General features: G+C 39.0%; 5 protein-coding genes and 1 pseudogene across 11 annotated transcripts; 5 read left to right on the forward strand and 1 right to left on the reverse strand.

Moving 5' to 3' along the window:
* The first annotated feature begins 16,573 nt into the window (after positions 1 to 16,573).
* On the forward strand, positions 16,574 to 21,973 carry LOC108511896 (bidirectional sugar transporter SWEET1a-like). Of its 2 annotated transcripts, XM_039128319.3 has the most exons (6): positions 16,625 to 17,429; positions 17,560 to 17,596; positions 18,041 to 18,136; positions 19,531 to 19,810; positions 20,667 to 20,786; positions 21,624 to 21,973. In XM_039128319.3, exons 1-6 carry the CDS (start codon positions 17,396 to 17,398, stop codon positions 21,810 to 21,812), a joined length of 756 nt encoding a protein of 251 aa, XP_038984247.2. In that variant the 5' UTR covers positions 16,625 to 17,395; the 3' UTR covers positions 21,813 to 21,973. The 2 variants fall into 2 exon arrangements, with proteins under 2 accessions (XP_088562812.2, XP_038984247.2); XM_088706686.2 differs by lacking the exon at positions 20,667 to 20,786 and having other exon boundaries at positions 16,574 to 17,429.
* Positions 21,974 to 32,102: 10,129 nt separating this feature from the next.
* LOC103723793 (BTB/POZ domain-containing protein At2g13690-like) lies at positions 32,103 to 38,651 on the forward strand. Its single transcript, XM_039128318.3, has 2 exons — positions 32,103 to 33,051; positions 37,608 to 38,651. Exons 1-2 carry the CDS (start codon positions 32,335 to 32,337, stop codon positions 38,541 to 38,543), a joined length of 1,653 nt encoding a protein of 550 aa, XP_038984246.2. The 5' UTR covers positions 32,103 to 32,334; the 3' UTR covers positions 38,544 to 38,651.
* Positions 38,652 to 45,563: 6,912 nt separating this feature from the next.
* LOC103723792 (transcriptional corepressor SEUSS-like) lies at positions 45,564 to 59,175 on the forward strand. 2 transcript variants are annotated; one of them, XM_017846796.5, is made up of 10 exons: positions 45,564 to 46,150; positions 46,309 to 47,714; positions 47,817 to 47,936; positions 48,179 to 48,227; positions 48,389 to 48,603; positions 48,713 to 48,781; positions 48,879 to 48,976; positions 54,974 to 55,067; positions 57,080 to 57,149; positions 57,723 to 59,175. In XM_017846796.5, exons 2-10 carry the CDS (start codon positions 46,686 to 46,688, stop codon positions 58,631 to 58,633), a joined length of 2,655 nt encoding a protein of 884 aa, XP_017702285.4. In that variant the 5' UTR covers positions 45,564 to 46,150; positions 46,309 to 46,685; the 3' UTR covers positions 58,634 to 59,175. The 2 variants fall into 2 exon arrangements, with proteins under 2 accessions (XP_017702285.4, XP_017702286.4); XM_017846797.5 differs by having other exon boundaries at positions 45,564 to 45,850.
* Positions 59,176 to 62,020: 2,845 nt separating this feature from the next.
* On the forward strand, positions 62,021 to 80,601 carry LOC103723787 (GDP-mannose transporter GONST1-like). Of its 5 annotated transcripts, XR_003383012.4 has the most exons (11): positions 62,039 to 62,331; positions 66,153 to 66,335; positions 68,807 to 69,038; positions 69,174 to 69,313; positions 73,985 to 74,114; positions 75,885 to 75,983; positions 76,810 to 76,964; positions 78,025 to 78,141; positions 79,924 to 80,021; positions 80,115 to 80,235; positions 80,326 to 80,601. XR_003383012.4 is itself a non-coding variant. In XM_008814820.6 (10 exons), exons 1-10 carry the CDS (start codon positions 62,321 to 62,323, stop codon positions 80,171 to 80,173), a joined length of 1,224 nt encoding a protein of 407 aa, XP_008813042.2. In that variant the 5' UTR covers positions 62,021 to 62,320; the 3' UTR covers positions 80,174 to 80,601. The 5 variants fall into 5 exon arrangements, 3 of the variants coding, with proteins under 3 accessions (XP_008813042.2, XP_088562813.2, XP_008813043.2); XM_008814820.6 differs by having other exon boundaries at positions 62,021 to 62,331; positions 80,115 to 80,601; XR_015971096.2 differs by lacking the exon at positions 66,153 to 66,335.
* Positions 80,602 to 84,016: 3,415 nt separating this feature from the next.
* Positions 84,017 to 85,264, forward strand: LOC103723786 (uncharacterized). The gene has a single exon (XM_008814819.6). The coding sequence runs from the start codon at positions 84,177 to 84,179 to the stop codon at positions 85,161 to 85,163; it is 987 nt and encodes a 328-aa protein (XP_008813041.2). The 5' UTR covers positions 84,017 to 84,176; the 3' UTR covers positions 85,164 to 85,264.
* Positions 85,265 to 85,374: 110 nt separating this feature from the next.
* On the reverse strand, positions 85,375 to 94,079 carry LOC103723791 (putative indole-3-pyruvate monooxygenase YUCCA10; annotated as a pseudogene).
* Positions 94,080 to 105,676: the final 11,597 nt, after the last annotated feature.

The raw sequence follows: 105,676 nt of genomic DNA on the forward strand, positions 1-105,676 counted from the left end.
TTGCAGCTGCTTCGGATGGAGGGTTCGGGATCCCAGATCTTCAGCTCCACGGAGTCTCCACCTCTTCCTTGCTTTCTTTACTCCCTAATTCCCCCCTGGAAATTCTTTGTAATCACACGAACACACCGTTGTAACCAAGAATTATTGAAATGAAAAGAGTTGTACATTCTTCGAACTGTCTTCCTGGTTTTGTCGTTCTACTGGTAATACACCCGCAGGTTAGCGGAATTCCAGCTCCTTGGAATTTCTCGACCATCTAGGGCCTCCAACTGGTAGGAGCCAGGTCGGTTTACCCAGCGAACCCTATACGGGCCTTCCCAATTCGGCGCCAGCTTCCCACCTTCCGCGGGTTGAGATGCTTTGGCTCGTCTTAGCACCAGATCTCCGATTCTGAAAAGTTTCGGTCGGACCTTGGAGTTATAATATCGGGCCACCCTCCGCTGATACATCGCCATCCGAACCTGCGCCATTTCCCTTGCTTCTTCCAAAAGGTCCAGGTTCCCTCGGAGCTGCTCCGAATTGACCTCGGGTCGGTGCGCGGCCACCCGAGGTGAGGGGAGTCCGAGCTCCACGGGGACGACCGCTTCCGTGCCATAGGTTAGGCTGAATGGCGTCTCCCCGGTAGGGGTCCGATGCGTGGTCCGATACGCCCAAAGGACATTCTCGAGTTCTTCGACCCAAGCTTGCCCTGTCCGACCGATTCGCGCCTTAATTCCTTGGAGGATCGTCCGATTTGTGACCTCGGCCTCACCGTTGGTTTGGGGATGCGACACAGATGTGAACCGATGCTCGATCCCGAACTCCTCGCAGAAGTCACGGAAATGCTTGTTGTCGAACTGTCGACCATTATCCGAGATGAGGACCCGAGGTACCCCAAATCGGACAATGATGTTCTTCTTCACGAACTTCCGGACTTGCGCCTCCGTGATAGTGGCCAGCGGCTCTGCTTCTACCCACTTGGTGAAGTAGTCGATTGCAACAATCAAAAATTTCCGCTGGGCTGAAGCGACGGGGAATGGTCCGAGGATATCCATTCCCCACTGTGCGAAGGGCCAGGGTGCGGTGATCGGGGCCAAGAGGACAGAAGGAACTCTCTGGACGTTGGCGTGGCGCTGGCAGGCATCGCATTTCCGCACGTGATCCTTCGAGTCCTCCAACAAGGTAGGCCAATAATAGCCTTGCCTCATGATCTTGTGCGCTAAGGACCTAGCCCCCAAGTGCGATCCGCAGATGCCCTCGTGGACTTCGCCGAGGACGTAGACCGCCTCCGAGGGGCGGAGGCATCTTAAAAGGGGGGCGGTGAACGAGGTCCGATACAGCCTCCCTTCATAGAGTACGTAGTGGGCGGACTTCTTGACAAGTCGCCGAGCTTGCTCTTCGTCTTCAGGGAGGATCCCTTCGGCGAGGTAGGCGACAAGCGGATCCATCCAAGACGGCTCCGGATCAATCGCCATCACCGCTCCAGCCTCGCCGATGCTCGGCGCATCCAGGGTCTCTAGGTAGATCGCCCTCGACAAGTTGTGCGCCTCTGCGCCCACCAAGCGGGACAACCTGTCGGCCCTGGCGTTTTCGCTTCTGGGGACCTGCTGGAAGTCGACGCTGCCGAGGTCGGGAATGAGCGCTTGCACCTTCCGGACGTAGTTCTGCATGGTCGGGCTCCGGGCCTCGAACTCCCCACGGACCTGCCCGACCACCAGCTGGGAGTCGGTGAAGACCTTCAGACGCCGGATGCCGAGCTCCTTGGTGAGTTTGAGTCCCGCGACTAGGGCCTCGTACTCCGCCTCGTTGTTGGTCACTGGAAATCCAAACCTCAAGGCATACTCGGCTATCACTCCATCAGGACTGGTAAGGACCAGCCCGGCCCCTCCTCCTTCGGGGTTCGACGACCCATCGATGTGAAGCGTCCAGATCGGGAGGTCGAGGCTGGGCGTTTCCGGCGGTCTAGGTTCCGCCTCCTGCACCGTGCACTCAGCGAGGAAGTCCGCGAGCACCTGGGCCTTGATGGCGGGTCGAGGCTGGTAGCGGATGTCGAACTCACCGAGTTCTACTGCCCACTTCACCAGCCGTTCCGCATTCTCGGGGTTGCTGAGGATCTGTCGTAATGGTTGGTCGGTTAAGAGAGTGACCGAATGGGCCTGGAAATAGGGGCGAAGCCTCCTGGTCGCGGTCAGCAGCGCGAAGGCGATCTTTTCAGCCTTCGTGTACCGCGTCTCGGCATCCCGTAGGACCCGGCTAATGTAGTACACGGGCTTCTGGAGCTTTGCCTCTTCTCGAACCAGTACCGCACTGACCGCGGTTGGGGAGACCGCCAGATAGAGGTAGAGCATCTCCCCTTCTTGCGGCTTGGACAGCAGGGGAAGAGACGCCAGATATTCCTTGAGTTGGTCGAACGCTGCTTGACATTCGGCCGTCCAGAGGAAGTCTTTCGGGCGTTTCAACACCTTGAAGAATGGTTGGCAGCGTTCGGCCGATTTTGCCACAAATCGTCCGAGCGCGGCAACCCTTCCAGCGAGCTCCTGAACCTCCTTCACTTTGGTCGGGGGGGACATACCTTGGATAGCCTTGATTTTGTCCGGGTTTGCTTCGATACCCCGCTGGTTGACAATGAAACCAAGAAACCTCCCGGCCGAAGCGCCGAAGGCGCACTTCGCTGGGTTCAGCTTCATGCGAAACTTCCGCAAGGTGGTGAAAGTCTCCTCCAGGTCCGCGATGTGCTGATCTGCATGGCGGCTCTTCACCAGCATATCGTCCACGTACACCTCCATGTTCCGGCCGATTTGCTCTTTAAAGATTTTGTTGACGAGGCGCTGGTAAGTGGCGCCAGTATTCTTCAGACCGAAAGGCATCACCTTGTAGCAGTACAGCCCCCGGTCTGTTATAAAAGCAGTTTTCTCCTCGTCCTGTGGGGCCATCATTATCTGGTTGTAGCCGGAGAAGGCGTCCATGAAAGACAGCAGCTGATATCCGGAAGTCGCGTCAACCAGTTGGTCTATCCGCGGAAGCGGAAAGCTATCCTTGGGGCATGCCTTGTTCAGGTCGGTGTAGTCGACGCACATCCTCCACTTCCCGCTCGCCTTCCGGACAAGTACGACATTTGCCAGCCACTCGGGGTAACTCACCTCCCTTATGAATCCTGCCTCCAAGAGCTTGTCTACCTCCTGGTCGACCACCCGGATCCGATCCGGGGCACAGTGTCTCTTCTTTTGCTTTACTGGTCGGTGGGTCGGGTCGACGTTGAGGGCGTGAGAAATGACCTTCGGGTCGATTTCGGGTACATCGGCCGCCGACCAGGCAAATACATCGGCATTGGCTCGGAGGAATTCCACCAACCGGGCCCGAGCTCCCGAGTCGAGATTGGCGCCGACCCGGACCGTCCGGTCTGGGCGGCCTTCCTCGAGGGGAACTTCGACCACACCCTCGGCTGGCTCCCCCTGCCGCAAGGCCACCTCGTCTCTGGCATCAAGGGACTCGACGCTTAGGGCTTCCACGGGCTTCTTCCCTTTGAGAGTCGCTAGGAAACATTGCCGTGCGGTCGGTTGGTCACCTCGGACCTCTCCGATCCCAGCCGCCGTGGGGAACCGCATGAGCAAGTGGTACGTAGAGACCACCGCACGAAGGGCGTTCAGTCCAGGTCGTCCGAGGATAGCGTTGTAGGCCGAGGAAACACGGACGACCAAGAACCCGAGTCGCACCGTGGCTTCTGCGGGTGCAACGCCCGCAGTCACAGGCAGCTCAACGACTCCTTCGGCCGAGACAGCGTCACCAGTGAATCCGATGAGGGGGGTGGATGTTTTGTGCAACAATTGTCTGGTCAAGCTCATTTTTTGGAAGGCCTCGTAAAACAAAATATCAGCTGAGCTTCCACTATCAACAAGAACACGCCTTACATCATAGTTTGCCATAGTGAGGGAGATCACCATGGCGTCATCGTGGGAAGTCTGAACCCCCTTTACATCCTCATCAGAAAAGATGATTACATTACCGACCCTCTGCCTCTTTACGATGGCCGTCCCTGACGCTTCCGCCGAGCCCCCTGCGTTCCTCACGGGCCGTGAGCAGCCCCCAGTGATAGTGTGGATCACGCCCGCAACGGGTCGATTCTGCTCCCGAGGCTCCGGAGGAGCCGGGTCGGCTGGACGCGGGTCCGCGGGGGGACGTCGGTCGTTCACATATCGTCCGAGACGCCCCCGGCGGATGAGAGCCTCGATCTCGTCCCGAAGCTGGAAGCAGTCTTCGGTGTCGTGGCCGTGGTCCCGGTGGTACTCACAGTACGCCCGGGAGGGCCTCCTCCCAGGGATCTTCCGCATCTGTCTCGGGGCCGGGAGGTCCTCCCGCCCCTTGATCTCCATAAGGATCTGGGCCCGGGGAGTCAGGAGAGGGGTGTACCGGTTGAAACGTCGGGGCGGAGAACGAGGGCGTGGGGGGCCGTGGTTCCTCGCCGGCGACGGGCTTCTGCGCCGACGCTGGGGCGTCGGGCTCCTCCTCTGGCGTGCCTCTTTTCGCCTTTTCTTCCCAAGCTTTGGAGGGATCTCGGCGGCCTCCTTGCTCCGGTGGGCGGACGCCGAGTGGTTCGCCCGGGACAACAGCTCCGGGAAGCTCCTCGGCAGGCGTTTGTCCAGGGAGAAGGTGAGTCTGCCCTTCCGGAAGCCGCGCTTCAGGGCTGAAAGAGCTACCTCCTGGCTCATGTTCCGGACCTCCAGCGTAGCCTTGTTGAAGCGGGTGAGATAATCCCGCAGGCTTTCTCCCTCGTTTTGCCGAACATCAAAGAGGGAGTCGGAGACCAGTCGCCGCCGGCTACTGACGGCGAAATGAGTGATGAAGAGGCGAGTGAACTGGTCGAAGGACTGGATTGAGTTAGCCTACAGGCCGGCGAACCACGCCCTTGCCGGGCCACGGAGGGTTGCTGGGAAAGCCTTGCAGAGGAGAGGATCTGATGCTCCGTGGAGGAGCATAAGGGTCCTGAAACTCTCGACGTGATCCCGCGGGTCCGCTGCCCCGTCATAGGGCTCGATCGCCGGCATCTTGAACCCCGGCGGATTCGGGGTCCGCAGGATCCTCGAGGCTAGCGCCGGCTGGAAGGAGATCTCCAAGTCGGCGAAGGGATCTTTGGAATGGCCCTTCAGGACCTGGAGTTGTCGGTGGAGATCGTCCACCCGCCGGTCCAGGGAGCGCGACCGGTGGGCGGGAGACAAGGAGCGGCAGGAGGGAGACCGACTGGAGCGCGGGTTCCTCGAGGACTGGGGGGTCTGGGAATGCGCCCGGGTCCGCCTCTCGTACCCCGCGCAGCTCCGATGAGAAGGTCCCGGCAGAATGGAACGCGCTCGAGAATCCTCCTCGCGCCGGCGCTCCTCCCCATGGGAGAGGAAGGAGCGCGGGTTGAGGAGAGCAGGCGAACGCTCAGGCAGCAGCAGCTCCTGAGCCCGCTGCGGCGCCCGGGACATCACACCCTGCAGATTCTGCACCGCCTCCGCGAGGGTGCGAACCTGCTGGGCTAGCTGGTCGAACTGAGCGGCTTCGACCGTCTGAATAGGCGGTGGGGCGGTGGAGTGTTGCTGAGAGCGCGTTGGAGATGCAGCGGCCTCCCGGCCGGAGGCGCGAGAGGCCCCGCGACCGGAAGCGTTGGAAGCTCCACGACCACCTCGCCGTGCCATTACGATCGCTCTGAGATCCGGGCCCTTCCTCTAGCGCCAACTGTTGCTGGTGGTCCAAACCGAGAACGATTGGCACAGCGGTGTGAACGGGGTTCCCTTGGAGTTGGGTTGGTTGCGCTCCACCTTCCACCGGGAAACCTGCAAGCAAGCCTCGCACCACCACTGGGGTAGTGGGGGCCCTCCGACGATCAAGTCAGAGAGGATTGAAGGAGAAGGAGAGATAGCAGTAGCAGGTAAGAGAATGCTCTGGAAAACTTTTTCTTACCTCCCCCCTTCTCCCCCCAGCCGCATATATACCAGGCTGGAGGGTCCTTCTGGGGGGTTGGTCATCGTGTAGCACGATGGAGCTGCCACTGACATGGCCATTACAGGGCGTCGTGGGGCAGCGCTGGGTACGGCCATGACAGGGCGTAGTGGAGCTCCGCTTTGTACGGCTGTTACAGGGGATCGTAGAGCAGCGCCGGATACGACCGTTGCAGAGAGTAGTGGAGCAGAGGGCCGCGGCGTGCTTCAGGGGAACAGCCTGTCGTTGTCGAGAGATTACCGACTCGGGGTCGGACTGCTGGATCAAGGGGCAGCCGACTCGGAGTCGGGCTACGAAGCCGAAGATATCCGACTCGGGGTCGGACAGCTAGATCTAGGGGCAGCCGACTCGGGGTCGGGCTGCGAAGCCGAAGATATCCGACTTGGGGTCGGACAGCTGGATCAAGGGGCAGCCGACTCGGGGTCAGGCTGCGGAGCCGAAGATATCCGACTCGGGGTCGGATTACTGGATCAAGGGACTGCCGTAGTCTTCCTGGGTGCGCGTGCCGGTCACGTGGGGCGTGGCGGCTAAGTTCCCCCGTAACAGTACCGAATTCGAAAATCATTTATTTGATGAGTTTTGTAGTAAAAAGGGGATAACACACAATTTTTCTGCACCTAGGACACCACAACAAAATGGAGTTGTGGAGAGGAAAAACAGAACTCTAGAGGAAATGGCTAGAACTATGTTATGTGAAAGTAACCTCCCTAAGTACTTTTGGAGAGAAGCCATTAATACTTCTTGTCATATATTAAATAGAGTTTTATTGAGACCTATTATAAAGAAAACACCTTATGAACTTTGGAAAAACAGAAAACCAAAGGTAAACTATTTTCATATCTTTGGATGTAGGTGTTTTGTTCATAATAATGGAAAAGATAATCTAGAAAAATTTGATTCTAAATCTGATGAGGGCATATTCTTAGGGTACTCTACAACTAGTAAAGCCTATAGAGTCTTTAATAAAAGAACCCTAGTCATAGAAGAATCTATACATGTTGTTTTTGATGACTCGAGTGATATCTCCTCTAGTAAGAGAGTTAATTTTGATGATGATACGGAAATTCTTGAAGAAAAGATTGATGAGATGACATTACAAGATAACAATCAAAAATTAATTGAAGATGCATCATCAAGCCAAGAGACTATAGTAGATCATGGGCTAACTAAAGCTTGGAGGTATGCTCACGGGCATCCTAAGGAATTAATTCTAGATGATCCGTCTCAACCTATTAGGACTAGAGCATCCCTTAGGAACTTGAATAATCATCTAGCCTTTGTTTCACATTTTGAGCCCAAACACATAGAAGAAGCTGAAAAAGATGTAAATTGGATAAATGCAATGCAAGAAGAATTAAATCAATTTACTAGAAACAAGGTATGGAATCTAGTTGAAAGACCTTCTGAATATCCAATTATAGGTACCAAATGGATTTATAAAAATAAACTTGATGAAAATGAAATCGTAATAAGGAATAAGGTTAGACTAGTAGCAAAGGGCTATAATCAAGAAGAAGGTATAGATTTTGATGAAACCTTTGCTCCTATAGCTAGACTTGAGGCTATTAGATTATTATTAGCATATGCATGCTCTAAGGACTTCAAACTATTTCAAATGGACGTAAAAAGTACATTTTTAAATGGGTATATTAATGAGGAGGTATATGTAGAACAACCTCCTGGTTTTGAAAATCATCAATACCCTAATCATGTATATAAATTGAACAAAGCACTTTATGGTTTGAAACAAGCACCTAGAGCATGGTATGAGAGGCTTAGCAAATTCCTATTAGAACATGAGTTTTCTAGGAGAAATGTAGATACAACATTGTTTTTAAGGAAGAAAAACAAAGATATGTTGTTAGTGCAGATTTATGTTAATGATATCATTTTCGGTGCTACTAACAATCGCCTCTGCGAAGAATTTGCTGATTTGATGCAGAGTGAATTTGAAATGAGCATGATGGGAGAGCTGAATTACTTCCTTGGACTTCAAATCAAACAATTTGAAGAAGGCATCTTCATCAATCAAGCCAAATACATCAAGGAGATGCTCAAGAAGTTTGATATGGAGGAAAACAAGTCAATCAGCACCCCCATGAGCTCATCATGCAAATTAGACCAAGATGAATCAGGTAAATCTGTAGATCAGAAACTATATAGAGGTATGATAGGATCTTTATTGTATCTTACTGCAAGTAGATCTGATATCATGTTTAGTATTTGCATGTGTGCTAGATATCAGTCTAATCCTAAAGAATCTCATCTAATTGCAGTCAAAAGAATCTTTAAATACCTAATAGGAACAAAGAATATAGGGTTATGATATTCTAAAGAATCTAGCCTAAACTTAATAGGATACACAGATTCAGACTTTGCTGGATGTAAACTTGATAGAAAAAGCACCAGCGGGTCATGTCAATTCCTAGGAGAAAACTTAATCTCATGGTTTAGCAAGAAACAAAATTCGGTTGCATTATCTACTGCTGAAGCTGAATATGTTGCAGCCGGGAGTTGTTGTGCTCAAATCTTGTGGATCAAACAACAATTGGAAGATTATGGCATTAAACAAGATAAAATACCCATTAATTGTGATAATACAAGTGCCATTAATCTAACTAAAAATCCAATTCAGCATTCAAGAACTAAACATATTGAGATAAGACATCACTTCATAAGAGATCATGTACTGAATGGTGATGTGACACTACAATTTGTTTGCACGGATGATCAATTAGCTGACATTTTTACAAAACCCTTAAGTGAAGAGAGATTTAGTGTGCTTAGGAGGGGTTTAGGAGTGATTGATCCATCCTAGTGGTGTTTTCCACTAGTTCATTGATTTTGATGATTAGATTGTGGTTAATTTAGAGTTTCTTTATAATGATCATCAAATCAGATCATAACTTAGTGATTTTTCCTCATTCGGCACGAACATAGCATGATTTTTAGGTGCGTGCCAGAGTTCGAGACGACTCGAGTAAGTTTCAGAGTCGGCTCGTAAGGGGGAGTCAACTCGCACATTTACGGGAGTCGACTCGAAAACAATGGCAGCAGAGGGAGAGTCGACTCGCATACAGTCGGGAGTCGACTCGAGGTAAACAGGCGCATAAGGAGAGTCGACTCGCGCATATTTTGGAGTCGACTCGAGGTCGAGTCGACTCGCGACTCAGTGGAGTCGACTCGGAGTCGGGATCCGACTTTTTAACCCTAACTCCATCGTTTAGAAAACACTTATTTTCACCGCCGCCACTGTTCAAAACCCTAGAGCCGACTCCTAGAACGTCTTCGGCCGCCCCTAGGTCCTTTTCCCGTTGATCCTTCATCGTCCATTAGGATTTCATACCATTCTAGGTCAACCATGCCTCGCAAAGCCACTGTCCCAAGCCGGAAGAGGCCCCATTCCGCGACCGGTGCCGAGCGGCGTTCCAAGGCTCGGAACGACCCCGTGAGGCCACAACCTCCGGCTCGTTCCCCGCCGAGGGCCGTTCCCTCGAGGCCGTGTGCCGGGAAGGCGGTCTCCACCGGGAGATACGTCGATTTCGACTATCTCTCCCGAGAGGGCTTCACTATAGGAGATAGACTTAGGGCCCAGGGTTTAGAGTACTTTTGTTCCCTAGACCTCCCCACATACCCTGGCCTAATTAGAGAGTTCTATGGTACTGTCCATAGGGGGAATGGGGGAATAGAGGGAACCGTAGCCGGTGTCCCATTGTTTATTTCCGAGGATTTCATAGCCCAAATTCTCCACCTTCCATAGTTAGGGGTGGCTCCCACACACCCCGAAGATAGGACTGAGGCCCTTACGGCCATTCTAGGGCATCCACCCCAGTCCCCTTTAGATGAGGTGTCCGCCAGCTCACTTTCAGTTGAGATGCGGCTCCTCTTGAGCATCATTTCTCGGTCTTTGTTCCCAAAGACCGGACGGTTTGATTTTGTGTCTGAGAGGGACCTAGCCCTCATGTACTACATTCTTCAGGATACCTCCATAAACTTTCCCAAGATGATATATAGATACCTATGTGAGCCACTAGATAGACATAGGCTCGCCCTCCCCTATGGCATGATGTTCACCCTTATCTTTAGGGAGGCCGAGATCCCTATTCCTGAGGGGGAACCCTCTCGCGCATTGCGATGGACAGATCGCATGCGTCCGGGGACCCTACACAGGATGGGGTTTCGGAAGGTAGAGGGGACCTGGGTTAGGAAGTCTTCCACCTCCACACATACCACCAGACATTCCCCTAGTCCTGACCCAGACTCAGATTATCCTGACTTTCCCTCCACCTCTGCTCCCACCACCTCAGCCGGACCCTCCTCCTCAGCTCCACCTACTCAGCCCATGGAGGTCCGGATCGCTCCTGAGCAGCTCCGGGAGTTGCGCCAGGAGATAGTTAGAGACCTGCGGGATGATCTACTTCGGGAGCTCCGGGGTTCAGTGCCTGCTCCCTCTCCTGCACCATCTTCAGCGTTGGTCCCTTCCTTGACAGCCGTGACTGACATGACGGCCCATGTACGGGAAGAGATCTACAACGTGAGGAGCTTGATCCAGGCCCAGTTCTCCAGTATGAGTGAGGTCACGAGCACCACTCGGAAGATGCGCGATGACATAGGACATGACATGCGCACCACTACTCAGGGGGCAGAGCGCTTGGCGAATGTACTGATCGCCAAGCTGGACACACTGCAGGAGACCCTGACTGAGCTCTCCACTACACATAGCAGGGCCACCTCATCCATTATCTCTCAGCTCGGGCATGTTACAGATGCGGTCACTCTCCTCATGGAGCAGAACAGATTGAGAGGAGGAGCCACATCCTCGAGAGGAGGAGCCACATCCTCGAGGAGACCTTAGCTGCTTTTTGCTTTATTTTGACATGTATTCCTTTTTGCTTTACTTATTGTATTCTCAAATGTATTTACATACAAATCAATACAATGAGTAGACGTATTCTCTTCAATTGTGTGCAATTTGATCTCTAATTGATTGTTTGTTCTGCTTACCTCCTTTTTGATACGATGACAAAAAGGGGGAGAAATATTTAGTAGATATGTAGTAGATATGTAAATGGAATCAACATAAAAGAACTCAAAATGAGAATCAAAAATTAAAACATAATTTGTTCTTAGTGGATTTGGTACCTCGAGGCTCATTATCTCTCTGTTGGGGCTCCTAATGGAATAATCTCCAGAATCTATTCAAGGGATATTCGAAGATTAGCTGAATCCTACTCAAGAACAAATTGACAGATTTTCCCTCTAAAAACCAAAAATTTCAGTTCAAAAACTTCAATACATTAAAAGGAAATTCAGAGAATCAAAACAAAGTTGAATGCATATGTTGAGAGGGAGAATCTGAATTTTTAAGAAAGCTAAATCATTAAATATATATAAGCCAAACAATTGATTGCATGATATGAAGGCTTATATAATTCCAAATGAAAGGGGGAGCTTTAATTCCAAAATTTATTGTTTCACACCTTTCAAGCTTGGATAAATTAAATAACCAGACACTTGAATTCATTTATGGATTTTATTTCCTTGTTTATTGAGCAATTCACTTTACATATACTCAATGTTTTGTCATCATCAAAAAGGGAGAGATTGTGGAGTGATTGATCATAACCCTATTTGATTTTGATGAGCTCAAAGCATCTGAGTATATCTCTTGTTTACTAATGAATTCAATTGAGTGTTTCAGTGAAAATCTTGTCTAAAGTGTTTCTAGACTTGGTTCATAATATTTTGGATAAGTTAAGAAGTCAGTTTGAACCAAAGTCTGAGACTCGAGTCAACTCCGGAGTATTACGAGTCGACTCCAAGCGTATCAAAATCACTGGCACGGGCTCGAGTCGACTCCGGATCATTACGAGTCGACTCCGACTGAGAACAGACAGACGAGCAGAAAGCATCAACTCAAAACCTATCAGCGAGTCGACTCCTGAAGTGCGCGAGTCGACTCCGATGTTTACCGAGTCGACTCCGGAGTAGTATGAGTCGACTCCAAGGAGTTACAGACAGAAAAGTCAGAGAGCGAATTTCGACCCTGAGATTCGAGTCGACTCCTGTGGAACGCGAGTCGACTCCGATGGTTGGTAGGTCGACTCCAAAGAAAGCGAGAGTCGACTCTCAGTGGTTCACAAGGCAAAAGTCAGAGAGCAGTTTTCAGACTCTGAGATTCGAGTCGACTCCCGCAATGCGCGAGTCGACTCCGAGACAGCGCGACCCCAAAAAGACAGAAGACCGAATTATTGTCTCTGAGAGCCGAGTCGACTCCCAGACAGCTCGAGTCGACCCCAAGGCAGCGCTACACCAAAAAGGCAGAAGGCCATGTTTCGGAAACTGAGAGCCGAGTCGACTCCAGAACAGTCCGAGTCGACTCCAAGACTGGACGAGCCAAAAGACAGAAGATCGGGAGTTCGGGCTCTGAGCGCCGAGTCGACTCCCAGGATTGTCGAGTCGACTCGAGTGGGCCAAGTTGAAAATTAGCTCCGTGGACTTCATGGGATGAGCCGACTCCGAAAATGCCAAGTCAGCTCCAGAAGTTGGCGAGTCGACTCCGGGTCAAGTCGAGTCGACTCCCAGTCGAAGAGGCCACTTTAATTCAAATCCGGAACAGTTGCCGAGTCGACTCCAGAAAAGCATGAGTCGACTCCCGCTACAGCCGAGTCGACTCCTGATCGCGCGAGTCGACTCCGACCCCCAACGGACATATTGTCAGGTTGTGTAGAGTGTGCAGAACGGGCAGAAAAAGGTGTCTAACGGCTGGTTTCCGTGGGGGATGGCTTAAATAGCCACAGAGGACTGTAGCAAGGCAGAGAAGCACCATTCCATTCAAAGAAATCAAGCATTCATTCTCTGCATACTTGTCTTCAACGAAAAGAAGTAAGAGCGCCATTAACTCCATCCAACTTCCTCTTCCCAGCATTTTAAAGAAGCCTCCTCCTGCATTCAAGTCGACCAGACATTCCAGAGGAGACTCAAAGTTCAAGAAGCCCTACTCTACTCCAACTCAAAAGTGTTTGAGGGCTCTTAACTTCTCTCTAGTTTATATTGTAGCAAATCTGCTTTTTAAGAAGCTCAGTTTTTCTGTTTGTTTCTTATTCTTTCCATATTGTCTTTGCTTGGTTCAATCGGGGGATTGAATCAAGGGTGTAGAGGTTGGTTGGTGAGCCGAGTGTAAAACCAACGTGTAAGGGTTCGATTGTGATCCCGGAAAAACAATCGGGGTGGTTCTAGTCGGTGAGCCAGGGAAAACCGACCGAGTTCGTTGTGAGCTCGTAAAACAACAAGTTTGGTTGTGAGCTTGTAAAACAACCGGCTGTAATCCAAGGGGTTATAGTGAATTTCCAAGTGAGACTTGGGGAGTGGACGTAGGAGCAAGGGTTAGCTCCGAACCACTATAAAAGCCTTGTGTTTGTGATTGTTTGTCTCTTTCTTTTACTCTCATTTCATTCACAGCACATAGCAATTAATTAATCATCTTGGTAACGCATTAATTAGTCATCCACAACGTTTTAATTGCAAAATTATTTTAAAACCCAATTCACCCCCCCTCTTGGGTTGTCTATCTGGGCAACAACCAACAAGGCACAACCACACATCTCCCTCTAGATAAACGAGCCATGCTGCCCTACCTAGAAGATTGACACCATAGTCCGCATACCATACTTGGCCCTCATCAAGGTACTCCAAAGACTCTCTAGCTCGAGAAGTTACTTGGCTATATGTCTAGCAATTAGGAGTTTTCTTCTCAGGAGCAAGGAATGAATGCCCAACCCTCCACTGCAAAGAGACTGACAAATAACCTCCTAAGCCACTAGGTGAACTCCATTTTTGCCCTCCCGCCTACCCCAAATGAAGCTTCTGAATATCTGCTCCAAGTTCCTTAATAGTACCTTGGGCACAATGGTGTTCAACAACAAGTAGACTAGAACCGAACTGAGGATAAATCGCACCAGAGTGATTCTACCTATCATAGAAGGTGTGCCCGACTGCCATCCCTCAAGCCTTTGTCTAATGCCCTGCTCAATAGTAATGTAGTCCAAGTTCCATCCTACTCGCCCACTCCTAGGGTTTCTTTGATAACAAACTTGAGCCGAGGCTTGATCTTCAGACTAAAGCATATCGTTAACTTGGTCAGGTTGACCTGCTGCCCAGATGCTATACAGTACTCCTCCAAGATTTTTTGAATCACATGTGCATTCTACCTCGTAGCCCGAGCAAGGAGCATGCAATTATCGACAAAAAGGATGTGCGAAATCAACATGGAAGATGGCACATGCCTATAAGCCTCAAAGCCTGAGTCACAGAAGCCGCCTAGAGAGTTCTAGACAAGGCGTCAGCATAGATAATGAAAAGAAAGGGAGAGAGTGGACAACCTTGATGGAATTCTTTTACTTTTTTTGATGAATAATATTATCACAAAAATATAACCTCTTCGATGCCGAGTTTGTTTACATCAACACAAATTAATCTTTGGCGACGAAAAATATACCATATCATGATGAAATTTTCAAGCTCTTACGACAAAAACTATCGTCACCAAATACTTTACCATTTAATGATGAATGTATTTTCATCATAATTAATATATATTTGTTGATGAAACATTACTATCATCACCATACCTCTTTAGCAACGCACTTTTTCTAACAAGCATCATAACAATTTTTTTCATCATCAAAAATTTTTTATATTGACAGTGATTTTTCTAGCAACGATTTATCGTCAAGAATATTATTTTTTATTGTACTAACTACATTCCACTTTGTAATGTAATTATCCTTTATTTTACTTATTCAACATTTATTCATGTTATAGAATATATTATTTTTTTAGAAAATATATCTTGTATACCATTAAATCCACCAAAAAAAACCCCATCATTTGATATACTTATGAAATATATTATGATATTTTATATTTTAATAATTTTGTCATCATTAAAAGTTTTGTTCCTTTTTGACAAAAATTAAAAATGAAGAACTTCATTTTATTCTTTTGATATTTTCAAACTATTTTTATTTAAAAAACTTGAAAATAGCAATAACTTCGACATATTCCTATATTTGTATGTATAAATTTTTCTTATAAGTCTTTAAAATATAGATAATTATGATTCTTTTTAATTATGTTGCAATCAAATAGTAACAATGATATTTAATATATAAATTTTTAATACTTTATATTATTTTATTTAAATAATTTTGAGTTTTTAATGTATTTTTAATATAATATTTGGTCAAATAGATCTTTGTCTTCATGCAAATTTAATAACTACATTTTAGATCATTATTACCAAGTTATTATATATTTTGTGTGATCTTGATAGTATATTTTATTCCCATCTTTTGTATAATAATATTATTTTTATTAATTATTATTATTTAATTTCAATTAAAATCAAATTTAAGTCCAAAATATATCAACTATATATATATATATATATATATATATATATATATATATGTATGTATGTATGTGTATGTATATATATATATATATGTATGTATGTATGTGTATGTATATATATATATACATATACATATATACATATATATATATATATATATATATATATATATATATATATATATATATATATACATACATATACATATATATATATATACATATATATATATACATATACATATATATATATACATATATATATACACATATATATACATACATATATATATATATATATATATATATATATATATATATATGTATATATACATACATATATATATGTATATATATACATACATATATATATGTACATATATATATATGTATGTATATATATATACATATATATATGTACATATATATATATATATATATGTATGTATATATATATACATATATATATGTATGTATGTATATATATATATACATATATATATATATATGTATGTATATATATATTTATGTTTTTCATCTATTAAAAAAATATGGTATTTTAAAAATGTAAAGGATGTATCCCGGGCCTAATAACAAGTGCCAACCGAGTCTGATTTTCCGGCCTTATAATATTCTTAGGTGTAGCTTTTTTTTTTTTGCATTGACAGGTTCTTCATACAATGCACGTACGAATACACCCAAGAAAATCAAAAAACATAAGCTCGCGGAGTGCCAGTAGCAGCTCCCCCTCTCCTGACCACAGGGTATATCCTAAGTAGTGGGCCGTATAGGCATCCACCCAGTCAGCCGCCCTGCTGGCCTCTCTGAATACATGCTTGACCTCGAAGGCCACCCTATCCCTCATCATCATCCCAATGTCCCGGATTAGGGGGTGGTTCGTGCTCTCACCACTCGGACCCCTCCGAAGCCACCTAATGACCGTAGCCAAATTGCCCTCTAGGATGATTGAACCGGCCTACAGCACCTGCCGCGCATGGCAAAGACTTGCCCAGGCAGCTTGCAACTCCGCCTCCGGAACTGATGTATCGAACAACTGGCAGCCACCCGCTGCCACTATCCTGAAGTGAGGGTCCAGTATAACAAAACTCGCACCGCCTCGCGTACCTCCATCCAGCACCGACCAGTCAAAGTTGACCTTAAGAAAGCTTGGGGGTGGGGGCTCCCAGGTAAAAACACCATCCGAGGAGCTGCCTGAGCAGAGAGGGAACCCCAGGTGTTCCGAGCTATCAAAGGTATATCTGAAGGAAGGATGGGTCTGAACTCCATTGCCAGTACTCGAGCGATCTCCGCAACAAACCTCGGCGACATCCTGCGCTTGCCGAAGGTGCGAGCGTTCCTTGCTAGTCAGATCTGATGGACTGTGCAAGTCGCTCTGATGGCCTCCTGATATGTCTAAGGACTGGCTAACCACTGTCGTATCATCTGTAGGAAAAGTGGCCTCTCACGCCAAGCCTCCTCCGGGATCTCTGTCCACTGCCATGTCGACCTCGCCCATGTGCACTGGAATAGCACATGGTTCACTGACTCCTCTGCACCGCAAGCCTCGCACTCCGTAAGGATTCCCAAACCATACCTGCTCAGCACGGCTAGGTGTAGCCTTCACCCTTATGTCTAAAAAACAAAAGATAAAGAAAGGTACAAAAATTACATTGCAGGTCTTTGGAAATCGTTTTGGGTTAGGTCTGTTTCTCGGTATTGCATTGCGGGTACATGGAAACGCTTCTGGTTTACACACTGTTTCTCCCATGTAGCAGTTGAAAAAAGAAGGTCTTCCGACAATTTTTTTTTTCAGAAAAGAAAACAGGCAAGAAAACAAAACGCATTCACTGCGCAGAGCTGTAATCCTTTCTAAGGAAATTACAATATATCCACTGGTTATTATGGATGAGAACTTATTCAATAACAAGCTCCCTGTCGCTATAGTTATGAACTCCACCAAGAGAAGTTAAAACCACCACCAAAAAAGTTCGCTATAGCTCTGTGGTTAAGTCTTCACCCTTGCAAGATGAGTGTGCTGCATTTCTTGTTTGGGATCTTTGGTGGGTCTTCTCTTTTTCTTCTCCCTCCTTCTGCCCTTTTTAGTGATCATAACTGCCTTTTTTTTTTCCTTTCTTTCTAACTTTTGGCATTATAGAGTGTGATCTATGTGATTTATGTAACTTTGCGCAGGGAATGCGACTGCTCTTTTCCTCTTCTTGTCTCCCATGTAAGTATTCAATCTCTTTTCCCCTGTTGTTTTTTCCAGTGTTCTCTCTCATTTTCTTGTTCTTGTTGTTTTGTTACCCATTCATTCCAATAATCCAACCTTCCTACCTTTGCTCGGTCTCCGTTTGGTTTTCTTCGAAGATGAGTATCGTTTTCTTGCATATTTGATGTATTTGCTTGCATCGGAGCAAAATCTTCGCCTACCTTTTTCCTTCCTCTTTCCATGGTTCATCTTTCTTTTTTGATTAGTTTTGAGCAAGGCTCTTGGATGGATTTTTTTACTTTTTTTTTTCTTTTTTTGATGACGATGATGATGACAAAAGGCTCTTAAATAGATCATATACATAGATTTTAACAACAATAACTGGCTTTTCTTCTTTCTTTTCCTGATAGATTATATGATTAGATGGGAATCCTTAACATTTTTGAACCATGTTTGTTCCAGTGTCACATTCCGGAGGATTATAAAAAAGAAATTAACAGAGGATTTTTCAGGGGTACCGTACAACATGACCCTGCTCAATTGCCTCCTCTCCGCTTGGTAAGCTTGTTTTCATCCTAAAATCTATCGAAATATCTAACGAAAAAAGATAAAGAAACGGATATAGAAAAACGATACATTAACTACCCGACAAGCACAGCAAGTGGGGATTTGGACGTACAGCAGGTTTGCTTCACATGAGCTTGGCCATTTCCTGAGAGCTGCAATTATAGCCTGTCACCTTCCATGGAAAATATATAATTTGGGTGGTTTTCTTTGGCCTTTTTTTTATTGAAGAAATATATCCAAAGTACTTATCACACACAAACAGGGCTAGATTTTGGTACGTTATATGTGAGCTTATGTGGATGAATGGAATATGGCCTCTGATCTAGGTTGTATGTGCCAATGATTGCAATTGCCAAAAAACGAATAAGGTAAAGATGGACAAACTTTTTACCACTCACATGAAATAGCACTGAGTTGTAACTAGCTTGGTTCGTCAGAGCTGTGCCATTTATTGAATGGGACCATAGTTTGGGTATGTGCAAGACAAAACGCTTGTAGATGCCTAGATTAAAGCTGAGCATACTTTCTTTCTTTCTTTTTTTCTTTTTTTTTTTTTTTGATAGAGAAAGTAGTTAAAGTTTGCCTAGGTGGCTTAATGAAACCATTCAATTGAAAATCAAATTCAAAACACTTTCTTTTGTTGCGGAATTGAGCCTAAACAATAGTCAGTTCATAAAAAAAAAAAAAAAAACTTTATATCCCTATTTTGTGGTGCATCTGTGGTGCGAATCATTTTGTTTGTCCCACATCCACCATTGGATCATCTATCAATAATTTTGAGATCTATGCGGTGGGTGATCCAACGATAGATAGACTGTATCATAGAATGTTGTTCAGCCCTTGATGACCGCCACTATAAAATTGATGGTTATCAAACAACGCATGTCATGAATGATATGGTGCATGCTCCTGGATCGACTATATTATAGACCATTTCATTTGATAGCCGTCCATTAAAATTGCAATCCAAAAGATCTTTGCTCAAGATACAACTGCAAAATCTGCTTGTTCAAATAGCTTGTTGCACAAATTCAAACAGCCTGAATAAAACCAAACTGATTCCAGACAACCTAAAGGCTGGTCTCTTTGCAAGTTGTTGACCAACTTTCATGTGAAGGAGGAGGGTAGATGGCTACTTTCTCTTCCCTGACTTCATTTCCGTTGGAAATAGTTTTTACCTAGCAATTGACGCGCCTTGGTTATAACCTCACCGGATGCCTCAAGCGCCCCAAAAACACCATATTTTTTCAGAAATCAATGTTCACTTTCAAAAAGTCACGACTCTTTTAAAAAAGATATCTCAAAAAAAATTAAAATATTTAAAATAACTAAAATTTAGGAGATAAAAAAAATTAAAATAACAATTTCGACTTCTTCGTGTGAAGGTATGGGCTGCCGTTCGTGTCACCCAACAACATCCTGGTGTCGACGATCAACGGCGCGGGGGCGGTGATCGAGGCGGTGTATGTGGTGGTCTTCATCATCTACGCGCCCCAGAAGGTGAGATCCAAGATGCTGGGCCTCTTCGCCCTCGTGGTCACTGTTTTCGCCGCAGTCGCCCTCGTCTCCCTCCTCATCCTCCATGGCCAGACCCGCAGACTCTTCTGCGGCTTTGCCGCCGCCATTTTCTCCTTCTGCATGTATGCCTCGCCGCTCTCCGTCATGGTAAAAAACCCTCTACGTACCTTCCTTCTCCTTTTCTTCTGTTTTTTTCCTGTTTACTACATGAGACTATGGGTGAAACGCTATTGATCTTGTGGACTAGCTTATGAAACATATATATATGAAAACAAATCTGTGTTTCTTCTGGTAAGCTACGTTTTTTGCTTTAGAAAAAACTAGAAGAGAAAAGATGGTTGCCATTTGTCTGTTTTTTTTCTTTTGTTACCCTACCACAGGATACCATTTGAGTGAGCAAGTGAAAAATAAAAAAGAAGAGTTTTAAACAAGCAGACAAACTCAGAAACCAGAATCCAAATTAGTGTTGGAACTGATCCAATACTATTTTTTGCCCCTTAATAATTATTCCACTTAACAGTAAGCATGGTGAAGCCTTCTCCGTTAGGCTTCTAGGAATTTGAATTCACTTGGTGTTGATATTCGAGTTGCTTCTGGTGCTAAATGGTTCTCAAAAAACATCTGATGACATATATATATATATATATATATATATATATATATGTATATATATATATATATATGTATATATATATATATATATGTATATATATATATATATATGTATATATATATATATATGTATATATATATATATATATATGTATATATATATATATATGTATATGTATATATATATATATATATGTATATATATATATATATATATGTATATATATATATATATATGTATATAGATATATATATATGCTAGCTAGCTCATGAAATTTGCTCGTAGTGTAAGTTAATATATAGTTTTCTTCTTCCCAAAAAAATAATATGTTTAGTTTTTTCAAAGGAAAAATTAAGTTTATTTCTTAATAAGCTCTAATGTTTGATGCAGAGGTTGGTGATCCAAACCAAAAGCGTGGAGTTCATGCCTTTTTTCCTATCATTGTTTGTGTTCTTATGTGGAACATCTTGGTTCATCTTCGGACTACTTGGTCATGATCTTTTTCTTGTGGTAACCTATATTTCTTAACCTTGTGATGCCCTAATTTTGCATGCTTGTTACATTGTGGTTTTTTTTTCCCTTTTTTTTCAAAATAATAGTTTTAGTGCTATAAATCACTTCAAAGAAATTATGCAAAATTAATTCAAAAAAATAGAGATGATGCAAAAAGTGTATCCCTATTAAACCTACGACCAAGGTTGAAACATGTATTCGATCTCCTCTATGTGGTAGGAAAGATGCAACCACCAGTTTGTATTATTGTTTGCATCGTAGAGTACTGTACAACCCTCAATGGTCGTCATCAGTAGATGGACGACCATCAAACAAAGTGAGGATCCGTGCTCTACAACATGATCTATTTTCAATCATCCAAACAGAAAAATATTGTAGTCACCAACATGCCCATGGTACCACAACATCATACTAAACCACCACCAAAATCTTTAAAGCTGGCGTGTGTGAATGCTGGCCAAGGAGTAAGCCAAATGGTTGGCGCCTGTCATTTCTTCACATGTCTCAAGTTTGGGTCCCGTTGGGTGCCCGTGACATTGCGTTTGTACAGATGCAGCTGTTTTGCTGGAGGCATTCATAACACAAGCACATGTTAAGAACACCAGCACAAAACAAAATAATATATGGTCCAAAAGTTGCACATCTTATCTTCTCTTCTCTACCTGGAAGAAGTTCTAAGGTAGAATCTTAGGTGGTAATCGTCCATCATTTCTGTCAACTCCCATCATTCCCCCCCAAGATTAATAGTGCCTAGCTCTAGACTTGAACCAAGCCTTGAAAGTCCCACAAGCCCTGCTTAATAAATTTTAGCTGCAATGGTTTTTTCTGGTGCAGGTGCCTAACGGGTGTGGGAGCGCCCTCGGAGCAATGCAGCTCATCTTGTACGCCATCTACAGGAACCACAAGGGAGCAGCCACCGGCGAGGAAGACTCGGTGGAAATGAGCAAAGCCAAGACCCAGATGAACGGCACCGAGAAGACGGAGAAGAAGGCGCCCCAGAACTCGGTGGCCAACCAGGTGTAAGCGACGACGCAGGCGGGTGGCCGAAGGCTTTCTGCCTCTTGCTAGTCGCGGTGGCAAACTGTATGAAACTCTATGTGGCTGCGGTTATGTACCCTTAACTTCTCGCACCAAGGGATGCATCGATTGAATTAATGGCTAAAGTTCAATTTCTTGTTCTCATATTTCCTATTTTTTCCCTTTTTTTTTGGCCCAATCTTTCTCCAGCTTTCCAAACCTCGACTTCACCTTTGTCCAACAAGAAAGTGCACCAACCGTAGTTTTGAAAAGAAAATAAGAAATAAGAAATGGGCCCAACTGCAAAGAAGAGTGGATTGACTTATGCGCACAAGTGATAGAAAAAACTCTTTACGTCTATGGAATCATAGTTATCCATCAAAAATACCTCCCTCCCAAATGCGTTGCATGAGGCCTAAAGATCTTTTAAGAAATGCTAGACAAAAGATATTATTTGAATTTCTTTTATCCAAAATCTACTAAGTGTATAACAGATGTTGGACTAAATACGTTCTCATACAGGTCTTCATATAGTCCACACTTTTAATTCGTGACGTTCTCGTCAAGCTAAAGAACTAGATTCAATCAAATCTATTCGCAAACTCCATGATCGGCTTATAGTCAGTCTCAAATGAGCCCATGCTGCAATATCCTTTAGTTATATATGGCTAACAGGCTAGATCCGCTATGATATTATTTGTAATGACCTAGGACCTCACCCAAAAAGACTAACCAAGCGATATTAAAAATTTAGATTGATTCGGCTTGCACAAGTATTCAGGATCTCTCTATGCATAACATAATCTGGGACTAAACAAGCGCATGCATCGGTCCTAATATCAATTGTTTGAATGATTACTTGCAAGTAAATTATGAAAATGTTTCGATGTACCTACTATGGAGCTTCATAATATTTTCTCTACCAACCAAAATAAAAAGATATCAAGAAGCCATACTATCAAAATGAGATGATTACCTAAAGTTTAGTGCTATTACTTTTTTAAATCATTTCTTGAGAGAGTGTTACCTTTGTCAATCTAGCATTACAAAATTTTGCAAATCATTTCTTGAAATCTCTTTATTTTGGGACCTAAGCTTGGCCTGAAGCTTTGAGAAAAATTCCAGACTGTGCTCATGAAGCAACATGATCTAGACTGGTCCGAACTATTTCCAAAACTTCACAAAGTCCTCTCCTCCTTCGACCTCCCACGAGGTCACGATAGATGATCTAGGATACGGTTTGAGCCAAAATACTAAGGTGACCCAAGTTAGTCTGATTGATCCTTTATTAGGCCCAAGTCCCCTCCTCCAACCGTGCACCCACGAGGTCTCAGTCAATGATCTGGGAATCAATGTAATCCATCGAAGCATCGGCTGCAAAGGAGATCCATAGGGTGCATCACACATCATAGTCACCTTCTTGGCCCTCTACTGCCAAGGTCACTTCCCTTGCTGGTGGTGGATGATCGGGTGACAGTGGCGGTGATGACCAGAGTGAAGGCTTGGGAAGAAGATGCAGAGGTGCATTCAAGACCATCACAACCATGAAGCCCTTTTCTTACCAACTACCCTTCGCTATCGAGGCCGCTTACTATGCCATTCAATGGGCAACCAAATGATGGTAGCAGTGACAACTAGGGTGAAGGCTTGGGAAGAGGACGTGGAGGCACACTCAAGCCCCTAGAAGGCCACAGGCACGAAGCCTTTTTCTTACTGGTGGCCCTTCACTGTCGAAGCCAATTTCCCTACCAGTTGGTGGATAATTGGATGATGATGGTATGGACAACCAAGGTGAAGGCCTAGGAGGAGAATACGATGATCTATAAGGACCATCAGACTCGACGTGGACCACTATGACCACTACCAATAGAGCTAAATAGGGTCCAGGAATAAGATCCGCCGCATCGTGATGACTAATCATGAGCCAAACTTTCGAAGGTCACAACTTGGTCGTACGATACCCAATTGAGATAATCTCATCTTTTAAAATCAGATAACTTTTTAATATATACGACATAGCGCCTAACGATCAGGACCAAATTCTATCGATTGAGCCCCAAAATGGAATGATCAAACAATTTTTTTTTTTTTTTGAGAAAAGACTTTGACCGGGTATATCTCACAATTCAAGAAAAATTAGGTGGAGCTTTTATAGGCAAAGTCGATGTAAGAGTCAGGATCTACTTTCTGAAGTATTTAATTTTTTTTGTTTATTTTTTATAGTCACTTCAATTTGGGAAAGCTGATCTTGTTTTAGCTAGGAAAGAAATCCAACAATAATTGTGCAAAGACAGACATCACTATTATAAATAGAGACAATGTATCTCAATTTTTTATTGATCAATGAAAAAAAGGGGTTGTAAACACTACTTTTTCCCTTTTTTTTTAATTTTTTCTAAATTGTTTTAAGAGATTCGAGTTGAACAGATTAAGAAAATTTATTTCTTCTCCCTGATTAGATCACACTAAGGTGACTTAAGCCCTCGGAATGCCATGACTATAAAGCTCTTTTTCTTGCCAACTGCCCTCCACGATCGAGGCTGCTTACCCTACAATTTGGTGGATGACCAAACTGCGATGGCAAGGATGACTAGGGCAAAGGCACAGGAGGAGGACACAAAGGCACACTCGAGCCCAAAAAGGCTGATGCTACAAAGCCTTTTCCCTTGACAGCTAGCAAAATGAGTAAGCCAAACTGTCATTGGAGGAGGAGGATGCGATAGTCAAGGAGGATGGTAGGGCCATGAGGGCAGCATAGGAATAGTAGTTGAGAGAGAAAGTAGGAGGCGGACCTTGACACCAGTGGCAACATCGGCAAGCAGTGCCTTGTGGTGACAAAGGAGGATGAGGTGGCCATAGTGGCCATATGAGTAGCAAAGGTAGAAAATAGATAGGGTTTCATTAGGGATAAGGGATTTAAAGAAGGTGGAAGGGTGGTGAGCGCATGGAGGAAAAAGTTGAGAATAGTGGTGGGCGGAGAGACTTAGAAAAGGTACCTGTGAGGTTGGAATAGGAGAGGGGGTGGGAGGAGAGGCAGATACAAATGGCGGCGGAAAATTCTCCTTTTTTCTAATCCAAGGAAGATGGTTATAAGAGAAGAAAAGGATGTTCCTCGAGGGTTTTTTTTATCCTCAAAGATCTGAGCAAGTAGTTGGTAACCATATCCCCCTATGCAACCCTTTTGCTAGGTTGAACCTAGATATAAAAAAAAAATGGAAAGGAAAAAGCTTTCCTCAACTATATTGAATATGCCCTTTGCTTGTGCCTTTTTATTAAAGTAGGTTGATTTTTGAATTTGGATATTTCTTTAACTAAACCAAACTTTTCTTCGCAAAACTATAATTGGTGCATAAATGATCAACAATCTCATGATATGAAACACAAACGACAAAGACATTCTCTTTTCATCTTGCTCTATGTCAAGTCTTTTTTTAATAAGAAGGAAAAAAGTCAACCATAATACTTGACTTCCAGTGGTTCATTATATTTCACAAAATTGGCTCAGAACCTACACCCAACTCCTATTGAGGATCACGTTCGATGTTTGGTCCCGTATGAAATAATTAGTGGAAGTTAGATAGATTGACATAGATGGTTAGGCCCAAAACTTAGAAGTTTCAACTTTTATGTCAAATTAGGTTCCGACTTGTATGTCAAGGCCCCTTCTTGGTAGGATTTGAGGCCTCATTTCGCCCTAATAAGTAGTATCAGAATCAATGCCCGACAATCCTTGGCAAATAGTATTAAAGCTAATAGCTAACAATCCTAAGCAAACACTTTGGAGCTGTAAAAGGGTCAGAATTGGTGGCTTCTGTGAAGAACAAGTAATATCCAGGCAAGATGATACGACAAGTGGACTCAATGGAGCAAGGCATAGGGTTTGAGCACGAGCTCAGGCTCGAACATGGTTCTTAGAAAAGTAGACTTTGTATGGGTGCGATGTTCGTGGAAGGATGAACTCCTGTAGGGGTGCATTGACACATGATGCATGCGAGGGTAGTTAGACAAAGAGCTTGAGTGTGGAGTAGTATAGTGGATAATTAAAGTAGTTCACTTGTGAAGAGGGAGAATGTTGAAGGATCATGTGTGAGGTCACGTAAGAGTGATTAGGCATGGAGCTTGATTGGAGAGTAATAGGGGATTTAACTCATGAAGGACCTAAATTGTTTCATAAATCAAGGGGGAGAATGTTGGGGATCACAAGTGGGGTTTAATCTCACATAGAATAATTGGAGGCATAAATAAATATAAATGGTTGGGCCCAAAACATAATAATTTAAACTTTTAAATTGAATTGAACTCCAACTTATATACAAGGATTTGGGTTATGGATTTATAATGATGATTTGGCCCAAAATTTAACAACTTAAGCTTTACGTTGAATTGGGTTCCGACTTGCATATCAAGGCATTATCCTTGTTGAATTCAAACTTTTTGTTTCTTCTTCCCAACAGCTCTTGCTAGAAATTTCAAGTCAAAACTTCTCTGAATTTAGATATGCAGACCATCCTACTAAGATGCAATATTAACATTACAGATCCAAGCTATTTTAAATAAATTAGAAAAACATGAGGCTAAAGAACAACTTTTAAATCATGTGTATCTTGGTAGCTCATTCCATTATTTAGCTAACATTTAATTTCATGCTTGAATATCTTTGACACCTTTAACACCCTCTCTAGAATTTGATATTTTCATGTAATACTTCAATCTATGATAATCTAGTATGGATCTCCTATAATATCTCTATGTAATAGTATTACCCCGAGCTCCACTAAAATTCAACTAGAATTTTGCCACATTACACATAGAACGCTCATTTAAGTTAGATTTTGTTAATCGTGGGTTTTTTCCTTTTGGAACCCTAAAAGTAGACTTTTCATAATTTCCTTGGAACTTTTCTGTAGTTGGATATTTCTTTAAAAAAAACTCTTTAACTACTCACTTAATCATTATCCTCTTCATGTGCCATCGCATGATACGGTTGGACCAACAACGAATATTCACGAGTTTCCATTAAATACAATTGGAGATCATCTCCATTGCTACCATTCAAAGTCATGGCATATTTCATCTTTTTAAGGTTCAGAGCTCAGAAACCCCAAAGCACTTTTCTACCTAAAAATCACTCACAGGAGGTGAAATTATGACCATCTTCTTACACACCCTCTTCTATGTATGAGGATATTTGTAGGTTCTCTGAAAAATCTCATAGTTCACTTACAGAACACCCTAAATCAATTAGAAATCTCGAATCCTCCTATTTTCTTAATTCCATCTAGATTCAGCATTGAACCTATTTTTATTCCCTACATTAGAAGTACAATTATCTATTTACTTTACAGGCCATTCAAGATTAATATGAAACATGTGATAACAAAAAAATCTGTCTACGAAAGACACAAACATGCAAATGATATATTTGAAATTGAAATGTGCTTCTAAACTAACCTACTTAGCGCCCCATGGACATGAACTAGAATTTAGCAAAATAAACCTATGCACCCTAGTAGCTACATCTCTTATTCCACCTACGAGGAACTTTGTTCAAACTTTTTTTTTTTTGCTACAAGGGATGATTCATATAGTTCTGCTGCGGATACATCTAATAAAGTCAAAGAGCATCAAATCTCGGAATGCTCTAGGCAATTCCTTCTTCCTAACTCACAGGGCCTTCGAAGTGATCGGCCATATACGAGGCTACCCAATCCGTGGCGACGTTACCCTTTCTATAAACATGCTTACCTTGGAAGGCTACGTCACTACTAACCATGATCTGGATGTCTCGAAGCAAAGGGTGGCACCCACCCTTGCCGTCGGTGCCCTCTGAATCCAACCAAATCATCCTCAAACATGACTGTTCTAGCTCGCAGCACGTATTGAGCATGGCCCAGAGCAGCCCATGCCGCCTTTAGTTCTATCCTCGGGACCGAGATGTCGAAGATCTGGCACTTACCAACAACAACGACTCTGAAGTCTAGGCCTCTAATGACAAAGCCTTTGATGTATGTTAAAGAAATATTTCTTCTGCTATTTGGCATTGGAATCCTTTCATGGGATATGTAAATTATGAAATGATTGGTAGTTTTTTTTACCGCTGTTCCAAAATTATTATTGATGGGGGGCGAAATGGATCGTTCAGCCCACAGCTAAAAGGCCACCCAGTTTTGGCCCAATAAATGCCAACACCATCCGGTTGAATCCTCAGTCCGGCCCAGAACCAGCTCGGCTTCGGACTCCGCCAAAAGCTCCATCGACTTCAGATATTCGCTGACTCCCCCCGACCAAGTTCGACGTATCTCCAATGTTCGCCGACCCGCCCCAACCAAGCTCGGGGCGTACTACTGAAGTAGGTGCCGAGCTCGGGGCGCTCCACCGAGCACACCTCGGAACCCGAGGAGCCGAGCTACCCCCAGCGCTCGTCTAGCCGACCTCGTCAAACGCATGATGCGACCTCTCAATGAGCTCGGCCTCGCCAACAACCGCACCCATATGCGTGCCTACGCCCTCCTACATGGCCGTACATTACAACACCACCGTGTCACGCCTCCATAGCTGGCCCTCGACAGGTAAAAGATGGCACCATGACTACTCCAGCCATGCCCTGCTGTGACTGTCAACGCTTTACCGTTCACAAGAACGGACAGCACCGCACACCACTAACTGGCCTTAGCTGCGCACCATTCGGCTAAGAGCCACGTCCCTTCATGATGAGGGCGGACAGTGCCTCTGCCACTTGGGCCTCTCCACCAAGACTATAAATAGCCCGGTCAGATAACTTCTAAGGAATTTTTGGCTGGACCAAATTTACCCTCATTCTAACTTGATCGTCGGAGGGTCCTCATCGGAAACACAGGTGAGACTTTGTGTAGGTCCGCCGCCGTCGCGCAAGAGGTGCCTTCCGTCTTCTTCTCCCAACAACCAACGGCTCCCTCGACACGTCTAGGGTGGTCACCCTCGAACCAAATTTGAACCACAACAATTGTTTTTTAAATAGACAAAGGACATTGGCTGGAATTTCGATGTGCCCCATGTGGAAAGAGTCAGACTATGTGGACCAAGCGGGACATTGTACGTACAATCATGTCAACATGTACCTCCGAACGTACAAGTGGGATATTCTTGGTGGGAAGTGGTAGATGCTACTTATCATACAAACATACCCTTACGCGCACCCTTTATCTCATCACACTATAAAATGCTATTTCAGAAGAGATAGCCACAGTGTACTGCACTTCATGATATATCCATTCAATTTATTGATTAAATATCATCATAATATATGTCCATAAAATTCATAATATTGATTTTTCCATGTAGGCTTTGGATACATATTTCTTATTTAGATTCAAAACTAACGGCAGAAAATATAACACTGATTCATGTAAATATCCATCCATCTAGCAATTCATTTATAGAGCTGATGGCTGCATAGGAGGGCATCACCCATGTCAGATTAGTTCTAGATACGGAAAATATCTATTTTAAAGGTGACTCGGCCACGGTGATCACTTGGATTCAGGGCCAGCACAGCCATGTTGACTGACACTTGCTGCTTCGGAATATCTGCAGGCTTGTGAGAGGGTTTGTTTTTTCCGGATCACACATATTTATCGGAAGGCGAATGGTGTTGCTGGCTAAGTTGCCTTCTATACACGCACCATTCAGGAGAGTATCAAGTCTGTTCCTTTTTCTCTCCGTTAATTTTTTTTTCCTGATCTTTCTGTATGTACTCATGTACGTCTGGTGTGAGTCGCTATTTTATAATTCTTTCTAGAATTAATGGAAGCAAACAGCAGTGCAAGCGGTGCATTTGACTTTTTTTCTATAGGCTTATGTAACATCAATATCTTAGAAATGATGTTTAATTCATTAAAATATTAATATTTATATGGTAAAATTTTTAAAATATTATATTAAACTAAGAAAAGAGGGAATGAAAAAACTTCATCCTAATCTAAGAATTCTCCATCATTTTAATTTGTCAATTAAAAAAAAACAGGATCCATCCATTATTAATTACGTCTCTTCCGTTCCTCAAGAAAACCGGTGCAGCAAGACACGCCATGAGCCGGTGACTCATGTCCCTCAGTGTCCAGAGCCTTTATCACCGCCGTCCATTTGTCTCACAAGGCTGGCCTCGCTCCAATCTCACCGTCCGTTGTTGTACCAAGACTCGCTCCCTGTCTCGGGCTTTGAGTACGCTCGTGATCTCTCCGGGCACCACCTGGCCGTTTCTTTCCGGGTCCATCCATGCCTGTCAAAAACTAACACCGAGGAGCGCAGTAGCAATATCTCAAATAATTGGAAAAAAATTAATTTATTTCTTACAAACGAACTAAACAGGAACCATTGAACCAATTCATTCACACATTTCATGATTTATTCACAAGTTGTTCGCAAATAATTTCAGACAACCCTTTCGAAAATGAGTCAAGCTTGAGCTTGGATTAAATCTATAGTAATTCTACTTGAGAAGCTTGATAATTTAAAGTATGTTTAAATCCAGTTAAACTTGAGTAGAGCATAGTTGAAGCTTGAGTTGTAGCTTTCTTCAGGCTTGGATCAAAACCGTGTTGGATGGCGGTAGCAGGGGAGGAGCAGGCTTCGTCATTAGGAGCTCAGACTTCAGGATGATTATAGCTTGTGGTTGTCAGATCTTCGATACCTCTGTCCTGGAGGTGAAGCTGAGAGCTGTCTGGACCGGCCTAAGATATATCTGACACGTGTTGCAGCTTAATACCTTAGTACTTAAGGGCGACTCAGCTACTATCATTGGATGGATCCAGCAAAATGTGGGAGGAGTGGGTGACTACCATCCACTCCTCAGAAATATTCAGGAGATGGAAAGGGGTGGAATAGCCTTGCAGGCCAAACATGTGTATCAAGAGGCCAACAGGGCAGCAAATTGGGTAGCTTCCTATGTGGCTAACCACTTTGAAAAGACCGATTAGGGGAGAGAGGGCTACTTGGTGCGTTTCGGAACTTGTTATCTTTTAATTTTTTTGGGTGTATTCGTATCAGCTATGTATGACACATACAGTTCAGTAAAAAAAAAAAATATGTTAGCATTTATTTGATTCAAAGATTAAATAATATATTAATTAATATTTTTATCTAATCCTCTATTATTTATACAATATATAATTTAAAATTATTTAAATCTTACTGAACAAAGCTTGGTTGATATGGGTCTTTTTTGAACTTGATTTGAATTAATTTTGAGCTTATCTTTCTAGTTTAAGCTTGATTTGTTTAATTTTGAATCGGGCTTGATTTGTGTTTTTCCAAATCCAAATCCAAATCCAAGCCCTAGTTGCATGGTTCATTTGGTAGCCCTATTTTTACCTCCTTAGTTCTTGTTTATAATATTAAGCAATGTAATTACTTTTTCTACTCATTAATCATCAGTCCAAATTTTTGATGAAATCATTTTTTAATTGAACAAAGCACCTACCAGGATATTGAAGTCCATGCTCGCCGCAAGTGAGTCTCACTCAAAGCTTTTATATCTAATATATGTGCGCATCAGCTTGTGTATAGCTCCATATTCATTCCATGAATCTTAAAATTAGTGTACTCAATTATTATTAAAATTTACTTGATGTACAACAAAAAAATAATTATTAAACTTTTCTATTTCTTATAATATGATAGAATATTATATTATATTTTAAGAACAACCTAAAAAGAATAAAATCGTACTTGATATAGAAATTTCCGAAGTTTCAGAACAAAGACTTGGCTTGCGCAAGATTCTCCATTTGCCATTTAGATATCGGTATCAATAACAATAATATTAATAAGGAGTTTCTGCTCAGTCACCTAGCCTGTACAGTATTTTCATTCATTATTTAAACATTGGTATTCATATATTAATCATCATTAAAGTTTATTATTTAATATATAACAAAAATTTAGCAGTTAAAGCATTGCATTTATTATGATTTAGTATATTATTATATTATATTTCAAAACAACAGAAAAAAGATGAATTATATGGTGTTAATGATACCGGTGGTATTAATGTTTGAAGTTTATACAAAATTCTTATTTCATTGGGTATAAACTAGTATCATTGAGTTCATTACTTAATATTCAATAAAATTTAATTATTAAAATATTTTATTTATTATAATTTTTTATATTATTATATTATATTTAAAAAATAGTTGAAAAAGAAAAAAAGAAAATAATTATTACGTCCGTATTATGTGGGTTCCATGTTAGTGACGTTCGGCAGTCGAGCTTAATCGTCGTACCAACATTGTTCTTGATCTCACCAAAGGCCTTCTTAACGCTCATTGGTCCTCGTGTACCATTCTCTCTCCTTCTCTCTCTGCCAAAAGAAAGAGTGAGAAAAAGAAGTGAGGCAAGGACGGAAGAATCCAAAGTCCCCCGTCACCGAAACCAAAGGGAAGCCAAAGCGCACCTCCAAAGATCCTCTGATTCCACGATGCCTCCGGCCAAACCCTAACCCCAACCCCCCATTCTTATTCCAATCTCCGTCACTCACTCTCCTACCCCCATGGCGGATCCCGGCGGCTGGCGATCCGCCCCCCGCCAGAAGAATTCCGGCCTCCGGCGGGCCTGGTGCTGCCCCTTCGGCGCCGCTCACCGCAGCCCCGACCGCCGGAGCTCCCCTCACTACCATCACCATGAACCCCCCTCTAAGCCTCCCCAGAAGCCACCGCCCTTCGCCGGTGGCTCCTTCCACGGCTCCCCTTCTCCCAGCAGCAAGCTCGCACTCGGCATCATCGACCCCCGGCGGATCCTCTCCCCCGGCCGGGTCTCCCCTATCGACTCCGACGCGCCCCTCGGCCAGCTGCCGGAGATCGCCGACGCCGCCTCGATCGCCAACGCGGCTGTGGAGTCGGAGCCGGAGAGCTTGGATCCGCTTCCAAAGGAGCGATCTTTGGTTCCGGAGAGGCCGGTGGCGGAGAATGGGGCTGGTTTGAAGGAGGGATCTTTGGATTTGAGGCTCAGCTTGAAGGGAAAGAACGGGAGGTGCTTGGTGTGGGAGCTGGATTCGGAGGTCCTGTGCGAGAGCAGTGCATTTTTTGCCTCCATGGTTCTGAACTCTGGCCAGAATGTCTCGGATGCTTTGGCTGATTGCCGGAAGATAGAGGTTACTGGTGTTGAGGATTTGGGTGTTTTCGGGGAGACAATAGAGCTGATGTACGAGAAGGATGCAACGAGGTGGCTCATGAAAGCCGGAATCTCCCGAGCCATTGACGTACTTGAGGTGATGATGCCATAATCTTCTATAAGTTATGATTGCTGAGATAGATTTATGAAAAGTTTGGTAAAGACGATTCTTAAACAAACTTAGTAGTAGTGCTACTAGCAGTTAATAAGATGCGGAATGTTTTAGGTTGTACAATGGGCGTCAAATATGAAAAGAGTTAAAGGAACCTTGTTTAATAGATCCTACACTTCTTGAGCTATTGAGAAAAATAAGGGGCTTTGTGCTTATAGAGGAGAGGTATGGGAAGGCGAAGAAGATAGGAGATAGAGGTAGATGGAGAATGCGGATTTCATTCTCAATTATGATTTCAACATCCCTAGAGTACATCTCTATCTGTAGGATTCAATGAACACTTATAGCGCTTTCCATCTACCACATTTAGCACAACTCGTAATATCCAGCTGCTACATTTATTACAACTCCTAAATACTAACACTGACAGTGGCATTTCTAGATTAGAGATATTTTTGGATATTTTTCTTCATGACAAGAAACACCAGCTTACAGTAAGGACCAACTTAGAATTGCACTTGATTATGACCCAAAATCAAGTTTACCTTCTAATTTTTCCATTGATCTTGACTTTGGGATGTGAGAAAAAGCTCTAAATGTGCAAAACAGTTCATGCTCAGGAGGGCTTTTTGAATATGTTGGTGGCTTGGCTATTGAATTTTGTGGAACTAAATTCAACTCCTTAACATGCTCGACTGAAGTTAAACCTGGTGTCAATGGGTTTGCTTGAATCACAAAATATCCGATGCTAATGCAAGTGCCAGTTTATTGTCTGGATGTGTTTACATTGGTTTTTATTGTGGCAAATTCATCAACTTCAATCAATAAGTTTCTTAACCAAATTGCCTGGCATACGCATGAAGTGAAAGCAACATACATCTGGCTGTTGTTTTTATGTCGATGTGAACATCTTCTGATGTAGTGCACAAAATTGTTTATTACTTATTTTATCATTTAAGTCTCCAGACCAATCACGGTCACAAATACAGCAAGTTTCAAATTATCAGAGTGAATTAACTAAGCTATTTAGTGTATCATATTTAGGGGGGAAAGAAAATCTTAGTGTGCAAAGCGAACTTGGCAATAGCTCTGTTGTTCACACCCCTCTTCTAAATGGAGGAGGTTTCAAATTCAGAACTCGGAGAGCTTCTAAGTATCTAGATCCTGGGTAATTCCACCTTGTGGGTCTTCCCTCCCTTTCCCTAAAAAAGATGGGCTATCTTTTATGCTGTGAATGTTTTTTGGCCTTGTGTAAGTGTTCCATGGTTGCTACCTCCATGTAGGAGCCCATCAGGCTTACTCCAAAAGAATGTCTGTTCTTCTGCATGTCAAGTAACATTGCCTTCCTATTAAACTACTAGAAAACACATGGAATTACCGTTTGTCTTTCTGTATGCTCTAATGACTTGGTACCATAGTCCACATATTTTTACCAGCCCTTTTTTTGAGAGAACATGTGTTTACCTGCTCGAAATCTTCTCAGTTTAAATTTCTTGAGAACTTTTTTCTGTGGCCCTTTAGTGATGTAAAAATTCCTTCATTAGTTTGCTTCACTTCCATGTCAAGATACTATAACACAGATGCCATTTCAAGCTCCTATGTCATTGCTTTCTTGAACTCATCATGTATACATTAAACTTTTTCCTGTGATTATCAATACTTCCAAAACAAATACACAAACAATATATCTCCATCTTCATTAAACTTAGAATATAGAATATGCTTTTAAAGGCACTTAGTGAAAATTGTTTTCTTGAAAAAATCTGTCAATTCAACTATTCCATGTGCTTTGTTCCTGTTTTAGGTCATACACAAGTTGAAACCATTTTAAGCCTAAAAATCAAGTGTAGGGGTGACGTCAGAGGATAACTTGATTTTGGGCCATATCAAATGAACCTATTCATGTGAGGTCTTCTAAATTGGACCTTAATCTAATGTAAATGCATGGTCTTATTATGAAGAAAAATCTCTAGAAATATCTCTCTAGAAATATTACAATCAACTAGTTATAATACGTGTGCAAATTTACATTGTTGCTAAAAATTTTAGATATAGGGTATGCTTTAGAAGGTTTAAGTGTGGATTAGGTGCTAATGTGCCATCTTCATGAAATATGTTTAAGATTGATTTGTTAAATTAAATGAGATGATGCAATTAAATGAGTTTGACCAAACCCAAAACATATGTGAAATTATCAAGATAATGGATTTAAATTTATATATTCTGAAGCACAAAGCTTTGGTGAAAAAACTGAAATTGTTGGATCAAGGATGTTTGGATCAAATTTCAGACTTTAACAAAAGCAGGGGAGGTGATGGAATCACAAATCAAAGCTGGATCGGTGAAAACACTATGTTAGCGAACTCAACTAACAATACGATGTGAAAGACACCAACTACGTGATGTTTGGTGATCATAACATAAAGAGATGTGAAGCACATCAAACAAAAAGAAAATGAGTTTGACCATGTCAAAAGGATCCCAAGAAATGAACCCAAGGCAAAAAATGACAGTGAAAGCAAAGGTAAACTACCTATGAAAAGTTCTAATATGGAAAAAAGATTTTGACATAAAAAGTAGCTTATGAGTTAATATATGGCTGTATTATCTGAGCCATTGCTTTGCTTCAGTGCATTGGTTGCAAGAAGAATCTTCACCATGATTTATCAGGCTAGATGTGCACATTTGTGCATGCTACAAGTCAGTTGGAATATCTACATCAAATCAAATTCAAGGGCCTTGTTTGTCCTATGATCCAAGTGGAAATTTGCTAAAGTCAAAGTATTGGTAAGGCAAATTACATATTCACCCCTTCGTCTAAACACTTGTGATGCTACTGGATAGAGCCATCATGTTATCTGTTGCAGTGACACCATTCTCATCTCTTCCCTTATCTCAACGACTTCCCACTAGCACAATAAAGGCTACTCTTACATGTCCAGTGAATGCTTGAGCTCAATGTGTTCAACTGCTCGTTCACCTTGTGCTGAAATATTACCAACAAATGGAAGCACACTCCCACATGCTGCTTGGAATCCTGCATTCCAAAAGCATTTTCCATGACACAATTCTGTGGGTTGACATAAAGCTTCCCAACATAAAGGCCTTTGTCCTGGTCCCCAAAATTCCATAGACTTGGACATCACTAGACATTGATTCTCTGGAGTTCCCTGAATTGTTTTTTTTTTTTCCTTGTAGTGAAACTTAGCTTGGCTTGCTTCTTAAGTGGTCCAGAGTCGTTAGACCATTGCATGATTGCTGCTTTTTGGGCATCACTACACAAGACTAAATAATATGATATTATTGGTGAATAAGAAATGAATTCGAAGAGGTAAGAAGATACAGAGGCAGAATTAAGAGTAAAAGAGGAGGGAAAACCAGAAATCACAAAATTCCGCCAAGATTCTTTGGTAGCTTGAAAACTACTCCAGCTAACAAAACTTTATGTATGTCCTAAGATGGACCTTCAATTGTTCAAATAACTCGTGTACTGAATTTTTTCCAAAAGTATACCTTGAATTGATTTTGACTCTTAAATCATCACCTTCAGTCAAATGCTTTAAAGTAACACGAACATATCTCAGAGAGAACTCTCTGCCTAGTCAAATATCGTCTGAACTTTTAGTTTTGAACTTGATTACAGTTGAGTTTGTCCTACATGCCCTTTGAAAGCTGCTTGTTACAATCTGGACAACGGTTGATTTTGGTTGTTGATACCATTGACTCATTGACAGAATGAGTGTACATAAACAAAATGTACAACAATAAAATCCATATAATTCCATCATGTCAAATGAAAATTGTGTTTCAAGTCCTCCCACCAGTCAACCCTATGATGTGTATGAATGTCTCTAGGTTCATTTCTATATCATAATTTTAGAATCCTGACATGATTGTAGATTCTTCTTTTACTCAATTTCTTTTTTTTTAATTTTCATTTGGCCTCATACAAGTAGATATACTGCCATCTCAACATTTTATTCATTGTAGTAATACCTCTCTCTGATAACATTTTGACATTCTAAGTGGCAAGATTAACACAATTCTATTCTGGAATATAATGTATCATGATACGCATATTTGGTATTGTCAGGTACTCTTCTTCCCTGTCATTGCTCAGATACACCATTGCAGATGTTGCTTCTAATGACCTCCCTAGCCGAAAATTCCTCTTTGATCAAGATCTGTAGCATACCACTTCCAAGGGGCGTCCACTACATTCAATTATAGGATCCAATTTTGTGAATTATTATCATTTTTATAGCAAGCTTATGGAAATCCAGAAATAAGTCTGTCTGTACTCAAAAACATATGTCTTGGTGGTCTTGATCAAGATAGGCACTTGGATAGGGAGGCCTGAAACAATCTGGTAGTTTTGGTCCAACATGTTATTGAGAACTTGTCAAATTTCATTTGTTGCCCTTCTTGCTTCTGAATAGCATTTCTTGAAATTATGATAATTTGTTGCCTAGTTGCTTTGCTTTTCTATTGTTGTTCTCTTTGGATCATATTTGGCATAATTTGATTTTTTTTTTTTTAAGGTATCTTCCACGATCATGTTTGACAGAGGTATCACATCATGTTTGAAGTATATCGAGGCTGTTCCATGGAGTGAGAAGGACGAGGAGAAGCTGAAGAGCTTGTTTGCAAGATACACATTCGATGAAGCAATTTCTCAAGATGTACTAGCCAGGTTATTCCCACGAGGTCCAAACCAGTCTGAAGTTCTAGCTCTGCAGCTCATACGGTCTGTTGCAAATGGAACTAATAGTAATGCAAGGAAGGAGATGCAGTTCTTTGTAAGTGGCCTCTTATCGAAAAGCTCAGTCTATCAAAAGGACCCCGCTGGTCTCAATAAGGAGAGCCTGTACAGCATCTGTCAATCTTGTTTGAACTCACTGGTGGAGCTCTTTGAAGAAGCCTCCAACTCTGGTCCGGTAAATCAGATGGCAATAACAAAAGCAACAAAGCCATTGATCGAGCGAGTCTCTAAGCAAGTGGAGAACATTAACTGGCTGCTAGAGATTCTTGTAGACAAGCAGATGGCAGAAGATTTTGTGTGCTTGTGGGCAAGCCAAGATGGATTGATCAGGATGCATGGCATGGCATCACCAATGGTGAGATACGAGCTCAGTCGCATCTCGGCGAGTCTGTTTATTGCACTAGGAAGGGGGAGGTTGCAGTGTGGGGGCAACATGAGATCCAGTGTCCTCAGGGCATGGTTTGGACCTATGTTGGTGGACTTCGGTTGGTTGCAGAGATGCTCAAAAGGGTTGGACATGAGGATGTTGGAGGAGAGCCTGGGCCAAGCTCTCCTTACCCTTCCATTGAAGCAGCAGCAGAGCTTTTTTGAGGAATGGTTTCGATGTTTCGTTTGCCATGGCACTGAATGTCCAAACCTGGGCAAGGCTTTTCAGGTATGGTGGCGAAGGTCATTTGCTGTAAGGTCCTCGGAACCGCACAGCCATGCTTCTTAAATCCTTTTAATATTTGGTTTGCTGTGTGGATGTAATACTAGTGTCGTTTTAAGATGATTAGAGGTGAATCATGTAATCATATTTTCTTAAAGCACCTATTTTCCCCTGCGTCTTCCTTCTCTCAAAAAGTGAAAGATGGCAATGCCACGCCCCAGAACTAAAAATGCGTGCCAAGTGATGTGGCAGCCTGCTGCATGCATGTAGGGGTAGGCCCCCTGAGCATGCAAGGTAAAAAGGAAAAATAAATACAACTAAACTAACAATAAGCCAACTACTCAGAGTATAATAATTTTTAGAACTAACTAAATTTTCAGAGGTTGAATTACAGGTCAATTCCAAAACAACTATAAGTTGCTGAACTACGGTTTAATCAATATAACCACTTTTTATTGTTTCAAGAGGCCTACCTGACTTCGAGAGTGTGATAGGCGTGAAATTTAGTAGTTGACTTGAGCTCTATATTCAATTCAAAGACTTTCACAATTTAGGAATGACTTGATTTGCCTCATCTGATTGGAACAAGCCTTTCTGAGCCTAGCACTAATAAAGATATTTCATACATCCCTTTAGTCAAACTTTGTCGTCAAACCCTCAAAAAATGGTAGGAAATACAATTGGTCGGAGAAGGCGGCCAAAGACAAGGCGACTAGGATCAACTATAGTGCAACAACTACATATCACCGAAAGGAGTTATGCTAAACCATGACATTAAGGAGGGTCCCAAATAAAATTGTAAAGGTAGAGCTAGTCCAACTAAGTCTAGGAGTTTGATCTAAGCTCTCTGTACAATCTCTACCCATCATAGCCAATACCCTGAGTGCTGAGAAAGAGAGAGAGAAGAATTGATAGCCTAGTAGGCAACTAATAACTATAACCAAAGAGATCAAGTATAGCAAAGTAAACTTTGAATAATTTATGTTTAACAAAGATAGGATTTCCATCCCAAACCTTATTTAGACCTATCCAAAATGACCAAATTGATCCACAATAAATTTGTTATTGCTTTGAAATAAAAGATCTGTTTATAAAGATAAATTCAGCTATAACAATCAATTATAAAATGGTGCTTCTTTGCGAAGAAAAAAAGCCATCATTTAAATTTGTCCCATTAAAATAGTAGATATAAAATAAAAAATAAGATATAGAAAGAGGATGAGAGTTCGATAATGGTTATCACAACATGTGAGAGAGAAAATCAGGAAAAGAAGAAGAAGGGCAAAGAACTCTTATATATCCGAGGATATGTTAAACTCTTAAAAAGTTTGTGAAACTCTTGCAAAACTCTTGGAAGTGTCCCAATGAAATATCTATGGAACAGAAAAAGACACACACATATATATGTAATATTTCTCTTGTAGTATTGCCTTTCAAAGCATAATATAGTCAAAAAAGAGCAGAATGCACTTCCTTCAATAAGTTCAACTTAGATCTCTCATAGAAAAATTTGAAACATGATAAAGTTTTTTTAGTCCTTTTTGCTTTCATGCCATTTATTTATACTAGTGAGGTCTAGTTCTCAAAATTCATGTTAAATTTCTCTTCTATTCCAAAAATAATTCTAAAATTAAAAAAAATTATGTTCGAGTAAAACTCATTGCAGAGTTAGATCTCAACTTCAATATGAATTTTATATCTTATTATATTGTCTAATTCCTTCTAGATTAGAACTTATGCCTAATTAAAGTATTATCGAAGAAAAAAAATTATAGTTTGTCTGGCTTGTTAATAATTGAGTCTTGGATATAACAGATCTTGCTCCCAAACCTTATTTAGACCTATCCCAAATGGCCAAATTGATCCACAATAAATTGTCGTTCCTCTTGAATTAAAAGATCTATCTATAAAAGATATATTCAGCTATAATAATCAATTATAAAATGGTGCTCCTTTGCAAAAAAAAAAAAAAAAATCGTCATGTAAATTTGTCCCATTAAAATAGTAGATATAAAATAAAAGGTTAAGATATAGAAAGAGGATGAGAGCTTGATAATAGTTACTACAACATGTGAGGAAGAAAAGTCAGAAAAAGAACAAGATGAAGGGAAAAGAACTCTTATATATCCAAGGATATTTTAAACTCTTAAGAAGTATGTGAAAGTCTTGGAAAGCTCAAAGAAAATCATATGGGGCGAGCACCAAAGAAGAAAATATGGGGCAAGCTTCTTAATTTGCCACAATTCCCTTAGTGCCTATTTTGAAGAAGGAATTCAAAAGTTAAAGACTTTTAGTACTGATGGAGTAATCGGATATATGATTAGGAAAAAACCAAAAAAAGAAAGGAAGTCGCATATGGCATCCTTTTTCTTTTTTATTTTCAAAACATGCTTTTTACTAGTACATATTGCACGACCCGATAATATACACGAAGAAAATTAGTCATTTAGCATACATATTTAGGTAAATACACAATTTCTAGAATATGGTGTTCATCAGTACATAGCACACGATCAGGTGATATACACTTAACAAATTAGTCATCTAGCAACCCATATATATATCTAAGCAAATTTTTACATAGTTTTCAAAACATCGTGTTCACCAATATATACTACATGGTTAGGTAATACATACTCATTGACTTTCTAATATATACTACAAGCTTTTTCTTATACACACCTAATAATAATCGACTATGCACATACAGGTTAATCGATATACATCTTTCAGAATATGTTTTTTACCTTTATATGCTACATGACTGAATGACATACACCAAGCAAATTAGTCATCTAGCAAGCTAATACACACCTTTAGACAAATCGATATATAGTTTTCAGATTATTGTATTTATCAATACTAGTAAACAATTTTCTAACTTTGTCTAACATAAAAAAATTTGTATACATACTATTATTTAGATTTCATAAACTCTTAGATGCAAAGATCTTGGAAAAGATAGTGATTGGATGAGGAGAAAGAAACTCAGAGGAGAAGAAAGACCTTACGGATGGGAGAGACGGCTTGATGAGGAAAAAGATAGATAGAGAGACTTGATGAGGAAAAAAGAGAATGCGTATGTTCTCTCTTCGTAGACATTTTCTCTTGGCGTTGCAATTTTCTCTTTTTTTTGGTTTTTTTAAGTTACAAAATTGATAAATTTCTTTAGTAGGATTTCCATCCCTGTTTGACTTTTAAATTTTTGTTTAAGATGGAAGCTAGAGAAAGCATAATTTTTTCCCCCTCCCCTCTCTCTAAAAGAGGAACAAATTAAAAAAAATATTTTAATACGACAAGCAATAATATTTGTCTTGCTTCTTCTCCCATGGCACCGCTTGGAATCACACCGAATGTTATAATGGCTTTGGAAAAAGCCATTACCAAGTAAATATTAATAACCAGTATCCAAATAATAACTATCATTTGACCATTATCTTATCATGATACTTGCTAATTATTTGATAGGAACAACAATTATTATTTACATTTTGAGTTTTTTAAATAAAATGATGCTTTTTAAAATTCAAAAAAAAAACTAATTTTCACTCCAAAATAATTTGTGCCATATAAAATAACAATTCTACTAAATGAATAATGATGTTGACACTTATACCATTATCTCTATTGTTGTTCATTATTTTTGAGTATAATATCATTATAATGGCCATCATTAAAACTATTATTTTAATATAAAATAATTTCAAATCACACATCATTAGATAAATAATAACCGTTATATTATAACTATTAGTAACAATTTCAGTGGGTTTCCGCTAATATGGTTTAACAATGTCATTCAACACAGATTTATTTGTTAGCACTGATTTTTCTAGAGATTTCGTCACTTGGAGGCAGTTCTTTTTAATGGACGGTCCAGATTGATGGACCTTGACAAAGAAGTCTTACCACTACCTGTCCACACAAAGAGCAACACGTGGCAACATCAACGTCTCAAATCCCGCGATCCCTTTCACTGCCAGGTGAGTCACCGCCCTCGAGCGTGCTGGGTCCTCCAGTAGCGAAGCGGCGGAGCCCGCGGAGCCCGTCGGTGACGGAAACCATACGATCACCGCGAGAATCTGGAGAGGAGCGCGTGAGGTCCGCGATTCCCCTTTCGCGCCTGAGAACTCCAAGAGGCGTAATTCGGAGAGAAGTACGAGGGCATTTTGGGCCACAGAAAAGATACCGTGGACCCCGCCATCCCGTAGGCGGTGGCACGGATGAGTCCATGGATGGTAACGACGATGAGGATGGCATGATGCCAAAGAGAATGAGAAGAAGAAGATTTTGACTCCTTTTGGGAGTAAAGAAGAGAATAAGGGTGGCGAATGAGGGAAGCCTTTGATATTTGTACTCATTGCTCGGCTAGTGTAACCGGCAACAACCGGTGGCTCGAGAGAATATTACAGGTTTCACTTAAAACTCCAAAAGAGATCTTGTATCATGACAAACTCCTTCGATTCTTTTTTTAAAAAACTTCAATAATTTCATTATTCAAGAAATAACTCCAAACTCCTCCTTGAGAGAGATTCGGTCACAGTGATTGAGTAGATTCGGAATCAAAGCCGTTTAGTTGAGGATCGGCCCTTGCTCCACAACATTCATAAATTATTGAGGGAGTGCGCCTTCCATCAGGCTTCGCACGTCTACTCAAAGAGGAATGGTGTGGTAGATTGGATGGATCCTATGCAACTCACCACTCAGAAGACTTTACATGGATAGACCACGGGCCAGTGCCAGAGTCTTTATATAGTATTTTGCTTTCTGATTCTGTTGGCCGCATTCACATCCGTTACATGCGAGCTGCTGTTGTACCAAAAAAAAAGAAAAATGACTCCAAATCATCATCCGCTTGTTACCACCATCATTCTTTACTATAATAAGATATGTCATCTCTGAATGGGGTTATTGATAAATGAGATGGTTGTTGGTTATATGGTGCATAGAGACCAACAAATTTAAGCAACTTTGAGATGGGGGGAAAATATAAAAATTATCGAGAAAGTTTTTATTTTAAAACTAAACCATAAATAAAATCTCTAGAGTATCTGCTAACAATAGTATTCTTATTATCTTAAATGATATGACTATATTTCAACTGATAACTCAATGTTGTTAATGTATTAAGATCTTAAATTTTTTTGTAATGTCTCATTCTTTATAGTTTCTTTTTTTGTTTGAAGTAGCGAAAGGAGTATTTATAGTTCAATCATCTTGCTATGATAATATGGTTTAAAACCTATATTTGTAAGTTAAAGTAACTTAATGGCAAATTTCTTCTTCCTAAACCTTTTTCCAATCCCATTTAACCCTTTTCTTTAATAATTCAATAAAATAGTTTGGAGAAGAATAAAATAAACCTTTAAAGTGGAAAATAGATATAATGTATTGTCATCTTGGATAGCATTCAAATATGAAACATTTAGTTTATACTTCTTTGATATGTATCTCAACATTGATAAAATAACAACAAAGAAATCAATAAATCAATATAATACATGGCCTAATGATGCTAGGCCAATCCATAATCTTTTTGCACCTTCTCTTTAGCCATTGACTTGACAATAGATTGTGAAAAGATATTTTTATGATTGAAAAATGAATACTACACAATATTATTTTTTTTAGTTATATTTTGTCATGTCAACACATAAAAATAATACATTCAAAGGTGGTTGTAGTTAATAGATTACGTAATTTTAAATAAGAAGTTTTAGAATGACATTTGATACCAAAAAATTATTAAATAATTCTAAATGTATAGTAAAAAGAAAATATATTGTTAAAAACCTATAAAATAGCTTATACACGTGTAAGTCTCAGCATTATAAATTGCATGTTCCATGAACCATGTAATAGGTTTTATGTATGGTTGATCATAAATCATCCCATCAACTTACTATATGGTACAGTACACATTTTTATGGCATATGCCAAGATCAATAATTTCCATATATTTTAAATATTACATGTTGCCGGGATCGCCCAGTCAACAGCACAGTCCTAATCGATTCGAGCAGGTAAAGCGAGCTGTGTCCGTCAGAAGGTATTGTCCGCTTTGGGGATCGTCGACCACGCCTGGCGCTAAGCTCGCGGCGGGAGCCACCCCTATCGGTTTTGCCCCACAAAAGGCGCCTCATGAGGAAAGGTTTTGAGCCCCCTATTATAAGACACAGACCTTTCCGCTGCTTGGTCGATATGAGACTAAATTCGGAAACCCTACAACATAGCCCCCTAGCGGGAAGGTCCTGTGTCGGTCGGGGCTCCTACCTGGCGCGCCATCTGTTGCCGGGGTCGCCCGGTCAATAGCACAGTCCCAACCGATCCGAGCAGGAAAAACGAGCTGTATCCCTCAGAAGGTATTGTCCGCTTTGAGGATCGTCGACCACGCCTGGCACTAAGCTCGCGGCGGGAGCTACCCCTCACGATTTTGCCCCACAAAAGGTGCATCCTGAGGAAAGGTTTTGAGCCCCCATTATAAGGCACAAATCTTTTCGCTACTTGGTCAATATGGAACTAAATTTGGGAATCCCTACAATACAGTCCCCCTAGCGGGAAGGTTTTGTGCCGGTCGGGGTCCCTACAACATTACCTATGAGTAAATATCTTGTAGTAGCCGCATTGGATTGTGGATCTCTTTTGATATATCAAAATGACAGGCAAAATACAAATTAAAATATTTTAAAGTTATAAAAATAGTTATTAAATTATTAGCACCGTATCACATAAAAATATACCTTCTAGAGTAGCTTTTTTTTATGAATGGCAAAGACTTTGTTACAACTATTTTTGTACATTCATTGTACTTTATGGATAAAAAAATATACAGAGTTGAATATAGTAAAAGAAAAAATTTGGAAGATTCTGTTGACCTTATTCAATTGGATATTTCCCGTGCAATCCTAATAGTACCTTTTTAAATCTAAGAAATGTGCTGTTACGTGATGCTAGGTGCTTATTCATAGTTTGAGAAATTCTTGGGGGCTTATATGAAAAGTCGGGGAAGCTGCAATTGTAACCTCCACTTGCAGGTCAAAGGAGGGCAATAACAAAAAATAAATGCGGTGGATGTATCAAAAATTTAATCAAATCTAAAGTAACTTTGACGTCCGCAAGAACTCAACACTCAATCTGGGAGAGGAAGAAAACCGGAGGGGAGAAAAGATTTGTTTCTTTCTTTGGTTTTTGAAAAATTCAGAGTGAAAAGCAGACAGCAGTCGCGGAGATAAAAGCAATCTCCTTTTTAGAGCTCGAGATCGAAGGAAACCGTAACCCTAGAATCTGGAGTTCAATCCAAAGAAGAGAAGAGATCGCTGGGGGAGATCTTCCGATGTACTGAACCGAGGCCTCTTCTGGAGACTCTCAACCGTGTAAGTCGCTTCGATCCTCGGCTTCCAATCGCTTTTCTTTAGGTTCGTGGTTCCACCTCTCCGCCGGTCGTCGTTGGCGACTTCCATACCGTTACTTGCAAGGAATTGGATCCGACCGAGGCCCGGATCGTGGGATTCGGCGCGGAGTTTTATGATATAGGTGACGATCGAGGGATATTTGCGGTCGTTTCCTGTGGTGTCGGAATCCGTCACGGCGTTGTTCTATCTCACGCGAAGAGGAAAAGATTGTTTTTATGGGGTTTTAGAAAACGAAAGATCGAATCTTGATCTCATTTGAAGGTGCTCTGCTTGCTTGGTTTCCATTTATGGGAAAAGATAGCATTTTTATCATCCTTTTTCTTCAGATATTATAGCATTTTGTTCTGTTTTGGGGAAAGATAGCATTTTCATCCTCCTTTCTTCTGATATTTTACCATTTTGTTCTGTTTTGTGACCAGATTTCTACTTTTATTGGTGGTTGTGGAAAGCAAATGGAGAAGAAAGAAAAGAGTTAAAAAAAGATCGGGTTTTTAGGGGCATATGTGAGGTCCTGTTACTGGCCTTTTGTAAGATTGAATAAAAAAGGGGTTCTTGAACACGGGGTATAATTTATCGGATGTTGCAGACCAGAACGTATGTCTTGGATTCTACTTCGCTTTGGTTTTATTCTTTATCTGTCTCCGGGTTTGGCAGCAGTCCTTTCTTGCTTTCAAGGGCCCATATAGAGTCTTCAAGGTTTGTTTTCTGTTCTTCTTGCTAAATCTTTATGCCCGTGCAACAAAAATTTCCTTTTCTCGGTCTCCATAAAGCACCAGCTCCATCCCCTTGAGCAAAAATGGTGCCTTCCGGGCCTCCAACTCCGGTTGGTGGAGCCCAGTCGGTCCCTCAATCTCTTCTGCGAACAAACTCCGGCATGTTGGGCGGATCCCAGGCTAATTCTATCCCTTCTCAGCAACCCTTCTCTTCCTTGGTCTCTCCTCGAACACAATTTAACAACAACAGCAACAATATGAGTTTGCTGGGTAACATCTCCAATGTGTCGTCCCTCCTTAACCACTCATTTGGAAACGGAGGGCCTGTGTCTGGTGGTGGGCTCTCCAATCCTCCGGTGAATCTCCAACAGCGAGGTGGTGTTGGAGGTGCAGTTGATATGCTAGGCTCCTCTGAGCCTGATCCTCTCTCCTTCACCTCTTCATCTGGCCCCGCTCAGGGGCAGCACTTCCAAAATCCTCCTCCTGCGTCAGATCAATCACAACCGCAGCAGTTTGAGGGAATACAGAACTTCCAGCAACAGTTTTCAATGCCTCACAACCAGCAGCAAACACAGCTTAGGGGAGGATTGGGCAACATGGGCAGCATGGGTCCTGTCAAGTTGGAGCCACAGAAGGGTCCTGTCAAGTTAGAGCCACAGATGGGCCCTTCTAATAGTAATGGTCCGCCACAGCAATTGCAATCACTGCGCAGTCTGGGTGCTGTGAAAATGGAACCCCAGCAGCTGCAGTCAATAAGAAGCTTGGGCCCTGTTAAATTGGAACGTCAACATTCCGATTCATCATTGTTTCTGCAGCAGCAGCAGCAGCAGCAGCAGCAGTTACTCCAAATGTCAAGGCAGCCATCACCGGCTGCAGCTGCTCGGATTAATTTCTTACAGCAGCAGAGGCTCTTGCAGCTGCAGCAGCAGCAGCAGCAGCAGCAGCAGCAGCAGCAGCAGCTTCATAAGACCTTACCTCAGCAAAGAAACCAGTTGCAACAACAGCTTCAACAAAGTCTTCCTTTGAGACCTCAAGGGAAACCGTTGTATGAACCCGGAATGTGTGCACGGCGTTTGACCCATTACATGTATCATCAACAGCATAGACCAGAAGTAAGCCTCTTTTACTGCGAGTGCGTTTGACTATTTTCATTGCCGACCTGGCAGAAGCAGCATTATTTCTTTTACACTGACATTTACTTTCCCCTCATGAAGGATAACAATATTGAGTTCTGGCGAAAATTTGTTAATGAGTACTTTGCTCCCAATGCCAAGAAGAGGTGGTGTGTTTCTCTCTATGGAAGTGGGCGTCAGACCACCGGTGTTTTTCCTCAGGTATGTCTGAATCTGATGAGAAGAATGAGCTAACTGTATAAATGCATGTATGGCTTGGGTAATTGATGGTGATATTTGAAGTAAATCTTTTTTCTGCTCTTCCCTGATTATGCTTGAGTTGTGGGCTGCCTGCTCAATGTCTTTGCATCATTGCAGTTAAGTGATGGTAGCCTTTATATTTGTTTGTGTATGACTTTTTGTTTTTATGAATGTGCTAATGCATGTTTACCTTGATATTTTAGGATGTGTGGCACTGTGAGATATGCAATCGTAAACCTGGCCGTGGTTTTGGTATGTACTCTCCTGGTTCATGTATTCGTATTTTCCTTGTGCATTCTGTTGATTTACCTTCAAATCAACGAAGATTCATGATTTTTACTGTTATCTATATTGCACTGGAGAGCTGCTTTTTATGTTATTTCATTTTGCCTGTTTCTCATCTGTAATTTCAGAAACAACTGTCGAGGTTCTGCCAAGGCTATGCCAAATTAAATATGCTAGTGGTATGTTGGAGGAACTTTTATATGTCGACATGCCCCGTGAGTATCAGAATGCATCAGGCCAGGTTGTCCTGGATTATGCTAAAGCAATTCAAGAGAGTGTATTCGAGCAATTACGTGTGGTACGTGAAGGTCAGTTGAGGGTTGTTTTCTCCCCTGATCTAAAGGTAAGATACTATTGAAGAAGCTGTCTGTTGCATACTATAAGACATCTTGTTTTGTTTCATCTCTCTGGGAACAGTATCAGTCATCATATATTTTTCCCCTCATTTCTAGATTTGTTCCTGGGAGTTCTGCGCTAGGCATCACGAGGAGCTTATTCCTCGGAGATTGTTAATACCCCAGGTATTAATTGATGCTTGTATTGCTTAACTATTACTTTTGCTGGCTCGCGGTTCAACTTCAGCTTTTTTGGCCTGAGATAATTGATGCTTCTGTTCAGGTTAGTCAACTTGGAGCTGCAGTGCAGAGATATCAGAATGCTGTTCAAAATGCATCATCTGGCTTATCTACCCAAGAGTTGCAAAATACTTGTAATTCGTAAGTCTACCTTTTCTACAGCCTATTGAGTATGTGTGCTTTATGTTGAATTCTTCTCTTAAATTGCCTTAATTTATCTAATTGTGCTTGAGTATGTTTTTGGTTGCTTTATACATATATGCAAGTTTATAGTGTACATGCATATATGGAAATGTTCAGAAGAACTTTCTTTCGGTGGATTTGGCTTTTTTCAGATATCATGGAATGGCAAATTACATTTTGTGCGATTTACTCCAAACCGATGAATTAGTCTTTTTGCTAAATATTTTATGCATAAATGTATATATATATGTATATTTATCCAAGAATATGCATATGCATAAATATATAACTATTAGCTAGCTGGCATAATTTGGTTGAAGGGTTGTCTTGATAAATGACAATATAATAAGTTAATAATATGTTAATATATAATATATTAATTATTGCAGTACTATATATCCAAGTATTAATTTTTTTTGTTCTCCATTTATCGTTATCCTGGAGAGAGTGAACACTATAATTCAATGAAGGATTTCGAGCATAGTATAGAGCAGTTTTTTTATTATTGGATAATATGTTGAAGTATTGTCATTATCCTGCATTTTTGTATAAATTGCATACATGAAATCTTTAAATAACAAAGTCACTCTATGTTATTTTAGATATCCATGCAACATATGAAATATTTAGATAATATCATTAACATGCATTTTAGCAATAAAACAATTGCATCCTTGAAATCTTGAAATTATCAAGCAGCACCTCATTTTTTATCCCATTCTTCACCCACCCCCCCTAAAAAAAAAAAACCTCATTAATATGGATACACAGTTGTTAGGAATAGTGCTAGAACTGTAGAAGAGTACAACTACGCAAGAAAAAGCTATGTAGGGTCCAATCATGGTCTGCCATGAAAAAAATGAGAACATAGAAGGTTTGTGGTGCGGACACCAGTATCGGACTAATTGTTTTGCGGGGTCACGGTCGTCGCAGGAGGACGGTCCAACCATTTTCGTTGTGGCTGGATTGATTTATGTTATTTTATTTTATGTTGGTTGGATTTATTTGCATATTGTCATTTGAGGATCTTTTTCGGATTGTTTTCTTTGTAGGGACCTATTTGTTATTTTGTGACCCTATATATATGGGCATGCATTTGTTTAGGGTTAATGAGCGATGAATGAAAATTAGCCTTCTTCTTCTTTCTTCTTCTCCCTTCTCTTCTCCTTTCTCCTCTTCTTCTTCTCTTCTTCCTCTCTGTCTCCCCTTCCCTACCTACCTCCTGCATCAGCTTGCACAGTATGGATTGCTTGTTTGGTAAAATATATTCCTTTATAGTTGGGAATCCAAGCTATATCATTCAGATATAGAAAGAACATACCTCTTTGTAGATTCCTTTCATGGTTTGACAGGAAGGTACTTTGGAAGAAAAATGACAGTTGGAAAAGGGGGAAGGGTTTGGATATGTATATGTACATATGTATGTGTATAGGCATATGTATATATACATATATGCATATACACATATATACATACACATATATGCACATACATACATACATATACATGCACATACATACATACATATACATGCACATACATACATATATACATATATGCATGCATATATGCATATACATCTACATACATACATATATGCATATACATGTACATACATACATATATCCATACACATATACATACATATATCCATATACATGTACATACGTATGTACATCCATATACATATACATATATACATATATGGATGACATATTGTCAAGATCTGAATTTGTGTATGATACTAGTGCCAATTGAGGCATTGGCATGGTAATATGCCAGCGCACATGAGCATAGGAAGATAAACAGCCTATGAAAGGATTGGAAATAGATAGCATAGCTTATTAATTGATCTTTGGAAATCTGAGACCATGATGTATCCTAAATATATAATATGCTCACTATTGTCTGATATGTCTCCATTGACATTTTCCTGTAACTTGTCATACAAAATGACATGAACAACTTTTTACATGCCTTAACACCACAAACATGCTTGACGTAGCTTTTTTTTCTTCTTTGGCAGGAAATGCACATTGGAGTTGTTACAGTCTACAACTTGATAGCATAGGAAGCTCATGCACTAGTAATTAGGAAGGTTATATGCTATGGATTAGCTTATATTGACCTGAACCATACAGATTTTGTTTTATCGACTTCTTCTTAAAGTTGCTAACATTTTTTTTAAAAGATGGAATAGGCAACACCTAGGTGCTTTCCTTAGATGGGGTTCCCACCTGGGTCCCTAGCACAGCATGACTTGGATGCGTTGCATGGTTCTGTGCAGCCTCCTTTACTGGTTGGGTCTGCTGTCTCAGGTCTATAATTCAGTTTTCTGGGGCAGGACCTTGGTCCCTAGCCTCCTTGCGTGCCTCTGGTAGAGAGAGGCATTTGTAGGAGTGGTGAAGTCATATGATAGCTGATGAGAATAGAGAAAAACATGGAGAAGCAAGGAGTTAAATTTTCTCTACAAGGCCTATTGTTTTTTCCCAAATAGATATTGTATTGTGAGAAAGTTATGAGCAAAATTCCTTAGTTTTCTTTTAAAATTTTTATTTGTTGATTTACTTTCTTTCACTTTTTTATGAACCAAATGACGCCTTAGGGTACAAGATGGTTGTGAGGACTGTTGCCTGACCTGATGTAGATGGTACCAAACCTGATGTTCAAATCATGTGTTGGTATAGGATAACCATTGCCATCAAACCATATTCTATCTATTTGGGGTTGGCTTTTTGAATCCTCATTCACTAAGGAATTCAATTTAGGACTGCCTTTGATGTTATTTTAAGCCATTCTTTATATTTTTTTTTCTTAACTTCCATCCATGTTACCTTAGTCCTTCCCCTCTTATTACATACTTCCCACAAATTAAAGCACCTTCTCTTAATTGACTCTTGTTTTATCTTTGTTATAGATGCATGGACCATATTAGTCAAGTCTCCATCATCTTGTTATTAGTTTGTGTAACTCAAATAACTCCCATAATATATTCATTTGTTTATCTATCTTTTCTAGTTTAAACACAAATTCTAAGTATTCTCATTTTTGCTACACCCAATTTGTTTTTTTTTTTTTTTAAATCTCTTCATTACCAAATATTTTTAGCCTAGCAACATTGCAGCCTTTTATAACATTTCCATTTAAGTTGCCTGGCTCCTATCCTATTAAGGCCTTGTTTGGCAGAGCTGTTGGCGATAGAACTTTCGAAAGTAGAGCTTTTTGAAGTAGAGCTTTTATAACAAACTATTTGCTGTTTGGTAACTATATTTCTAAAATGCTGTGGAACTTTAATATGTATTTGGTAAACAAACTAAGAAAGTACTTTTGGTATGACAAAATGGCCATAAAGAACATTGCATAGTATTATACAATAGAGCATAATAAAATATAATATGTTTTAATATATAAATATATAATATAGTATAATATTACTGTAATATAATATAATATTATTATAATATAGTAATATATATTGTATACTATAGCATAATAATATAACATAATTTGATATTATATAACATAACATATCAATGTATTATGATATAACGTAATATGATATTATATTTATAGTATAATACAATAATAAAAGTATAAAATATTATAATTATTAACATTATATATTAATATTTTATTAATATAATATTTTAAGGGACATTTTCTATAATTGTAATATTTTATTATGGGTATTTTGGTCTAAAAGAAAATAAAATAAATCAAAATAGCTTCCCTACGCATGCTAAAGGTGCTTCTCTGAAGAAGCTCCATTGTGGAGCTTCTTCCAAGAAGCTGTTTTAGCTTTCTAGCAAAACTGAAACAACTTTCCGATTTATCAAACATCTCTATTATATCCAAAAATACTTTTGGAGGGTCAGAAAGTGTTTTTTGGCCCACCAAAAATTCTGCCAAATTGAGCCTACAAAAAATATCTTCATCAATCTCTCTATTATATTGTATATCAGATCTTAAATAAGGCACTCTATCACTTTCCGGTGTCTCTGGTCAGTCAATCTTAATAGGAACCTAATCTGTCTCTATTTTTACTAAAATTGCATTATGTATACTTTGTATTTAATATGCCAATTCTTATGCCCTTATTCTTTGTAATTTTCTTTTATGAATCCAATTTAACATTTAGCCTACTAATTTTCTCATTAACCAATTCTCTGTTATCTATGAATAGCATTCATGATGGTACATCTTCCTAGAAATATGGACTTGCAAAAATAAAGTTAACCTGATTGAACCTGAACAGATCCAATTAGACCTTGGGAAAACAAATTCAAGAAATTATATTTGGCCCGTCAAATGTAAACTCAACGCATACGTGATTTCAGAAAAGGAGACCAGACCCGCCAAATTATATGTTGGATGTATGCCTAAATCTTATACCTATGCTGGTTCCAGGTTGGATTTCAGATGAGATGGACTGGAAAGTGACCTGACCACTTGCACGGCTAGCTGCACTCCGATATGAACTGGGTGAAAGAGTAATTGATCTATTTTCTGGCATGTGGTGCCAATTGCATTGTAGAAGAATGCAGTATTAAAGGATCAATTTCCAGCATATATCACCTGGGAAATGTTGTTTCTAGATTGAAATGTCATGTTTTGCATGGAGAATTTTAGCTGACCATTCAGGGCAAATCTTCGGGTTATGGGGGTAGGTTCCTGAACCATAGTGCATTTTGTGCTATAGATGAAGAAAGTTGTTAACATTCTCTTTTTGAGAAGCTGTGTTGTGGCTGTTTCTGAAATTAGGGACATGATTAGCAAGAAATACATTTATTTATAGGATGCAAGGGGCTTCCTATATAGCAGGTGGGTAGTTTAATAGAACAAAGATGGATGCCATGGATGGCCCTTGGGATTTGTAATATATAAAAATTGTTCATTAGGTGATTGTCTAGAATTAGGTTTTTAGCCTGGTGTGTTTGTCAAGACAAAGTATTATAGCCCTTTGGAGGCAAAGAAGGCACATGCAACATGGATCATAAGGCAATGAAGAAATAAGTAGTAATGAAACCTGTGGAAGCAACTGCTTAGCAAGATTAATGAAAGGTAAATACCCATGGTCAAGTGAATGGGGAGAAAGAGAGCCTTAAACTTCATATTAAAGGTGCTGGATTGAAGATCAAGGTGCGCAGCTGTGGAGAATTGTGGACAGCTGAGTTGGTAGGAAAGGCGTTAAGCAGGCAACAATGAAGAAGACAGCTAACTCATGTGTTGAGGCGACTTTGTGGCCATGGGGTATGTTGATGAAACTGTGTTATACAGCTAGACAATGCTAAACCTCCACTTTCCAAAATTTGCTGTAGGTCAACCAACTTTAAAAAGATTGGGGTTTCTTGCAGCACTTGGCTATTAGTGTCAGGCACAGGTGTGTCTCTAAGATTCAGATCTTCTAGCCTGTAAGAATTTATTCTTTTGAACCTATATCCAAGTATCATATACACACTGATTTCTGAGTATCAGGTGTGGATACTTGGTGTTAAACCAGTGGGTCTGAGTAATGTAAAGGTCTAGCAAGAATGGTTTGTCAGCAGCTGGGTTTTCTATATGGATGAGTGCCCATCATATTAATGAAGCTTATTCTTTTAGGTAGACATTGTCTGGATGAGGGACTCCAGCTAGTAGTTGTATTGTCTTACCAAGAAAATTACACTTAAAAAAATTGATGTTACATGCTTTTAAGTTCCTAGTCACTGGAGATCTTATTTGTGTGCCATGCCATTTCATCGAAAAATGATATTGTTTCTACATTTGGATACCATTTTACGAGTTTCTTTTTCACATTGGAGTACCTTGTTTTTTTTTTAAATATCCCTTGATATTCTTATGATGATAGTTAATGGGGCATGGTAAATGACAAGCAGCTTTTTTGTAAAATATTATGTAATTGTTTTATCTGAACAAGCAAAATTTAGTTAAGAATTTTCTGGAATTGATCAACAGATTTGTGGCATCTGCTCGCCAGTTGGCTAAAGCTTTGGAGGTACCACTAGTAAATGATTTAGGATATACAAAGAGATATGTTCGTTGTCTTCAGGTAGGCTGCTGTCTGATACTGTTTCTGCTAACATGGTGATAGGATCAACCTATTCATCTGAATTCTTGATCTTCTTATATGTAATGATTCCTTGCTTGCTATACTTGCCTCAACTATTTTTTGATCATGGAATCTTCTCTATTCTTAGTTCAATAATTTGTATGTTGAAATATATGTTATGAGAGCATGAATCACTTGCCTCCATGAGCTAATCTTGGTGTCTAGAGGCATAAATCACATGCCCAACTGCCTTTGTAAGCATCAAGTGGAATCATCACTTTTCCTTGGGCAGGGCACTAGACAAAGGTAGACAAAATTGTTATACAATGATAATGTGTGTGACAGATGAACCAATACAGAGACGTCTGTGTGCATGGAAAACTGAGTGCCAATTACAAGTTGGAGGGCAAAGTAGTGCCATCTGTAAGGTTGAATTAGGCATGTTTTTCTGGTTTGTTTGATCACTATTAACCAAGATTTTAGGATATCTAAAATGCTCCGACAGTAGAAGTATATTCGTGCATGGTGCTTAGGTTTCAAATAAACACTCTTCTACTAAACTGAAAAAAATAAATATTAATATTGTGATTTTAGTTGATTCTGTTTAACTGGTAGAAATTTGTACTTTCATGATCATGGCATGATAACCACATTAGATAGTTGTGTCATAATTTGGAGATGTCAAGATATTTTGGGTAGTGAATATTTTAGAAGCATTTTTTATAAAATGCTCAAGAAATGGGTGTGGGTTCGACATTTTGGGAAGATCACAAGAGAGTTGCATCATCATGTAAATTAAAAAAATTGTCTTTAGATGATTGTCGTGACTTGGGGTCGGCTGAGCCAATAAGCATCAGGTTGAAAACAAAGACGACAACACTCATAAATCTAGAAATATGTCACATGTTTGATGATCCCATACAAGGATTTTTGTGACTATGCACCTGAAGGTGGCATCCAAGATTGTTGCTTGTGAAAGAGACTTCACAAAAAGCACCAACAGTTGAGAGTCATTAAAAAAGAGTATGTGTTTGTTGTAGTAGAAATACAATTGATATATTGATCTTGCTTAAGTTAGAAAAGTGAGAAAATTGTTAAGGTTGTTCCCTAACGCATTTCATGGTGCAAAGGAGGTCAAGAGTGCATTATTTTAAAGGACCAGCATTTCTTTTAGAAGCATCATGCACATTTGGTAATCTCAATTTGTTGAAGTGCAATGAACATTGCTTGCTGAAAGCCTGGTTATCTAAACAACGAGCAGATCTGGGTGCAAGGAACAGAATTGAGTAATGAAGCAATCCGGAATAGGGTACGGGATTGTGAGATTTCAAAGTGAGCATGGTAACTAGATAGAACATTCGGGCTAGTACAGGCATAAAAGCTGTACTGAAGTACATGACATGAATTATTTGTTTGCCAACTTTGTCTGGATCCTCTTGGAGTTCTATAAGTGCTTATGATCACATGTATGAACATTCTTTATGTCAACTTTGTTAGGGGTTTCTCTGGGATAATTTTTCAACATCACAATTTTTACTCTCATTGCATCTCATCTCTCTATAACCTGAGCTTTTTATCAGGGTGGCTGCAAAGAAATCTTATTACAGTTATAACAAGAGTTTAATGCTCAAACCAGCATCTTAATAAATTAGCCTTGATTAACTTTCATTTGTTTTGTCTATGAGCAAAATATTGGTTTATGAATTGCCTTGGGCATCATTCTTTTCTTTTTAAATGATGTTTGTGGCATATATATATATAGTCTACTGCTTTGGGAGAGTAGGATGGCTTTTTGCTTGTTGACTGATCAAGAAAAGTGCATCTGGCTGGTGACCAAGCAGGATAATGTGTTTCTTATTATGCATTAATGCTAACGTTGTGTTTAAATGCTTTGTTCTGCATCATCCCTTCACTTTTATTTGTAATCCCTATTGTGAATATTTTTCCCTTCAACAAAGCAAGATTTGTCTTGGAACTAATAAATGCACTGTTGCTGAACAATCCTTCTGCAGATATCAGAGGTGGTAAACAGTATGAAGGATCTGATTGACTATAGCAGGGAAACAGGGAGAGGACCCATGGGTAAGTTTTAGTTTTTCCATTTCACAATGCAAGGAAATGTTTTCCATTGCTCATCTGCTAGTCTTCCTGCTATGGAAGCTCCTATGTGGTGATGTATTTTTTAAACACATTACTAGGTGTAAAATCTGCTTAATGTGGGTGAACTGATATTTTAGGGGAAAGAAAATTTTCGTAATGCCACTTTCAGTTAATCCTCAGCTTCAAGAGAACTTTTGCTGTTTGGAGGTCTCTAATTATATAAGCATGTTTTTATCCTTTTCAATGATTTAAAATTTTTGAATTTTTAGAGTTCTGATTTTGTAAGTGTTTGATTGCTAGAAAGAGAAGGGATTCTATGAAATATCGCTGCTTGTTCAAATGCTTGGTATTATAAATCATGAGCCGTAATTCATAAAACATGTCAAATCACAAAATATCATGAATGTATAATGCATCCAAATGGAAGATTGAAATTTCTTGCTATATCAAAGTCAAGCTCTAGTAGCGGTCATTGGTCAAGTTTCATCTAATTTGTGATCTCATTTTAACCTTCTTTTCTTTTTGGGTTCATATGTATCGTCACATTTTGTTCAGATAGCCTGATCAACTTCCATCGAAGGACATCTATGTCTTCGGGCCTCCATTCTCAACTAGCTCAACAACGTGAGGAGCAGCAGACTGTTGTCCAGATCTCCAACCACAATGATCAGACTGCTACTCTTGCAACTGCTTCGCAACTTACTTCTGCTAGCAATGGTGTTCTGAGTGTTGATAATTCCCTTAATGCCCCGCCATCCAGCAGTACTGCATCTGCTGTTGCTGCGCTCCTCCACCAAAACTCATTGAATTCCAGGCAAGAAAACCAGATGGGCAGCCCCTATGGTGGTGGGAACACCGCTCAAATACCATCAGCTAGTTCTTCCAATTCACTGCCACCGACCCAGCCCAATCCTTCATCTCCATTCCCCTCGCCAACACCATCCACATCAAACAACAACACAACCCCAGCCTCGCATAACACCACCCATGTGAGCTCTGCTAATTCACCTGCGAATATGTCTACAATCCAGCAGCCATCAACAGTGTCTCATGAAGCTGATCCAACTGAGTCGCAGAGTTTCTTACGAGAGATGATGATGCCCTCTCAGCTAAATGGTGCCAATGCCTTGGGAAATGAGATGAAGGGAATTAATGATCTGACACCAGCTCTGAATGGAGGCAACTGCTTGGTTGGAAATGGCATGGCGAACAGCTCAGGCATGGGCGGCATGGGGTTTGGGAGCGTGGCTGGGATTGGCTCATCGGCAACACCGAGTGGGTTTAGAGCAGCAATGGCAGCAATGGCGAACAGTACTATGAGCATGAATGGGAGGGTTGGAGTGAATCACATCTCACAGGATCCAACAGCCATGAACCATCAACAGCAACAGGATATGGGAAACAGGCTGTTGGGAGGGCTCGGACAAGTTAACAGCTTCAATAATCTTCAGTTTGATTGGAACTAGTGAAATCAAATTTTCTTATGATTGCATGATCTGAAGTGTGAAAGGATTGCCATCAGATTCTTGCCGGTACGAGTTAAAGCCTAAGCTCAACTTGGGAAACCCTCTCCTTTACTAATTTCTCGGATTACCTTCTTCGATACAATCCTCGTCCCCTTGTTCCCCTTATAGCTTACAAAGTTCCGACTCGTATGCAAGGTGCTTTGTATATCATGCTTCAGTGACAAATTCTCGTTGAGGCGCATAACCAATGGGAAAAGTGTACTTATAAGAGAGGTGAGAGTGAGGAGTCAAGCACAATTTCTCTGGTAATTCTTGATGCTATTTTAGTCCAGTTGGAGGGGCAGTCTGAGCATTAGCATGAGCTCAGAAGCTTTCTGGAAGAGATGCATATTTTTGTCCAAAGAAAATTTGTAGCCTGAATTTGCTTGCCCCTTTCTTTTTTCATTCTTGCAAGTTTTCTCAGGCAGTGTGAAAGAAATCATGATTGCAAAGGTCAGAGTTCTGTGAATGAATGGGAATTGTGGTGATTCTGTTTCTTTCAACCAATGTCATTTCTTGGCTCTTCACTTTTGGCATAGATTATTTCTATTAGTAGTTCTCATCTTTGGTAAAAGGCTCTCAATCTGATTCATTCAACTATAACTCATCTGTATAATTTGGTAGTATTTGATGCTGATTTACTGTAGTTGAAGGATCGGTGCACCATTTCGGACTTGGGAACTCTGTGAGAGGCATGCATCCTATCATGCTAGAAATTTGTTAGCTGAATTTGCTCGCCTTCATCTGTGCTCCTTGTTCGAAGCTTTCTAGATCGAAAGAAATCATGATTTCAAGAGGTCAAAATTCCTATGTATGTGAATTGTGGTGGCATTGCCTGGCGTGTTATTTTTTGGCATATAAATTTAGTGATCACAAACGGAACAAGATGAGAAGCCACGGTGGTGGGTGCTATTGTGTTAATGTCAGGGCCAGGTTGAACTAAATCCAGATTTTTTGGGGTCCATTGGAGGATAGAGTTTGGACTCGGGAAAAAAAAAGTCTATCTGGTTATATTTTAAGAGTTAAAGCGAGTTAAAATGATGCTTGTTTTGAGAAGTATATCAATAAAACATATAATACATGCTATAAAAATTAAATCACGAGTAACAGGTAATTGATGATTAATTAAATAATAATGACTGATTAAAAATTGAAAATATATATGTGAAGTATATACACCTAAATATGTTTTGGTATGTCATATTTTTTATTCTGTCCTAAGGTATCCGGCGAAGTTTCATATGCTAGGAGTTAAAAATTCAATAATTTTACTAAGCAGACTCGGATCTCAATTTTAAATCTGAATCCGATCTGAAAGTTCCAATGCATTTGACTTTGGATGTACGTCGAACTCATTCAAATTTTAGATTCATTTAGGCCGGAGCAATTTTGGGCTATTAAATATTCAAATAATGTTTATCATCATAGACGTCATGTTATAATAGTATTATAATAAAAAACAATAGCCAATAACCGAAGAAAAATTAGCGTTGTTGTTGTTGTTGTTATTATTATTATTATTGGTAATAGGAAATAAAAAGATGTGCAAGATTGGGAGGAAAATTTTCAGTCCATACTGATTCTAACTATTTCATGCTAACGAGGTTAGCCAGGTGATAGGCACCAAAAAAAAAATAAAAAAAAATAAAAATCGAGGACTTCAATTTTTTGAAAAAAAATTGATATAAAATTTATATGTTGAAAGAAAATAGTATTTTAGTTTAAAAAGAGCAAATGTCAAATATGGTGGAAAAATTATTTAATATTGGAACCATAGGAAGGTTTTTTCCTTGATCTTAGAGCTGATTTAAGATTCAATGTGTAATGCTTGTAAGAGTTTTGACAAAATTTTTTGTTTCAAATAAAAATAGCCTACCCAAAATCGCTAGCGCAGTATCTGAGCTGCGTTGGGAAATGCACCAGCCTGCCAGTGGGTTCGGCTGAACTCCTCTTCCCTTCGGGAAGGCGTGGAAACGAGTGTGTTTGGTGGGACTTTTGATCACTTTAGATGGTATGTCTCCTTTCTATATTTGATGAGAAACGTTGACTCTATCGTTGTAAGGACAATGATCACTACGTATAATTAGATGCAGGTTTCCGTTAGTCTTACACTATAAATCTATTCATAATTTTAGTTTAATATCAGCCAGTTACGAGTATAAAATATGAAGGTTGGGTGGAGGTTGGCATAAGTGACCCACCGCTAAATGGTGCAATATATTAATATTTTATGAGAAAGAGCTAAACAGTCCTTGTAGTATATAGTATATAGTATACTTATCATTCAATCCACCAGGATTTCGATTGGTTGGTTGGTATTCCTCCTTTTTCGGACTCGTTGGATTCGTGGGAGGATGAACAAAAATATAGTCTAATGAAAAAAAAAGAAACACCTAATATTTGGTTGGAGTTTTCCCAAAAAAAAGTAATAAAGTAGTTTTTTTAATAGAAATAAGATTCATATGTTTCATAGGAAAAAAAATTTATGTGGGATATAGAAAAGTTCAATTCCCATCAATTGAAAATTGAAGCATTTTTTTTTTTTAAAAGTACCTTCAAGTTTTTAAATAGAATAAGATAAGATCTTTTTTCTTTAGTAAAGATATAAAAAAATATTTTATATATTTTTTTCGAAAAAGTTGATGCTCAATCAAACGTAAATTATTTTGTAATGTGCCACTTTTTCATAGTCAATCAAACATGCAAAAATCATTTTTTCAAGCATCAATTTTTTATGAAAAATATTAAATTCTCCTCGCAAACTAAAATAGAAAATTTGACTAGTCAGGCTGTGGCAACTCTACTATATTTTTGAAAAAATAAAGGGCTGTTTGCTCTAGTTGGAAGGTTAAATATATAAGTTTGTTTGATGGAGGAGCATATTTATGAGATGAGATAAATAGATAATATGGATTGATAGGCCAACTCCAGAAATAATTCCAATATATACTACAATCTATCAGCATGACGTAGAGGGAATCACTCATGCCTCCTAGTATCTACTTATAGATGAAATAGATCCATTACCAGCGCTAATTATTTTTAAGTTCAATAACATTAAACTACAAATTTTGGGTACTTCATCAATTTGCAGATGCAATGTTGAAGGTTACAAAGGCCTTACAAGCCAAGTAAAGAGATGGATCAAATTTGGTCAAATCCGGCAACATTGAAAGACTAATTCTACTACAATGGAAACACACTTGTACAATCCCACGATTCGTCAAACAAAGTGACCAACTTGGCTACGTGCTAGTGCTTAACATATATATATATATATATATATATATATATATATATATATATATATATATATATATATATATATATATATATATATATGTGCGCGCGCGCGCGCGCGTGTGCAGCGCTCCCCAATTCCTATTACCCCAAATCCAAATGGACCAAATCACTCTCTCCATTTCAACCCGCACCTAACGCAGAAATGGAACGAAAAATTAGGTGTTTTTCCATCGAGCGTTGGACCGTTCAAAAAAAATTACCGGTCCTTTGATGTTCCCTTTCATTTCCTTCCGAAGTTCCAATTCCACTCCCTATTGTTCCCCTTTCTCTCTCTCTCGTCGCGAATCTAAGGTGAGAGTGTAGTTTGGATTCTTGGTTCTGCTGTGTGGCCTTCTCTCAGCGCTTATGGGTTCGAGGTGAGCTTCTTTTATTTCAGCTCTTTGCTCGAAAAGACGCGTTTTTTTTTTTTTTGGATTCGGGTTGTTAAAAATCTTGGATAGAAGCGAAAGCTGGTAGTTGAATTTCTTTGATTTTGGGGGGTACTGGGTTTGATTGTCATGAATTTTAAACTGGAATTAGTGGGATTTTATCTTCGATACTCGTGACCTTCCAACTAATTCTAACCTAAAATTCATGATTAGAATGGATTCAACTCCCAAACACATACCTGAGCTTGAAATCATACACAGACCCGCTTAACATAGGGACAAACTCAAAAAATTAGCTTAAGGATACTAGAAACATGGCATTTCACAAAGATATTTCAGTGCCTACTCCCTTATCCTAGCTTTAAGAACTACAAAAGCCTACTTCCAACATTATCTTGGTGGGTCAAACTCATTGCTAGAATGACCAATTATCAATCTATTTATGAAAGTTGCAAAGAAAGAAATTAATACACTTCTAAGATTTTTACATGCATCTGACCTGCAGATATGTATTTAAAACTGGTTCTTCGAGGCGGATGTGAGAGTCTAGGTAGAAAAAAACTCTTAACAAAGAAAAAGAACTATTTTCTCGTCCGCAGGGTTTAGCATGGGTAGCTTTTGCTCTAATGTGAGATGGAGATTTTTTAAAATATGACAAGAGGGGATACTATTTATGCCAAATCCCTGATTTTCAATAGATTCCATGTCAAAGAAGAAAAGCAAGGATCATCGTGTGGATTGTGAGGGCATCATACTCCAATCATCCAAGTTGAAGCCCTAAAGCTGAAGAGATACCTAAGGAGATGATGAATGAATCATATGCCTCATAACTATTGTGCTGTAACCGTGTGTATCACATGAGCAAATATCTTTGATTATGTGACACAAATACTAGATCCTTTGACATTCTTTATGGAGAACTCATCATTTGTGATAGGGCAAGTGCTAAAATAGGTTGTTTAAAATATTTTATTGAGGGATAGTTATGGAGACGGATTATAATATAAGCAAGATATTTTCTTTCAGGATGAACACAATGCATGATTTATGGAGACAAAGTATGATCAAAATGAATGAGAACAATCCCATCAAGCCTTTTGATTTGGGCAAATATATATTGTGCAGGGGTAGATCAGGGTCTTTCTTATACTTGTTCCATTGAAGTGGATTATTTATTACTAACGTTTTTAAATTAGTTTAGGGTTTACAGAATGTATTTGTAATGTTGAACTTCAGGACAGATTGTTCTGTTGATAGGGGATTAATGTAATATGCAAGTCCTATTGGAAATAGGATTTAATTAAAATTTTGAAATTTGAATTTCGTAGCATCTGCTTTTCCAGGGCATATCCTGGGTCATGCATGTCCATTTGAGGCATTTGAGTACTTATTCAAAGCTGACTTCAGGTCCTACAAGTTCAATTTTATGATTTTGCTTGCTTTGGTCACTACAAATTTAGCTTGAAGATTTTGTACAGGATTGAACAATTGCTTGAGTTCATTTAGGAGATGGTTTTGGCGATTTTTAGGTTGGATTAAATATCCCAGGTGCATTAAATCTAAATTTTTCTTTGTCTTTTCTACCAAGTCAGTGAGCCAAAAGATGGTTAAACATCCTGCAACAAAATATTTATAGAATAATTACTAGAATAAAGTATGATGTTAGAAGAAGACCTGAAGTCACTACCGTGGTTAAAAGTAACTTCAGTGGGTAGCTAATGAAACAGGTGTTTACACAAATTCTGTTTGTTAGAATGAGAAGAACTGCATTACAGAGTTGTAAACTGCTCTTTAATCACTTTAGTTGTTTATACAAAGATAAAGGATGGCACTGTATCTTGCTAGAGGAAGATCTATAGTTACCAGAGCAGTTTTTATTAACCTCAGGCTAACTGATAATATAGAGGTTTTCTGAAACTGAAAATAAACTGTGCTCATTTGAATAAATGAATTGCATATTCAGTATATCAAAACTTATTTGTCTTTATGTTTTTCTTTTTTGTTAATTTGTTCTTTGTCAGTGTTTCTAGTACTAACAACTAATGGTCCTAGTTAAAGCACATGAAATTGCAGGTGGATATCCATATTATATTATGTTTTTACTGTGTGCAAGAGAATCATGATTAAAACAGAGTTTATGCATGTGGAGCTTTTTGAGTTATAACAAGAAATTTGTATCAGTGGCTGCTAATCAATTATACACTATGTAACATACACTCTTCAAAAAAAAATTTATGCCATATTGAACTGTTAATTTATATGTGAAAATGTTCAGAGTTTTTCAAACTTAGTATCCGTTGAAAAATCTGAATCATCAAAAAGAATGTTAAATAGGTTCAAGATGATTATTGTAATAAGAAATGTAGATATGAAGTGTGTCTACGGAGCATTGTCAATGGTGCTCCATCCTTTGGTCCTCAAGATGATTGAATCATCTCGTCAACATGGTTTACAACTTGCTAGCCCAAACTTTATAACAAATCTTCATGTAGCCTGGTAAGGTTAAAAGAGTGGCAGAAAGTACATAGAAAAACCCCATAGATGTTGGACCTATCAAAGTCTCCTATTAGGATTCAATTATAGTAGATTTATCCTAGCTTAATGAATCTTGGTGGAGTTTCTCCTTCCTTTTACTCAAAAAAATTTAGTAGATTTATCTCTATAAAGAATTAGGTGCTAACCTAGCTGACGTAAATTTCCTGTGTAAGAAAATATTGACTTCCTCTTATAATTTGAGGCCATCAAGATTCTCTAGATTTATCATCAGGGCAATATGGATGCCGATTGGCTAGCGAATTTATCTAAAATTCAACTGTGGAAGCTCCAGTTAATTGAGGTGGAAAACAGGGTTCCAATAGCAGCTTTATTCTGTTATAATGGATCCCCACCAGATCATTATTGACATGCCAAACTAAGGTCAAAAACAATGTTTGTCTACTTATGAGTTGTTTCCTCATATATCAATATAGCATCTCTCTCTCTCTCTCACCATGAAAGGTCTCCCCATGATAAGTAAGGTGCCAGCTCCTGTTGGCCCCATGAGGGCAGCAGTTGGCTTATTTATTTATTTATTTATCGACAACTCAACATGTCGCCTTTTTGTCAATGTAGGAGATCCCAGTACCCATAAGAGGCATTTTTTGCCTCTACATATTGGAGCATGTTAAATGAAGATGTCGGAAAGAACACTGCATAAATAGTTAACAAATGTAGCAATTCACCAACCAAAGTGTGGCCTTTTCCTTCTGGCCCACTTTTGCTTTGGATCAAGTTACTTTCACAGTCTTGTGTTTTCATTCTCCTGGTATGTTATGAAGGACCAGCACCACCTTTGATTTTTTTTTTTTTTTTTTTTTGGTCTAATGTGCTGGAACATGTTAAGCAAGAGAACAGAAGATATGTATCATATTCACTGGGATGGACAAAAACAACCAAGGTTTTTGGCCTTATATAGTAATATAGATTTGTTGGTTAGTATCCTGTAGTCTGGCTGATTATCTTTTTATAACTTTATCCAATATAATCATAATCTGTCTGGGCTTTATTAGCTCCATTATGATATTAATTCCTTCGCATGGTTTCATTTAACTTATAATTATGAATGTATTATTTTTATTCCTAAAATTGATGTATCTTGTATGCATAACAAGCTTAAAATTCTCCAAAATAAATATTCCCATAATATCTATACTAGTTTTTCCCCTACTGTTTATAAAAATTGTTTTTCTTTTATTTTGATTCCTTTTTTTTCATGAACTGAAAATTGCCAAATTCAACCCATTTCTGAAGCTTGTCCTTTTCTCTTCAAGAGTTCTTTCTTTAGGCGCTCCTCAGGATTTTCCTGATGCAGTCCTTGAAAAACTCGTCCTGGACACTACAAGTAACCCAGTTCTAAATGGTGAAAGAAGTGGTTTGATGAGTCGTGAACAGAATGGGGCATTGGGTCAACTTGCAAGTCCTGTAGGTGGTGGAAGAAGAGATATTGTTATCAGGCACGCATATTCCTCATGATCTTAACAATTTGTTTTCCAGATGATGCTATTGATAATATGGTTGTATTGTTTCTAATTTTCTCCTTCTCATCACACGTATCTGAATGTTATTGATATTCTTAATTAACTGACAAATCTTAAATTGTGAGAGTTGTGTTCTGATTGAGAAGAAGCAGTAGCTTTCTTGTTAGGTTTTGATTGTATTCCAACATAATCAACTGACAGATTCCCTATTTACCTTTTGAGCTTGATTTCTAAGAGTTCTCTAATGTGAAACATACAGAAGTATCATGTATGATCTTTATAATACTTTATTTTATTTTTATTATAATGTTGAAAGTCATCTTGGATCAACCTTTTCTTAGTTGATAAATTGATTTTTTGCCATAATGCATCTTGTTAATTAATCATGGGACTTTGCGTCGGTAATGCTTCTCTAGTTTTTGTGAGATTGGCTCCTTTTCAAGTAGCAAGCACCTTGAAGGAGTTTTAATTTTTGTTAAGAGAAGTTTTGATTCCACTAGCATTGAATATAAGGATGGATTTGAGATTGTTTGTGCACACCTGTAATCTTTACCCAAAAAAAGTACTCGTGTAATGATAGCAATGAAGATATATTGGAGTTGCAATAAAATTTCAAAGTTTGTCTCACTTTTTAACTCATGGTGAAGGTTCAGCTAGGGCTTCTAGCAGATGGGGTTGGATTAAAGCTTGTCATGACTGAAGCCTGATCCATATTAAAAAATTTAAATGTAATTTTGATGCACTTGCATATGGGTTGGTTCGGGTTTATGATTTATTATTGATCCATTGGTCTTTTAGGGTTGAACCAGGTCAAATATAATCAGGACACAAAGCATAAGAAACAAGTATAGATTCATGTCAGAGATATGTTATGTGAGAAGACAGCAGTTAACAACACATACAGATTAAGTTATCATTAGGTTATCATTGACAACAAATACAGATATGTTGGCATTGCCAGCAATCCATTCAGCATAATTTTAGTTTACCAACCACATTAAGTTATCATTAACAACCCATACAGATGATTAACAATATAAACATTATTGCTAATGCCCAAGAGCATTTGTTTGTTAAATTTGAGGAGGTCTGGGTGGAAGGGGAAACATATATTGATAGTTTTCTTTGATTGGTTTGGGTTTGGAATGGGTCTCGTATTTCTATCCAGTCCATAGTTGAAACAGGTCAAATTTTTGATTCAAGCTTTCAATGACTTTAGTTCGGACTGGTCCTGGTTATCATCATGTCTACATCAAATTAGAAACTGATGGGTCTGATCCTCTGGCAGCCCTTGGTACAGCTTTCTCAGATGCTAGGCGATTATTCCCAGGCTCCTATGAATGGCTATGACTCCATCTAATTATCCTTTTCTGCTTATTAATTAATATTTATTATTTCCATTTTATGTAATTCTTTTAAATTCTCTTCATGGATCCCTCTTAAAACCTATTATAATCCCTAGACGATTAGATTACTTATTTTAAACCCATCTTCAACTTTAAAGTTGCTAAAATTTCAGTTTTTCTACATTCATTTTTAGTCAAAACTCAAGTTGCCTAGAATGTGCCGGCTGACCTAAATCTCGTTCTTATGTTTTTAGCCCTGGAACACTGGATATAATTCTTCCCCATCCACATCAATATCAAAATCCTAATTCCTAAATCCTTCACGTCTTAAGCCCTTCAATGCTGTTCAAGTGATCCAGTTACATCAGCTTGAACCACAATGCTAATTTGACCTTCTAAACCTTTTTTTTAAAGCAAATCATTGAAGCTTCACTTTTTTTGCCCATAATCTGCCTTTCTGCGTCAATTCTATTCTTTCTTTTCGTTTGTTTACTTGGTCCTTTGTTATAGAGAGCAACTCTTTGTAGATGATATCCCTATCTTGTTTACTAATTGGTTTATTCTTGCTCCAATTGATTGCTGAATAAACCAAAGCAGAATAGGATATGTCTACCATTTATATGTTGATATTGATTGCAGTTGTGGAAGGCAAAAAGGTTTCATAAAAGGAACATGCTGTTCTTTCTCTTTTTCTCTTTTATTCTTCAACTCTGCAGTTGCAGAATAAACTTATTTTAGTCTTAGGTGCTGTTTAATACATAAAAGTTTCTTTTTCTGTTATTCTTCATCAGACTAGATTGGGGTCCTAAAATTGCTGCAGTCACCTCTGATTTCTGCATCCTCACATATACAAAGCATAGCATTTGTGTAGTTTCTTTAGCTAGCAAATGAAATGTTAAAGCATGGATGCATCGTAACATTCTTGCCTTATCTGGCTTGTAATTCATGAATAATTTAGTTTCTTATATATGCCCTATTTCTGTTATGCATTGTCTTTTCAACTATTTATTCTCTCTGTTTAATCTTCTCCGTATATTTGTATAACAGCAATACTAAACTACCATGTTATGTCTTTTCCAAAATTTAAACTTTCATTTATAGATCATTTTCTGGTGCAAAATCCTTTCGGGAAGAAGACATTGACTTGGAAGATGGTAAAGTGACAAAAGACAAAGAGAAAATTTCACGCTGTTACAGGCCTGTAAAGATCCACAATCAGGCCCTTCTATCTGGTCTTGCATATTGCATATCATCATGCAGCATGATACTGGTTAATAAGTTTGTTTTATCAGGCTATGATTTTAATGCTGGAATATCAATGATGCTTTACCAGGTGAAGCAGCTATATCTCATCTATTTACGACTATAATGACAAATTTTTTTTGTTGTTTTATATTTCAATAGCTTGACCATTAAGAAACAGTGTAGAATGACTAAGAGGCTGATGCCTATTATCCTGTGGTTGCAGAATCTTGTTTCAGTAATTATCGTCTCTTCTCTGAGACTATTTGGAGTAATAACAACAGAACCTCTTACATGGAAATTAATTAAGGTCTGGTTGCCGGTCAATGTTATATTTGTTGGGATGCTCAGTACAAGCATTTTTAGGTATGTAGCCATTTCTGTCATGGTTTCTTTACACTTGTTTCTTCTAAACTAATTGTAAGTATACTTGCTGAAGTCAACTATCAGTTCAAGGGTTTGTTTGTAATCAGCTAGAGGGATTTAAACATTTAATATGACCCTTTTTGTTGTAAATTAAACATGATCTGTATGCATCTTCAGGCGAAGGTTTAAAACTAGCTATTAGCTAGGATTACTGACAGTCAACTTCCATGCTTTTGTAGATGGTTAGTACTTGCATTCACTTAAGTATAATATTATACTGAATTGTGCTGTAAAGCCTTCTGAATACTTTTGCCCATCCCCCCCTCCCTTCCTTTCCAAGTTATTTAATGCCTTCTCCACTGTCAATTGAAGAATTTGATTTGTCAGTTTGATCATTTCACAGTGTTATGAACTGCTTCATTACATGGCATCAGGCTATTGGTAAAACATTGCCTTAGTGGTATCATTATCTAAGGATTTCGTAAATTATACTCTAGGTTGAAGTGTTGGTCCATGTCATGTCTTTCTAGGTTAAGATGAATTCACTGTCATACATGGAATGTATAGTTTACTAATTAACATCTTTGATGTGGTTCAATGTGAGAGGAATGTAATAAATTATAAGATGAGGGTGAGCCTTAGTGCAATGTTTTGGTTGTACCATTGTGATTTGGAGGTCATGGGTTTGAAACACAGAAACAACCCCTTCTACATGGGGGTAAGGTTGCGTACATCTACCCTCCTCAAATCCTGCAAAGGCGGGAGCCTCATGCACTAGGCTGCCCCTGTATGATAGGTCCTTGGCCATACCATGATAACAGATTTGTTGAAGTTGTTCTGTACTGGTTGCATTACAGATTCTTGCTGTGATTTTCGGCATCAATAACTAAGATTTTTGTTTTTTCTTCGATCAAGGACTCTCAGTGCATTTCATTTTTCGAGGGCATTACTTTTCTGGTAATATCATGTAGTTATTGATTATGTTTTTTGAGAGTAATTGTATTTCTGTCGGACTGTAATAAAACTGAATAGATTAGTATTTTTGGTTCCTTAGGTTCTTAATAAGTTCCAATATTCACTTCAAGGTCGGAGGAACCGGTGCCAGACCCGATACCGGTTCTCCGGTGGGACAGCTCGGTACGGTCATGCGCCGTGCCGTGCCATGCCGAGCCTGTACTGACACGGCTGAACAGACGGGGGAGAGGAAGAATGAGAGAGGAAGAGAGAGAGAGAGAGAGGGAGGGACGCGGGCGGAGCCCGGCGTCGGGGAAAAAGGGGCGCCTAAGTGGCCGACCCCTGTTTCGGGAAAAAGGGGTGCCTAAGTGGCCGACCCCTGTTTCGGGAAAAACAGGGGTCAGCCACTTAGGCGCCCCTTCTTCCCCGGCGTTGGCCCCCTCGCAGGCTCCATCGGCGTCCTTTCCCTCTCCCTCTCCCTCTCCCTCCCTCCCCCGTTCGCTCTCTCTTTCCTTCTTCTTTTACGACTCTGGGAATGCGTCCCGTTTTCTGAGCCGGAAGCCGGGTTTGTACCGGTGAGCCACCGGTACGGTTTGAAACGGGCGGAACTGGCTGGTTTGGGTCGGTTCCGCCGACATTGATTCACTTAAGTGCTATCTTCATTCTTTCAGCTGTGCCCTCGGTTAATGTACTTCTTTAACTTCATATAATTCCTTATTCAATTATTTAATTTCTCCATGTATGGTAAAAGGCTGTTTTCCAGATCTGCTTCATAAATCTTAAAGGTTGCTGTTTATTGGTAGATTTATCATCGATCATTATCTACATTAAATATATCTTGCATCTATTACGGAATTTTTCATTCACATGTTACATTGTGCATACAGTGTGGATTTAGCATAGCAGTGTAAAACTGTATATGTTTGATGATTCATACATTATATTTATATTGTGGCAAGCAAAACCATGATGCTGTGGTGATGGCTTCTGAGTTCTTTTAGTATTTTATGTAAATTAGTAGGCATTATTTTGTGGAGTATTGGTCTTAGTTGCAGTCCAGCAAAGAGAGAAAGATTTATGATGTATTCAAAGCTCAGGCAAACAGAATCTATTGGACTTATCTTATTCGAAGTTTAAAGTGATTAATTGATCGATATTAGAAATTCTTTTTATGAATTGTTAGTTATCTGCAGCAATTTGTCATTTTTTAAATTGTTAATAAACATAGGTAATTATTTAGGAACAGCTATATCTATGTGAGTCATGATCAACTTAAGAAATTTAATTTGTTGGACAGTCTACAATAGAGTAATTATCTGTCAGAATTTTTTTTAAAAAGCAACCATGATTTATATCAGGGATTGTTTCTGTATTGAAGTTTATTATAACATCTTTCTTTGGTGTAATCTTAAATAGTAGTATAGCTCTTATTGGGTTGCCTACTAATCCCATTTGTTGTTCCTTTTCTTGCTTTTAATGTACTACAAGCAAATTTCAGCTACCAGCTAAATTTTACTTTGATGGTTTTAAAGCTGGATATGTGTCTGTCTGGTTCAGTAATATCCTGGCAGAATGTTCCATTTGTCCGTTAGCAACTTGAAATGTTACACTGCTTTTTTTTGGGGGGGGGGGGGGGTGGAGGGGCGCCTTATGCCTGCTGTACTGTGCTTTGGCAGCAAAAAGGCATCATCACCAGTGATCCTAATAAATGTTCCAATTACCTTCTCACCCATAAATCTCAAATTTCTTTTTAAAACCAATCTCGTTTATAATCATCCACAATCTCATGAGCACAACTTTGTTCATGATGTTAATGGCACTTACAGCTTCAGATGGTCCAATAACATAGGTATAGAATACAAACTATAAACTTTAGAATATTTGAAAAAGCAACTTCATATTTCATGGGGCTTCTTGATGTTTGAAGTGTGTTAGTCATGCCAGAAATTGACCCCGGAAGGGAACAACCATGCATTTATGCAGGTCTGTGACATCAATCTGGGAGGTATTCTCTTCTGTTTCTCTTCCAAAATTCTCGTTAGATTTTGTCATTCTAATTTTACTCTGTTAATAAATGCAATCATCTTCTTGTTTCTAGGAAAATGTTTTATGACCTATCTCTCTTTGGGGAGAGTAAAATTAAATAAGTATCAGTTAAATCATGATGCAAGTCCACCTTTTGGTTGGTTGTGATTCGTCGTAAATAAGTCTACCATGTGCATCACATGTAATGAAATCACAACCATCCATGGAATCATGTGATGCAGTTCACGGCAAGGTTCGCCGTCCCGACCTAGATTGCCCTATACAAGGTGTACATACTGTAGCAATAAGGTACCAAGATTTGGTATGGTGTAGAGGCTGCACTGGCTTGTACTAGACGAAACCAATTGATTCTGCCCATGATCTGCTGAACCGGTTGAAACTGACCGGTTCAGTCTGTACCGTATCGGTGTCGGCTAGCACCGGTACGGTACAGCCACAGAATTTGGTTCCGACCCCTTTGGAGTCGGAAACGAATGACTCCTTGCCCGTACCGGTGCGAACCGGTGCGGTTCGCACCGGTACAAGCCCGGCATCGGCACCGGGGAAGAAAAAGAGGAAGAAGAGGAAAGAATAGGAAGAAAGAAGAGGAAGAAGAAGAGGAAGAAGAAGAGAGAGGAGAAGAAGAAGAAAAGAAGAAGCCTACCTCCTCCCTCGGGCCGACGAGGATCACCCGTTCTCCGGTGCGGTTCTGGCTCCTGCTTTGCTCGCGAGGGGAGGGAAAGGAGAGGAGGAGAAGGGTTGGAAAGAAGAAGAGGAGAAGAGAAAAAAAAAGAAAAGAAAAAAAAGGAGAGAGGCACGGGAATAGCGCCCACGTGGTGGGGCATGGGCGCGAGTGGGGAAACGGTTTCCCCACTCGCGCTAGCGCGTGTCCACGCGCAGGGAATTGCGTGCGATTCCCCGCGCGGGGCTTTAAATGCCACGGAGTTGCATTTAGTGCCACTCTGTGGCATAACGCGACGCGCGTGTTTTTTTTCCTTTTCGAACCGGTTCGATACCAGTCTCCACCGGTATGTTGGTTCGGTCAGTTCCGCGTACCTTGATTCTGCCTATTTCGTGCTGTACCAACCTGTACTGCTTGATTTCAGGTGGTACCATGGCTAGGCATGGAAAAAAGGTCCTGACTTTGCATTGGTTCGGGAGTTGTATCATACCATATTGATAATGTACTAGTATGGTACCCGATATTGGTATAAAAACCTTGGTTCACAGATAAAAAGATGATGCTAGATCATGCAATCACAATCCTTCATCAGATGCATCTTCTGTTACATGGGATGGATGCTGTCATTTTTTCTGTTCCTTCTATAAAAAAAGAATTTATCAGTCTTTATCAGTTCTTGACATCTTTTGAAGAAATATCCTCTTTTTTCTTGGTTTTATTAAACTGAAGGGTCTACGTGCGTAACTAAAAACTTGTCCTTTTATTTATATGTGCTCCATCAGTTTATGTTAATTTATTTTAGGGACCTCAGTGTTGATATAGTTTTTATTGCATTTTTTAAAGTCAATTTGTACTAGAGATCTGGACGCCATTGCTATGGTTTTAGAGCTATATTTAGTAAGCATATGCATTAGAGTGCTGAAGTTCATCATGTACATGGAAGGCAACTTCATTTTCAGTTCCTTGCATCAAGCATTATGTTGCTAAATCAATGTCCTTGTTACTTGCAGTTTAAAGTACATCAATGTTGCCATGGTAACAGTTTTGAAGAATGTCACCAATGTTATTACTGCTCTTGGCGAAACATATCTTTTCCAAAAGCATCACGGCAACACAGTCTGGGCTGCTCTGTTCCTTATGGTATGTCCAAAATGCAATATTAGAACTCTGGTCACTTCTCTCAAAATTACTGTATGTCACTTCAAAATAGAAAGGGGTAAAATAAGAAATGCATATTATTATTTATAATAGTTGCTGAGTGCGAACAGTTCTGGCAGAAAAACATGCTTAATATAAGGTACCTGTGGTTTCAAAGTTTCGGCACATCCATTTTTTTATCATAGGCATTGCTGATGAAGATATGTTTTGGAAAATAAAAAGTCTCATGCTGATCTTTAAATCTGCCATGTATATCCCTTTTGGTCGCTTAGGTCCTTTCTTTAAATGAATTTGCATGCAGGAAATAGCCATAATCACCTGGCCTCTTCCTATGTGAAAATGCTTTATGAACATTCTTCTTCACTGATAATTCCTGTTAAGGGCTACTTTTAGTTTTACCGCAAATTTGCAGATTCTTTCTAAGTCTTTCCTTCCTCTTCTCTGACGCTGTTGTTGCTGCTATCTTTGTCTACAAAATAATGATTATAAATCTAATGAATATTTAAACATTTTAACTAGCTGAATCTGCTGTGTTGTTTTTGTAGCGTTCAAAAAATTAATTGAACTAAATATTCTATTTACTATCTCAAATAAGAAATAAGGTGTTAAGGATCATACCACTTCAGCAAATTTCTTTAAGGGATCGTTTGGTTGGGATATGTCAGATTGCAGGGTAATCTGACGATTCCTAGAAATCATTTATCTAGAAAAATGATTGCGAGGGGAAATAAATTTTATCACGTTTGGTTAGTAGAAAAATTACTCTAAAATGGCATCGGAAAAAGATTACTGGTTAGAGGTAATCTTATATGGAAATATTGCCACATTTTTAATAATGCCCTTGAATAAATAATTCAAGTCATAATATTTTTCTCAGTCTATTTGTTGGCCATTTATGGCCCACTTACATAAATGCTGCTAATATTGGCTATTTCGAATATTGAAATATATTTGCTTGAGTTAATAAATATTTTTAAATTAATTATACATATATTAGAAAATATATTTCTTATTATAAATAAATTTTAGTATATTTTGATATATAAATAAATAAATTAATTATTAATAACTACCATTTTAGATTTATTGATAATTAATAAATATTTGTTAATTATTTATTAATAATTAATTTTTATTAATAAATTTACTAATATATTAAATATATTATTTATAAATATTATTAACCAATATAAATAAATTTATAATATATTAAATATATTAGTATAATACTAATATAATATAATAATATAATTAATATTAGTTATATAATATAATTAATATAATATTAATATAATATAAGTGTGGATATTTTTGTCAAGAAATGATATTTCAAATTACCTTCACTCGGTAATTCAGTATAGGAAAACAAATACCACCCCTCTGGTAGTATTTATTCTACCTTCTCTCTTAGAAAAATGGTCATAAAACCCATCATTTATTTTACCACCTCTGGCATCCACTTCGTACTGGGATTTGTTTTCCCATGCCAGATTACTCGCAAACAAACAGGCCCTAAAACAAAATTCATGCATGTTGCATAAGTGTGGTAAAGAATTGAAAAAAAAAATTTCTTATTTCATCACTTGATGATGAAATAGATATTTCTATGCTTTATTTTCCTTAATAATATGAAATGATATTTCTCATGTTAGTTTCTTTATCTATTAAGATAGGATACTGATCTTTAACTAATTCTGACAAAACAAGAACTAAATTGAATTTTCTAATTAGATATTTTCTTTCCTTATGCAGATAATCTCGGCAATTTCAGGAGGAATCACAGATCTCTCATTTCATGCAGTTGGCTATACATGGCAGATTGTTAATTGTTTTCTGACAGCATCATATTCGGTAATATTTATATTTGGCATATTTTTCATTGCTCTTCAAAACATGTCTTTTACTGTTGTTATAAACAATAATAGTATTAAAATTGCATGCATGTGTTGATTAATTTCTTCATGATTCTAGAGAAAAACTTAATTAGCTATATTTTTAATGCTTTAACACATGCAATCTCCAATTAGTCACTTCTTTCTTTTTTTGGTGTCATTATGATTTGTTTATTAAATTTGCAGGATTTTAGATAAGCCAGACTTTAGAAGAATATTCAGTTTAACTTTCTTTCAGCTAAAAAAATGGATATATTTTGTCCCAAAACAAATAAAATATATTTTAGATCTTTGATTGGAATTCCAGTACCAAGCTTCTAAGCGTGGCATTGATAACAGCTCATATATATGAACTTTATATTATCATCATCCTTGTACATCTTTTTATATTAATATGTATTTAAACAACTTGCATGTAGTCTGTTTGCCTCAACATACCCATCACAGGATACTGTATGGAAAATGCCCTTCTTCTAGCTAGGTATACTTAGAAGTTATCATCTTATCAGTATCAAATTTATTGTGTGCTTATGCTGTTTGTTTGAATTACTTTTTCCAACTGTAATCTTGAATATGCATATTTCCAGTTTTGCTGGAATCAACTGCTTGCTAGCCAAGTGTTAGGAAATGATTCCTAGGTTGTGGGGTGATGCTATTTTCTGTAATCTGTGATAAGTAGTGAGATGGCAGTGTGTTACTAATAGATAATAAATGATATAACTTTTTTTTTTTTTTGATGTTTCTGCACTCCTTTTGGCTGACACATGCTGTTTGCTAATCCTCAGCTAACATTACGGTGGGTCATGGATACAGCAAAGCAAGTGACAAAATCTGGAAATTTGAATGAGTTTTCAATGGTTTTGCTCAATAACACTCTTTCATTGCCTTTGGGGATTCTGCTCGTATTTGCATTTGATGAAGTGGATTACCTTTCTAAAACGTGAGTAAATCATTCAAAATTGCATATTAGTGTCTTTTTACATCATCCTCGCAGAAATTATTTATATATGCTGCTTTCATGTCATGTCTTTGAACATAAGCTGATACAAATCAAAACTGAAAGCAGAATACAAGTTTTATAAGGTGGCAGATAGTTTTGGTACAAGGCTTGCTAGTTATGTTGGTACGTGGTAGTGGCAAAGCCAAGATTTTGCCCAAAGGTCAAGAGAAGCGTTTGTGGGGATGCATTTGATAGAGCCAGCTGAATAAAACTGGTTGGTAAATTAAAATATATATATTTCATGTAGTAGCATTACTTAAATTAATGACACAATGCTTTTTTTTTATCTTCATATTTGTAGATGGTATGCATATCAGGAATATGCATTGAACCCAAGGTTTGAGATGCTGGATGTACTGGCTCCATATCTGCATATATGTACCTGAGGAAAAGCGGCTGCAGTGTATCTATGCAGGTACCACATAGCACGTATGTGGTATGCAGGTGCATCTGCAGATATTTATGCGGTTGGCTATCTAAAATTATATAATAATCAGTAAAATTCATAAAAATAGATGAAAAATAAGTGAAAATTGAAACAAAAAATAAAAATCAGTAAAAAATAAATTTAAGTATACCCTTTTACACTTATTTGAGAGTCTCTGATATAATACAACATGTTAATTGGAAAATAACAATATTTCTCTAGGAACTATTGTCAAATTCTATATATGGTCTCTCTCCCCTCTCTCTCTCACGTATACACATACTTATATCATCTCCACCCTGCTTTTTTACCAGTGGATATTTACTAGTTGATGATTTCAATTGTATGAAGATTTCAATTGTATGAAATGTATCTGTCAAGATCGGATAGAAATATAAGCAGCAAAAGTAAGGATCAAAAGGATTGGATCACCATGATTCATGATGTCATTGTCATGCTGTTTATGTTGCGAACAAGCTGATGATACATTTAATTCATATGAGTGTTTGAACAACAGATGATATTTTCTTTATTATCTTATTGGGCTTATGTATCTGTGAAGTGAATTGGCAGGCCGCTTTTGAGGATGCCTATGTTCTGGTTGGTGATGACTTCAAGTGGGTTTTTGGGACTTGCAATCAGCTTCACTTCAATGTGGTTTCTCCACCAGACAGGTGCAACTACATACAGGTACACTGGAACACTTTAACATTTGAACTTTTCATTCTTCCTTTCTGAGTTCGAAACTGCAACCTCTCCCCAGTGCATGCACTGAGGAGAGAGGTGTCAACCAATGAGTCATGTTGTTAGTAGATTGACATTTGAACTCAAAAACAACGCTCATACAGTCCTTAATTTGTGTGATCCTCATCATTTCAAAACACAAGGTCTGTACCCAAAATATGTAGGTACTGTTCCAATCTTCTGTAGGCCAACAGACTGTCCTTTATTTTAATCTTTATTCTCAGAAAGTTTGAGTATAGTGTCCCATGTACCATCTCTCGCATTTGTGTCCTTCCTATTTCAGTGGGTTCATAGAAGCCACTGAATCATATGAACTTGTGTCGCGAAGGGCAGTACCAGGCTTGATCCATCATAAAGATCTAGAAAGCTGAAGCCCTACGTTCAAAATGTTTAACTTCTTTCCTTATTTTTTTCTCACCATGATTGGATCTGATTAGAAACAGACAGGATCTTATAGGTTTAGAAACCTATGCCCAAGAGAAGGAATATTTGATTGTAGCATTTCATGGACCAGGCTCAAATATTTGAGGCCTTAGGTGCATAAAAACTTACATGGTGCCAATTCCGTCAAATAAGTTTGGAGCAAACAATGACTGCTTCACAAACCTCCTCAAGTTGCATGATGTTGATCGCAAACACTTGTGTCATCCCTTAAGGAAAGAGAATTTGTCTGATGGCTGTGATCCTATCAGTCATCATTCTTTAGAGAAGATTTGATAAATATATTCCCAATATTAGTTGTTGCAATACTCTTCCTAGTCATTTATCAGAGAGTAAATTGAATAGGTGTATTTAATTGGTTTAAAGTGTATTTTTAGAAAAAAACTTCGAGGCAAAATCTAGTGTGCAAACATCCAACCATGCTGGGAGTTTGCATCGTATATAGTAGAGATAGGATGAGTTATTGTTTGTGTGGTTCAAGCTGAAGCAACTCTTATGCTTAGTGGACATTTTGATAAATTTATTTACCAAAGGCTATCAAATTAATTGTCAATTGAGGAATAATATTTTGGAAGATGACCGAACATAATAGATTTTTAGAAGTTTCAATTATTTTTTTAAGAAAATGATTTGGTTTAGTTGGTTGGATGCTTGGGATTGCTCAAAGTTCTTCTAGGTTGTATGGCAGTCTCTTTTAGGCCCCAGTACCAGGTGGTATATATTATCATAAAGGTTGGCAACTTAGTGTTTGAGCAGAAGTCAAACATTTACCAGTTAACAATATTTTAGTATGGCCTCTCTTTGAAACAGAGAACATCTTAACTGTGAATTACCATGCACATAGTGTTTAGATTTGTAGGTTTGATAAAAGGATGCAAGTCTAATGTTACAAACTTGGCTGTCTTGGGCACGAAAAATAACATATACCGCTTACATAATTGAAAGATAACTATACTTCATGTTACATTACTTGAGTGCACTATAGGATTATTATAGTCTTACTTTGCACCAACTTTCCTGTAGAAATTGATATATTATCTTTTGGTTGGCACTTAAAACTTGTACGAGTACTTAAAACTAGTATGCCATACCGGTCCGCACCAGTGCTTATTGGGCATTGCCGACACTACCAAGATGCTTCAATACGAGGTCTTGCAAATCTTTCTTGAACATTAACTTAACGATCTTTTCGATTATTGAGCCAGTTAAACAGTTTTCCACAATTTGTATGTGGAATCTCTTTGCTGATGTATTCGTTTCTTTAATTTTTTTTATTTTTTTTTGCAGCCTTGTAGGATCGCTAAATAAGATACCTCTCTCTATTGCTGGAATCCTCCTTTTTAAAGTACCAACTACCCTGGAGAATTTCTTAAGCATCCTGTTTGGTAGGTTTTCTCATTTGACAAAGGCATTTGTGTGACTTCGTTTTTACCATGCCACCACCTTACGGCATATGCAAACAAAATTCTACTCCACAGGTCTATTAGCAGGTGTATTTTTCGCCAAAGCAAAGATGAGGGAGAGATCTCAATCCTGAGGTAGAGAGGGACCGATCTTTGAAAATCATTTTTTCGAGCTGGAAAAGCACTATATTGGCAGGTACTGTGATTCTCTAGCTGACACAAGGTTTCATCAACACATGATCTGATCAATATCCTTGGTTTACTGGAAACTATCATCCAAATGAAGTCCAAGAACATTGTAGCAGAAAGAGGCTCTTCCTTCGGGTGCTCTCAAATTTTGCATGGTCGAATTGACGGGCACTGGAATACATCTTTGGTCGACCATACTTCTGCATTTGTACTTCTGCGAATCGATTTCCAATTCATGAAGTTTAATTTTTGGAATTTACTGTTTTATTGTCTAGAAACTGAGGTACTTCACTAAAATGATATATTTGCGAGCGTTGGTGGCTTGAAGCAGTGAATTTTTAATTATAAGTGAATTGCGAAGACCTAATGGTTTTGGGATTTTTAATTTTCTCCTGAGCTTTAATGTGCAATCGGGTCATGGAACTTTTAAATTTGTTCAATTTGGACCTTGGCTATAAATTCTTTTCGGCTATCATGATGGAATTGTCATGTGATATCACATGAGGTATGGTTCTCTTCTACCATATAAGCTGGTCATGGGTCAGAATTGAACGAGTTTAAAAGTTCAATAACTTGATTGCAGTAAATTAAAATTTAGGAGGAAATTGAAAACCCCCCAACTAGTTCAGGGTTTTTTGCATGATTACTCCTATAAAATATTTTGGTTGGATGTCAAATGACAGAAACACAGTGAAAAAAAACAGAAAATTAACCAACTAGTGGGCTATAGCCTTATTTAGAGATTTCATAGTGAATTTGTTCAAAATTAATCAATGGATTGTTTGGTAAACAAATGTGTTTCATCTAGAACATGAAGATGCTTGTGAGTTTTCTAATTATATCAAAACTATATCTTAAAATAAAATGGGGTAGTCTACTATGGCCCACTTATTATTCTCAAAAAGGAAAAAAAAAATTCACCTTCAATAAAAATGTTGTGGGAGGCTGCTCACTGTTGGTCAGTGATCAGTGGTTTTAAAACTTCTAAAATAGTAAAAATGATCTTGTTAATATAAGTTATCTTTCTTGTGCATTTACTAGTGCCGATAAAAAGGGTAAATAAAATGTGAAGAAACTTGAAGGCTATAAATTGAGCCCTGATTAACTTGTTGAGTCTAATTGTTATGGTAACTCTACTGCAAGCTGCATAATTTAGCCACCATATCATGTTTCAGGTTTTATAGTATTAACTGAGGGCAGTTTATCCTATTTAAAGTTCATTATGTCTGCTGTAGTTCTCAATATTTAAAATCCTTTATCATCTATATTAGTTCTCTAAATATGATGGGAATATAGTACTGGGCTCGTGAAGCTGGAAACCTATACAGTGAAGGGACTACCTGACTATAATTTTTATGCTATTGTTGATTAGATTTAGGGGAGAGAAGTGTGATAGAGGAATTTTATATCTGACTTTGAGGCACTAAAAACTTAAAAATTATTATTTTGTTCTCCCATCTCTCCCTTTCCCACTTTTCTTGAAGGTAATATGCATGACATCTACCAGAAACTAGTTGTGCATAGATTCATAAAAATCCCACTCAAAGAGAGTTTCCCTCATGGTTCCTCCTTAGAGTCCAATAATTTTATCATCCCTTTCCATAGAGGTTGAAATCTATAAGCAACAAAGTTCATTAGGGTGATTATTTAAATTGGAAAACTGAGAAATATAGCCACTTTAATAATGTTAGGATAATAAAGACTGATCATTAGATTTATTATGATTGGAAAAGGACTTGCATGATTATCAGATATGATGTATGTCATAAAAAAGGAAGTCTCTTTAGAAACTTATAGACGCTTCGAAGTCACCGTTGTGCAATCGGTGACTTTTTTCTCGATAATCCGAAAGTAAGCCAAAAAAATCATAAATATCAAGTGATTCTTGATCAATTTGGTAAACCATGTATAGTTTGGAGAATCATTTTGAAGGGGAAAAATCGTGAATAACTTAATAATTTTCTAGTAGTTTAGAAAATGCTATTACAAGGATTAAACATTAATATGATATGATATACATGCATTAACCGGCAATTCTCGTTAGTTTAAAATGATATTTAAAACTCTAGTGATTTAATCAGTTTACTCTACATTTAATCAAATAAATTTTGTATAAGAATTAAGATTTACTGGATCAATAAGTGCAACACACACCCGGTCATTTGGTCTAGGTAGAGCTTGGCTAACACATTTGAAACCCTTGAGCAAGAAAGATCTCACCCATCAATTTGCAATAGGAATAGCAGGAGATAGGATAGGAGATTGAAAGATATAAAATGAAGGTTTAAATTATGGCTGTTAAGTTTTATCTATTTTGAGCCGCTTCCATTATGTTACCTCTAAAACATTCATTTTTTTCACTTATACAATTTTTTAAAAATAAAAGACTATTTTGTTTGTACTTTTCTTAGATTTTTTTCTCCCTTTTACTTGGAAAAACAAAAAAAAATGTACAGCCTAAATTATATTAACTTATTTGGAAACAAATGCGATAGATTTTCATTTATATCTTCGTTATAACATTTAATAACGGTTACATAACTTCTGCAACTATCAATAACAGTCTCAGTTCATTTAGATTTTTTTTTTTTCTTTCTTAAGCTAGCCTAGCATTGATATTATCTGACCTGACCCAAACAGTGCCTCCCTTCGGTTGGAAGCCATGAATCACAAAACCGGCAGCCGCGTTGCCGAGCTGTTCTTCTCCGACTTTCCTTTGCGTCGAAGAATGGACGACGATAAGAACGGACGCGTCAGCGACGACTTTGTGGAAGCGACCGAGTCCGCAAGGACCGCAAGAAGGAAATTTCCGCCAAAGGGCGGACCAGCTCTGGTCTCTACGCCCGCCTTGGAAAACCCGAACTTTCTTCCAATTGCCGGCCATTGGAAAGATACCTGGTCAGTAAGGGAACTACGGAAATGCCACTCCTTTCATGGCCCTTATGCCCTGCCTAAGCTTCATTGCAGTAGGTTCTACAAATTACAAAAAAAAATATTAAGAAAAAATATATATATGTGATGGTTAAGTTAAACCTGAACCTCCAAAGGACCCGGACCTTAATGTAATTAGATCGGGGCAAGCATGATCGGTTGCTCCTATATGGTTGTGGATTATGATAGATTGATCCAATAGAAGTCTACATGAAAAAAATATATAATGGTTGATACCTCTAAATGCCTATTAATTGAATGAGCCGGCTTGTACTAATTTAGTTGAAATTTTTTATTTATAAGCTTGAGTATGATTTAGGATGTCGATTACAACCGTAGAACTAAGTTATACTTTTGATTAAGTGCGATACAACCAACATATATAAAATACCATCTCAATAGATATATAAGCTTGTAATGGTGAATTCTCGATGGTACGTGAAATTTATGGTATATAAGGAAATAGGCGAAGATCGCAACCATGATAGAAAAGTGATCAAATTTGTCTCTTCCGGAGAGATGGATATTCAGGATGGCAAGCAATCCATTAAACTCATACTCATCAAGGATTAGATCACAAATTCATTAACTAATTGAAACTATTTCATTTATGCAAATCATTAGCTTTTCTAGGAATAATGTAGCTCCTAATTATCATTTGATTGAATTAGAGATAGGTGATTTTACAAGGAGCAAAATTGGGTCCAATGCTCATGATGCCCAGATGACGCTGCAAGCATCGATGCCATTTGGAGGGATCATATCATCATATGCATCACATGGAGACATGACACATGTCCTGCATGCAGTGTTATTCAGCTACACCTTTTCCCATGTGTCACTCCATAACCCAAATCATACCCTCTCCCTCGTAATTTAGAAGAAGACTAGGGGCAATCCCCCAAATCCAAAGCCGCCACCATTCCCTCTTCGTTCCCAAAGTACTCCTTCTTCCTCTCCTTATATCTCTCTTTCCCCAATTTCCCCACACAGAGAAACCTTAATTCTAACCCTAGCATGGATCTGGAACCGGAGGAGCTCCAATTCTTGGGTCCCGTGGGGATCTACCATGAGGCGTCCAAGATCGTGCTCTCATGGCGACGTCTCTTCTCCCAGATCGCCCTCGCCCTCGTCCTCCCCCTCTCCATCCTCTACCTCGCTCACATCTACGTCACCCACCTCCTCTTCTCCAAGATCGACCGCAACGAGGACGCCCTCAACGATGCCCCTCCGGGATCCCCCTCCCAATCCGCCATCCTCTCCCGCCTCTCGTCCGAATGGTCCGCCTTCCTCCTCTTCAAGGCCGGCTACCTCCTTGCCCTCCTCGTCCTCTCCCTCCTCTCCACCTCCGCCGTCGTCTACTCCGTCGCCTCCATCTACACCGCCAAGGAGCTCTCCTTCTCCAAGGTCCTCTCCGTCGTCCCCAAGGTCTGGCGCCGCCTCATGGTCACCTTCCTTTGGGCCTTCCTCCTCCTCTTCACCTACAACATCGCCGCCGTCTTCGTCATCGTCCTCGCCGTCCTCTTCCTCGGCCCCGCCGCCGCCCTCCTCCTCCTCCTCTACGCCGCCGGCCTCGTCTGGATCAGCGTCGTCTGGCACGTCGCCAGCGTCATCTCCGTCCTCGAGGACGCCTGCGGCATCGAGGCGATGCGAAAGAGCCTGATCCTCATCAAGGGCAAGACCTGGACGGCAATCGCCATCTTCGTCCTGCTCTACGTCTCCTACCTGGGTGTGGAACTGGGTTTCAAATTCCTGGTCGTCGAGGGGTCTTACAAAAATCTTGGGGTGGGTTTCAGGGTCGGATCGGCGGTCCTGATGCTATCCTTCCTTTGCCTGGTTCTTCTCTTCGCCTTGGTGGCCCAAACCGTGGTTTATTTCGTGTGCAAATCCTACCACCACGAGAGCATCGATAAGTCGAGCCTGGCCGACCATCTCGAGGTGTATCTGGGCGAGTACGTCCCCCTCAAACCCAGGGACGTCCAACTGGAGCAGTTCCATGTTTGATTTGACCATATATCATACAATATGAGTTCAACAAATGAACGGTGGATGATGATGATACAATGTTGTAATAATAATCATAATTCATCATAGCTTCTATAGTTTAGATTTACGCCCAATTTTTTGTCGACTTGGACGAATACATCTACTTCTACTTCATCTCATACTAAGTAGATTTATTTATATATTTTGTATTTTTTTACATGACGTGCTATTAAAGAAGAAAGTCCTACAGAATCAAACAAAGCAGAGCATTTTTACAAGAAGAAGAGATTAAGGGAGAGAGAGAGGATGGACACTGGACATTTTTGCTATGGAGACTTGGTTGGTGTTCAGGATCTTCTTGATGTCATTTGCTATGTTCTGTGCATCCATGGAGATCCCGGCTAGTCCCCTCTGGGAGAGTCCAGCACAATAGAGCCCATTTTTGCCTTTCCAGTGGTTAGGAAACTTTTGATTGGGAAGCCCATCTTTGTTAAGTAGGTGGTTTTCATCCTGCAGTGCAGAAGTTGCATGCTGGGGCTAAACACGAGTGGATTGAGACAATGGGAGACTGTAACAAGTAATTGTGCAGGGGGTTTAGTACCTTACGCCATCTGTTTGCAGTGCTTTTGTAGCCTGTGGCAAAGATAATGCTGTCAAATAGTTGCAACCTACCATCAGAGAAGACCACCACATTACCTTTCACATTTGCAATTGTAGGGAAGACCTGTCAAACAGATTGAGAGAAATTCTAATCAGTTTAAGAAAAGGTTTCTTTCACAAAGAAAGGCAAGACTAGAAACTACTCTGAAAGGTTGAAGTCAATATAGAAAATATTATGTAGCTTCTATTTGGCTATTATTCTCTACAAATTAGAAACTCGCATACGTCTGAGAGGGCCGAGGCAGCCGACGGTGCGCGAGGGGCACTACAAATTAGAAACTCTATTTATTATGTGAATATTTTTTCCTTATACATTACTATAATACTATGGAAAGAGAAGAAAAAAAAGTAATTAAAATGAATAAATGTACCTGAATCTCCCGATCTCTAATCCTTTTCGCTGTCCCGACATCTATAACTGGGGACCTACCTGTGGCTGCCTTGAGATAAAATGGGCCCTTAATAGGCCTAACAATGCCATACTTGGACATATTCCCAAATATGAGCTTGCAGAGTATGACAACCAGAGCATCAACTAGAGATAATGGGAGATACTTCAAAACAGAACCATTGCCACATACACGATTTCTTTGGTCACCACATGAACCTACATGAATGTGAATTTCATAGCATTTATATGAGAAAATGATCACATAACGGTTCTCATCAGATTCATTGCATCATATAATTGTTCAGCAATTCAACTACCAGAATATCAGAGCATGTATTCAATCATGAGAAATGTAAGGATGGATAAGACCGCAGAGATCTTGAGATCGATAACTGATTGGAAGTTAATTAGCAAAGAAATTTGTGGATCAATACAAATCCTATGTGAATAGAAAGGTCTAGCTTGAATCTTATCCACTTAACTTTGGTTCAAACACAGTGGCAGCTTTTTGTGAAGTTGTAGTGGCTATTAAATGAAGGGAAATTCTTTTACCGCGCACCAAAAGTTTCTTGGGACACACTTGATTCTGATTTGGTAGCTCAAAGTGCAACCAGTTTCTTTGCACCGTATCAAATCCCACTAGCTAGTTGTTCTAATCCCTTCATGTCATGTGGCATAGAGAAGTTTACTCTTACTAAAACAATGTCTATTATAAGATCTTCATAATGATTCTTACAACCACTACATCCTTTGGACTTTCTAAACCTGTGAAACAATTTTGGTTTTTATAAGAGAGGGTTAGCGCCCGTTGCCAAGAGATTCAAGCATGTGGATTGGGGCCGTATTTGGTAACCTATCGCCCATCCCAAAGGTCACATGCGTTACAGTTCGCATATATTGCCCATGCGATTAAGGAAACCGCTTGTGATCATGGCTAAGATGTGCTAGCTAGAGAAAAAATTTGAAATTCGAAAGACTCCTTTGTTCTGGCCATATGGTAGACTTTGATTGGTTGATTAGGAGCATTGTGGCGAGCCCTGATTGGTCATTCTACCATGTTGGCTATAGTCAACTCCATGGTGTATCATATCTAACAATAGTTAATTATACTATTTTATTACTCTCAGGATACTTATTAGTTAACTATATCTCTACAACCACTCTAAACAAAATCTCCTAAAACCTTCCTACTTAGTCACTAGCCTATGTAAGCAATGAGGTTATTCCTATTTTGTCATCATACGGATGGAGTTGTCAATAGATGGAAATAAAGGCCGTGGCTAGCTCATCACTGAGAGTAGTGTAGTGGCCCCTAAAATCTAGATCATCTAAAGAACAAGATGACTTCCTAGATATAACTTACGTCCAAGATATAGAAAGAGAGATCAATATATTTACTGACTAAAAGTAAACCTTCTTTCTTTAATCAAAAGATACAACGTCCTTAAAGATATCTGGCACCGGCTGGGCCTACCACGGAGCTTAGAATTACGGTCTCGGTGACAACCAAGCTGGCAATGGCTTTTGGCTTGATGCAAAGCCTACGTACCCAGAAGCAAACTTTAGGCGCATGCATGCATGCTTAAGACGCTACAGCAATCTGTCATTTCTTGTAATAAACCTTGCTCACTTGAGCAATTAAAGAGTTGAATGGAATCAAAAATAAACATTCACTTAATGGTGCATTTGGATCCATAGAATTACACAGCATGGCTCCTTCTCAAGAATGGTGTTTGGTATCGAATGAACGTCGTTCAGGCAAGCCGGTGTCGCCAGGCCTGGTGGTCCAACCCCTACTATCAGCAACTTAGTTTCTACGATGTCCTTGTTGTTTGTCCTTGCTTCTCTCAGTGTTTCTTGTCTCTCCTCTCTTGTCTATCCTAGTTTATATCCTCACTATATTATATAATGGTTAAGGAAATATATTTCCTTTCGTTCTGCAGATATTTCATAAATTACATTCCAATAGATATGGAATTTAAGTTAATCCTTTAGATTCCTAGATTTTATTATGCACGGTTCGCGACTTCAATTCTGGATAGAAGATGACATCCACCAATTCAATTCACTATTTTATCCAACCTAATCCAAATCAACAAAAAAAATTGATTCACTATTTTATGTAGCAAAATTAATCAATTAGTTAAAAATAATGATGCAGAAAAAAATACATTCATTAGCAGGATGGGATCAGCTAGCTAGTCGCTGGTGGTAAAAACCACTCGTGCATGCGGTGATGGCGAGGCAACACGTCCAATAGTGGGTGATAATTAAGGATGGTACATGCATGTATGATGCATGCAGACCCTATCATCACTGAAAGCAGATATCATATGCCGACATAACACAGATGCTGACATGGCATTCTCAGAATAGTCTATTATTTTATCTGGCACAAGATTGGCAAAATATAATATGACCACAAGACAAAGGTAAGGGTGGTGGTATCGAAGGCAGTAAGGATAGTAGGAGAAGAAAAATCAGTCGATATGGAGGAGATGGTGGTGATGGTAGTAGTAACTATTAACCCTCCATAAAGATTGCTTTGGCTAAGTGTCAGAATCACTATTTTGATTAAATCTATATTAAAATATATAATAAAAAGTATTAAAAGTTTTTTGGCATTTGGATGGAGGGATAATTACAAGGAATAAATAAATGGAATAGACTGTATTCAATTTCACGATAATTTGAATTTTGTTACTTGGATAAAAAATAATAATTATAAGGCTATTCCATCAAAATAGTGGAATAGAATTGTATCTTGCAGGTCAACTTATATACCCACATGATGCTAGGTTCTTTTCTCCATCATATTTTGGCATTTAGTGGGGAATCATCAATTATTTCAAAAGCTACCTAAAAGACAATAAGAAAGAGCCTGAAAAAAAAAAAACAAGATTTACGTGCCGGGCTTCGAATTGAGATACATGCCATGGCACCAAAATTTGATAAGTCATAAGCAATCTCCATGCCAGAGTTCCCACCTCCAAGAACCAAAACCTTTTTGCCAGCGTAGCTCGACCCGGACTTGTAACAAGAAGAATGGATAATCGTCCCCAAGAAACTCTCCAATCCCTTAGTCTCTGGGATCAGTCCCTCAGCATTCTCACCAGTAGCTATAACTAAGAATCCAGTCATGTACACTTGAGATATGCACCAGTTTTGGTGTCATGAGCCATGACGCTCCATTGTTTGGCCTCAGCATCGAAGGAAGCTGACTCCACAAACTTACAGTAGATAGGATTTATATTGAATTGGCACACGTATTTGTCCAGGTACTGAATGAACTCATTCTTTGGGATGAAGGTTGGAGTGTTGGATGGGAATGGCGAGTGTGGCAGGCTGCAAAATTGCTTGGCCAAATGAATCTTGAGACGGTCATAAGTTCTCGACTTCCATAGAGTTGCACAAGATGGCTCCTTCTCAAGAATGATGTTCGGTATCGAATGAACATTGAGGCAAGCCGAAGTGGCCAAGCCTGATGGTCAGCACCTTAGTTTCTACGATGTCCATGCTGTTTCTCCTACTCTCTCTCAGTGTTTCTTGTCTCTCCTCTCTTGTCTCTCCAAGCTAGTTAATTTATATCCTCACTGCATATTATAATGGATAAGGAAATATATTTTCTTTCTTTCCGTAGACTTTTCATAAATTACATTCCAATACAGATGGAGATTCAGTTAATTCTTTACATTCCTAGATTTTATTATACATGGTTGGTGACTTCAATTCTGGATAGAAGATGACATCCACCAATTTAATTCACTATTTTATCCAGCCTGAACCAAATCAACAAAATAAATTGATTCACTATTTTAAGAAGGAAAATTAATCAAGTACTAAAAATAATAATGCAAGAAAAGATAGGTTCATTAGCAGGATAAGTCAGCTGGTTGTTGGTGATAAAATGACTTGTGCATGCGGTGATGGTGAAATAAGTATGGTGCGGACGTGTACAATGCATGCAGACCCTGTCATCACTTAACGCATACGCATATTGCATATGCCGACATAACGTAGATGCTGACATGGCATTCTTAGAATGATCCATTATTTTATTCTGGCACAAAAATGGCCGATTACTTTTAAAAATATAATATGAAGGAAATAAAGGTGGCGGGGGAAGAAAGATCAGCCGATATGGGGAAGATGGTGATGATGATCGATGTTAGTGGTAGCTATTAAGCCTTCAAGAAGATTACTTTTGGCTAAGAGTCGGAATCACTATTTCGATCGAATCTATATTAAAATATATAAATATTAAATACTTCTTAAATAAAATATATAATAAAAAGTATTAAAAAAAATTTGGCATTTGGATGCAGGGATAATTACAAGGAATGAATGAATGGAATAAAGTGCATCCGGTTTTACGATAATTTGAATTTTGTTACTAGGATAAAAAAATTAAGTATAAGGCTATTACATCAAAATAATGGAATGGAATTTTATCTTGGAGGTCTACTTATATACCACATGATGCAAGGCTCTATTCTCCATCCTATTTTGGCATTTAGTGGGGAATCACCGATTATTTCAAACAATAACAATATACTACAGGGTAAGTCATAAGCCAATAATAAAAAAACAAACAAGATTTATGTATCGGGCTTCGAATTGAGATGCATGTCATGGCACCCAAATTTGATAAGTCATAAGTAGGGTTGAAAATGGATTGAATTATATCCGACCATATCCGCTTCCATATCCGATTCGGATAAGATTCAAATACTATTTTTTTGGTCCGATCGGATTCGGATAGTCTGTTAAAAAATCTTTCAAATACAGATATGAATGCGGATACACCTGATTTTTTTAGATTCGGATCCAAATTCAAATATTCGTATAAAAAAAGTAAATGAAAAGAAGAAATTTATTTTAAGTTAAATCAGAGAACCAATTAAGTGGTTAACCAAATCCAAACTAAAAGAAATCTAGATATCAAATGGCCATCACTTAAGATAACAATCTGAATACGGAATACCCGATTTGAATAAAATATTTTGAACCACCTGCATGCCCGAAAAGTTCAAACTTCTTGTTCGTCTATTTCATCTCTCTTTCCTCTTCACCGTTTTCAAGCAACTAGGACCATGAAGATCCCATCCACATTCTAGTTTCTATCTGGCAATTGCCAACCAACAACAATCATGAGACGCCTTGGAAGTATCATAAATTCTATCTACTTTGGTGACAAGCAACCTTGAGTTGTATATCCTTTATGAAATTATTAGTTTTTATTATGGATAAATGCTTGTCAAAATTATTTTTTTAATCAATCTTTCTTTTATGATCACGTCTTCATTGCTAGATTTCATCATTGAATTTTGCTCGAATTTGATTAATATCCAAAAAAGTATCCAATTTATATCCCTATTCGGATAAAAAAATATGGATATGTTTAATATCTGATTCGTATCCATATCCATTTATAACAAATATGGATATGCTTAATATCTAATTTATATCTATATCCGTTTATAACAAATATCGATATTAATTTTGACATTCATTTAATATCTGTATCTGTATATGTATTTGTTGAAAAATATGGATACAGATATGGATACATCAATATCTGATTAGTATCTGATACGTTTTCAGACCTAGTCATAAGCAATCTCCATGCTAGAGTTCCCACTTTCGACAACCAAAACCCTTTTGCCGGTGTAGCTCGACTCGGACTTGTAACAAGAAGAATAGATAATTGTCCATCAGAAAATCTCCAATCCTTTAGGGCTCGTTTGGTTCGTGGGAAGCATTTTCCCTCCTAGAAATATGATTCTTAGGAAAAAGATTTCCAGGAAGAGAATGCTTGGGAATGTACTTTTGGCATGTTTGGTTAAACATGGAAAAGTGACAGATTGTCAGAGTGCTTATGTTTGGTTGACCATCCACTTTCCTGGAAAAATTATGTGTAATTCTTATTATACCCTTAATAAAAATTAGGTCTTTAATGCCTCTTTAATGCTGAACGGCCTTTTTGGAAAAAAATAAAGGGGGAGTGATTCCCGCCTTATGGAAAAGTAAGTAACTTTTTCATGTTTCTCATGGGAAAGACTTTTTCATGAAATGTGGGAATCATATTTCCATGGAAATACAACTTTTCCATCTCTCTCTTTTGAAAACTCCAACCACTACAAAAAGAAGAAGCAAAGCTGACTCTTAAATGCCGACGCTAGGGAAAAGCATTGGCAAATTTCGCTGTCGCGCCAACTTTTGCCGACGCTTCTAATGGGCGTCGGCAATTTAAAAGAATCAACGACGCTTAAAAGCGTCGTCATAGTCCTCAATTCCAAATGACGTTGGGAAGCGTGGGAACTGGTTCTAAGGCGACGGTTATAAGCGTCGGACTAACACGACGCGTATAAGCGTCGTCGAAGGCGAGCACACCACCCTAACCCAGCGACCGACCCCGATCGAGCCCTCATTCTGCCCTTATTTCTCCTCTCCGGCACTGCTCGAGCTTCCATGTTGCTCCTCTCCGGCGCTGCCCTAGCTTTCTTCTTGCTCCTCTCCGGTGCTATCATCACTTCCGTCTTGCTTCTCTCCGGTGCCGGCCGTCCGACTCCAACCTCCTCTCCTCCTCCCTCCTCTCCGGCGCCGATCGACCGACTCCAACCCTTCCGCCCAAGGTATTTTTCTCCTCCTCCCTCCGCTCCCTCCTTCTCGCTTGTTCTCCTCCTTCTCCGCCTCCTCTTGTTCGTGTGTTTGTTGGTGTTTCTTCCAAATTTTACTGATTCTCTTGCTTGGCCTCCGCCCGAGGATCTCCTCCTCCTTCCTCCTCTTCGGTGTCGTCCGAGCAGCCCTCAAGCCTCGATCGAGCGGTATCCCTCCCGTACGGAGACCGGCGTCGACCGACCGGCCTGAAGCAATGAGGTACTGTTCTTTTTATCTGATTTTTAATTTGTTTTCAACGAATTTTTTATCTATTGTAGAAAATAACAACAACACCTGATAATTTGATGAAATCTTTTACTAAACCTTTTTAGATGTCCTCCATAATCAATACAGTCTTACCCTATGCTACTCGTTAAACAATATAACAATGTACTCCTAAAAGATGCAATCTCTTTATCTTTCTACAGATTTGGTCTGCTCCAAGAAAGATTATGTAATGGATTCCAAATTATCATAGAGCACAATCATAAAAGTGCTTCCAATCTAATGTTGTTTCTTATTTAATATGTCAGAAATACAGAATTCCAGTCTTGCCGAGCAGAACTTTCCCGGTGTAGTCCACATAAAACATTAATTGGACAGAATGTGCAATGTTTAACTCTTGGTTAACGGACCAAAAGGGATACTGGAGTCATAAGAGGACCTCGATAAAAGCACTGAAATAACAATCATCACATGGACACTTCATCACACTGGAGGGTATCATCAATATTGTGAAGTGTGAACATGCTTTGAAATCAGAAAAATGGTTTTAATCATGATGAGAGCACAAAAGTGCGATCTACATGCTGCTTAAATTAGTATTACTGCTAACATATAATGACAAATTCACTGGTTTAATATTATATTTTTGTTTGGCACAGGTCATTATAAATTAAAGTTTAAATGCGCATTTGGTACGGATTGCGCAGGCCCAATCCTACCATGACCTGGTCAGGCACATTTGCCCTCGGGCGACTTCCCATATTCAGCGATCCAGCCCATGCATATCAGCCCATCTCTTGTCCGCATGCACCTTCCATGGATCAGCATCCACATCCCATTCTCACCGTCCGTGTGCTAGCCATTCCACGGTTCATCATCAGCATCACGTTTTCAACAAGTTGTGATGTCCCAGCATTCGTGCCGTCCATCGGATCATCTTCCAAATCAGCATCTTCTTCTTCAGCCTTCAATCCCAAAGCCTCCCCATCAAGCCGCATCATCCTCTATTTCTTGCCATCGCAGCCGTCCGTCAATCCCACAGCCAGCTCTCGGAGACCCGATCCATCGATCACGCATCCGTCTCCTCCGCGATGCAGATCAGCTTCCCCTTGAAGCCAGCAGCACCTCGCCTCCTCCGCACTCCCAGCAATTTCTAGATCACGCGATGAATGCCAAGCTTTCCGCATCTCATCTCGTGCGTCCGCCCCATTCTTCTTCTTCTGCGATCCATCCCAGCATCCGTGCAACTCCTTCCATTTCCAGCGCCCCAGCGAAGTCGCGAGAGTCTTTCCGGATTCCCTCCATGCTCCCAGCGTCTTCCGTCCGTTCCAAGCCGCATCCAAGGATCCAGCCGTCTCAGCCCGGATGACCGCCTCTTCCGCATCCATCCCAAGCATCTGCAATCAGCCGTGCCGTGTGTTCCTCCCAACGATCCCGCGGCGCCTCTCATCCGGAGCCATCCCCTTCCATTTCTAACCATCAAGGAGCCCATGATCCAGCCATTCTCCCACGGATTGACGCCCTCCACCCCATCCGTCCGCAATCTGCCCTCCAGCATCACGCCCCGGAATCAGCAGCCCGTGATCCATTCTCCCTTCCCAAATGAGCATCCCGGACGGTCCTCTCCACGCAATCGATCCATCATTGGCTTCAAGGTGGAGGCGATCTATATAAAGAGGAGGAGAGGCCATCGGCAAGAGGGAGGGAGGGAAGCTTTGGTTCAAAAGAAAAACAGGGGAGCTCTGTTTTCCGAGAAGAAGGAAGAAAAAAAATATATTTTTTATTTTATTTTGAGTGTTCCACCGAGAGGATTACTTGTTCCTTGTTTTCATTTTTTTCTCACTTTTGTAAGCATTTTTCTTTTTATGAAATCTATTAAATTTTCTTTTATGCAATCCATGTTATAGGTCTTATTTAATTTCTTTTTTTATGCAATCTATTAATTTTTCTTTTATGCAATCCGTATCTAAGTTTCATTTTAATTTCTACAATTTATTTTATGCATTCTAGAATTCTTATTTTCATTGCAAAAGCTTTCTTTCTTTCCTTTGTTTATTTTTGAATGGAAAACTAGCTCTGATTGGTTTGAGATGAATCAAATATCCTCAAGAAATTATTTTTAAAAAGAAAAAAAATATAAATATTTCTATAAATCTTAATGGAATTTCTAGTCTTTATTTGTGTGCTCCAATCGCCTCCCTGTGGATCGACCTTCTACAACCACTATTCATTGAGTAGAGGATGGTAAGAGTAGCATAAAAATCTTTGTTTGTTGGTTAAGACTTTGACAACGACACCCTTTTTAAGTCATCCTCAGGTCTACGAAAATAGCCGACACAAATCACAAATTGCTGGTGTGATGCTTTTGATAAGTATTCTGGCAGATGCTTAACTCACTAACATGGTTATTTCTACTGGAAGTCATGTTTCATCCAGAACTATAACTCTCATTTATCCTTTTGCATGTAGCTCTTTTCTATATAGCTTTGCTTGCAGCAGTTCTGCAGCGCTTCCCGATAAGTTTTTCCCAGGTCTGGACGAACTTACTATCTTGTGCATTTTTTATTCCTTGATATCAATTCTGCAAATGCAGCGACTCTCTCTGATTCTATGTTTGGCTTTTCCAGCATACGGCCTAACAGAAATAACTATCACAATAGTCATTTCTTGCAATCACAATAGTCACAATAGAGGTAAATGATGCCTAATCACAACAGTCAAGAACACAGATGGCCAATGACTTTGAAAGTTCAAATCAACTAGCTGTTGCTAGATCTGAACATGCTCTTTTCTTGCAATGCCATTCAGATAATTAGTAAGCAGCTTCTGATCCATTATCATGTTAGTCACCTGCATCAGAATGTTGTGTTATCTGAGCTGAAGAAATTCGGGTGAGAGTTTCAGTTTGTTGGCTTCAGCTTCTTTCATCACTCTGGAAAGCATGTGAACAATATTTTCATCTTTGTAAGAATGTTCAGCATACATAATTTTACAGTCATGTTAGATTCTGCACCATAACTTTTAACTGTCATGTTAGAAAACCCATTTTGCCTTAGAAGAAAGATTTACACAAAATTTTGTGTTTACCTTAGTTGTTTCTCTTAGAACGGGTCTTTTGGATGGAATCATACAGGAGACTTTTCTTATAGGACAAATAAGTAAAAAAAAAAAAGCAGATGAGATCAAAATATAATGTTGCTTGAATGTAACCTTAAACAAAGTAAACATCATAGTGTTGAAGTACCAAGGGCCTGCTTGGTAATGTCAATTCATCTATGTTTAGTGTTGATTTATTAAACCCCTGTTTCTTTCCTGTCTGTTTTACTATTTGAGAGACATTAATATGTTCACTTTCTCATGGTTCTCCTATGGGAAAGCTTTCTTTCCTGATTAGCGTTAAAGAAATATTGTTATGAATAGATATTCATAGTATGGATGGAAGAGACCCATTGTATAAAGGAATGAATTCTTGTATTCCGTTGAAACTTGCTGACAGAGTACATCTAGAAGATGTGGTAAAGTATGGGTTGATTCTTTAATCTGTTTGTGTAGATGGTTGGTATCAGCCACTTGAGTGATGGATTGGTATCATTCAGTATTGTCTGAACTTTATCTTCTTTGTTGAGATGTCCTAATTTTGTTTATCTTTTTTTTTATAAACTGCAGTTCAATCGGTATTCTAATAGAATGGACAAAAGTTGGATAAAAAAGTTAAGATCCAGTACCGAATATTTGGATGGAGTTCAGAATTTCATTAAGTTTGCTTTTGAGAAATCTAATATGAACGGAAAGATTTTATGTCTATGTCAAAAATGTGTAAACGGTTTTGCTCTTGATCCAAAAATTTTTGAAGAACATTTGGTGTGGAATAGTTTTCTAAAGGGTTGTACTGAATGGGTACTTCATGGAGAGTTCACACCTTCATGTAACCAACCCTTCTATCTAGAGCACACCTTCAATTTTGGAACCAATGACACGGAACAAAATTCTGTAGAAGAAGATGATATAAGGGGCTTACTTAAAGATGCTCTTGGACATAGTATTAAAACTGTAGGAGAAGATGAGCGTACAGTTATTGATCAGTCCATGCATGTTGATGAATTTATACATTCTGATGACACAGCCCGTTATGATAACTTAGTGAAAGATTGTGATCAAGAACTGTATCCGGATTGTAAGAATTTTATGAAGATTTCTTTTCTTCTGTATTTATTACATTTGAAATATTTGAATGGGTGGTCCAGCAAGTCTTTTACTATGCTTCTTCAATTATTAAAGGATGGATTTTCGGAAGGTGTTACTTTGCCAACATCTTCATATGAAGCCAAAAAACTAATAAAAGAGTTGGACCTTGGATATGAGAAGATACACAGTTATCCGAATGACTGCATTTTATATCGCAGTGAAAATATCAACCAAGAGTCATGCTGAATATGTGGAACTTCACGATGGGGAAAACATAAAGAAGACGAGAATGATTCGGTGACTGAAGTGAATGCTGCACCGATTAAGAAAAAACTGGCTAAAATTTTGAGGTATTTTCCTCTTATACCAAGATTGAAAAGGATGTTTGCATCACCGAAGACGGCTTCGTCGATGAGATGGCATGACGAAGGCCGTACGAAGGATGGAATGTTACGACACCCAGCGGATAGTCCCGCATGGAAAGCATTTGATGATAGGCATCCCGAATTTGTTTCTGATTTTCGCAGTGTTAGGCTAGGTTTAGCTACTGATGGGTTTAATCCATTCCGAACGATGAGCTCAACATACAATACTTGGCCGGTTGTTTTGATTCCATATAATTTGCCGCCATGGATGTGTATGAATCAGTCTTCAGTAATTCTGTCAATGGTTATTCCAGGTGACAAGGGCCCAGGTAATGATATTAATGTTTTTCTACAGCCTCTAATAGAGGAATTGAAACAAATATGGGAGGGTATTGATGCATTTGATGCTTTTGCTGGCCAAAATTTCAAATTGCGTGCAGCTCTTATGTGGTCTATCAATGATTTTTCTTGCATGTGCTAATTTATCTGGTTGGAGCACTAAGGGGCGTATTACATGTCTTTCTTGTGGAGATTCAACCCATTCGTATTGGTTAAAACATGGAGGAAAGTTCTGTTATATGGGCCATCGTCGGTGGTTAGAAGCAAACCACCCATTTTGATTTCAGAAAGACTTGTTTGATGGTACCATCGAGTTGCGATCTGCCCCTATTCCACCAACTGGAACTGAAGTCTTTAAATAAATGCATGGCACCAATTATATACTAGGTAAGGTCTCCAAATGTTCAAAGAAGAGGGGAAGGGAGCATGTTGGCAGCACAATGAATGAAGGATTAATAGCACAGGTTGCTGAGGATGCTGACAATATTTTTGAGAATGAAGACAACGTATATGATCAGGAAAATGATGATGACTCAATAGCAACATCTACACAGAAACAACTATGAAAAAAAAGAGCGCGCATTTTCTTTGATTTACCTTATTGGGAGTATAATTTTCTTCGACATAACCTTGATGTGATGCATATAGAGAAGAACGTTTGTAATAACCTGATTGGAACATTGTTTAATCTTGATGGAAAGATCAAAGATAACTTGAAAGCACGTCTTGAATTGAAAGATATAGGCATAAGACAAGAGCTTCATCCGACAGAGCTTGCCAATGATAAATTTTATACACCTCCTGCATGTTATACAATGTCTACTCAAGAGAAAGATCTTTTTCTAACTGTTCTGAAAAATATGAAGGTTCCTGATGGGTACTCATGGAATATTTCATTATGCGTAAATCTCAAAGGCATTATGTTCCAAAGTTCTTGATCCTAAGGAGCTTGATCAATTGGAGTCTAATGTTGCACTTACACTATGCCATATGGAAAAGATCTTTCCTCCTGGGTTTTTAAGTTCTTGATCCTAAGAAGCTTGATCAATTGGAGTCTAATGTTGCACTTACACTATGCCATATGGAAAATATCTTTCCTCCTGGATTTTTTACTATTATGGTTCATCTACTTATTCACTTAGCGGCGGAAGCTAAACTTGGTGGACCGGTTCACTACCGATGGATGTATCCTATTGAGAGAGAGTAACTTTTCTATGTTTCTCATGGGAAAGACTTTCCCATAAAATGTGGGAATATTTCCATAAAAATATAACTTTCTCATCTCTCTCTTTTGAAAACTCCAATCAAACAAGATGCGTCTCATTACTTTTCCGTTGACCACACTTTTCCTCTTCTTTTCCCACGAACCAAACGAGCCATTAATCTCTGGGATCAACCCCTCGGCATTCTCACCAGTAGCTATAACTAAGAATTCAGCCACGTACGCATGCGATGCACCAGTTTTGGTGTCACGTGCCATGACGCTCCATTTTTTGGCCACAGCATTGAAGGAAGCTGACTCTACAAACTTACAGTAGATAGGATTTATACTGAATTGGGACACGTATTTGTCCAAGTACTGAAGGAACTCAATTCCTTGGGATGAAGGTTGGAGTGTTGGATGGGAATGGCACGTGTGGCTGGGTGCAAAATTGCTTGGCCAAATGAAGCTTGTCACGGTCATAAGTTCTCGACTTCCATAGAATTGCCCAACATGCATGGCTCCATCTCAAGAACAATGTTCAGTAAGCCGAAGTGGCCAGGCCTGATGGTCCAGCCCCTACTATCTGCACTTTAGTTTCTACTATCAGCATCTTAGTTTCTACGATATCCATGTTGTTTGTCCTAGCCTCTCTCAATGTTTCTTGTTTCTCCTCTCTTTTCTATACTAGTTTATATCTCACTGTATTATATAATGGCAAAGGAAATATATTTCCTTTCTTTATATAATGGACCGACATGTATTCAGAGAGGCCAACGGGACCGCAGATTGGGTGGTAGCTTATGTGGCTAGCCATTCGGGCGGTACTCTATAGACTCGAGAGAGGAAGCTGCCTAGGGCACTCCGTGATGTTTTGTTTTTAGATTTTATTCGGTGTATCCGTACTCATGTAGTATAATGCGCCTGCTTAAGCAAAAAAAATAAAAGAAACATGTGGATTTTAAGTTAATTCTTTAGATTCTTAGATTTTATTATACATGATTGGCAATTTCAATTCTGGATAGAAGATGATATCTACCAATTCAATTAATTATTTTATCCAACCCAAACCAAATCAACAAATTAAATTGATTCACTATTTAAGAAGGAAAAATAATCAATTAGTTAAAAATAATGATGCAGGAAAAGTACGTTCATTAGCAAGACAGGTTCAACTAGTCGCCGGTGGTAAAAGCCACTCGTGCATGCGGTGATGGCGAGGCAGCACGTCCAATAGTGGGCAATAAGTAAGGTACATACGTGTATGATGCATGCGGGCCCTATCATCACTTAATGCAGATAGCATGCGCCGACATGACATAGATGCTGACATGGCATTCTTTGAATGATCCATTATTTTTTTTGGGCACAAGCCCAAGTAGCCGGACCTGATGGTCCAGCCCCTACAATCATCACTCTAGTTTCTACCATGTCTATGTTGTTTCTCCTTGCTTCTCCAAGAGCTCGTTTGGTTCACGGAAAGTATTTTTCCTTCTAGAAATATGATTCCTGGAAAGCAGATTCCTAAGAAGAGGATGCCTAAGAAAGTACTTTTGGCATGTTTGGTTGACTATAGGAAAGTGACAAATTTCCAAAGTGCTTATGTTTGGTTGACCATCCATTTTTCTAGGAAAGTTATGTATAATTTCTATTATACCCTTAATAAAAATTAGATCTTTAATGCCTCTTTAATGCTTCTTTAATGTTGAAGGGCCTTTTTGGAAAAAAATAAAAATAGAGTGATCCCGCCTCATGGAAAAGTAACTTTTCCATGTTTCTTATAGGAAAGATTTTCCCATTGGAAAGATTTTCCCATGAAATGTAGGAATTATATTCCCATGGAAATACAACTTTTCCGTCTCTCTCCTTTGAAAATTCCAACCAAACAAGAGGCATCTCATTACTTTTCCGTTGACCACACTTTCCCCCCTTCTTTTTTCGTGAACCAAACGAGCCTTAAGTGTTTCTTATCTCTCCTTTTTTGTCTATCCTAGTTTATATCTTCACTGTATTATATAGTGGCTAAGGAAATGTATTTCCTTTCTTTCCATAGATTTTTCATAGATTACATTCCAATACATATGGAATATCAGTTAATTCTTTAGATTCCCAGATTTTATTGTACATGGTTGGTGACTTCAATTCTGGATAGAAGATGATATCCACCAATTCAATTCACTATTTTATCCAACCTGAACCAAATCAACAAAATAAATTGAACGAGATTTAATAATTTAATGAGAATGGTCAATTAATTGATCAATTCACTATTTTAAGAAGGAAAATTAATCAATTAGTTAAAAATAATGATGCAGGGAAAGATACGTTCATTAGCTGGACGGGTTTAGCTGGTCACGAGGGGTAAAAACTACTCGTGCATGCAGTGAAGGCATGGCCAATCAATCTTTGGGCCATGCCTTGATTGTTAACCCTCGTGGACTTGTTTTATAACATTCGGTCGATAGGCAAATTCATTTTTAACAATAGATCCTTAGAGGACAAATATGCCCTTTGTATGTCTTTATCCCTAACCTTTCTTCCCAACTTTTCCACTCCCAGTTTGCCTAACTCCATCTTTTCCTACACGATACCATGTTAAAATCACCACTTGCCCCAAAAACTTAAGCTAATAGAATGAGATAGATTTATTTATATATTTTATATTTTTTTACATTTTTTCTCATATGTGGGCTGGACTTTCCTTTAATGGGTGAGCCCAATATGTAAAATTTTTTAATAATAGGGTTAAAGAGTGCAGAGACAGGGTTCGAACTCAGGACCTCTGCTTTGATACCATGTTAAAATCACCACTTATCCTATAAACTTAAGCTAATAGGATAAGATAGATTTATTTATATATATTTTATATTTTCTTACACCCTTCCTTCTTTCCACACCTCACCTTCGGTGGTTTTCTCATCTTCTGTCACTCTTCACCTTGACCCTTTTTCTAATTCGCCAACGCCCCTCGGCCCTCTCTTCTCATCCATCATGTTCTATTGGCTGATCAAGTCAATTTCAAGCAACACTAGGTGAAATCATAGCAAACGAAATCAAACTTGATTTTGTAGTAATCTAGACTTGATTGGTCACTGAACTGAACTTAACTAGAATGAATCAAATTTCTGGATTTGGATTAAATAAATAAATGAGCCGATATATTATAGAACAAACCATTATGGATCTTAAACAAATTTTAATATATTTTGGTTTATCAATTTTGTTAACAATTGTTTGCTGGAAAGGATGTCTCGACATTTTTCAACTTTTGGTCATTCTTTTACATACCAAGATTATTATGCTTAATAACCTTTCTTTTATACATACAAAATAGTTTATGCTTAGTAAAATATCTAATATATCTCCATCATTGATGTAAATACTTACAGAATTTATGATATAAGATGTACAATGGTATTAAGTGTATACATGTGCTAACAACTATGGACTAAGGGATATTAATTGTGTACTGTAGTATATTAAATGTATACTGTGGTATATTAATTATGTATTATGGTATATTAAGTGTGTACACGTATTTAGTAACTGTGTACTAGAAAATATTAACTGTTACTATAGTATATTAAGTATGTATTATGATATATGAACTATATAATATGGTATATTAAGTATGTACATGTATCTAGTAATTGTATATAGGGGGATATTAACTATGTACTGTTATATTAACTGTGTACTATGGTATTTTAACTGTGTACTATGGTTATATTAACTATGTACTATGGTATATTAAATGTGTATTATGGTATATTAAGTGTGTAACGTGATATATTAACTGATGGCCCTCAATAATGGTTTTAAATTGAGAATGAGAATTGATATAGGGGTATTGTTGGCATTTTAACCGTTTACTGTATTATATTAACTATGTACCATTATTTATAAACTATGTGCTATGTTATATTAAGTATGTACTTTGGTATATTAAGTTTGTACCACTTTATGTTAAGTATGTACCATGCTATATTAAGGATGTATATAGACATTATATTAAATGTGTGCCGTGAAATATTAAGTGAGTACCCATATCATGGTGGTAAAGAAATGATAAAGTGAGATGCCTGGGGGGAGCGGTTGGATTGTTAATAGCTTAAGTATCATGAAGAAAAAGCTATAAGCTAAGCCTTTTAATATCATACCCATACGAAAATGTCAAAAAATAAGCTTGTTCCTTTTGTGCAGGATGAGGTAATTGATAGATAAAGACAAATAATATTCTTATCTTATTAATAGATAAAGATAATATATTGAATGGATTTTTTTTATTATTATTTATGAAGGTTGCTTTGCTTAATTTTGTTACAATTTCATCAAGTTGGGAACGAGTAATTGATGCCATGGACGGTGAGGTATTTATGCAAATAAAGTGCAATCAAGTATTTCCAATCACATTTATAATCTTTAGTTTCAATTAGCCACTCTCATGATTGTGTGTCTTCGGTGCTGGTGCTACACTTAGTCAACTCTTTAGCTCATTGTTTGTAGTAAGTATGTCTTGGTTAGGATCATGTATGTATACGTTTTAGAAGAAAGACATGTTTCATTATGCCAATATATATCTACTGACTTTACTATTCCATGTATTAATTTTTAATCAACATCTGATGTGTCCTCTTAGTTCTGCTCTTATTTTCTGCTCTCTTGATGGAGCTTCTATCCTATACAATCATCTAAAGAAATCAGCCATGATGTACACTGTGATTCTATGGAGTTGTCTACCACTAAGTATCAAGTAACTTATTTTTGCTTTTTTGCATTGAGCGAAAAAACAAATCGCTTCGATGGAATGCTGGATGGAAAAAAAGAATCGCCTGATCTTCCTCTTTCTTTTTTTTTTTCTTTTTTTTTGAATGTAACAGCATAGGGGTTATTGTTGATGGCTAGTTTCCATGTATCAAAATCCATGCCAATCCAATGATGATAGAGAAACCAAATCTAGGCTTGGCTACAATTGAGTGTAGCCTAGTGCAACTAACAAAACAAATCGCTAAAAGTACTAACAGGATAATGGAATAAGATAAATTAGATTTTGTAGGAAATTTAATAATCAAAAAACCAACAAAATGATATAATTATTAAGGATAGCAACGAAATTCGCAAAAAAAATTGTATGATATGCACGACAAAAGGTAATGGTCTAAGGGGTAGTTATTAACCCTTCATGAAGATTACTTTGGCTAAGACTCGGAATCATTGTTTTGACTAGATCCATATTAAAATATATAAAAATTAATTATTAAAATATGAAATATCACAGCACAATTTAAGCTACTTTTTTATAACACGAATAATTAGATAAGTATAATAATTGTGATTGTTTATCAAAATTGAATATTGTTTTGGTGATTGAGAGCTTGTTACTTAGGTGAGTGGTCACCAGTTTGATCCGTTGTAGATATAGGTTGTTTTAAAACTTTTTTTTTATCAGATATCCACACAATTATCAAGTATCATTTAAATTTTGAAATTTAAAATTAAATTTCAAACTGTAAGTTGGCATGCCGCTAGAAAACTCATTGGGAAGCACGCGGGAAAATGCTAAGAGGAAGCATGAATGTCACATGTAGGGCTGGAAGTGTGCCGGGTTGGGCCGGGCCATGCCCCTACCCAAATTCAGCCCGATTTTTTTGGGCCTCAGGTTGGGCTTAGGCTCAAGAATTTTTGGATAATCTAGGCTCGAAACTGATCCAAAAACAAATTGGGCCAATCTGAATTACCGGTTTGGGCCAAAAATAGGTTTGGATTAAACTCGATTGATATTGCTTCACAAGTAAATGAGTCTCTTATAGCACAAATAAATAATACATGATACCACACTATTCTCGGCTAAACCCATTCTAATTTGTACTTTACTTTTTTATTATTCTCTTCAAATAACAACAAATAAAAACAAATTGTTTGGACCTGAATTTAGGCTCCATTTCAGGCCTTATTCGGGCTTGGGCTCGAGTCAGGTTAGTGACATCCCCGAGCCTAGCCTGAAAAAAAAAAAGGGTCTACATTTGAACCTAAACCTAATTTGAACTTTTTTGGGCATAGCCTATAGCCCGACCTGAAGTCGGCCTAGCTTGATGGGCCTTGGGCCATCTCGAGCCCATTTCCAACCCTATTCACATATCACCTACCATGATCATGCACAAATAGGGACAGAGGTGATGGCAGCAGAAGGAGAGAGAGAAAGGAGGAGGTCGGATCGATGTATGTTCCAAGCATGAATGATAGAGGTAGAGAAGATAGAGAGAGAAGGGGAGTGCCACATCATTATAGGTACCATCAAAACAACAGCGGGGTGGGAACCCATCTAAGATTACTTTTGAAGAGCTCAAAAATGCTTTTTGAATCCCAAAAAGTACTTCTATAAGATATATGAAGATTTGGTAAAAAAATCTGAAATAATTTTCTGATTCTTTCGAAATCTGAAAAATTGCTACTCGGCAGTAGCTCCAGTTTGTAGGTTCTCCCTAAAAATGCTTTTTGAAGCCCA

This window comes from Phoenix dactylifera, chromosome 11 (assembly GCF_051530095.1).
Source record: "Phoenix dactylifera cultivar Ajwa chromosome 11, Ajwa_hap1_PhDact_Kaust_v1.1, whole genome shotgun sequence".
In the NCBI taxonomy this organism is placed as follows: Eukaryota; Viridiplantae; Streptophyta; class Magnoliopsida; order Arecales; family Arecaceae; genus Phoenix; species Phoenix dactylifera.

Bases quoted from the DNA above. Each gene is read 5' to 3' on its own strand.
- LOC108511896 (XM_039128319.3), top strand. From the start codon at position 17,396: ATGAGTGTGCTGCATTTCTTGTTTGGGATCTTTG. The intron at 17,597-18,040 runs GTAAGTATTCAA...TGTTTGTTCCAG, and splicing joins TTCCTCTTCTTGTCTCCCAT to TGTCACATTCCGGAGGATTA. The intron at 18,137-19,530 runs GTAAGCTTGTTT...CTTCGTGTGAAG, and splicing joins AATTGCCTCCTCTCCGCTTG to GTATGGGCTGCCGTTCGTGT.
- LOC103723786 (XM_008814819.6), top strand. From the start codon at position 84,177: ATGGATCTGGAACCGGAGGAGCTCCAATTCTTGGGTCCCGTGGGGATC.
- LOC103723792 (XM_017846796.5), top strand. From the start codon at position 46,686: ATGGTGCCTTCCGGGCCTCCAACTCCGGTTGGTGGAGCCCAGTCGGTC. The intron at 48,782-48,878 runs GTATTAATTGAT...GCTTCTGTTCAG, and splicing joins GGAGATTGTTAATACCCCAG to GTTAGTCAACTTGGAGCTGC. The intron at 55,068-57,079 runs GTAGGCTGCTGT...ATCCTTCTGCAG, and splicing joins GATATGTTCGTTGTCTTCAG to ATATCAGAGGTGGTAAACAG.
- LOC103723787 (XM_008814820.6), top strand. The intron at 74,115-75,884 runs GTATGTCCAAAA...TTCCTTATGCAG, and splicing joins GGGCTGCTCTGTTCCTTATG to ATAATCTCGGCAATTTCAGG. The intron at 78,142-79,923 runs GTACACTGGAAC...TTTTTTTTGCAG, and splicing joins ACAGGTGCAACTACATACAG to CCTTGTAGGATCGCTAAATA.
- LOC103723793 (XM_039128318.3), top strand. From the start codon at position 32,335: ATGGCGGATCCCGGCGGCTGGCGATCCGCCCCCCGCCAGAAGAATTCC. The intron at 33,052-37,607 runs GTGATGATGCCA...TTTTTTTTTAAG, and splicing joins GAGCCATTGACGTACTTGAG to GTATCTTCCACGATCATGTT.